The following is a 113,718-nucleotide window of genomic DNA, read 5'->3' as shown; positions in this document are numbered from 1 at the left end:
TAACCTTCCCCTTACGACAGCTTCTCGCAAGTTGACTCCGCGGTTCATTGGTCCGTTCCGTGTCTCTCAGGTCGTCAATCCTGTCGCTGTGCGACTGCTTCTTCCGCGACATCTTCGTCGCGTCCACCCTGTCTTCCATGTCTCTTGTGTCAAGCCTTTTCTTCGCGCTCCCGTTCGTCTTCCCTCCCCCCCTCCCGTCCTTGTCGAGGGCGCACCTATTTACAAGGAACGGAAGATCATGGACATGCGTTCTCGGGGACGTGGTCACCAGTACTTAGTGGATTGGGAGGGTTACGGTCCTGAGGAGAGGAGTTGGGTTCCATCTCGGGACGTGCTGGACCGTTCGTTGATTAATGATTTCCTCCGTTGCCGCCAGGGTTCCTCCTCGAGTGCGCCAGGAGGCGCTCGGTGAGTGGGGGGGTACTGTCATGTTTTGTCTTTTGATTATCATGTCTTGTCCCTGTGCTTCCCTTCCATTTGTCTCCCTCTGCTGGTCTTAGTAGGTTCTTTCCCTCTCTCTTCCCCTCCCTCTCTTCCTCTCTCGCTCTCTCTCTATCGTTCCGTTCCTGCTCCCAGCTGTTCCTCATTCTCCTAACTACCTCATTTAATCTTTCACACCTGTCCCCTATTTTGCCCTCTGATTAGAGTTCCTATTTCTCCCTCTGTTTTCCGCTTCTGTCCTTGTCGGATCTTTGTTTGATGTTTGCTGTTCCGTGTCCTGGTTCCGCCCTGTCGTGTTTTTGCCTTCATCAGATGCTGCGTGTGAGCAGGTGTCATCTAAGATATATCCAGGAGTACCGTTTTGTTTAAGTTTGGAATAAAGACTCTGTTTTTGTTAAGTCGCTTTTGGGTCCTCATTCATCTGCATAACACATGCACTCTCCCTGTGGTGCGTGTCTCCAGCCCGGTACCACCAGTTCCGGCACCACGCACCAAGCCTATTGTGCGTATCCAGAGCCCTGTACGCAATGTTGTTTCTCCCCACACTAGCCTTGAGGTGCGTGGCTACAACCCGGTACCACCAGTTCCGGCACCATGCACCAGGCCTATAGTGCGCTTTGAGAATCCAGTGTGCCCTGTTCCTGCTCCCCGCACTAGCCTAGTGGTGCGTGTCTCCAGTCCGGTACCACCAGTTCCGGCACCACGCACCAGGCCTACTGTGCACCTCAGCAGGTCAGAGTCGGCCATCTGCCCAGCGCCATCTGAGCTGCCTGCCTGCCCGCCCAGCGCCATCTGAGCTGCCTGTCTGCCCAGCGCCATCTGAGCTGCCCATCTGCCCAGCGCCATCTGAGCTGCCTGCCTGCCCAGCGCCATCTGAGCTGCCTGCCTGCCCAGCACCATCTGAGCCGTCCGTCTGCCCAGCGCCATCTGAGCCGCCCGTCTGTCCCGAGCCATCAGAGCCGTCCGTCAGTCAGGAGCCGCTAGAGCCGTCCGTCAGTCAGGAGCCGCCAGAGCCGCCCGCCAGTCAGGAGCTGCCAGAGCCGCCCGCCAGTCAGGAGCTGCCAGAGCCGCCCGCCAGTCAGGAGCTGCCAGAGCCGCCCGCCAGTCAGGAGCTGCTAGAGCCGCCCGCCAGTCAGGAGCTGATAGAGCCGCCCGCCAGTCAGGAGCTGCCGGAGCCGCCCGCCAGTCACGAGCGACCAGAGTCGCCCGCCAGTCATGAGCTGCCCGCCAGTCATGAGCTGCCCGCCAGTCATGAGCTGCCCTCCAGTCATGAGCTGCCCGCCAGTCATGAGCTGCCCTCCAGTCATGAGCTGCCCTCCAGTCATGAGCTGCCATTTAGTCATGAGCTGCCATTCAGTCCAGAGCTGCCCTTCAGTCCGGAGCTGCCCTTCAGTCCGGAGCTGCCCTTCAGTCCGGAGCTGCCCCTCTGTCCTGAGCTACCTCTCTGTCTTGAGCTGTCCCTCAGTCCGGAGGAGTTTCCTCAGTCTAGTGGGGACCTTTGTGAAGGTTCCTAGGCCAAGGTCGGCGGCGAGGGTCGCCACTCAAAGGACGCTAAGGAGGGGGACAAAGACAATGGTGGAGTGGGATCCTCGTCCAGCGCCGGAGCCGCCACCACGGACAGATGCCCACCCAGACTCTCCCCTAGAGTTTTAGGTGGTGCGTTCGGAGTCCGCACCTCAGGAGGGGGGTACTGTCACGTTCTGACCATAGTTCTTGTGTGTTTTACTTGTTTTAGTGTTGGTCAGGACGTGAGCTGGGTGGGCATTCTATGTTGTGTGTCTAGTTTGTCCATTTCTATGTATGCCTGATATGGTTCTCAATCAGAGGCAGGTGTTTGTCATTGTCTCTGATTGGGAACCATATTTAGGTGGCTTGTTTTGTGTTGGGGTTTGTGGGTGGTTGTCTTCTGTCTTTGTGTTCTGCACCAGATAGGACTGTCTCGGTTTTCACGTTTGTTATTTTGTATAGTGTTCACGTTATCGTCTCTTTGTTTATTAAACATGTTGAACACTAGCCGCGCTGCATTTTGGTCCTCTCCTTCATCCCAGGAAGAAAACCGTTACATGTCCTCTGGTCTGATGAAACAAAAATAGAACTGTTTGGCCATAATGACCATTGTTATGTTTGGAGGAAAAAGGGGGAGGCTTTCAAACTGAAGAGCACCATCCCAACCGTGAATCATGGGGGTGGCAGCATCATGTTGTGGGGGTACTTTGCTGCAGGAGGGACTGCTGCACTTCACACAATAGATGGCATCATGAGGTAGGAAAATTATGTGGGTATATTGAAGCAACATCTCAAGACATCAGTCAGGAAGTTAAAGCTTGGTCGCAAATGGGTTTTCCAAATGGACAATGACCCTAAGCATACTTCCAAAGTTGTGGCAAAATGGCTTAAGGACAACAAAGTCAAAGTATTGGAGTGGCCATCACAAAGCCCTGACCTCAATCCTATAGAACATTTGTGGGCAGAACTGAAAAAGCGTGTGCGAGCAAGGAGGACTACAAACCTGACTCAGTTACACCAGCTCTGTCGGGAGGAATGGGCCAACATTCACCCAACTTATTGTGGGAAGCTTTAGGAAGGCAACCTGAAACGTTTGACCCAAGTTAAACAATTTAAAGGCAATGCTACCAAATACTAATTGAGTGTACGTAAACTTCTGACCCACTGGGAATGTGACGAAAGAAATCAAATCTGAAAGAAATCATTCTCTCTACTATTATTCTGACATTTCACATTCTTAAAATAAAGTGGTGATCCTAACTGACCTAAAACAGGGAATTTTTACTAGGATTAAATGTCAGGAATTGTGAAAAACTGAGTTTAAATGTATTTGGCTAAGGTGTATGTATAACCACCTATTCAAAAAGCACTTTGATACTGATTTACTTTTGTACTAGGAATACACTTCTACCTGTTGCTCTGTGTTTATACTAAAAACATACGTTGTTTGTGCTTTTACTCTAGCAGTGAACAGGTTAGGTAGCAGTTTTGTACTCATATTCCATATAATATACTGTATATGTGTCACGACTTCCGCCGAAGTTGGTTCCTCTCCTTGTTCGGGCGGCGTTCGGCGGTCGGCGTCGCCGGTCTACTAGCCATCATCTATCCACTTTTCATTTTCCATTTGTTTTGTCTTGTCTTCCCACAGACCTGGTTTCAATTCCATCATTACATGTTGTGTTTTTAACCCTCTGTTCCCCCCATGTCCTTGTTCTGAATTGTGTATTGTAAGTGCATGTGCACGTTTATCTGGTGAGCGACGGGTTTTGTACCAGCAGCCTCCACCTCCTCAGCCACCACACCAGCAGCAGCAGCAGCTACTGATATATACAAATGTATGTATGTAATCTTGTCAGGTTGATCCATTTATATATCTCAGTACACCTTCAGGTACATTTTCCAGGTGTTGCAGAGGCTTGCGGAGGAACATTTTGTCTGTCATAGTTTAAGTGTACCTATGATGGAAATTACAGTCCTCTCTCATCTTTTTAAGTGGGAGAACTTGCACAATTGGTGGCTGACTAAATACTTTTTTGCCCCACTGTATATGTACTGTACATGTTTGTGTATGTGTATACATCTTGGTGTATATATTTTCTATTTTATTTTCTATTATTATTGTCATTATTGTGTTTTGTGGTTGAGGGGTTGGGGGAGGTGCCCTATTGAGGGTGAAGGGACCTATTGGAAAGGGGATTCTACATGGTGTCACGATCGTCTTCGTGAGAGAGAGTGGACCAAGGCGCAGCGTGTGCAAAATACATCTCTTTATTTAGAAGAGGGAAAAACACGCAACGAACACTATTACAAAAACTAAACAAACCAACAAACGATCGTGAAGCTAAAGACATAAGTGCAATCACAAGCTACAAACATACAACATAGACAACTACCCACAAAAGCCTACTGCCTATGGCTGCCTTAAATATGGCTCCCAATCAGAGACAATGAATGACAGCTGTCTCTGATTGAGAACCAATCTAGGCAGCCATAGACATAACTAGACAACTATACTCTACTCTGCCCCATACACATACAACACCCCATAGACACTACAAAACACATACATTCCCCATGTCACACCCTGACCTAACTAAAAAACATAAAGAAAACAAAGAATACTAAGGCCAGGGCGTGACAGTACCCCCCCCCCCAAAGGTGCGGACCTCGACCGCACAACCTGAAATAGAAAGGGGAGGGTCCGGGGTGGGCCCCATCATGGCGGCGGCTCGGGTGCGGGACGTGGCCCCCACTCCACCATTGTCAATACCCGCTTTGGTAGCTTCCTCCAAATGGCCACCCTCCAAATTAACCCCACCGGACTAAGGGGCAGCACCGGATTAAGGGGCAGCACCGGACTGAGGGGCAGCTCCGGACTGAGGGGCAGCTCCGGACTGGCTGGCGGATCCTGGCTGGCTGGCTCTGGCGGATCCTGGCTGGCTGGCTCTGGCGGATCCTGGCTGGCTGGCTCTGGCGGATCCTGGCTGGCTGGCTCTGGCGGATCCTGGCTGGCTGGCTCTGACGGATCCTGGCTGGCTGTCTCTGGCGGATCCCGGCTGGATGACGGCTCAATGCTGGATGACGGCTCTGGCTGGTCATGGCTGGATGACGGCTCTGGCTGGTCATGGCTGGATGACGGCTCTGGCTGGTCATGGCTGGATGACGGCTCTGGCTGGTCATGGCTGGATGACGGCTCTGGCTGGTCATGGCTCGCTGACGGCTCTGGCTGGTCATGGCTCGCTGACGGCTCTGGCTGGTCATGGCTGGCGGAAGGCTCTGGCTGATCCTGTCTGGCGGAAGGCTCTGGCTGATCCTGTCTGGCGGAAGGCTCTGGCTGATCCTGTCTGGCGGAAGGCTCTGGCTGATCCTGTCTGGCGGAAGGCTCTGGCTGATCCTGTCTGGCGGAAGGCTTTGGCTGCTCCTGTCTGGCGGAAGGCTCTAGCGGCTCCTGTCTGGCGGAAGGCTCTAGCGGCTCCTGTCTGGCGGAAGGCTCTGAAGGCTCATGGCAGACGGGCAGCTTTGCAGGCTCATGGCAGACGGGCGGCTTTGAAGGCTCAGTACAGACGGGCAGTTCATGCGGCGCTTGGCAGACGGACAGTTCAGACGGCGTTGGGCAGACGGGCAGTTCAGGCGCCGTTGGGCAGACGGGCAGTTCAGGCGCCGTTGGGCAGACGGGCAGTTCAGGCGCCGCTGGGCAGACGGCAGACTCTGGCTGGCTGAGACGCACTGTAGGCCTGGTGCGTGGTACCGGAACTGGAGGTACCGGGCTAAAGACACGCACCTTCAGGCTAGTGCGGGGAACAACAACAGGGCACACTGGACTCCCAAGGCGTACTATAGGCCTGGTGCGTGGTACCGGCACTGGTGGTACCGGGCTGAGGGCACACACATCAGGGCGAGTACGGGGAGAAGGAACAGTGCGTACAGGGCTCTGGAGACGCACAGGAGGCTTGATGCGTGGTGCCGGAACTGGAGGCACTGGGCTGGATACACGCACCACAGGGAGAGTGCGTGGAGGAGGAACAGGGCTCTGGAGACGCACTGGAAGCCTGGTGCGTGGTGTAGGCACTGGTGGTACTGGACTGGAGCGGGGAGGTGGCGCCGGAAATACCGGACCGTGCAGGCGTACTGGCTCCCTTGAGCACTGAGCCTGCCCAACCTTACCTGGTTGTATGCTCCCCGTCGCCCGACCAGTGCGGGGAGGTGGAATAACCCGCACCGGGCTATGTAGGCAAACCGGGGACACCATGCGTAAGGCTGGTGCCATGTAAGCCGGCCCGAGGAGACGCACTGGTGGCCAGATGCGTTGGGCCGGCTTCATGACATCCGGCTCAATGCTCAATCTAGCCCGGCCGATACGTGGAGCTGGAATGTACCGAACCGGGCTATGCACGCGTACAGGAGACACCATGCGCTCTACTGCGTAACACTGTGTCTGCCCGTACTCTCGCTCTCCACGGTAAGTACAGGGAGTAGGCGCAGGTCTCCTACCTGACTTCGCCACTCTCCCTTTAAGCCCCCCCCAAGAAATGTTTGGGGTTTACTCACAGGCTTCCTTGCTAGGCGTACCCTCATAACTCCGGTTCCTCTCTCCGGTTGCCTCTGCTCTCCTAATCGCCTCCAGCTGTTCCCATGGGAGGCGATCTCTTCCAGCTCGGATCTCCTCCCATGTGTAGCAACCCTTGCCATCCAAAACATCCTCCCATGTCCACGAGTCCTGGTTTCTTTGCCGCTGTTGTTGGTTCCTCTCACGCTGCTTGATCCATGGTTGGTGGGTAGTTCTGTCACGATCGTCTTCGTGAGAGAGAGTGGACCAAGGCGCAGCGTGTGCAAAATACATCTCTTTATTTAGAAGAGGGAAAAACACGCAACGAACACTATTACAAAAACGAAACAAACCAACAAACGATCGTGAAGCTAAAGACGTACAACATAGACAACTACCCACAAAAGCCTACTGCCTATGGCTGCCTTAAATATGGCTCCCAATCAGAGACAATGAATGACAGCTGTCTCTGATTGAGAACCAATCTAGGCAGCCATAGACATAACTAGACAACTATACTCTACTCTGCCCCATACACATACAACACCCCATAGACACTACAAAACACATACATTCCCCATGTCACACCCTGACCTAACTAAAAAACATAAAGAAAACAAAGAATACTAAGGCCAGGGCGTGACAGATGGAGACACATTCAGTCATAGTTTTGTTTATTATACTATTATACATGTATTTATTTTTTTCTTATTTATTTTCTATTATTATAACAGTTTACTGTAATTATGGATATGCACTCATGTTAACTTATATATTTGAACTTTCTCACCCAAAGTACACATTTTAGAAGTATTATTGTAGGAAAAGCCATAAGAGGGAAAAGCACAATGGGACGGGGGTTGAGGGATGGCTAGAGAGAACAGTAGAGAGCTCTGAAAACTATTGTTTCTGAAATTACAGAGGGTACAGAGGGTATGATAGGCCACCAAAAATGATTCTGAAATATGCCAGGCCTTGCAGTCCCAAAATAGAAGCGGGGGATTTCGGCAGGCAAGAAAATAGCCTTGCCGAACTCCCCCCCCCCCCCCCCCCCCCCCCCCCCCCCCCTTATAATTTCCTTAAAATTGTGGCTGGAGTCAAATACTTTCTATAGAACAAACTTCACATCAAGATAGGCAACCGAAATTAATAATGAATATACTAATACACTTGAAATAAATAGCCAAACCGAAAACTGCAGACATTACTAGCCTCACCGCGATCAAACCGTCTTAAAAAAAAAAATGAAACGCAGCCTAACGTGATCAGAAATCTCAACTAGCAACAAGTCGCAGCAATGAAGAATTGAGTGCGTCCGCGTGTACGCGAAGGGGGGGGGTGGGGGGGGGGGGATTCTGGCAGGGGTGAGCTTTTTGGCACAACACCGGCAACCTGATTGGTTAAAATGCCTCACGTGCCACGCAGCGCTTCCATGTTTGAAAATATCTCCCGCGAAGAATCAATGTAAAGAGAGACAAAATGAGAATCTCGAAGAATATACCCACAGTATGTGAATAACTATAGGCGATCTCAGTTAGCCAATGCGAGAAAAGCAGTGAATGAAAGAAAAAATGTGCCTGATCCGCCGATCGAGGCAGTGGCAGTACAGGTAGAGGAGGAAAAGGAGGTAGACCACAGCAAGGTGTTGAGACGCAAATTAGTTGAGATGAAGATGACAACTAGCAGTGATCAACCAGACAGCAGCCAGCCAACAGTGGCTTTTATTCCACATGTCTCAAATAAACCAACTTGTACATGATTTGATTTGTCCTACGTGTCTGAACACTAGACTGAAAATCACCATAGACTTCACCAACCAGTGATTCTATAATTCTGTCATGATAGAATGTGCAGACTGTGAAGGTGAGCGTGATGCATTTTTAGGAGGAGTGTTTACACTTTCTCCAGGCTGCAGGAGTGCTCCAGGGGAGATGTGGCATTTGATATGAATGTGAGGATGGTTCTTATAGCCCAAAAACTTCGACTTGGTTATGCAGCTCTAAAGAAAATAAGCCAAGTCCTAGGGATTCATTCCTTGCGTCTCAGCTCATATCAGAGACTTGACAGGAGAATGACAAGGTAAATAAAAAGGGAGAGTAGCCCATTGTTGTCAGGTGACTTGCTGTGTATAAATAATATTTATTTTGTTGCTCCAGCAAATGCATTCAAAGTTAACAAAACAGAGTGATAGGAAAACATATCTATACAATGAGACTGTCACACAGGCCTAAAGTGTCATAGGGCTGTAGCCTAATGTGATTAGTGAGAAATTAGCTTTACATAAAGTTAATACATGGCGATATGCTAATATCTACATAGGGTAACATGCTGATATGTACTCTTGCAGTTATGTCTGTGATGTCGACAGACATAATGAGTATTTCCCCCCCACTTTAGTTGCAGAGATTCAGAGAGTGCTACAGTCAATGGAGAGTGCTGCACAGATAATTAGAAGAGCAGATATAGACCCAGTGTCACGACTTCCGCCGAAGTTGGTACCTCTCCTTGTTTGGGTGGCGTTTGGCGGTCGAAGTCGCTGACCTTCTAGCCATCACTGATCTTATTTTCATTTTCCTTTGGTTTTGTCTTGTCTTGTATCACACTTGGTTCCAATCCCATTCATTACATGTTGTGTATTTAACCCTCTGTTCCCCCTCATTGTCCTTGTCGGTGATTGTTTGTTTGTAAGCATTGTGCAAGATATGTTCTGGTGTGCGACGGGTTTTGTACCCACTTATTTTATTTTGGTATATTTTGGTTTTCGGAGTTTTGAGCACTTATTACACTGCTCCGTTTTATACCAAGTTCATTCTCCTGCGCATGACTTCCCTGCCACCAGCACGCACCCTTACACCCAGACATAGCAGAGTTGCTGAAGGAGAATGAGGATACAGATATAGACCCAGACATAGCAGAGTTACTGAAGGAGGATGAGGATACAGATATAGACCCAGACATAGCAGAGTTACTGAAGGAGGATGAGGATACAGATATAGACCCAGACATAGCAGAGTTACTGAAGGAGGATGAGGATACAGATATAGACCCAGACATAGCAGAGTTGCTGAAGGAGAATGAGGATACAGATATAGACCCAGACATAGCAGAGTTGCTGAAGGAGGATGAGGATACAGATATAGACCCAGACATAGCAGAGTTGCTGAAGGAGAATGAGGATACAGATATAGACCCAGACATAGCAGAGTTGCTGAAGGAGGATGAGGATACAGATATAGACCCAGACATAGCAGAGTTACTGAAGGAGGATGAGGATACAGATATAGACCCAGACATAGCAGAGTTGCTGAAGGAGAATGAGGATAGATATAGACCCAGACATAGCAGAGTTGCTGAAGGAGAATGAGGATACAGATATAGACCCAGACATAGCAGAGTTGCTGAAGGAGGATGAGGATACAGATATAGACCCAGACATAGCAGAGTTGCTGAAGGAGGATGAGGATACAGATATAGACCCAGACATAGCAGAGTTGCTGAAGGAGAATGAGGATACAGATATAGACCCAGACATAGCAGAGTTGCTGAAGGAGAATGAGGATACAGATATAGACCCAGACATAGCAGAGTTGCTGAAGGAGGATGAGGATACAGATATAGACCCAGACATAGCAGAGTTACTGAAGGAGGATGAGGATACAGATATAGACCCAGACATAGCAGAGTTGCTGAAGGAGAATGAGGATACAGATATAGACCCAGACATAGCAGAGTTGCTGCAGGAGGATGAGGATACAGATATAGACCCAGACATAGCAGAGTTGCTGAAGGAGAATGAGGATACAGATATAGACCCAGACATAGCAGAGTTGCTGAAGGAGGATGAGGATACAGATATAGACCCAGACATAGCAGAGTTGCTGAAGGAGAATGAGGATACAGATATAGACCCAGACATAGCAGAGTTGCTGAAGGAGAATGAGGATACAGATATAGACCCAGACATAGCAGAGTTACTGAAGGAGGATGAGGATACAGATATAGACCCAGACATAGCAGAGTTACTGAAGGAGGATGAGGATACAGATATAGACCCAGACATAGCAGAGTTGCTGCAGGAGGATGAGGATACAGATATAGACCCAGACATAGCAGAGTTGCTGAAGGAGAATGAGGATACAGATATAGACCCAGACATAGCAGAGTTGCTGAAGGAGAATGAGGATACAGATATAGACCCAGACATAGCAGAGTTACTGAAGGAGGATGAGGATACAGATATAGACCCAGACATAGCAGAGTTACTGAAGGAGGATGAGGATACAGATATAGACCCAGACATAGCAGAGTTACTGAAGGAGGATGAGGATACAGATATAGACCCAGACATAGCAGAGTTGCTGCAGGAGGATGAGGATACAGATATAGACCCAGACATAGCAGAGTTGCTGAAGGAGGATGAGGATACAGATATAGACCCAGACATAGCAGAGTTGCTGAAGGAGGATGAGGATACCATCATAGACTAATGTATCCTTCGATGGCTTTTGGCACAAGAGACAATTCACTTCCAACTACGGGATTGGTGTGTTTTTTATTTATTTTTATTTCACCTTTATTTAACCAGGTAGGCTAGTTGAGAACAAGTTCTCATTTAAAACTGTGACCTGGCCAAGATAAAGCAAAGCAGTTCGACACATACAACAACAAAGTTACACATGAAATAAACAAACATACAGTCAATAATACAGTATTGTGCATTGGTGCTGGTACCAGGGAGCCATAGAAAATGGTAAAGATCCACCCTGTCACAAAAACCTTGTAGGCCATACATTTTTTAATAGAGAGGTTGCACAGAAAATGTTACCTGTATATCATAGGATGTTAAATGATAACGTCCTCAAAAGAATGTAGCACCCAGAATGAAAATGAATGTCTGAACTCTGTAGTATGGTTGCGATGTCCCAAAACTGTAGCCACGTTCAATGAGGGAGCCACTGCTATAACAATTGTGTTCATCACATTTGACAGCACTTTGGTGACACTGGTGCAATCAGAGAGGAGTTGTGAGAGCTGATGCTGCTTCAACAGAGTGTGCCAAGCGTAGGCGCAGGTCCCATTTTTTATTTATTTTTTATTTCACCTTTATTTAACCAGGTAGGCTAGTTGAGAACAAGTTCTCATTTGCAACTGCGATCTGGCCAAGATAAAGCATAGCAGTGTGAACAGACAACAACACAGAGTTACACATGGAGTAAACAATAAACAAGTCAATAACATGGTAGAAAAAAAGAGAATCTATATACAATGTGTGCAAAAGGCATGAGGAGGTAGGCTATAAATCGAATAATTACAATTTAGCAGATTAACACTGGAGTGATAAATCATCCGATGATCATGTGCAAGTAGAGATACTGGTGTGCAAAAGAGCAGAAAAGTAAATAAATAAAAACAGTATGGGGGTGAGGTAGGTAAATTGGGTGGGCTATATACCGATGGACTATGTACAGCTCCAGCGATCGGTTAGCTGCTCAGATAGCAGATGTTTAAAGTTGTTGAGGGAGATAAAAGTCTCCAACTTCAGAGATTTTTGCAATTCGTTCCAGTCGCAGGCAGCAGAGAACTGGAAGGAAAGGCGGCCAAATGAGGTTTTGGCTTTAGGGATGATCAGTGAGATACACCTGCTGGAGCGTGTGCTACGGGTGGGTGTAGCCATCGTGACCAGTGAACTGAGATAAGGCGGCACTTTACCTAGCATAGCCTTGTAGATGACCTGGAGCCAGTGGGTCTGACGACGAACATGTAGCGAGGGCCAGCCGACTAGGGCATACAGGTCGCAGTGGTGGGTCGTATAAGGTGCTTTAGTAACAAAACGGATGGCACTGTGATAAACTGCATCCAGTTTGCTGAGTAGAGTATTGGAAGCTATTTTGTAGATGACATCGCCGAAGTCGAGGATCGGTAGGATAGTCAGTTTTACTAGGGTAAGTTTGGCGGCGTGAGTGAAGGAGGCTTTGTTGCGAAATAGAAAGCCGACTCTAGATTTGATTTTGGATTGGAGATGTTTGATATGAGTCTGGAAGGAGAGTTTGCAGTCTAGCCAGACACCTAGGTACTTATAGATGTCCACATATCCTAGGTCGGAACCGTCCAGGGTGGTGATGCTAGTCGGGCGTGCGGGTGCAGGCAGCGAACGGTTGAAAAGCATGCATTTGGTTTTACTAGCGTTTAAGAGCAGTTGGAGGCCACGGAAGGAGTGTTGTATGGCATTGAAGCTCGTTTGGAGGTTAGATAGCACAGTGTCCAAGGAAGGGCCAGAAGTATACAGAATGGTGTCGTCTGCGTAGAGGTGGATCAGGGAATCGCCCGCAGCAAGAGCAACATCATTGATATATACAGAGTAAAGAGTCGGCCCGAGAATTGAACCCTGTGGTACCCCCATAGAGACTGCCAGAGGACCGGACAACATGCCCTCCGATATGACACACTGAACTCTGTCTGCAAAGTAGTTGGTGAACCAGGCAAGGCAGTCATTAGAAAAACCGAGGCTACTGAGTCTGCCGATAAGAATATGGTGATTGACAGAGTCGAAAGCCTTGGCCAGGTCGATGAAGACGGCTGCACAGTACTGTCTTTTATCGATGGCGGTTATGATATCGTTTAGTACCTTGAGCGTGGCTGAGGTGCACCCGTGACCGGCTCGGAAACCAGATTGCACAGCGGAGAAGGTACGGTGGGATTCGAGATGGTCAGTGATCTGTTTGTTGACTTGGCTTTCGAAGACCTTAGATAGGCAGGGCAGGATGGATATAGGTCTGTAACAGTTTGGGTCCAGGGTGTCTCCCCCTTTGAAGAGGGGGATGACCGCGGCAGCTTTCCAATCCTTGGGGATCTCAGATGATACGAAGGAGAGGTTGAACAGGCTGGTAATAGGGGGTGCGACAATGGCGGCGGACAGTTTCAGAAATAGGGGGTCCAGATTGTCAAGGCCAGCTGATTTGTATGGGTCCAGGTTTTGCAGCTCTTTCAGAACATCTGCTATCTGGATTTGGGTAAAGGAGAAGCTGGGGAGGCTTGGGCGAGTAGCAGCGGGGGGGGCGGAGCTGTTGGCCAAGGTTGGAGTCGCCAGGAGGACGGCATGGCCAGCCGTTGAGAAATGCTTGTTGAAGTTTTCGATTATCACGGATTTATCGGTGGTGACCGTGTTACCTAGCCTCAGTGCAGTGGGCAGCTGGGAGGAGGTGCTCTTGTTCTCCATGGACTTTACAGTATCCCAGAACTTTTTGGAGTTAGAGCTACAGGATGCAAATTTCTGCTTGAAAAAGCTGGCCTTTGCTTTCCTGACTGACTGCGTGTATTGGTTCCTGACTTCCCTGAACAGTTGCATATCGCGGGGACTCTTCGATGCTATTGCAGTTCGCCACAGGATGTTTTTGTGCTGGTTGAGGGCAGTCAGGTCTGGAGTGAACCAAGGGCTATATCTGTTCTTAGTTCTGCATTTTTTGAACGGAGCATGCTTGTCTAAGATGGTGAGGAAGTAACTTTTAAAGAATGACCAGGCGTTCCTCAACTGACGGGATGAGGTCAATATCCTTCAAGGGTACCCGGGCCAGGTCGATTAGAAAGGCCTGCTCGCAGAAGTGTTTTAGGGAGCGTTTGACAGTGATGAGGGGTGGTCGTTTGACCGCGGACCCGTAGCGGATACAGGCAATGAGGCAGTGATCGCTGAGATCTTGATTGAAGACAGCAGAGGTGTATTTGGAGGGCAAGTTGGTCAGGATAATGTCTATTAGGGTGCCCATGTTTACGGATTTAGGGTTGTACCTGGTGGGTTCCTTGATGATTTGTGTGAGATTGAGGGCATCTAGCTTAGATTGTAGGACTGCCGGGGTGTTAAGCATATCCCAGTTTAGGTCACCTAACAGAACAAACTCTGAAGCTAGATGGGGGGCGATCAATTCACAGATGGTGTCCAGGGCACAGCTGGGAGCTGAGGGGGGTCGGTAGCAGGCGGCTACAGTGAGAGACTTATTTCTGGAGAGATTCATTTTTAAAATTAGAAGTTCGAACTGTTTGGGCATAGACCTGGAAAGTATGACAGAACTTTGCAGGCTATCTCTGCAGTAGATTGCAACTCCTCCCCCTTTGGCAGTTCTATCTTGACGGAAAGAGTTATAGTTGGGTATGGAAATCTCAGAATTTTTGGTGGCCTTCCTAAGCCAGGATTCAGACACGGCAAGGACATCAGGGTTGGCAGAGTGTGCTAAAGTGGTGAGTAAGACAAACTTAGGGAGGAGGCTTCTGATGTTGACATGCATGAGACCAAGGCTTTTTCGATCACAGAAGTCAACAAATGAGGGTGCCTGGGGACATGCAGGGCCTGGGTTTACCTCCACATCACCCGAGGAACAGAGGAGTAGTAGGATGAGGGTGCGGCTAAAGGCTATCAAAACTGGTCGCCTAGAGCGTTGGGGACAAGGAATAAAAGGAGCAGATTTATGGGCGTGGTAGAATACACGCCCAATAGATTCTGGGCATAATGTGCAGACAGGGGTATGGTGGGGCACGGGTACAGCGGAGGCAAGCCCAGGCACTGGGTGATGATAAGAGAGATTGTATCTCTGGACATGCTGGTCACAATGGGTGAGGTCACCGCATGTGTGGGAGGTGGGACAAAGGAGGTATCAGAGGTACGGGGAGTGGAACTACGGGCTCCATTGCAAACCAAAACAATGATAACTAGCCTGAACAACAGTATACAAGGCATATTGATATTTGAGAGAGACATACAGTAAGGCATAAAGTAATTGCAGGTCTTGATTGGGAGAGCTAGCTAAAACAACAGGTGAGATAACAGCAGCTAGTCAGCTAACACAGCAACAGCAGGTAAAATGGCGATGACTAGGCAGAGAGGGTCGGATTAACTACACACAGAGCCTGAGTTAAAACACAGAGCCGACAGATAAAACACAAATAAACAGAATGGAGTACCGTGAATTAATGGACAGTCCAGCAGGCATCAGCTATGTAGCCAAGTGATCATAGTGTCCAGGGGGCAGCCGTAGATGGAGCAGGGAAGCCGCCACTACGCTAGCACGCGGCGTTTAAAGTTAGTAGCCCGGGGGTGGTCTGCTCAGACGGAGGAGGTCTGCTCAGACGGAGGCCGGTTGAGGGCACAGTGGATGGGGTATTCGTCGGCAGACCAGACGTGGTGGTGCGGCGGGGCGCCGCGTCGACAGAGAATCCAAGCCAGATGGCGAAAGAGGTATTGTAGAATTTGTTTGCTAACTGGTGCTAGCTTCGTGGCAGTGGCGCTAGCTGCAAGCTAGCTGTGAGGATCAGAAGTAGTGGCTCAGGGATTACGGCAGGAATCCTGCGTTGTTGTGGAAAGACAGTCCGATGCTGGTAAATTGGTGAGTAATATCCAGGCTAATAACAGGGCTGGTGTCTGTGCAGAAGGTAAACGCTGCTAGCAGTGGCTAAAAATGACTAAATAGCTTGTAGCTGATTAGCTGGTTAGCTACTGGAGGTTCTTGAATGTGTTCCAAAGTTAAAAAATAATAGCGATTCCGTATCACATTGGGTGAGGTAGGTTACCGGAAGGTATAATCGAATTAAAAATCGAAAAGAGAGAGATTTTTTTATATTTTTTATAAATATATACAAAAAATACGAAAAATACAAAAGTACATGAGAGGACGAAACAAAACACGCCTACACTGCTACGCCATCTTGGATTCATGTTGACACAGTCAACATGAATGTCAAGAAATGGCACAGTGACACAGTCAAGAAAATAAAGCGTCACCACCAACAACTCAGAGGGCCTTACATATGGGGCAGGCATAGCTGATGTAATGTTTTGCACATTTCAACAGCCATACAAAATCCTTGTATGTGACAAATTGAGCAAAGTCATATGAGAATTTGCCCAAAACTGCATATTTTCCCAACAGACCAGTATTCAAGCATATCCTCTATTGCTTGAAACAAATGTATTAAACATGCTAATGTATTTGTAAAAGGTATATTTGATGTTTATTTGTCAGTTTAGAAGTGATATATGAATAAGAAATTAATTACTGTGATATAAATGGTCATATTTATGAAAAGTACATTTTAATTGCATTAACCTATCTTTACTGGACATTTTCTGAAAATTACATTCCTGGTGCGCCAATTCATTTTTCTCAGTCATCAAAGGACGTACTTTCCCATTATTCCACACGCAGGTTCTTAGGTCTTATAGTCAGACTTATACTGAGGCTTTTTTTAAATATCTTCTGTCGTTTTGATTTTAAGTGTAATTTTATCTGTAAATATACGCAAAATATGCGTCCGTCACACATGTGAATAGTGTTTTTTTTTTTTTATAATTCCATGAAATGAAAATATTTTGATAAACAAATCTGTAAAGTCTGACCATTGAGTGTCTTATCACAACAAAACAAACATCATTCTGTCTTGAAGAAATGTTTTGGAAAAACAGATTCTTGTAATATGCAAATCAGCACATATTTAAGAACGGTTTGCTACATTTGGATATTCAATTTTTTTAATAAATTGAACTTGTAATACAATAATATCTTGTATTTATGCATACTTTCAACTGGTAAATTTTCAATCTAATGAGAGTAAAGAAAGAAAATCCCTGTTAGCCTGTGGTGCCTGTGTCAAGCTCTTGATTTTGTTGAGATTGACATATTGGTAGTCATGATTCATACAGTAGTTATAAGTCCTTCCAGATTACTAAAGTCTATAATCAACTTGACCATCAATTAATTTAAGTGAATTTTCATAACCAAAATGAGCTTAGGGTTTTTGGATCCCCTCCAGACCATGATGAATTATGAGAGTGGAGCTGTTGATGGTCAGTAACCTTGGCTGGTCTGGAAAGAGATGGCCTTCCTAAAGATTTCCTAGAACCTCTCCACAGCAGCCGCTGGCCTACCACGGTAGTCTTGTGTTCTTACACCAGCCATGCATGTTCTGTAGAAGCTGGCATTTCCTCAACAGGGCCAGATGCTTCCTTCAGGAATCCTCCATCATCTGTCTCCTGATTTGCTGTTGAAACATTTGGCAAAATATCAATTCTAGGAAAGAGCAATGAGTTTACCTTTGCATGCCATTAACTCAAAGTAAACTCTGTTGAAGTGCGCCATGTGATGACACTTCACGAACTTACATGTTTGTGCATTTGGTTCCTCAGGCCAACTGCAAGGAGAAATCACAAACACATAATCCATAATGTATCCATAAAGGACACTTCTCTATATAAGGAAATAGAACACTATCTCAGGGTTAACAGGTGGCCGGTCACAAGATTTTACTGTCTGGCACAGAGTGGTAGAAGCTGTAACTAACTATACATCGGCCAGGCCTATGTAGTGATGCTCTCCCACATACATACTGTATCTTAAACCATGGCATGATTCATTGTAGCTACCTCAGTTACTCCCTCTTTATCTAAAATATTGGCTAGATGGATGCAGAAAAAAAGTCCCCCAAAACATACAATAGCCTGTCAAAATGAGACAAATTGACAAGTGGTCTATGAGGTGTTTTAAATCTGGTTAGTTTGAACTTTTCTGTTATGTAGTGTGACAGGTTACTATACTCTAGGAAAGTCTGTTTGCTTGCCTACCCATTGTGAGAGCAAAATTGCAAGATTATATTATAATGCTGTAATTGCATCAAATGGTTGTTTTCTGCAACATAATAGAGGGTTCTTATAACTCTATTGTGTCTGTGTGAACTGAAAGCCTCTGGGGGATGTAACACTGACAGGAGATGTACCATGTCTTTGGGTGATACCGCATTCCAGAGCATGAGTTAATGTTTCTATACTGTGGTACCAGGGGGAGATGGCTCCAGTATGGAGTTGGGGGGCCAGACCCTGGTCTCTAAACAATGAGGACAGTTTTTACAGCAGATACTGTCTGCTGTGAATTATAAGTATCGTTCATACAACTCTTAACCTTGTGACCCATTCCATACATCTGTTTTTTGTCATGTAGACTGAAGGAGGATGGACTTTGCTATAAAATGCTGTGGCTCAAACCAGCTCGTTTAGTTCTCAGTGATCACCTCCAGGGGTGGTTACCGACCAGCTCCATTACTGCACTAATTAAATAATAAAGTTTGATTGTTTTGAAGAAATCTAAAAGTCTCTCATTTTGATTACAATAATTCCACCACACCATCCACATCGCTCTGGCCAAACTGACGTTTCTTCTCCACAATGAGTCTGGATTTGCCTCTCTCCCCTTTTTACTCACATTGGCCAGAAGATCATGGCAGAGGAGTTGCATTTGAGACTGACAAAGTTTGAAGACAGATAGTCTTGTGGCGTGCAGACTATGTTATCCCACTCCCACACTGAAGTAAAGCTTAAAGTTTCCAGGTCCAGACAAGGTGACCTATCACGTGTGGTAGTATTGAGTAGCTTGGATGAATAAGGTGCCCAGAGTAAACTGCCTGCTACTCAGGCCCAGAAGCTAAGATATGCATATTATTAGATTTGGATAGAAAACACTCTGAAGTTTCTAAAACTGTTTGAATGATGTCTGTGAGTATAACAGAACTCATATGGCAGGCAAAAACCTGAGAAAAAATCCAACCAGGAAGTGGGAAATCTGAGGTTTGTAGGTTTGCCTATCCAATATACAGTGTCTATGGGATTATATTGCACTTCCTAAGGCTTCCACTAGATGTCAACAGTCTTTAGAACCTTGTTTTAGGCTTCTACTGTGAAGGATGAGGGAATGAGAGCTGATTGAGTCAGGGGTCTGGCAGAGTGCCATGAGCTCACTCAGGCGCACCCCTGTGACAGGTAGCTGCGTTCCTTTTCGTTTCTAAAGACAAAGGAATTCTCCGGTTGAAACATTATTGAAGATTTATGTTAAAAACATCCTAAAGATTGATTCTATACATCGGTTGACATGTTTCTACGAACATTAATGGAATTTTTGGACTTTTCGTCTGGCCTGCGCGTCATGAATTTGGATTTTTGAACTAAACGCCCAAACAAAAAGGAGGTATTTGGACATAAATTGTGGACTTTATCGAACAAAACAAACATTTATTGTGGAACTGGGATTCCTGGGAGTGCATTCTGATGGTAAGTGAATATTTATAATGCTATTTCTGACTTCTGTTGACTCCACAACATGGCGGGTACCTGTATGGCTTGTTTGGTCTCTGAGCGCCGTACTCAGATTATTGCATGGTGTACTTTTTCCGTAAAGTTTTTTTGAAATCTGACACAGCGGTTGCATTAAGGAGAAGTTTATCTAAAGTTCCATGTATAACACTTGTATCTTTTATCAATGTTTATTATGAGTATTTCTGTAAATTGATGTGGCTCTCTGCAAAATCACCGGATGTTTTGGAGGCAAAAATGGCTGTGTTTTTCTGTGACTAGGGAACTGACCTAACATAATCAGATGGTGTGCTTTCGTCGTAAAGCCTTTTTGAAATCGGACACTATCGTGGGATTAACAACAAGTTTATCTTTAAAATGGTGTAAAATACTTGTATGTTTGAGGAATTTTAATTATGAGATTTCTGTTGTTTGAATTTGGCGCCCTGCACTTTCACTGGCTGTTGTCAAATCGATCCCGTTAACGGGATCTCAGCCGATCTCAGCCGTAAGAAGTTAATAAATGTCTAAAACCTCCACAGTTCTTATTGGTCCTTCATTATGCCATCTCTAGAGTCTAGGCAAATACTCAGTATTTGTACAGTACACCTGGATGAAGCTGTGTAAACACACAACAAACAAATACACTTTTGTTTAGCTGTTACCAAGGAGAGTAACCATGGTCAACATTTGTCTTCTGTGATATCAGGGATATGGATCTTCTTCTCTCAAGAACTGCTGCTCTCAATCCCCAAAATGTAATGTTCTTGTTTTCTTCACATTTGTCACACTGCTCCTATCTGCTGGCTTTTAAACATTCCTCCCCCTCTGTGACTCATAAGACTGGTTAACAGTTCAACATTGCTGTCTCACAGCTGTAGTAGTTTTAGTGCACCAAAGAAGACCCATCTTGACAACAAGCCTACATGGCCTCATGAAGGGAGAGGGAGCGAATTCAAACTACATCTCCATAACTCAGTACTCAGTTCTCTCTCTCTCTCGCCCCAATTATACCTGGTTCTAACATGCGTCCTTTGTCTTGATCTTGTCCACATTCAGATTTTTCATTAAATAGCTTGTTAAATATGCATATATTTGTGTATAGCACAACTACATTTTTCTGGACACTGGATGAAGTCAACAAAATATTTATGCTAAGACCCTCAAGGACTGGATTTGTCCAGATCAGACTGTGGATGAATACTTTTTTCATCTTTCTATCTGTAAAATACTAAAGAAGTAGGTAAAATGCAATTTTTGTGAATCTTTTTGACAACATTAACATTTCCCTCTGGGCAAGTCTAAAAATATATTTAAGGATAACCACACAAAAGTTGATGAATGCAGATGCTGTCACACCCTGATCTGTTTCACATGTCCTTGTGATTGTCTCCACCCACTCCAGGTGTCGCTTATTGTCCCTGGTATTTATCCCTGTGTTTCCTGTCTCTCTGTGCCAGTTCGTCTTGTAAGTTTTCAAGTCAACCAGCGTGTTTTCCTGTACTCCTTTTCTATTCTCTTTTTGCTAGTCCTCCCGGTTTTGACCCTTGCCTGTTTTCTGGATTCCATTCCCGCCTGCCTGACCATTCTGCCTGCCCTGACCTCGAGCCTGTCTACCCTTCGGTACCTCCTGGACTCTGAACTGGTACACATTTTAAGATACACAAGACTACAATGTGTGAATAATTTTTGAGTAACCTGTATTGGCTGGTTGACTTCCCCTGGGCCAGCTCTAGAGGGTGGCAAAGCCGGGAAAGGACCTCCCAGACAGAATTTGTGCCCCCCCAGTTTTGTTTCCCGATAACCATAACAAATGGTATATGAGTTACCCTGCCCTGTTTTGCCAATGTAACGCTGCCGGGCCTGCCAGTAACACAGACCAGGACAAAGGCTATTTGCCAGGTGTGCGTTCATGATCTGAGGAGGGGTGAGGGAGGGGGGATGTAATAATGTAATATTTAGTAGTTAAAATCCAAATATTTATTTTGATTGGGCACCTAGCCATGCAATGTCATAAGGTACCGCCTTCATTACCTTGTTTAGGAAGTTCATTGGATTCCTAACTACAGGGGGTTTTCCTCACAGAGAGTTTTTTTTTCTTCTTCCCTTTTGCAGACAGCTACAGCTAGCAATAGGCTAGCTAGTATCTACTTGCATCGTTAAGTTTTGGTAGCGACACGCTGAATAATTATAGTTAGTTGGCTAACTTTGATCAGCATGGATATCCGAAAATGGCTGGGCACTGTCAAGATAAAAAAAAACTGAGGACCACCATGTCAAGAGCTGCCTGCAGCAGAACTGACCACCGAGATTGAGGAGCCTAGCATCAAATGTAATACCTGCCTGCTGACCAACAAGATGGAAAAGAGCCAGAGCCTAGCGTCAGCAGCACGAGGGTAACATCACAACAAGCACCTGCACCTCCATTACCCCAGCAACTAGCAACTGATGAATCGAACCAGTGGAAGCAGAGTTTATTGTGGCTCGCACATTCTTGCGAAGTGAAGCCAGCAACAACCACGGCCAGCAACAACAAAATAACCCCACTCAGTGTTCTTCAAAGATACAACGGGCGTTTGTCAACAGTGCCAACTGCTCTATTGGCACTGAAACATGATGAACATTTTTGGGGCATCTACAGCAATGTGTGAAAATTCTTTCTCCACCATGCAGAATGTATTCAGTGAACACAGACTCTGAACACAGAGCATGTTACATCAACGAAAAGCAACGAAAAGCTTGTTCAGCTTGCATTTGAGAGGGACCTGACAAGTACATTTTGCCAGGAAGGAGAATGAAATCAGAAGCTTCTCATGAGGTTCAACACAGCATCGAGGAGGCTGCAACTCTTCTAAATAGTAAGCTACAACCTTTATGGCTGTGGCCGCCGTGACAGAATTATTTATTCATTGGTTTCCCCTCATGTAAGCCTACTGGTTGTTTGGCAAAAAAAAATGATGTATTGTATAGCCTTTGCTTTTTACTTAATAGATTTATCTGTGATTCTTAATGTCATTAGGCTTCTTGTTTTTGCGGGTCTAATTGCCATTGATAGATATACAGCTTTGCTTTATTTGAAGGGTTAAGGGACAATGACCAATGTAGCCTAATTAGTTGTGCTCTGAGGTGAGCCCTGGCGCAATGTGACGCGCACCAGTAACATAACGTACAAGCACTTACAAACAAACAATCCCACACAAGGACATGGGGGGAACAGAGGGTTAAATACACAACAATTAATGATGGAAATGGAAACCAGGTGTGTAAGAAAACAAGACAAAACAAATGGAAAATGAAAAGTGGATTGATGATGGCTAGAAGACCGGTGACACCGACCGCCGAACACCGCCCGAACAAGGAGAGGAAACGACTTCGGTGGAAGTCGTGACATATCCTTTGATCTGACTGCCGGTAGCCTTCTGTCCATGGTCCTGAATCGATGGTTACGGTGTGTGGTGTGTGCTGTTTTAATGAGCGTATCTTGTGCTACCAGTCTTCGTGGGGCTTCTCTTCAACATTGTGCTTTCTTGTGTGCAAAATGAAAAGTTGTTGTGTATATGGCTGAATTTCAGAAAGGTCTAAATTTGTATGCATTTTGTACGTCGCAGTTGTAGGACCAATGCCGCGTGGAGCCTACTAAAAGAAGTACGTAGGCAAACGTTCACTCTTTTATAATTAACCTGTTATGGCTGCAAGCCCGATATCGGTACACCTATGACAACATCCCCCCACCCCCCCCACACTGATTAGCATCGCTAGCATAGCGTCACAATTAAATAGTAGCATCTAAATATCATTAAATCACAAGTCCAAGACACCAGATGAAAGATACAGATCTTGTGAATAAACCCATCATTTCTGTTTTTTAAAATGTTTTACAGGGAAGACACAATATGTAAATCTATTAGCTAACCACGTTAGCAAAATACACCATTTTTCTTTGTCCACCATTTTTTCTCTCCACCACTAGCTATCACCAATTCGGCCAAATAAAGATATTGATAGCCACTAACCAAGAAAAAACCTCATCAGATGACAGTCTGATAACATATTTATTGTATAGGATAGGTTTTGTTAGAAAAATGTGCATATTTCAGGTAGAAATCATAGTTTACAATTGCACCCACCATCACAACTCGACTAGAATTACTACAGAGAGCAACGTGTTTTACCAATTTACTCATCATAAAACATTTCATAAAAATATACAGCTCACAGCAATGGAAAGACACAGATCTTGTGAATTCAGACAATATTTCAGATGTTCTAAGTGTTTTACAGCGAAAACACAATAAATCGTTATATTAGCATACCACATATGCAAACGTTACCCCAGCATGAATTCAAGCCAAAGAGAGCGATATCGTTATCATCGCCAAAATATATTAATTTTTTCACTAACCTTCTCAGAATTCTTCCGATGACACTCCTGTAACATCATATTACAACATACATATAGAGTTTGTTCGAAAATGTGCATATTTAGCCATAAAAAACCGTGGTTATACAATGAAAATAGTAGCAAAACAAGCCTGGAAATGTCGGTCGCCATCTTTCAGAGTGATCTAGTTTAATCAATAGCTAATCATATACTTGACTAAAAAATACAGGGTTGACAGGAATCGAAAGACAAATTAGTTCTTAATGCAATCGCTGAATTACATTTCTAAAATTATCCTTACTGTGCAATACAGGGTTCGCCAAGCGAAGCTATACCAAACAAAATGGCGGAATATGCGTTTAAATTTTTTCGACAGAACAACGATTTATCATATTAAATATTTCTTACTGTGAGGTGATCTTCCATCAGAATCTTGGGCAATGTATCCTTTCTTGGGTCTAATCTTCTTTTGGTCGAAAGATGTCCTCTGTCCGTCGAAATGCCCACTAACGTTCGACCGGGACCCCGAAACGTGCCCAAAGCTTCAAAGAGCATCACATAGAACTGCCTCAAAATCGCACTAAACGGATATAAATTGCTATAAAACGGTTTAAATTAACTACCTTATGATGTTTTTAACACCTCTAACGAGTAAAAACATGACCGGCGAAATATTACTGGCTAAACCCAAGCTTGGAAAGAGAGCAGGTCCAACGTACATCGTGCGTCAGGCGCAGCAGGAAAAGAACGGTACTTCCGGTATTTCTTGTTTTATACAGGCCATGATTGCGCAATCGACTCCATTCAAAGCGTCACCACGTACTGACATCCAGGGGAAGACGTAAGCAGTGTTTGTATCCTCATAGCATTTACAGGGACCTTAAAACCGACCCCAGATCAGGGGCCAAGATTTCTGAAATCTGACTCCCTGTCAGGAAAAGTGCTGTAGAAGGAGCTGTGTTTCACTCAGAGACAAAATTCCAACGGCTATAGAAACTAGAGAGTGTTTTCTATCCAATAATAACAATAATATGCATATTGTACGAGCAAGAATTGAGTACGAGGCCGTTTGAAATGGGCACCCTTAATCAGAGCTACTCAATACTGCCCCTGCAGCCATAAAAAGTTAATTTGCATTATTAGTTGTGTGATAGGCTACTGTAAAAGTGATGTCAATACTATGAAAACGCCCCCTCTCTGCTCTCTCGCTATAGCGTGCGTGTGTTTGTGTGTGTGATACTCTCTCACACAGAAAATATTGTGCACCTGGAGAAGTGGCGGCTTGGTTACGCTTATTGCGCAGTGTCACAAATTCAACAGCAATGTACAGCAATGCCTATAGTTCTAATTAAAGTTTAAGCTATGAAGCATGTACGAATCTTTGATAGCATGCAATAGAAAGTATGTGCATTGTTCAAAAGACCCTTGAGATGAACAAGAAAACATCCATCAACTCTTTTATACACATTATGAGAATGACTTGCCCTTTACTCACGTTTCAGTTGCTCTCTGACGATATTAAAGTGATATCCCCAATAAACACTAAACACCACACACACACACGCACACACACACACACACACACACACACACACACACACACACATACATACATACATACATACATACATACATACATACATACATACATACATACATACATACACACACACACACACACACACACACACACACATTCCCCTTTCCCAATATCCTGGTGCAAGTGACAGGGCAAGTGTCAGAGGGGCACGTCTCCAGCTGTTTCTACTCAGCTCAGCTTTCTACCACCCCGCCGTTTTCCATGTGGCTCGGTGCTACTCTGTGGTCCAGTTCCATCCACTGTTTTCTCTCTGGTTGGCTTGCTTAGAGACATTTCTGACTAGAAACAGCTGTTTAAGTCCAAAGAGAATGTCACACACTGTAGGATACGTTTGTGGTATTGTGCATGATGAGTTCGTCTCCATCACCATAAGGCCCTGTGGAAAATGTATTATTTGGAAAGACGATCCACCGCTGTGGCCTCTGGATCTATTAAAATCTCCCATTCACTCTTTCGGGGTTCACTCTTTTCAGGGTTACTGTAAATTCATTCATGTATAGTAAAATAGCTTGCCATGAGCTTGATGACATTACATTTAATGTGGTGATCTCTGAACTGTCCTTTTCTGCAATTGAATGATTATTTTACAAATACTATGTAATAACACTGTTGTTACTATAGTAATTACATGGTTACTACACAGGTATAAGAGCAACTTAATATTGAAAAATATAAAGTGTCAATCAAAGCCAAATTTGTATATGATCAGAGGAATAACAGTCAGAGGAAAACGTGTTCAAAGAGAATAATCAGTTCAGTTTGAAGTCGCGCATGACTGATCAGAACTCAATTCAAGTTACAATTAAAGAACTACCTGAATCAGCAGATGATAGTGTTGTGACTGAGTTTCGGGACTGGCTAAAGCTGGATGTAAGGTGGTGGGGAGGGTGATGAGGCGCATGATAGGATACAAGGGTCAACTTACAAACTGCTCCAATGGAGATCGTGTTGTATATGTTGAAGCAGCACCCATCATTCCTATAACACGGTCTGTAAAGATGGGTCCTCACTGGATCAAAGTATTTTATGTTGGACAAGGTCCTGCGTGTAGACAGGACTGGCTGACACAATCCCACGCTAGAGGGGGTCAGGAGATGGTAGAGTACAGTCCTACTACACTGGACAACATCAGGTGCATAGAGGAAACGTTTCACACTATGTACAGGACAACAATTCTGTCCCCATGAGTAGGGCAGACGTATCACATATCTCAGCTGAAATGACTGAACGTGAGACTGAGGTTGAAGAGGATAATTCCTCGGCTCCCAAGCACAAAGACGGAGAGAATGAAACATTGGAGTTGATACCTGGAGTCTGCAACAGTGACCTCTCATTCATACAAAAGAAGGCAGCCAAACATCAATGCTGGCCTTCATTCAAACAATCCGGAATCAACATACACCCAAGCGGCCCAGGGTACCAAGCTTCCCATCAGAGTCTGGAGTTAGGTCACCTGCAGAAAAAGGCTGATATGGAGGATGTACTGTAATTCTGGGAGAAGTGGAGAAAAGTCCCCCTAATTAGCCATCCAGACTGAAATCGTTGATGAAGGATTGAAATCATCTATATTTGAGTAACCTATATTATCTGGTTCAGAGAAGGACATTCTGTGTATGTGAGCATAACTTCTGCCGCTAACATAGCTTTTCAAGAGAATGAGCAATCAGCTGATAATTTGATTTTAATGCCACCTCTTGATACATGTCCCAAACAAACTCAGTTCCCTTAACCCAGATATTAGAAAACATTGTACCATGAAACTTTTTCAAACCATTAATCAGGCTAAAATGCTCTGGGACCCTCGTTCCAAGGCTAGAGCAATATTGGGAGGTCATCTGAATATTCGTAGCATTATTTCTAAGTGAACAGGTAGAACATTTATTGAACGACTCTAATCTGGATTTTTTCTGTTTCTCTAAGACATGGCTGAAGAAATCTTCTCCTATTTCTGCCCTTAATGTCTCTTGATATTCCATATTAAGGACGGACTGAAGAGGGCAGAGCGGTTGGATTGCTTATGTACATGAAAGATAACTTTAAATGCAATCGTATCATATGGAAACATTTCAATGACATTGAATGTATTGGGCTGAATGTCTTCCTCTCCCCTCATATGTCTCTCACTATTATCGGATTATATCAACCACCAACATCTGATATCTCGTTTTATGACCATCTAAATGCCATGCTTAAAGAATGTGATCATAAGGAGATCATCTTCATGGGCGATTTCAATTATAACTGGGAAAATAAAACTTGCAGGAAAAACTGAAAGAGATCACAGATTATTTAAACCTGACTCAAAAAAATACAAGGTTAAACCAGAGTAACACAGTCATCCCAGACTCAAATTGATCTGGTGTTTACTAACAGACCTGATCGAATAATTAAGCCCAGTAATTTACTAACTGGCATATCTGACCACAATGTTACATTGGTGGTTAGAAAGCTTACCAAAAAGAGATTTAAGAAGCATATTAATGTGCAACAGTACAACGAAAAAGAAATCCAGAAAAGTGAGCAGAGTAACTATGATGCAGCTATAAGTCAAATTGACTGGTTTGATCTGTTAAGCAATGAAGACCCAGAGTCTGGATACAGAACATTTCTGTCAGCTATTGACAAAGTGGATGCCTCTTTTACTAAGAAATTTCAACGTAAGCCAAGACGGAAAACCTCTCTACCATGGCTCAACGAGGACCTCTGGAGGCAGATGAGAGAATGGGATTTTTCCTTGAAAAAAAGCACAAGTCTGGTAAGAATGATGACAGACGTATATTTGCATCACTGAGAAATAAGGTGGTTAGGAATTTAAAAAAGAAAAAGCAGAGTTATTTCTTAGAGTGAGCAATGAAGCTAAAGGAAATGGCAAAGTGATTTGGGAAAATCTCAACAAACAGGGAGAGGAGCTGAAAAGTAAAAAAAAAATCCTGAATTAACAGTTAATGGGATTCTAATTCATATCCACCACCTTTAACATTTTTTTTGTTGACTCTGTCAGGGAACTGGCTCAAAGATTTTCAACCAACACCACAGTTCTCACTCCCATAGATAATAAACCAACACTCAAAATTCTTGAAATCTCAACGTCAGCAGTGGACAGTATTATTAGCTTCTTCAGGACCTCTAGAACAAAATATGTATTTGGTCTAGACACTGTATTCCCATGGTACATCTAGTTAATCTGTCCATCAAATATGAGTTCTTCCCCAATGTAACGGCAGCCTTCCTCCTCTTCGTCTGAAGAGGAGGTGCAGCAGGGATCGGACCAAGACGCAGCGTAGTTGGTGCTCAACATGATTTAATGACAGACGATAACGTGAACACATACAAAATACAAAAAAAACAAAACGTGGCAAACCGAAACAGTCCTCTCTGGTGAAATGAACACAAAGACAGGAAACAACCATCCACAAACCCCAACACAAAACAAGCCACCTAAATATGATTCCCAATCAGAGACAACACAAAACACCTGCCTCTGATTGAGAACCATATTAGGCCAAACATAGAAACAGACAAACTAGACACACAACATAGAATGCCCACCCAGCTCACGTCCTGACCAACACTAAAACAAGTAAAACACACAAGAACTATGGTCAGAACGTGACACCCAATGCTTGGAAGTCTGCTGCAGTGATACCTGTTTTAAAAGCTGGTGACTCAACACTGGTGGAAAATTACCAACCTGTAAGCATTCTTCCAGTGCTATCAAAAGTAGCTGAAAGATGGGTGGCTGATCATCTGACAAATCTATCCAAAACGGTACACATGATTTATGTGGTTCCTCATATGTTAGACGACAGTTGATGATAGTGTTGTTGTTGTTAGAATAATGTAATGATGTAATGTATTTTGTATTTTTTGTTGTTTTAGTGAGTATTTGTATTGTGGCTGTGTAATTGTCCTTAGCTGCCCTGGGACAACGGGTGCAAATGAGCTTTTAGCTAACCCCGACACATTTACATGGATGTTGAATTATTGTAATATTGATTCATGTGCATTGTCCCTATAAATAAAATGTCAAATGTTTGCTGATCCTTACAACTTTGATCAGTTTGGGTTTTTATTACAAGCAGTTTACAGTCATGCAAGTTTTAGACTATAGGTAATAACTAAGCAGAAAAAACAGCAATCCTTCAGATGCATTGTACACTAGTGTTTGCCAGTAATGTCCTTGGCTCTCCAAACAATCATTACATTACATTACAATAAAACCATAAATGTTAACCAGTAAATGTTGAACATTATTTTAGTTTGTAAATAACAGCTCAATAATATTTTCCAAATGCTGGCAGTGGCAAGTGTTTTGTGCTTAAATGTTTCCAATCACTGCCTCTAAATTATTTACTGAAATACAGTATACTGCATTGGGTGTAGTTATAAAAATGTGTGTGTAGCTTAGAGCGGCCTTGAGGTGAGAAAGCATAAGTACTACTAGTAGAGAGAAGATCATATATATATGAATATTGCTGATCTGTTTTACTTGTTTCAGTCCATGCATATCTGGAAACAAAAGAAAGACAGCAACATTTTGGGATAAAAGGCCTTCATTTGTTACCTTAAAATTGGGGTTTGGTTCAACTAAAAACTAAATGATCCAGAGAGCCTTTATACACAATAAAATTATTAATGGTCATTAAGTATGATCTGTTTCATCTCTTGTCCGCACAATAGCAGAATGTGGCATTAATATAGGCTTACAATTGTTAGGATGTGTTTGGTTTGGAAAGATTAGCATAAAGAATTCTGGTGCCTCTGAGGATATCATGACACAAGGCGAGACCCAGATGCAGACACGAGGCAGATGGTTGGAGTCTAAGATGTTTAATAATCCAAAAATGAGTAGGCAAGAGAATGGTCGTGGACAGGCAAAAGGTCAAAACCAGTTCAGAGTCCAGGAGGTACAAAGTGGCAGACAGGCTCGAAGTCAAGGCAGGCGGGTACAGAGTCCAGAAACAGGCAAGGGTCAAAACCGGGAGGACTAGAAAAAGGAGAATAGCAAAGGCAGGAGAATGGGAAAAAACGTTGCTTGACTTGGAACATACAAGACGAACTGGCACAGAGAGACAGAAAACACAGGGATAAATACACTGGCCCAGAGAGACAGGAAACACAGGGATAAATACACTGGGAAAACAAGCGACACCTGGAGGGGGTGGAGACAATAACAGGTGAAACAGATCAGGGTGTGACAGAGGAAAAAAATGCATTTGCGATTTGGCTCCAGAGTCAGTGAAACGATTGCTTCATACCCATGTAAATAGAGATACAGGATTACATAATTGGGAGAAAAAAATCCAACATAGATGTTTTCTCTTGATTAATGCTATGTTTATTTGCTTTGGGAGTTAGGTGAAATCACATTTTTTGACAGAAGGAAGTCGTGCATGATTGTGCCTTGTGGTGATTGTTCGATGTGTTTTCTCAAAAGGTCACGGGATGGAACTGCCTTATGAACAATGAAAATGGTTAAGCTGTTTCCAAAACAAAAACTCAGAGAGAGGTAGAGAGAGAGATGTAGAGAGAGAGAGGTGGAGAGGGAGAGGTAGAGAGAGAGACGTGGAGAGAGAGAGAGAGAGAGAGGTAGAGAGAGGTTGAGAGGGAGAGGTAGAGAGAGACTTGGAGAGAGAGAGAGAGAGAGAGAGAGAGAGAGAGAGAGAGAGAGAGAGAGAGAGAGAGAGAGAGAGAGAGAGCTGGTTCATATTTACAATGTGTAGCCTAACTGCAAGTCACTTATGTCTGAACCCCCTTACTACAAGTGCTTGCAGAATTTGGCTTGAAGGAAAGCTATAAACCATCCATCCTCATTTGTTTGAATATATTTTAAAGCAAGCACATGATTAACAGATTACACAAATTATTTTTACAGTAGCAGTAGAAACTAAACTAAAACATATAAAATGTTATAATATGTGTAGCCTATAACATGCCTTTGTAGAAATATATGAATGACCTTAACCTCCAATCTGCTTTAAAGCACAGCCATGTTCTTCATTGATTAGTTCCACCTTCCTCCTGTTAATAGTCAGGGGACATTGTGTACTCATACATTTAGATGTTTTTTAATGTAATTTCTTCCTGCTGTGAAGATATACAGATATCCCATCTGATGTGAGAGGTTATTGTCCTTGCACCCATTGTACCAAGAAAAACATGACATGTATCATGCTTGATTGGATATTTGTTGCTGTTCCTTGTTTCATAATCCACAGAAAAGATAACCCAATCGTTACACACAAAGCTTACTGTCTATGAGATATATTTGCTACCTTTTCACCACTCTCCAATAAAGACTATAAGTAGGTTCCTTGAAACATGATGCACATATTTGGTAAAACAAACATAAAACTACAACATTGTGAGATGTTGTGTCTGATCCCATGCTGTGTGTATGTCAAGCCCTGACTTTAGTTATATTTGTTTTCTTTATTTTTTGGTTAGGTCAGGGTGTGACAAGGGTGTGACAAGGGTTTGTTTAGTTTTTGTATTGTCTAGGGTTTTTTATCTTGTCTAGGGTTTTTGTTTATCTATGGGGATTTTGTATGGTCTAGGGCAGGGGTGTCAAACTCATTCCACGGAGGGCCTAGTGTCTGCAGGTTTTTGGTTTTTCCTTTCAATAAAGCCCTAGACAACCAGGTGTGGGGAGTTCCTAACTAATTAGTGATGTTAATTCATCAATCAAGTACAAGGGAGGAGCGAAAACCCGCAGACACTCGGCCCCCCGTGGAATGAGTTTGACACCTGTGGTCTAGGGGTATGTAGGTTTATGGTGGCCTGAATTGGTTCCCAATCAGAGACAGCTGTTTCTCGTTGTCTCTGATTGGGGAGCCTATTTAGGTTGCCATTTAACATGTTGGTTTTGTGGGTAGTTGTTTTCTGTTTTTGTGTCTGCACCAGACAGAACTGTTTTGCTTTCGGTTTGTTGTTTTTGTTCGATTTGGTTTTTTGGATTAAATCATGAACACTTTAAACGCTGCACCTTGGTCCACTATTCCTTCAGCCCACGAGAAGCGTTACAGTGTAGCTCAGAGAATGTATGTGATCATCCAACTTTTCAGTGACTGAGACCACAATCAGCCTGAAACACTGGTCCAACCTTTAGATTAAAAACACCAGCATCATGTCTCGTGTGGTTAAAGTTACAGGCACAGAGGGATTGTGAGCTTGTTTCATGTGAAGTAGCCTGTGATGCTTGACCTTCATGGTACCCAAAGCTGCAATTACAGTGCATTCAGAAAAAATTCAGACCCCTTGACTTTTCCCCATTTTGTTACGTTACAGCCTTATTCTAAAATGGATTAAATTGTTTTTCCCCCTCATCAATCTACACACAATACCCCCCAATGACAAAGCAAAAACAGGTTTTTAGAAATGTTTGCAAACCCCCCCTGGAAATATAACATTTACATAAGTATTCAGACAAAGGGTACTTTGTAGAAGAACCTTTGGCAGCGATTACAGCTTTAAGTCTTCTTGGGTATGATGCTACAAGCTTGGCACACCTGTATTTGATCAGTTTCTCCCATTCTTCTCTGCAGATCCCCTCAAGCTCTGTCAGGTTGGAGGGGGAGCGTTGCTGCATAGCTATTTTCAGGTCTCTCCAGAGATGTTTGATCGGGTTCAGGTCTGGGCTCTGGCAGGGCCACTCAAGGACATTCAGAGACTTTTCCCGAAGCCATTCCTGCGTTATCTTGGCTGTGTGCTTTGGCTGTGTGCGTCGTTGTCATGTTGGAAGATAAACTTTAACCCCGTCTGAGGTCCTGAGAGCTCTGGAGCAGGTCTTCATCAAGATTCTCTCTGTACTTTGCTCCGTTCATCTTTCCCTCGATCCTGACTAGTCTCACAGTCCCTGCCGTTGAAAAACATCCCTACAGCATGATGCTTCACCGTAGGGAGGGTGCCAGGTTTCCCCCAGATGTGACGCTTGGCATTCATGCTAAAGAGTTCAATCTTGATTTCATCAGACAAGAGAATCTTGTTTTTAATGGTCTGATTCCTTTAGGTAACTTTTGGCAAACTCCAAGCGGGCTGTCATGTGCCTTTTACTGAGGAGTGGCTTCCGTCTGGTCACTCTACTATAAAGGCCTGATTGGCAGAGATGGTTGTCCTTTTGGAAGGTTCTCCCATCGCCACAGAGGAACTCTGGAGCTCTTTCAGAGTGACCATCGGGTTCTTGGTCACCTCCCTGACCAAGGCCCTTCTCCCCCGATTTCTCAGTTTGTCCGTGCGGCCAGCTCTAGGAAGAGTCTTGGTGGTTTCAAACTTCTTCCATTTAAGAATGATGAAGGCCACTGTTTTCTTGTCGACCTTCAATGCTGCAGACATTTGTTGGTACCCTTCCCCAGGTCTGTGCTTCGACACAATCCTGTCTCGGAGCTCTACGGACAATTCCTTCGACCTCATTGTTTTTTTTTTTCTCTGACATGCACTGTCAACTGTGGGACCTTATATAGACAGGTGTGTGCCTTTCCAAATCATGTCCAATCAATTGAATTTACCACAGCTGGACTCCAATCATCTCAAGGATGATCAATGGAAACAGGATGCACCTGAGCTCAATTTTGAGTTTCATAGCAAAGGGTCTGAATACTTATGTAAGTAAGGTATTTCTGTTTTTTATTTTGAATACATTTTCAAAAATGTCTAAAAACCTGTCTTCGCTTTGTCATTATAGGGTATTGCGTATAGATTAAGGCTGTAACGTAACAAAAGTCAAGGGGTCTGAAAACTTTTTGAATGCCTTGTATATCATTACAAATCCTTACATTTTTATTGCAGAATCGATTCCTTACTGCTGTTAAACCAGCTAGGTTATAATTGTTTTTCTTCTGTTGGTTATGATAACCAATGCAGTTGATTCATGCACGTGAATGAATGCTTATAATGAGAACAATAAGTCATAGTACAGAACACAAGGAGCTGGATCCCTGGTTAGAAACAAATAGTAGAGTAATGGGGGAAGTGGACAACAAAATGTGATACAGCAATGCATAATGGGTCTAGGTACTGTATTTGCTGTCTACTCTTGCCATCTACAGGTGAAAGTTATGAACAAGTTTACTTAGCAACTTATGGTTCATGTAAATGTTTTAGGCTTGAGTCTGACCTGGAAAGTAGGCTATATGGGCGAGGGCTGGTACCTCTGGTGTGTGACCATGCTGATTTGGTCTGGGTGGGGGAAAGAGACACATGACAGCGGTGCCAGGTGTGGTTAGGCATTAACAGATCCACCCCAGATCCCCTTTCTGTTATGGGATCCAAAACAAAACTCCATGTAAATGTTTGTGTGGTTATTATCAGATGGATATGGATGTTTCTCTGCCCTCTGGAATGTCATCAAACTGTGGAGAGAATTTCACAGCCGCCTGGTGGAATCAATACCCTATGTAATAGACTAGTGTGGAAGGCTACAAGTGCACAATAGCATACATATACCATGACATAGTTGAATGTTGGATTGAATAGTTAAAGGCGCTTCTAGTTTGACGAGAGAAGCGTTTGTCTTTGGAACATTTTGTGACAGCTTAAACAGTTGTGTTTTCATTTTGTAACTCTAACAAGTATGTTTAGGCACCTAACTACTGTAATCAACAACCCCTAACACATACATTCCATGTGGGTGTGGCACATGTCTCATTCATACCAGCCAGGCAGCTTTAACCAGTCCAACCTGACTGAAGAGATCCTTGCACAAGCCATAGCCTGGACCAGTGGCAACCTGTCATTTAGAGCATCACATATAAAAAGAGGCGGGGAAGAGCCTGTTTTGAGCCCCACTGTCACGTTCTGACCTTAGTTCCTTTTTTATGTCTTTATTTTAGCTTGGTCAGGGCGTGAGTTGGGGTGGGCATTCTATGTTGTTTTTCTATGTTTTGTTCTGTATGTTATATTTCTATGTGTTTGGCCTAGTATGATTCTCAATCAGAGGCAGGTGTCGATCGTTGTCTTTGATTGAGAATCATACTTAGGTAGCCTGTTTTCCCACTATGGGTTGTGGGTAGTTGTTTTTCGTTTCAGTGTTTGCACCATTCGGGACTGTGTCGGTTTTCATTTGATTCTCTTGTTCTTTTTGTATTTTGTATTCATTCTCATTAAACGTTATTATGGATACGTACCACGCTGCACATTGGTCCGATATTTCCTACTCCTCCTCAGACGAAGAGGACGAAAGCCGTTACACCCACCTGTTTGGTTTGTTGTTGCCTATTTTACATATTGTTTTGGCAATAATACGTGTCACATATCAGTTTGCAAACAATGTAAAAAAAATAAAATATCATTGAGTTAATGAAGCTGCATACAAACATGGTCTCTTTTTTGTTTTCTTGAGTAAGTCAGCTCCAAAATGCAGGTGTTTCAGCCTTGTTCAGTGCTTTCTTTGGTGGTGGGGCAAGCCAGGGGAAAATACGGAGCGTTGCGTTGTGATTGTCTCAGTGTTCTGTCACTCATGTGGACACTATGTCACCGCCTAAGGGTAGACCTTGAAAAGACTCTAGCCATTTGGGGGCTGCCATAGAGTTACAGTAGAAGTGTAGGCTCAAGGTCATTGGCCACAGATAAAACAACGTCTAATCATGTTATATCTACAGTAGCTTTGATTGGACTGATCATGTCAAAATCTTAGCTATCAGTTATCATCATGAATCAAGTCAAAAATCTACTGGCAAATCCTTTTTAATCCTTGTCATATGAAGATAAATAATCAAGAGAAAATATAGATAAACCGTATCGGTGCTCATCGGCCATTCGACGTAAACATTACACAACAAGTTAGAAATCGCAAATTCAACAATGAGTGGTTTGGAAGGAATCAGTGGCTAACTGCAAGCATTGCAAAGCAATCATTAGCCTGCTATTCAGTGGAGTGGCTGTGTGGTCCCAAATCTAAGATTAAGGGTTTCTTTTCCTAGTTTAAAATGATAAACATTCAACATTGGCCATGCTGTCAATAAAGCATGATATGTGCCGCGCTCAAAACTCGCGCTCAAAACTCAAAACGACAACTGAGAACTTGGGAAAAATTAGCTATGACTGGGGAAATACGTTTTGAACTTTCATCCAACTCGGAATTGTAAATTGGGAACTCGGGCCTCTTTCTAAAGCTATGACCTGAAGATCACTGACGTCATCATGATTCAACCTTTTGTTTTTCGAGTTCCCAATTGTCTTGAAAGCACCATAAATCCAGAGAATGCCAGACTTCGATGACAAAGTATGATGACAAAATATACCCACGAATGACCGCCGCACCACCTTCCTGTTCAAGTGGCCACAGCACAACAAGGTCTTGTATGCTGCTGCATAAATTATGTAATATGCCATAGATATGTATATGGTAGCTTAGAAGGTAATACTAAGTGTATATTGTGTAGTAAGCTGTTAGTAGCCCATGTGCCTCACCCTAACAATTTGGTCTATTTTCTCCTCTTAATTTCCCCTCCTGTTCTGACTTGGTGATGCACATGTAGCCTATAACCTTTTTTTTTGAGAAATGTAATCATCGAATATTGTAAGAGCTTTCATTGTCTGCTTATATGCCCCTTTTATTTATCCAACGGTTCTGACTTGGTGTACAGAGAGAACACTGTAGGAACAGCCCGTGTTCTGAATTCTGTCGCTGTACATTTCAAAAGTGCTGAACAAATAGTTATATTGACTACGTCCGTTCTAGCTCGCTCTTGAATGTCTTAATCGAAATTACGGATTGCCTCTTATCCGCTTGTCGTCCCCTTATGCCAAAGTTTGTACATCTCAATTGTCAGTAGAAACCACATTTGTTTAAGCAAGTCAGCCATATCAGCTTTGTTTTTTTAAAAGGCAGTAAATGAGGCTGAATGAACTGTTCTGCTGCCAGACAAGTCTCCGCTGATAGCCAGGTGTAGCAGTGGTATAGTGCAATTCATGTATTGTTTAGTGTTGTGTTGTGGCTTTGCTGGCATGGATCCCACATATTTTTTGGGGGGCCCCACCAAGATTTACATGCTAAAATCGCCACTGGCCTGGACATAAGAAAGAACATGCCCCAATTATAAAAAATGTAATATTCTGATTAATGGAAACTCATTCTTAATTGAATTAATATAACACTGAATAGCATAAACTATACCATTACTCTCAACAGATCTTCTCCAACGTCATGGATGAAGCCTATAGTGTAGGTCCCGTAATACATAAGCATAGATAGGCCACTGATTCGTTCAGAATTCTGCCTGTTCCTGTTGGCTGAATAGGACACGTCAGCACTCAATTTTGTTACGTGTTCACTACATGGCATTCCAAAGTCCTAAAACGCTCTTCCGGATAGCATTGTAGTGATACATGACACCTCGCTCTTGGTAAGTCAACTCAACCACTGTAAATTAACTTCATGAATGGAAACAAATCTAATATGTCTGACATAGAGAATAATACATTATTTCATCATCTTGTTACTTTTCACAGGCGATACAGCCGATCGCTAAACTTCTAAACAGCAATAGCAACAGATGATATCGACCAACCGAACTGACAGATCCGTGTCAAAAGGAGTCATCATCAACGAACGATTTCTTCGCGTGCCAGTTTGTAACGTTCTGCGGAAACTGCTGCATTTGGGTTTCCATCGAAAATGGCAAATGCAAACAAGATGAGAACGCTTTCAATAGTCAGGTGATTCAAGCCATCATTATTGTATCCAAAGGTTGCCTTTAACGTTACGAAAATGAGGTTACGATTTCTCAAAAAGAACCTTCTCATTATCCTTGGTGTTTCATTTATTATTGCCACTGTCATGATCACAACACGTGTCTTCATTTCTGATGAAGTCACGGGTGTTGTCGCTCAGGAAAACATATTGTCTGATGACATGGCAAAGTTTCAGTACAGTTCTGTTCCAGAATTGATAAAGTCCATTTACAATGCTAATTACAAGCAATACGTTCAGAATGCGGACAAGTATCCTGGGGAGCCTAAATTGGTCCTGGTTATTCAGGTTCACAACAGACCAGACTACCTCAAAATACTCATCAAGTCATTGGAAAATGCCGCTGAGGTCCACAGCTTACTGTTGATTTTCAGCCACGACTATTTTTCAGAGGAAATCAATTACATAGTGCAAGGGATAACTTTCTGCAAGGTCTTGCAAATATACTTCCCCTACAGCACACAGCTCTATCCCAGTGAGTTTCCTGGGCAGGATTCACGGGACTGTCCACGAGACATATCCAAGGACGATGCTTTAAAAACAGGATGCCTCAACGCTGAGCATCCAGATTCGTATGGCCACTATAGGGAAGCCTCAATCACACAGACCAAACACCACTGGTGGTGGAAACTTCACTTTGTGTGGGAGCGAGTGCAAGCTCTGCAAGGTTACAGTGGCTTTGTTGTCTTCCTCGAGGAGGATAACTTCATCTTGCCCGACCTCTACCACCTCTTCAAGGAGATGGTTGGATACAGGAAGAGCAGCTGCCCTGACTGTGACATGTTGGCACTAGGCAACCACAACGGCCTGGCAGAATTTGATAAGCTCAGCAACAAGGTGCAGACTGCCGGGTGGATGTCTACCAAGCACAACATTGGCATGGGCATCTCCAGAGAGGTGTACTACAAGCTAATGGGGTGCAACAATGACTTCTGCTCCTACGATGACTACAACTGGGACTGGACCCTCCAGCACCTGTCAGGGACTTGCATCTCCAAGCCACTCAAAGTGCTGGTGGCACAGGGGTCCAGGGTTCTCCATACTGGTAACTGTGGGCTGCACCAGAACAAGGAGGCCTGTCGCCCTGAGCTGGCCCTAAAGAAAGCACAGGAGTCCCTTAAGCTTGCCAAAGCCTCCCTCTTCCCTCAGTCCCTGGCCCTAACAAACGCAGATTCAGTGGAGCACAAGGCTCATCTGAAAAACGGAGGGTGGGGTGATATCCGTGACCATGTCCTTTGTAATAACTATGCCAAACGTCTATGAACTATGGACTTCTCATTCTCTTTTTGATGTACTGAGAGGATTGAGGAAATAAGTGCCATTAAAATGTTCAGGGTTCCAAAGGCTGCAGTGTGTTATATATTTTTGTGTTTTTAATGAGGTCTTCCAAGGGGTTAGCAAAACATTTTGGGGGGTATGTTATGGTGTGTATGCAGCAGTGTGATTTATAGCTTGGTTGTTATTACTGTTATTACTAAAAGTAACATGATTGCCAAATATATTTCTTTCTTTTTCAAAACAGATTATACAAGCTGATTCTTTTTGCTTTCTCTTTTTATGTAACCGGGTTTGCTTTTTATTTCTTAAAAATTAAGACACATTTTAGTTGAAGTTAAGTAAAGCATTACAATGTTATAATTTATAAAAAAATAACATACAATGTTTCAGCGCCAGCAGTTAATTATTATGGTACACATAAATTACTTTACATAGAAAACAAAACTGAATCAGCGTTATACATCCTTGACTTCTATTACATGTCAGATCATTGCCATTTGTATACATTCTTCAGAACAAATAAGAGAGTTGAGCCTTTTGCCCAAATGGGGTGACGCTTGTCCAGCTACAGAATCCCTTACCCATCCACAATTATAATAGTTGTGCTTTAAATGATATGTGGTGCATGCAGTACAAATAGAAAAACAACAGCAAAGTCATTGTTTGATATGTAATGCACACAGCTATAGGTTATATTGTATATAGAAAGTGACAATCATGAAATGTCTTGTTATATATACATGCCACTAAACCAATGATCACTTTGTATCTGACAATTGGTTTTACTGGGGAATTACTTACTGTACATAACCTACAGTATGACATTTGTTTGACTGAAATGTGTGGTTAAAAAACCCCCAAATGTTTTACATTGGAACAACAGGAATTGACTGATATTGGTGGGTGTTTGATTTGTCATCATTATGACCTTACAAAGATTACCTATTTTTGCTTTAGCAAATATTTTCATAGCCTTGAACGATATTCCTCTTCCCTCCCCCACACCCAATTTGCCTAAAAGGGAAATTTGTTTATTTCCATCTTCTATGCCTTTGCATTTGACAATGCACCTGTTTTTTTTAAAACCAGCTGACATCCTTGGATCTTTCTTAAAATACAGGTATAGATGTAACCTAAGGTGCATTGATGAGTTTCCCTTCAGTAGTGGAAATGTGTAGGATGCAGTTGCTTCTTTTATTCTTATTTTTTATTAATCAGTGCCTTGTAGACATTCCCCTTTCTGCTGGTTATACCATGTGTAGTTTAAGATCTCATATGCAATATACACTGAGTATACCAAAAATTAGGAACACCTTCTTAATATTGAGTTGCCCCCCCCCACATCCCCCTTTTGGCCTCAGAACACTCTCAATTTGTTGGTGCATGGACTCTACAAGGTGTCGAAAGCGTTCCACAGGGAGGCTGGCCCATGTTGACTCCAATGCTTCCCACAGATGTGTCAAGTTGGCTGAATGTCCTTTGGGTGGTGGGCCATTCTTGATACACCCGGGAAACTGTTGTGTGAAACCCAGCAGCGTTGCAGTTCTTGACAACTGGTGCAGCTGGCACCTACTACCATACCCCTTTCAAAGGCACTTAAATATTTTGTCTTGCCCATTCTCCCCCTGAATGGCACATACACAATCCATGTCTCAATTGTCTAAGGCTTAAAAATACTTCTTTAACCTGTCTCCTCTCCTTCATCTACAGTGATTGACTTGGATTTAACAAGTGACATCAATAAGTGATCATAGCTTTCTCCTGGATTCACCTGGTCAGTCCATGTAAAGAGCATGTGTTGTTGATGTTTTGTATAATCATTGTATATTTATATGACAAATGAATGCTGAATGCCATTGAATGGTTACTCCAATGGTTATTCCAATCTGGCTTTAAATTGCCATGTTCTCTTATAATCCACCTGGCACAGCCAGAAGAGGACTGGCCACCCCTCAGAGCCTGGTTCCTATCTAGGTTTCATACATGGTTCCTGCCTTTCTAGGGAGTTTTTCCTAACTACCGTGCTTCTACATCTGCATTGTTTGCTGTTTGGGGTTTTAGGCTGGGGTTCTGTATGGCAGTGTGTGACATCTGCTGATGTAAAAAGAGCTTCATAAATACATTTGATTGATACTCCCCCACCTTTTATTCTAAAGCACAATCTTTTCTAGATTTTTTTGTTTAAACTGTTTCTTGTTGGTTAACTGATCCAAATTCCGCATTCACATGCTAGTCGGAACTAGGAAACTCTGACATGTCGACTTGCTAACTGGTTGAACGCGGCACCTGTATAACTACAACCAGGTAGCAAGTTGGCCATTTCTGAGTTTCCTAGTTCCGATTTGCACGTGAACGTGGCAATATTCCCATTGGGAAATGTTAATTTGATTTGTGAAATTATGTTCAGACAAAAGCTTGAAATAGTTTTTCTGCCCATGTTTTACTTTAAATTACAATAGCCATACATAAGCATTTGGATAGCATATCTGTCTATTTGCTCTAGTGTTGGTTTTTATTCTCCAAAGAAATTTAACTACAGTATGAGATGGTAAGACAAAACGTAGGCTGTGATGCCAATCTTCAGAAGTCATGGTTTGTAAATGAGTTGGTTATGAATGTCATATGTCCATGTAAGCAAATGAAATGCCCAAAGCTCACCCATCAGTGGGTGTATTTAATATAGTCAATCGTTTTTACTGGTCTGTGATCAGTTATACAATTTTAATTCAAATTAATTAACATTACAATTAAAGCAGAAAAGCGGATACTAGACCTGTCCCAAGAAGCAGCAAGGGGTCACATGACTCTACGCTTTTTCCACTGGTCAAGATCCATTCTGTGCCTTTATTTCCGGAAGTGCATCTTCAGATTGTCAGATATCCCAGATCCAAGGTTCGTAAATATCACTTCCATAATATTGTACAAATTAGACTTGTGGTTTTAGATTTTCGTTCTTCGTATTTGTCCATTAGGAAATTAGAAAGCTAGTTCGCTAGGTAGCTAACGTTAGCTACAGTACATTAGCTAGCTAGTTGGGAGTTGCTGCTGTCACATTTGGGTGGGTAACGTTATTCATTAGTCGTATTCCGTTGCAAAACGTTTACTCCAAACATGAATTGTTTGCAATGAAAACGAGAGTTTCTATTGGACATATTCAGTAAAGGCCTCGTCTCGTTCTGTTTGATTCCTAGAGTAAACGGTTTTGCAACGGGAACCGACTAATTTACCCCCCCATCATTTAGTCTACGTTACAGACTAGCTCCTTAGTAATATTCACGTCTATTTTGTTGTTGGTAGCTATCTAGTAACATTATACGAACAATGTAGTATGAAATAGGTTTTACAACCCGTCTAGCCTACATAGTGAGAAGCTAGCTAAGCTTAGCCAAGCAGTTGTGCTAGCTGCTAGGCCATCAGTGTACACGTCAAAGCAAGACCGTCATTGATTGTTGTCATCAAGCCACAGCCAACAAGTAAGATACGTTTACTGTCATATCACCAGTCTTTTATTTGTAGATAATCAGGCCAATTTATATACAATTATATATGTTTGAGTATTGTTAATTGATGTCCCTGTCCCTATGCTTCATCTATCAGACATCCAGCTTTTACCATCCAAGCCACAGAATGACTCATTGGTTCCACCGAAACCCATTGAAAGCAACTGCACCTGTTTCCTTCAACTTCTATGGAGTTGCTGGTAGCCCATCAGCAAATAAGATATGCAAGTATGTACATGTGTACACTGTAATTGATATCCATTCTATGACAATTGACCCTTCGCTAAGCCCCTCCCCTTCCCTTGGTTACTCTTACAACCTCTGACAACATTTTTCCCTGGAAGCCCAATAGAGCTAGCAGGAAATTAGTTGCCTCAGGTTCGTTCAGCCTATCCTAAGGTGGACTCGGGTTTTGGGATAAATGCAGAAAATAAGTGAGATTAACACAGGTTTAGGAGATCTTATATGTTTTGTCCTATGAGATAATATCAGTCAGTTAACATGGCCTTTATGAATTATGAAGCCTTTATGTGCTTTTTTTTTATTACTTCAATTCTTAGCTGATTTAGATTTTCTCATAGAACATCACGTATAAGATCTCCTAAGCCTGTGTTTAGCACAGGCCTTATTTTCTGTGTTTATCCAAAAACCCTACAAAAATGGCATTCAATTCCAAATAAGCTTTGTCCAACGAGCCATGGCGGAGTTGGAAAAAGACGCCATTACTATTTCTCTCTTCCTGAGTCAACCGCTGGCGAAATCCCCTGACAATGATCTTAAACTGTGTTTCTCAATGAAATTGAACTCAGACTATCCCTTGCTAATCAGGAAACATTTGGGTATGTTGTGGTGGACTGGTATTACAATTGGTTCACAGGAACCTGGTAAAATTATGTTTGTAATATACAACGGGTGGGTCTAATCCTGAATGCTGATTTGGTTAAAAACTAATTCCAGCAGGTGTCTATTCCACAAGTTACCACTGGATAAATCTATGACTTTAAATTGCCTATTTACTCTGTTCCATCTGAGTCCGCAATCCGCCCAGCCAGGCAATTTATAAACTTGATCTCCACTATAAAGAGCCTCTAGACATTATCTTACATTTATTTTAGGCTAACATTTCGTTTTCAACAGCGGAGATTTGTACAAACCTTGCTGTCTGTCTCTCCGACATTTACATGTTTCAATATTCAAATTCGATCTCCAGCTGTCCCGTAGTAATGAACGTGTCGGGAGGAGACAGACAGACAGACAGGTAGGCAGCTTTAGTCAGCCAGTCAACCATGAATCATCAAAATTTCACGGGTATATACAAAGAACTATCAATAGAAAACAGGTCAAACGAAACGAAGTGCAGGTAGTTTGAAGTCTTTCCAGCTTTAGTTTGAAGTGATTGTGTTAGCTGTGTTGTAGGCTAGCTCTCGGTAAATACCCATTAAATTGCTGGGAGATTACACATGGAGTGTGCGACTTTCTTTATTTTGATAGTTTGTAGTTTATTTGCCGTTAGTCAGCACCTCCACACAAACTATTTTCTGAGTGTGTGCCAGCTCATGTTTTTTTTTGTAGGCTAGCTCTCGAACATAAGTGTACTGACGAGAGTGCACATTTTATATGCCAGGTAAAGTCGTGCATCATTAGCTTATTGTTATGGATGTATCCAAATAAATGTCACTTGAAAACTGCTTATGCAAATACAGCTACTTTGTTGTTGTTCTGGCTGCACTGTTTGATGTGACTGTAAGTTAGTCATAGTTGGCGAGCTAGCAAGCAAGGGATAAGAACGCTGGCAGTCAGTATGGCAATGGATCATTTAGAACGAACAACTGGGTCACGTCCATAGATACAGAACAAAAAGACTTAACGACTGGGTCACGTCTCTGGCAATGGAATCGATAGAACGAACTACTAGCCAGCTTGGGTAGCAACCCTAGATTTGTGTCGGGAATACAGTTACCAGTCAAAAGTTTGGACACACCTATTCATTCAGGGGTATTTCTTTATTTTTACTATTTTCTGTATTGTAGAACAATAGTGAAGACATCAAAACTATGAAATAGCACATGGAATCATGTAGTAACCAAAAAAGTGTTAAACAAATCAAAATATATTTTAAATTTGAGATTCTTCAATGTACCCACACTTTGCCTTGATGACATCTTTGCACACTCTTGGCATTCTCTCAACCAGCTTCATGAGGTAATGACCTGGAATGCATGTCAATTAACATGTGTGCCTTGTTAAAAGTTAATTTGTGGAATGTCTGTCCTTAATGCGTTTGAGCCAATCAGTTGTGTTGTGATAAGGTAGGGGTGGTATACAGTAGATAGCCCTATTCTACAATGTAGAAAATAGTAAAAATAAACAAAAACTCTTGACTGAGTAGATGTCCAAACTTTTGACTGGTACTGTATATCTTGTGGAAGGATGAAATAGTATGAATACATTCATAAAAATAAAGTTTTTAATAGAAAATATATCAATCATTATTATTTTGAATAAAAGTGATAATGCCCTCGAAGCCGGTGTTTGTAGGATATATTGGCATGGTTTGTCGGCTCTCAACTTCGTCTCGTGCCTAACAACACCAGTGCCAATATATCCTCCAAGAAACGGCTTCTCTGGCATTATCACTTAAGTGTAGCTAGTAGAGGTCGACCAATTATGATTTTTCAACACCGATTTATTGGAGGACCAAAAAAAGCCGATGCCGATTTTGTATTTATTTAAAAAAAAATGTATTTATTTTTTCTTTATTAATATATATATATATATATATATATATATATATATATATATATATATATCCGGAAACTATAATTTCGAAAACAAAATGTTTATTCTTTCAGTAAAATACGGAGCCGTTCCATATTTTATCTAATGGGTGGCATCCATAAGTCTAAATATTGCTGTTACATTGCTCAACCTTCAATGTAATGTCATAATTATGTACAAATCTGGCAAATTAATTACTGTCTTTGTTGTGAAGATCATTTCTTCCTACAGTTCGCAACGAGCCAGGCGGCCTAAACTGCTGCATATACCCTGACTCTGCTTGCACAGAACGCAAGAGAAGTGACACAATTTCCCTAGTTAAAAGAAATTCATGCTAGCAGGCAATATTAACTAAATATGCAGGTTTTAAAAAATATACTTGTGTATTGATTTTAAGAAAGGCATTGATGTTCATGGTTAGGTACACATTGGTGCAACTTGCACTTGTTAAATCATCACCTGTTTGGCGAAGTAGGCTGTGATTCGATGATAAATTAACAGGCACCGCATTGATTATATGCAACCCAGGACAAGCTAGATAAACTAGTAATATCATAAACCATGTGTAGTTAACTAGTGATTATGTTAAGATTGATTGTTTTTTCTTAGATAGGTTTAATGCTAGCTAGCAACTTACCTTGGCTCCTCGTGGAATGCAATGTAATCAGCCATAATCGGCATCCAAAAATGCCGATTACCGATTGTTATGAAAACTTGAAATCGTCCCTAATTAATCGGCCATGCCGATTATGTCACCCTCTAGTATTATGTCACCCTCTAGTATTATGTCACCCTCTAGTATTATGTCACCCTCTAGTAGCTAGCCATTGCTCTGAATTCACTGTCAGTGTAACGGATGTGAAACGGCTAGCTAGTTAGCGGGTACGCACTAATAGCGTTTCAATCAGTTACGTCACTTGCTCTGAAACCTAGAAGTAGTGGTTCCCCTTGCTCTGCAAGGGCCGCGGCCTTTGTGGAGCGATGGGTAACGATGCTTCGTGGGTGACCGTTGTTGATGTGTGCAGAAGGTCCCTGGTTCGCGCCCGTGTCGGGGCGAGGGGACGGTCTAAAGTTATACTGTTACATTGATGCTGTTGACCCGGACCACTGGTTGCTGCGGAAAAGGAGGATGTTGAAAGGGGGGTGAGTGTAACTGCAGACTAGTAATTAGTATCGAAGATTTGCTCTTATTCTGTCGGTATCAATAGTCTCAGAGTTTAACCATTTCCACCAGTGTAGCCAATGTTCCACGTGGTTTGGTTAGGTATTCAACAACTGAGGAATGCATGGTCTCTACTCAAACCTTAGCTCTCTCGGTAATCGAGGTACGCTTGGTCTGAAGTGGGCTTCTCCAGGTGGGGTTTATATTCGGAACAGCAGAAAAGGGCTGTCCCATGACGGCAGATCAATGTCTGTGCGCATGGGGCGGGCCAATGACTTAATCCAATTCCCTTTTAAAATGTAACTATCTTTCATTATCATTCATTGTATAAACAGAGTTATGGTAATGTGGCTGTATTGTCTCTAGTGAGGTCACAAACATTAGACAGAATGGACCGGTCGTAGCTGGATTCTCCACTGACCGTTTACACATTCTCCACAACATGGATATTGTTCAGTTCTCAAGTTCTGTGAGGTAGAAGAAGTTCCTTTGTTCTACTGTGAACCCTGTCTCTATACTGCATGGCCGGGGGGGAAGAGAGTCTCCTCTAGGAATTTACGACCTGAGATAACAGAGCCTGGGTGTAGGGGAAAAAAGAGATGGTGAAAGAGAGGGGGATGGTACTCGCTATACCCAAAGAGGGCCACGTCTTGACACCACTTTTGGAGCTAACTAGTGCTCTCAAATTGTATTATGATGTCGACAACATGGGAGTTGCATTCATAACATTGTTAACTTAGCTAGCTAACATACATTTTGAGAAAACAACTTTTATTAAGTGGCTAGCTAGCTAGTGTAACAGGGTTATATTGGTGATTCCCCTTGCCACTTTATTGTTAAGCCAATGGGTTTTTGGTTTTAGTTTTGTCTTGCCGTCACCTACTCAACATGGCATCTTATTGGCTGGTTTGCGTAGCTTGCTTACGAGGGAGGATGTTTCAGTTAGAATCGTCCCAGTGAACAAGCACCAAACCAGCGGTAAGTTGTTGGTTGCAAAGCACTGTACATCAAAAGTGATTTTTATACTCCCAAGTGATGATTTAAGTGTACAATTTATATAAATTTGTTTGTAAATGTTATTCGAACATCACACATAAGATGCAGTGTTTTTTGGAGAATATTGGTTGTGCATTTTGGTTGTAAAGAATTCCCGCCAGTACTAGCTAGCAACTTACTGTGTCTGGTGGGGGGGTTCATATATTTTGTACAGTGCGTGAGTGCAGAGTTGGATGGTGAGCCGTGCATTGCATGACGTGCAATTTTGTGCTGTTCCTATCAGAATAAATCTCCATGACTGGTGCTACACTTTGGAGTTCGTGTCGAGGATTGATTGTACACAACGCAAGAAGAGTACTGTTACAGTGGTGCCGTGACCGTTGTTCTGGATCGGATCATCCTTCGCTGGATTTCCATCTCAGAACTTCGCCGTGGTTGCCGTTGAAGAACCAGATAAGACGTTGCTGGTGCAGTATAGTGCGATATCGCATTTCGCCACAAGAGGGCGCCACCAACGTTTTATTATCGAAATTGATGATTTCTCTGGCTGAGACTTCACAGATAAACTATATAACTTTTGTGTTACTTGTTTATTTGCAATTCTAATGTATATCTGATATAAGTAGGGTGAGTTTTACCTGTGTACTAGATATAGGTTAGATTTTGACGTGAGGTTAAAGAAAGAAATATATATATATGCATTTTTTTTGCTAGTTACATTTTTATTAGTGTGTTGATTTCCCATTGTTAAAATGGAAGGTGTTGGGAGAGGTAGGGGTTTCCTGTCATTTAATCTGTCACCATCTATTGGTAGGGGTTCAGGCAAAATTCCAGTTGCTTCTACACCTATGCCTAAACTGGAGGGTTTTGGGAGTTTTGATGATAGTGTACCCATGGAAACGCCCAAGGATGTGTATGACAGAGTTTTGCCAAATACAGGGAGTGGGGAGGTCTCCATGGATTTCATAGCAGACATAGTACAGCAGATTGGTCATTCCATTGGGGAGAACATTGCCTCCTGTTTGGAGTCAAAGGCAATTGTTGGACATGTTGGGGACAATGTTATGGGGAATGCATGCAGCTCTAGGGGTTTGGATGTGTCGGGCCTGAACCTGGTATTGAAGTCTGATATCAGGGAACCGGTGTACTTTCGGGGGGATGGCTCTGAAAAGTGCACAGTGCATGAGTGGGAGGATATGGTCATGGTTTACATGCGTAAGAGGAATGTATCTGTGATGGACCAAGCTGTTGAGGTTATGGGTAGGCTTATGGGAAGGGCCCGCGATGTTGTTAAAGTGGGCATACGCAGCAATCCCTCCGTTGATTTATCTAAAGGCCCGAGTCCCATCTTTGACATACTGAAACAACATTTTAGTGACACTGCTTTTTCAAGCATGCCCCTCGCTGACTTTTATGCCACATTACCTCTGACTGATGAACAACCATTTGAATATTGGCTCAGACTGAACAGGGCTATGGAGGTTGCTGAAGATTGTCTAAAGAGACAGAAAAAAAGTGTTGAAGACCCATCTCGTGAGCTCACAGTCATGTTCATCAGACACTGCCCTAACGCTGAACTGTCCCTTATCTTTAAGTGCAAGCCATTACAGCAGTGGACTGCTGCAGATGTTCATGAGAGGCTGGATGAATACAGGAGGGAGCAGAGGTACTCTCACTTATCTAAGGTGACCCCAGCCATCACAACAATGAAGCAGGAAGTTGGTGCTGTCATGCCGATCACCATGCCTGCTGTGAGGCCCAACATGGAAGTACCCAATACGTTGCCTTACCCAGCCCAGACTATTCAGGGCTCAGCTGAGCCGATGGAACGTATCCTTGCAATGCTGGAGCGTGTGCTGGAGCAGAGACCACAACAGTCTGACCATAGGTTCCAAAAAGGGAATAGGAGCAAAGTGAAGTCTAATGGGCCATGTAACGTGTGCGGGGATGCTGGACATGATACTTACTTTCACTGCAGGGCCAATCACCTCTGCTTTCTTTGTCATGTAGCTGGCCACGCACGCTCTCAGTGCCCCAAGGCCGCAGCTCTGAGCACAGCTGGTGGAGTCCCTACAGTAACCACTGCTCAGCTCCCGGAAAACTAGTAGGCCTGAATGTAGAAGGGGAGAGTGTTGGGCCTTTTGTAGAGTCCCCATCGGTGAGAGCTGTTGATTTGGAGTCTGTATATAAAAGTGTTTGTGACGAAATGGAGACTGAGAAGAGTATCATAATGCAGAACACACAGAGGCTTTCTGCACATGATGATTTATTTTATGCCAAGGTGTTAATAGGAGGAGAAGTGGAAGTGAGAGCTATGCTTGACAGTGGATCCATGGCTTGTACCTTGAGCTCTAGGGTCTTACCTGAACTGTTGCGTGCAGGAGTGTTGAAAAGTCCATCATTGAGTCCTACAGAGGTAGTCTTGGTTGGTTGTGGTGGGTTGAAGACGAGGCCTTTGGGAGTATGTGAGCTGGAGATGGAGGTGTACGGATGTAGAGTTGCCGTGCCTACACTGGTGGTTGAAGGCCAGAGTGATGACCTCATCTTGGGCAGCAATCTCCTAAAGCACTTGATTCGCCACCTGAAGACGGATGGAGATCTCTGGAAGAGGGTTTATACTCCTGTGTGTGACGGGGGTGAGGAGAGCAAGCTAATCAATATGATGGCTAATGTGGAGAGATGGAGAGACGGTGAAGTACCTGACAAAGTTGGAACTGTGAGACTAAAAGGGGCTGTGACTCTAGAGCCTATGCAGGAGCACTTAGTCTGGGGCAGACTACGAAACACTCAGAATCTATCAGCGGGCAGTGCTGTTCTCATTGAGCCCAGCAGTTCAAGGTCAACACCAAGGTCAATACTGGTAGGGAGGACAGTAGCTCTATTGCGGGGGGATGGGTGGCTCCCTGTTAGAGTGATAAACCCTTCTCAGAAGACAGTGACTTTGAGACGAAACGCCACTCTAGCCGATGTCTTTCCTTGCATGGCTCTAGAGGACTTTGACTGTTCGTGTGTGAATGATGATTCATCAGCAGCTTTGCAGCAGCAAGTGCAGAGAACGGCTGATATACTCACTGACTGCCAAGATGACTTGACACTGACTGATGACGGTTCCAGCCAACTTCACGATACTGACGGACCTGACAGTTCAAGCGATCCTGAGGTCTTACGTGACTTAGGTTTGACTGATATTGATGTCAACTCCTGTCAAGCGTCTCCTGCTGGTAAGAAGAAACTCATCCAGCTCATAGCTGAGTACCAGTCTATTTTTTCCAGGCACAAGTTGGATTGTGGAAAAGCTTCCGGATGTCTTCACCGCATTCAACTGAGTGATGAGAAACCCTTTCGGATGCCCTACCGACGCCTTTCACCAAATCATTATGAGAAGCTCAAACAAGCATTGAATGAGATGGAAGAACGTGAAATCATAAGGAAGTCTAGTAGTGAGTTCGCCTCTCCCCTTGTCCTTGTATGGAAGAAGTCTGGAGACCTGAGACTCTGTACTGATTTTCGTTTGTTCAATGCTCGCACCATCAAAGACGCCCACCCACTCCCTCACCAGGCTGACGCACTGGCTGCTTTAGGTGGAAATGCCTTTTTCTCGACAATGGACCTTACCTCTGGCTACTACAATGTGGAAGTGCATGAGGATGACCGGAGATTCACAGCTTTTACGTCGCCATTTGGATTGTACGAATACAATCGTATGCCACAGGGGTTATGTAATAGTCCTGCAACCTTTATGAGGATGATGCTAAACATCTTTGGGGATCAGAACTTTCTTAGCCTGCTGTGTTACCTTGACGATGTCTTGGTCTATGCGCCCACTGAAGATCTGGCTATACAGCGCCTGGAAATGGTTTTTGAGCGTCTCAAGGCTCACAACCTGAAGTTGTCGCCAAAAAAGTGTAACTTTCTGCAGAGGTCTGTGAAGTTTCTGGGGCATATCATTAGCGCGGATGGTGTAGCTACAGACCCTGAGAAGGTGAAGGCCATTACAGGAGTAACAGAAGCTGATCTGATGGAAGATGGCACTGACATTCCATCTCAGAAGAAGTTGAGGTCATTCCTTGGGATGGTGGTGTATTATCAACAGTTCATTGAAGGTTGCTCGACCATTGCAAAGCCTCTCTTTGGATTGACTACTGGACACAAGGCTCCACGCTGGAAAAAGAAGCAACGCTCACCTGTCAGGAAGTTGACGGCTGCCGACTGGACAACAGAATGCAGACAGGCCTTATTCCAGCTAAAGCAAGCCTTACTGGACCAGGTTTTGTTGGCCCACCCCAACTTCGAAAAACCCTTTCTACTCTCGGTGGATGCGTCCAGCAATGGCTTAGGTGCTGTGCTGTCCCAGGTGCAGGAACAGGGAGCTACAGCGAGACCTATAGCCTTCGCGAGCAAGTCCCTCAGTTATGCGCAGTCGAGGTATCCTGCGCACAGGCTCGAGTTCTTTGCCATGAAATGGGCTATCTGTGACAAGTTCCACCACTGGCTACGGGGGCAGCACTTCACGGTATGGACGGATAATAATCCCTTGACATACATTCTGACCAAAGCAAAGCTTGATGCTTGTGAACAGAGATGGGTCGCCAAGCTGGCACCGTACGAGTTTGACATCAAGTACATCCCTGGAAAAATAAATGTTGTTGCAGATGCTTTGAGCAGAGAGCCCTTCGTACGACCCAGTGCACTCCATCGCCTGACAAGGGTCCCGTACGAGACCTTACTAGCTGAAGCCGACGCTGTGCGCACAGACAGAGTGCAAGATGTGTTTCGCTGGTCCAGCCACCCCTTTGACAAAGCCTCTGACTCCAACGAAGTGGTCATTAGCTGTCAGGCTACTGTTGACCCATCTGGTGCTTTATCAAGACATGAAGTTGCAGCTGTTCTTCATTCACACAGGTGCTGGGGTGATGAAGTGGGCTCACATGCACTGCTGTTGCCACAGCTTCCACAGGCTGTTATGCCATCAGAGCAGACCGATGTCGATGTTCTGCCACACGACCGACTGATGAGTAAGCAGCGTGATGACAACGTGATCAGCAGAGTGATCTTCTTTGTGGAGAGGGGGAGAAGGCCATCCCGGAGAGAGCGTTCCCATGAGACTGTTGAGGTTTTGTGTCTTCTCAGAAGTTGGGACAAGTTGACCATGAAGATGGGTGTACTGTATCGTGTTTCAAGGAATGTGGTTACAAAGAGGAAAACGTATTTGTATGTGGTTCCAGCCTCCATGAAAGCAATGGTGTTGAAGGGTGTCCATGATGAAGCTGGTCACCAGGGCCAACAGAGAACAGTCTACCTGACAAGACAGAGGTTCTTCTGGCATGGCCTGGAGAGGGAGGTAAAGGCATATGTGAAGTGCTGCAGGAGATGCGTCGTGAGCAAGACTCCTGATCCGGAAGCAAGAGCTCCTCTTGAGAGCATAATATTGAGAGCATAATAACAACTGAGCCTCTTGAACTAGTGTGCATAGACTTCTGGTCTGCAGAAGATTCTTCAAACAAGTCCTTGGATGTGCTCGTTGTTACTGACCACTTTACCAAATTGGCTCATGCCTTCTTGTGTCCGAACCAGTCTGCTAAGTCAGTAGCTCATCAGTTGTGGAACAACTATTTCTGTGTCTACGGGATGCCTCGCCGTATACACTCAGACCAGGGAGCCAACTTCGAGAGCGCTTTAATAGCCGAACTGTTGAGTGTTGCAGGGGTTCAGAAGTCTCACACCACGCCGTACCATCCGATGGGGAACGGGTCCTGCGAAAGGATGAATAGGACGTTGGGAAACATGATCCGGGCCCTGCCAACGAGAGCAAAGCACAGATGGCCTCAGGCGCTGAAGTCCCTCACATTTGCGTACAATTGTACAATCCACGAGACCACAGGCTTTGCCCCTTTCCTGCTAATGTTTGGGAGGACGCCAAGACTGCCTGTTGACATAGTCTTTGGCTCTGTCATAGAGAACCCAGAAGTTGTCGACTATGACCAGTTTGTTCAGTCTTTGAGGAGAGATCTGAAAGAAGCCATGAATACAGCACAGGCATCTGCAGCGAAGCAGTTGAAGAGGCATGCTGACCTTTATGACAGAAGAGTCAGAGGAGCACCAGTGGAGGTTGGGGATCGAGTGTTGCTGGCTAACAAGGGGGAGCGGGGAAAGCGGAAGCTCGCTGACCGTTGGGAGGATACTGTCTACCTTGTCACTGGGTTGAATGCTGACAGCCACACTTTTAAGATTCAGAACAGCTCCACTGGACGGGAGAAGACGGTACATCGCAACCTGATAATGCCAGTCAACTTCCTTCCTCTTCCCCATGCTGCCGTTGATGAGGGAACAGACATGTCTGGATTAACAGAGTCTGAGGGCATGAATGACAGCCTTATGGTCTCAGCTGCCATGGACACTGCAGTGGATGATGATGCTGAGTACAGAACAAGAGTGTGGGTGTCAGAATTGCCTTCTGAAGGAACAGGTGACACAAGCCTGGAGGGTGATGTGCGATCCTTGGATGCTCAGGATGTTCCACCTTTGGATTCGGTGGGAGATATACTGCAGCTGGAAGGTCTGCCTCGATCAGAGAGTCTTCAAGAATCTGACCGAGACCGTAACAGTGTAGTGAGTGAGCTAATTGACCAGTCTACTTACGATATCCGTACTGACCTACCAAACTCGGACCATTCCTTACCTGATCAGTTACAGACGGACTGTGTTGACAGACCCACTATTGCAACAGTACAAAACACTGTTACCCCTTATGCAGTTGAAGGTAGTCGGGGTCGTATTAGGTCAAGGGCAGGAAGACTATTTAAACCAGTGTCAAGACTGATTGAGATTATGAATCAGCAGACAGTTAGCTCTTGAAGGTTCAATATGTGAATAGAGGGTCAATGGTATTGACATCTTTTATTTGTTTTGCTTTTACATCATTGTGACCATGATTAGAGGTTGCAGGATGGTAATGTGACGGATATGATCAACTCTCTTATGGTAGTTTATTTTATTACTTGGATGTTTTAAAGTCACTGAGTGTACTTAACATGTAACAGGCATGTTTACCTATGAGGGCTAAGGGGATTGATCAACCGCTTTTCACTCTAATTCTCAAGGAGAATAGTCTAATGACTGGAATATTTAGTGACTGATTTAAAGCAGGGTCTGCATCCTTGATATACACAGCTTTACCTTTTAGTTTCTCTATTAGGTAGTCTAAAAATATATCTAATTTTTTTCTCTACATTATTCTGTACATATGTTGAGTGTCTCTGTATCTGGTATGTTTGCACAGTGCCGTTTTGTATTTTTATTATTTTTCTTTGCAAGTGGAATTCAGTAGGGGGGAGTGTAACAGGGTTATATTGGTGATTCCCCTTGCCACTTTATTGTTAAGCCAATGGGTTTTTGGTTTTAGTTTTGTCTTGCCTTCACCTACTCAACATGGCATCTTATTGGCTGGTTTGCGTAGCTTGCTTACGAGGGAGGATGTTTCAGTTAGAATCGTCCCAGTGAACAAGCACCAAACCAGCGGTAAGTTGTTGGTTGCAAAGCACTGTACATCAAAAGTGATTTTTATACTCCCAAGTGATGATTTAAGTGTACAATTTATATAAATTTGTTTGTAAATGTTATTCGAACATCACACATAAGATGCAGTGTTTTTTGGAGAATATTGGTTGTGCATTTTGGTTGTAAAGAATTCCCGCCAGTACTAGCTAGCAACTTACTGTGTCTGGTGGGGGGGGTTCATATATTTTGTACAGTGCGTGAGTGCAGAGTTGGATGGTGAGCCGTGCATTGCATGACGTGCAATTTTGTGCTGTTCCTATCAGGTACATTGTTAAAGATATTATATTGTATATTGTAATTGTATTATTTTGGTAACTACATGGCCCAGTGAACAAGCACCAAACCAGCGTGCGTGAGTGCAGAGTTGGATGGTGAGCCGTGCATTGCATGACGTGCAATTTTGTGCTGTTCCTATCAGAATAAATCTCCATGACTGGTGCTACACTTTGGAGTTCGTGTCGAGGATTGATTGTACACAACGCAAGAAGAGTACTGTTACACTAGCTAGCATTAGCAACGTTTGGCAGTCAATGAGACAGAGCTAGCTAACCAGCTGAGGTGGCAAACAATGTAACAAGTATAATTTCAGATTCAAAAAATACTCCAACCACAGGCTCTGCATTTCAGGAATCAGAGAATCAAGTACTCCTGGTGCACTGTTCAACTATTTAGCCATTTAAACATTTATTTTTAAAGAAAACTCTCCGGGTTTGCCATACCCCTCACTGGCTTTCATGCGATTTAAATGTCAGCTTATCCAAGGTGTCTGACTCGACAACAGTTGCTATCCATTGGAGCACTGTGATTGGTTGCCCAAAATTCTGCTGCGGGGCTTAGCGAAGGGTCAATTGAGAACACATGATTGCTTGACTGTTTACATTTCTCTCCTCAATAGTGACTTGAGGACATCGAGGGCCAGACTCTTGGAGATGTTCACAGATACCACCTGCGATCCTGAGATCATGAAAAATGCCACAGATACTTATTTCTCACTCTTACAAGGTGAACTTGTGCTGTTTGTTTATGCCTTTTCTCCTCTGTCTTTAGCAGTGCTTACTGTTTTGTAGTGTTTTTGTGTGGTCTTTCTACACGCTGCTCATCATGCATCACTATTCCTTTTTTTTCTATTAATAATCAGTTTCTGGTCTTTTGATTGCTTGACATGACATAGGATTCATTGCATCTCTGGATGGCACCAAACAAGAGAACAAGCTTCGGTTCATGCAGAACTTCAAGTGGACTGACACTTTGCAAGGAAACACCCCAAGGTAAAGCCTTCTAGCCCATAGGTGGTTAGTTACCTCCATCAGCCCCACAGTCAGAGCTCTACACATACAACATACAGTAAATGTCAGTCAAGGTGTTAGTTACAATAGGTCGTTATCAATAAAACGCCACAATACGGTGTTCAATTTACCTGCTGCGGGGAAAGGAGACTCCCAGCCCTGCTAAAAACATTGATAACTGCGTGTCATTTCAGGGATTGTTAAATAAATGTTCACTATTTTGTTGTAATATCACCTCTTGAAGAGCATAGTCAGAACTACACATTTCCGATTATTCCATGCAAAACAATTGTGCAAATTTTGCTCTGTCATCAGAGTTATACAGCAAATAACTGCATGCTTTTCATGGTCAGTAAACATCAAATTATCAAGTAATTTCAGATACATCAGTGTAGCCTCACGATATACAGTACCAGTCAAAAGTTTGTACACACCTACTCATTCAAGGGTTTTTATTTATTTTTTACTATTTTCTACATTGTAGAATAATAGTGAAGACATCAGAACTATGAAATGACACATGGAATTTCTGTAAATCTTAATGCATTTGAGCCAATCAGTTGTGTTGTGACAAGGTAGGAGGTGGTATACAGAAGATAGCCCTATTTGGTAAAAGACCAAGTCCATATTATGGCAAGAACAGCTCAAATACGGGAAATGACAGTCCATCATCACTTTAAGACATGAAGGTCAGTCAATCCGGATAATGTCAAGAACTTTTAAAGTTTCTTCAAGTGGAGTCGCAAAAACCATCAAGCCCTGGAATGAGTAGGTGCGTCCAAACATTTGACTGGTACCGTAGGAGGGCAACAACCCAGCAGCAGGACCGCTACCTCCGCCTTTGTGCAAGGAGGAGCACTGCCAGAGCCCTGCAAAATGACCTCCAGCAGGCCACAAATGTGCATAAGTGGACAGTTTGATTTCACAGAAGTGTGATTGACTTGGAGTTACATTGTGTTGTTTAAGTGTTCCCTTTATTTTTTTGAGCAGTGTATATATATATATATATATATATATATATATATATATATATATATATATATATAGTATACAGACCCATTGCTATGTAAATTAGCTATGAGACTTGAAATTGAGCTCTGGTGCATTCTGTTTCCATTGGTCATCCTTGAGATGTTTCTACAACTTGATTGGAATCCACCTGTGATAAATTCAATTGATTGGACATGATTTGGAAAGGCACACACCAGTCTATATAAGGTTCCGCAGTTGACGGTGCATGTCGGAGCAAAAACCAAGCGATGAGGTTGAAGAATTGTCTGTAGAGCTCCGAGACAGGATTGTGTCGAGACACAGATCTGGGGAAGAGTACCAAAAAATGCAGCATGGTGGTGGCATCATGCTGTGTGCATGTTTTTCAGCGGCAGGAACTGGGAGACTAGTTAGGATCGAGGGAAAGATGAACAGAGCAAAGTACAGAGAGATCCTTGATGAAAACCTGCTCCAGAGCGCTCAGGACCTCAGACTGGGGCATAGGTTCACTTTCCAACTGGACAACGACCCTAAGCACACAGCAAAGACAACGCAGGGTTTCTGATTGTCCTTGAGTGGCCCAGCCAGAGCCTGGATTTGAACCTGATCTAACATATCTGGAGAGACCTGAAAATGGCTGTGCAGCGACCCTCCCCATCCAACCTGACAGAGCTTGAGAGGATCTGCAGAGGAAAGTGGGAGAAACTCCCCAAATACTGGTGTGTCAAGCTTGTAGCGTCATACCCTAGAATACTCAGCTTTAATTGCTGCCGAAGGTTCTTCAACAAAGTACTGAGTAAAGGGTCTGAATACTTATGTACATGTGATATTTAACTTTTTTATTTTTAATACATTAGCAAAAATGTCTAAACCTGTTTTTGCTTTTTCATTATGAGGTATTGTGTGTAGATTGAGGGGAAAAAATAATTTAGCATTTTTTAGAATAAGACTAACGTAACAAAATGTGGAAAAAGTCAACGGGTCTGAATACTTTCCGAATGCAATGGATAGGCTATCCTCGCAAATCAAAGTTTACAAGATCAATTTATGTTTACTGAACATGAAAAGCATGCAGTTACATGCTCTGATGATAGAGCTAAATGTGGAATAATTGGAAATGTGTAGTTCTGACTATGCTGGGGTCTCCTTGCCACCCAGCAACTAAATAAAATGCTCTGCACTGTATTGTGACGTTTAATTGAGAACTACCTATAGCTTTGTCTTGGTTCTTTTGTATTTCCAGCTGACATTTTATAAATGTGTTATTACATCATTACTCAGGCTCAACATTTTATTTAGTTCTCTCACCTCAAACAGATGTTTCCGTCCATTATTGAAATACACGGTCTCTCTCCAATACTATTATTGTTATTAACATCCTGTCTCATTGTCCCTTTAGTGCCCAACAAGATGCTATTTTTGAGCTGGTCTCCATGGCCTTCAATGTTGCAATTTGGCACACCAAGTTTGCCTCAAGACTTGCAGGAAAGGAAAAGTATGTGTTTATTTTCTGCCTTACTAATTTATTCTCATACAATATATCTGATTATGCAAGAAAGGTCATTTATGACCTTGATGTAATTTCACACTTGTTCCATTGACATATCAATATTGTAAAGGGAACATATTAGCATTCTAATTTTCACCCCTTTTCAGTGTAACTGAGGTAGAAGCAAAAGATGTCCACAGGAGCCTGAAATTTGCTGCTGGGATTTTCAAGCACCTCAAGGTGAATAGCTTATATTGTCTCTGTATAATGACAATTATATTAATGTTTTATTTGAAATGCTTTTCAAGACACCTAAAGTCACTTTGCATAGTGAGATAATCAGCAAGTTAAAAAAGCACACTGATAAACCCATCAACTCTGGTTCCCATATTGCTCACTTTACATTAACCTCAACACATGGTGAACAATGTGAATACATTACAGTATCATCAACCTGAACACAAGTTGCTGGTTGTTGGTGCATGGTTGTCTCTGGCAGCGCACCTGTCCTCCTCTCTGGTCTCTCCCCTGTAGGAGGTCCACATCCCCCGCCTCATCACCCCAGCGGAGAAGGGCCGGGACCTAGAATCCAGAGTCATGGACACCTACATGGTCCAGTGCAAAGCAGAGGCACAGGAAGGTAGCTACACTGGACTCAATCAACTTCTCTGCATAATTATTAGGGTCAGGAGCTGACAACGTGTCTTGGCTGGGAAAAACTCTGGAGTCTTATGGCAATCTCATGGCAGTGTGTATGTGGGATTACACTGAGTGAGAACAGGACTTACGATATCATAATGCTGTAAAATTATATCAGCATTTAACTTAATTTTTGATGTTTGCAGTGACGATTGCCAGAGCGATTGAACTCAAGCATAACGCCACTCTCATTGCAGCCTTGGCCTTCGAGACCGCAAACTTTTACCAGAAAGCTGGTAAGTATTTAGGGGTTTCCTGTCACATCCTGACTTTGTTGCATTTTTGTAATGATCTTATATAGGAATGTCTCGATCTAACCACTGTTGGTCCTCCCGATCACTCAAAATAATGTTATCCTCTCGGTCTTCACAGACCACACACTGAACACCCTGGAACCAGAGTGCAGCAGTAAGTGGAGGAAGTACCTCCAGCTGAAACAGCACTTCTACATGGCCTATGTATGTTCTTGAGCAGTCTAGACAGTTGAGAGAGTTTGTTTGTTTTGATTGTTCTGTAAATGCTAAGATACTAATTCTAATGATGCTATTATTTGTCACTTCCAGGCATATTGCTACCATGGACAAACTCTCCTCGTGAGCGACAAGTGTGGCGAGTCAATAAGATCTCTCCAAGAAGCAGAAAAGTGTTGGTATTTCTGTGCTAGATTGTGTTTTGCATTTTTTAAGCACTACACAGATGTTTCTTCATCTTAACAATTGTAAACACTTATAGCGCTTGCTTGCTGTGTTTAGGCTACTCCAAAGCCGAGGCTCTGTGCAAAGAGTACCGTCAGACCAAAGGGCCGGGTAGCACAGCCAAGCCTTCTGAGCAGCTCTTCTTCACCACGCTGAGTGGCCTGATCAAAAATACATTGCAGAAGTGCGAGAGAGAAAATGGATTCATGTGAGTAACACACACATCCAGTATAACATGTATTTGTGTATAGTAAATAACAGTAAGTAGTTGTAGCATTTATACACAAATGTCATTTCTCCAGATACTTTCACAAGGTCCCGGCCGAGGTGCCCCAGCTAGAGCTGAAGGCTAGCTATGGCCTGGCCGAACCAATATCCTTTGAGTTCCCAGCCCTCAGCGAGCAGTGCACCCCTGAAGTCTACACCACTTTTGACCTCACCAAGGGGGCCAAAGCTGAGAATGTAATGCTGCTCAGACATTTGGCACTGCAACAGATAATTTGGTTACTATAGCTTTGTCTTCACATATTTTGTCTTGTTACTGATAATAATCACGTAAAGACACAAAGGATTTTGTTAATTTGCTTGTCTGGTTCTCGAACAAATGGTTTCACATTTTTCCCTCTCACCATTTTGATTGCAGGCCAAACCCAAGCAGGAAGAAGAGGTTAAGCCAATGAAGGAACCAGATTTGAAGCCTCAGAAAGATACAGGCTGCGTCATATCATAAACAGAGATGACCGGGGGGGGTGACAAGGACAAGAAAAACATGACTGTATGGATTTATTAATGCATTGGTTTGTTTTATCTGTAGTGTTTTTATGATCAGTGATTTACAGTAGCATGACCATCTGTTGTAGTTCATTTTATACATAGTTGTTTTCTATTTTTTTATGTTCATGATCAAATATTATTGGGTCAGACTTTATATTTGAAATGCTCTCTCACTAGTCCTGTTGGGGATTTTGGATCTTTATTTATTGCTGTCATTTAAGAAACGGACAATTAATATAGTAAGAACTTATAACACTCCACGATGAATATCCAATAATTTGTAGAAAAAATCGTATGTTTTCAATTTTATTTTTCAATCGCTGAGATTCTCTAATTGAATCACAGTTTTCTTGCAACTGAAAGGACACTGTATATACAGGATCACATTATTCATACACAAGGCTAGTCATTGCTGGGTATGACCTGTATTTATGATAATAACCATTGTTTAATATTCCCCTCTTTATTGGAGACTTGAGGACTAGGCGGTGCTTGTATTGGGTCAGAATAACCTGAACAATGCCGGCTGTTCAGTAGGAACATGGAATAACATCTGGGAAGTTCTCCGGAAAGCTCGATGTTCTGAACGTTCTAAGTAGAAATGTCACGCATGACTACTCTGCACGAGAGAGGAGCAGGCCTGTTTTACATGAAACCTTTGAACGTTCCATAACATTGTGCCCTATGGAAGGTGATGTAGGTCTTCCTGACGCTAAGAAAACTGTTGTTAAAAAAAATAAAGAAAACTCAGACTAGTGGCCATGGTTGCTGTTCTGAAGGATCGGTGTCCCGCTAGCGGGACAACTTCCAGTGAAACTGGAGGGCGCGCAATTCAAAATATTTTTCCACCAGCACAGGTTTCATACGTTCACATATAACGATTAAATATTCACTTACTTTTTAAAATCTTCCTCGGATTTGTCATCCAAAGGGTCTCAGCTATAACATGTAGTGTCGTTTTGTTAGATACATTCCTTCTTTATATCCCAAAAAGTCAGTTTAGTTGGCGCCATCGATTTGAGTAATCCACTCGTTCAACTTGCAGAGTAAGGAATCTGAAAATCTACCCCTAAACTTTGTTTCAACAAGTCAGAATACGTTTCTATTTACTCCTCAGATACCGTAAAATGTAATCAAACTATAATATTTTTTTCCGGAAAGAAGTATGTTCAATAGGAAACCGGTTTTAGCAGGTGCGTAATGTCTTCATGGCGCGCGCAAACATCAATTTCCAAGACGTGTGCTTCTAAAACTGATATTTCTCATTTGTTTTTGAAATTACAAACCTGAAACCTTGAACATAGACTGCTGACAGCCTGTGGAAGCCATAGGAATTGCATCCAGGGAGCTAATTTTCAATATGACCTTTTCTCTTGCAGTTCTAGGATGGTCTTTAAAAAAATTAAAAAATCTGGTTGGTTTTTCTTTGGATTTTCTCCGACCATATCTTTTGTTATATTCTCCTACATTATTTTAATATTTCTGCAGACTTCAAATGTTTTCTTTCCAATGGTACCAATTATATGCATATCCTGGCTTCAGGGCCTGAGCTACAGGCAGTTTACTTTGGGCATGTCATTCAGTCAGGAAGTGGAAAAAAAGGGCCTATCCTTAATTAAGACTGGATTTATCAGTGATTGACAAGTGCAGGAACACTAGAGTAATGGTTAATGAAGAAAGAAATGGACTTGACAATCTGATGTCATTCAAATATGATGTCAATCATAACCTACTTAAACCATTTCAGTGAAGGGAGTAATGTTGTACTATGGCACATTATTTTACACATGGAAAATTGTTGGATGAAGTGGCCTACTATGTATGTAAATGAATCAAATGAATTACAAATGTTTGTTTTATCTGTAAATGACAACGATATACTGTAGTTTTTAGAGTACTGATTTGCTGTAATTGCCTAAGAGTTGTTTTTGAAAATATGTTAATGACAGCTAGCGTCTACTGAGGAGGTACAATAGGGGGAAAAGTAACCCCCAGTATGGTATACTAACTTGCCAATATATTAAGAAAATTGTGCATTCTTTCTGTTCAACCTCAAAGCACTTATAATGCACTTATAATGCATTATAATGCCTTTGCACTTTAAATCTTATTAGTCACACAGAAATTAAGAACATATACAACATATATGTTATCTCTACAATACCTTTTTATTCTTGGAACAATTAATTTTCACATTTAAGGAACAATTAGATTTATTTTTAATTAACGCATTTATGAAAACAGTTTGCTGTAGCATAACAATGTTTACACAAGTCAACCTGAAGGTCATTACTCTTCATCTAATGGTGCCCTTCATGGAAAATGTTTCAAATAAAAATGTCAAGAAACCTTGGGTTACTATTTTATGTTGCAATCAAACACTTATTTTCCTGATGTAAGAACAGGGTGTCTGTGCTGCACTCAAGTATCATTAGCCAGAGGAACCAACATCACTCCATATAGCAGTTAACAATAAACCTTGAAATTCTACACAGTGGAACAAGCCCAACCCTCAGCCTTACAAGAAAACTGAAATTAGTAGCCTGTCATCCAATGACCGCAGTCTCTGACTGGTGTACATAGTAAGCATGACTAAAACGTGTTTCTGGTGTGTTGAGTATCAGGTTTCAAACTAATGTAGGACCCAGTATCTTGCTTTTTTTTCTGTTGCCTTGATTGACCATTCCAGTGCCATCAGAGTGGAGGAAATGTATGTACTCTGAGCTGAGAAAACATTTTTGCTCTACAGGCAGCAGAACAAGGAAAGGAAAACCATTTATTCAGTGTGAAGAATGAGCGACAGTTTCAAGGAAGTAAGTGCTGTTCATATGTAGGCTAAAGGGTTTACCTGTCATAAGGTTAGACATTTCTTTATAAATACGTCTTCAGTATCTCTCAATTCAGAGCTACTTTTATGATTGTTTCCTGTATGGAGCATACTAATAGCCCTTTAAGACTATCCCTTGGCAAATAGATGGCGTCAGTAGAAATTGCTTATCATAAGCTAATGTAGTACGCACACACACCATTATCAAGCACAACCACAGACCTTATGTTTTATGAATTGATTATGCAGGACGGGTATGAGAGGATAAGGGGTCATTAACAGTGTGTGTCTCTCGGGGTCCTGACATTTAGGAGAGACAGTTCAGAGGTCCTTCACTGTCCCTGCAGAGGAGGGTCATCCATTTCGCCAGCGGTGAGACTCTGGAGGAAGATGACAGTGAGGAGGAGGATACATTACAAGAGGAGGTGTTTAGGGAGCCTGAAGACATGGTAGGGAAGTGTTCAAACAGTTAAGATTTTGATTCTTAGTATAAATAATGTTTAGTCCATGAGCACAGTTGGAATGCAGCACTAATCTGTGTGTGTGTTTTAGCCCAAACTCCCATGGAGAGCTTTTACTTGGTCTCTGGGCAGGAAGTCATTGCGCAGTAAGTTGCATTCCATTCATGTGTGCTCTTGAAACAATTTTTAAAAAGCATTGTCTTACATAACATGTTATTGCCTTCAGCTTGTGATTTTCTTGGGGAAAAACTGTCTGGTCTACTTGGCCTCAACACTGCCAAATACCAGTATGCTGTAGATGAACATCAGCGTGACAACAAGGTAAGGTACATACAACATTACACACACATATGGCCAGGAGTCTTTCTTGACCACATAAGAGTCATGGGTTTTTCCTGACCATGTGAGCTGACTAGGTACAACCTGGTGATAGGCACTAAGCCCCAGAGTTGTTCTCTGGTCAGGTAAAGTGGTCAGGAAAAGTTTCTGGACCTACACATAAAGCCTGCACAACATAGTCAGAAATGTAGACCACATATGCACTTGTTTCCAATCTTCAGTCAAATTCTAAGCTCTTGATTAAACATACACCAACTTAAAAAATTTAGCAGTCACACTCAAACAGAAGTCTTTTTCTAAACCGAATTGAAAAATGTTTAAGCTAGCGGTTTTGTTCCCTTCTAGAACACAGGGAGTAAAGACACCGAATGCTCCTATGAGAAAAGAAGGGAGAGAATCCACCTTTCTTCGAGGATGAGCAGTGAATATGGTGCCACAAGCTCCCACGGAGTCCCTGCTGGTTCTCAAGCCACTGAGCACAGAACTACAGGATCCCACAACATGGGTTATCGAGATGATAATGAGCACTGAATAAGAACTAGGCTAATAAACAAAACAAATGTTATTTGTCATATGCGCTGAATACAACAGGTGTGAAATGCTTACTTACATTTTTTTTCCCATTGTTTGTTAAGTTGTAAGTTAAAAAAAAGAAGCTAAATAAACTAAAGGAAAAATAGTAACACAATAGTATGCATTGAAAGCATTAAACTTGTTGTGCTAACAAACTAAGAGAGCAAATATTTATATTGCTGTGTGTATTTGTTGGTGTTCCTCTGTGATTTCTACTGTATTGCACTTTATCTGACTATATTAATACAATTCTGAAATGTTCATAAAAAACATGCAGAATACATTTTCATTGCATGCCTTCAGTTTAATTGAATTTCTGACTAAATGTGTTTTGTACATTATGCGTGAAAATATCGAATAAATATTCTGGATAGCACAGAACATAGATAATTGCTGTGTATAACTGATGACTGTACACTTTGGCTAGCGATAAAAATTATCGACGAGGATGGGATTCGAACCCACGCGTGCAGAGCACAATGGATTAGCAGTCCATCGCCTTAACCACTCGGCCACCTCGTCGTAATGCTTCCTGATGTAAAAGAGTTAGCTTTATCAAATCTCATGAACTTCATCATTTACCGGGCTGCAAATGCTACTGCATGTTTGTTTGTTTTGTATTTTTCGCAACATTTAACGTTGCATTTTAGAATTGTTCTGTTTTGATTTTCATAAATAAAATGTATTTGTTTTAGCTAGCTAGTTACATATGTCTCAAGCATTGTGGAAGCTAATTTAAAGCCAATTTATGCTTGATCTGGATGTGTTGGAGGCACCGTATGGATGGTGTGACGCATTTATAGTGCCTCTGGAGGCATGCAGAGGCCATATTGAGCTCTGTACCGCATCGCTGTGCGCCTCTGAAATGTTGTAACAATGTAGATGGCTTCGTATAGCTCCGCATTGACATGATTGGTTAACGGTAGGTGAGTGCGGAAGGTCCTGTATAAACACAAACTCACTTCCTTGTCAACTTCCTTCACGACAGCTCTGCGCTGCCCGTGGAACGCAAGAAGTGTGAATGCCCTGACTTCAGCAGAGGCCATATCTTCGTAAATGCTGCACAGCCAATGCAGAGTTCGGACTGACCATGTAAAGCCTTTTAGCCAGCAAGTAAGCGTTTCAAGTTTGACCTATCAGCGTTTGGAAAAGATTTGATACGCATGCGCACTGTCTTTGAATTCAAAACTAATAGTAGCAGCAGCGAGTGCTTTGAAAGCTAACGTTAGCTAACATGCAAATGGCTGACAGAATCATTTCGGCTGTTTCGGATTACCCTGAGTTGTATAACATAACTTTAAACTCATACAGGGATTCACAGAGAAAGGCAAGGGCATGGAGGGCTGTAAGTCTGCAAGTGGAAATGCCTGGTAAGGTCAGCTTGCTGCTAGCAATAGCTTGCTAACTACCCAGTTAACGTTAGCTAGTAAGCTAGCCAACTAGCTAGCTATAGCTACCTAGCTACTTGAACTGTTGTTGACCAAACTTTCTCTCACCTAGGTAGCTACGTACCTAGCTACATCCTTAGCTAGCTAGCTACCTGCCAATTGTTATCCCCCCAAATAAAACAACAATGTGATCCCTGCAATAAGGTAAATTAGGTATAAATACATGTTTACATAACATTTAAGAAATGTCATGTGTGTATTTTAATCATGATCAGACTATCCGTAGGTCAGATTGAGATTGCTCTATTTGTGTTAGATGCAGATATCCTTACCCCACTCCCCTCTTCTTTTTGTGTTACGTGTAATTTGGGGTGTTTAGTGGATGACTGTCGGAATAAATGGAAGAACCTGAGGGACACTTTTGTCAAATTCAAGCGGGCTGAGCAGCAGAGGAGAGCATCTGGGGAGCTGGACATTCACAAGAAGACCTGGATGCACAGCAGGAGCATGTCCTTCCTTACCCCCTTCATCCAGGCCAAGGGCTTGCAAGGAGACACCACAGATGACTTGGAAGAGGAGGAAAGGGAGAGGAACAGGGAAAGTGCCACAGAAGGTGTGGACGATAAATCAGCCTACATTATCCATGAGATCGAGGGGGACCAGGCAGATGATGAGGATGCTCCCTCTCCTGACACTGTGTCGGAATCCAATGGGCCCAGCCGGAAGAGGAGGTGGCAGATGGATGGGATGGACGGACTGGAGGACATAGAAGATGAGATGTTCTTCTTTAGTTTGCTCCCGTATCTTAGGAAGCTCCCCCATAGAAAGAAGAGTGCTGTAAAATTGAAAATACACCAACTTCTACATGAAGCAGCATTCCAATAACCCACTGCCCAGCCCCTGCCCTCAATTCTGTTTCCATGGTTTTGTAAACACAAGCCTTCATTTTGTCCTGTTATCAACTATTGTTCTATATTCAGTTTGATACTATGCCTGTTTATGGTTATTGCAAAGTCAAGTGTTAACAAATAAACACTTTCAACATTTGAGGGCCTGAATTGCTTACTTTGTCTGCGAGCAATTCTCCCACATTTTCAAAATAATAAAACATTACACTCTTCACCTTGGGCTGATGCGATTGGAAACCATTAGCAAATGTGATGCTACCAGTTGAGCAAGGTTAAACATTATGCGAATCATTGAAAAATCCAGGAGGCGAGGGAAGAAGTGCCAACACAAGTAGTGTTTGTTTTGAATGCAGAAGCAGAGAGGTACTTTCAATACTTACCAGGTGGGGGCAGTCACAGTCACTGTCAAAGAAAAAAAGTTATTTCTCCAGCCAAGGAGTGTTGTCCACCATCAGTTTCCTTTATGGACTGAGCTGAACCTGTTATTATTAACTAACACTGATTTGCATGGGAAGGCACTCTGAACTGGTTATGTAACATCCCAAATGTCAGCAGCACTGTAGAGTCTACCATAGCAGAAAAACTTTATCAAGTGCTAAAGGGCCTCTCTGGTTCACTTGGACACTTAAACCAATCTACGGCACTGCTTCGGTATGTACCAGCTCAATCCCAATGCCTCTCTATAGCCCCGTTTATACCTGGTGCTAACATGGGTTCTCTATCTCGATATTGTCTACATTCTGATTATCCATTCTGTTATCCATCCACTGTGTCTGCATTGTGACCAGATTTCCTGGTCCCTTCTTTATGCAAATTATTTCACAGCTATTCTTTCAAAATATTATTTATTTAATGTAAGACACATTTAGTTAATGTAAGACACACGAATTTTGATTTAAATGGTTTCTCTGTCCAGATCGGTCTACACTTGTAAGATATGCAGACACAACGTGTGTCTGACTACCTCTGGAGATGGGCTGGATGATCTGATCACAATCAGATTGCACTGTGTCTTTTGATTGAGCCCACATTTTTAGACAGTTGTAGACAATCAGAATGTGGACTTTTCAGACAGACCATTTCACTCTCCAAAATTCTAGCAACCAGGGCCGGCTCTACGGGTTGGCTAAGCTGGGCATGGACCCGCCCAGATAGAATTTGTACCCCCCCAGTTTTAGTTTTGTTTCCCCATAAACATAACAAATGTTATATGAATTACCCTGTTCGGGTTTGCCAGTGTAGTGCTGCCAGTAGCACAGACTGGGACAGTGTGTGATGTGAGGGGGGGGGATGGAATAATTTCATTGTAGTTAAAATCCAAAAATGCATTCTGATTGGGCACTTAACCATGCAATGCCATAAGGTACCGCCTTCATAAACTTGTTTAGGAATCTCATTGGATCCCAGGGCGAGCGGGTTTTTACTCACAGAAGGGGGGAAATGGTTCACTTTTGCAGATAGCTACAGCTAATAATGAGCTAGAGATGGAGTGCGGAAGCCCACTCAATCCATTCTTTTGTTTTTTAATGAAGAGTCTCCCTTCTCACATGTATAGTCGTGGCCAAAAGTTTTGAGAATGACACAAATATTAATTTCCACAAAGTTTGCTGCTTCAGTGTCTTCAGATATTTTTGTCAGATGTTACTATGGAATACTGAAGTATAATTACAAGCATTCCATAAGTGTCAAAGGCTTTTATTGACAATTACATGAAGTTGATGCAAAGAGTCAATATTTGCAGTGTTGACCCTTCTTTTTCAAGACCTCTGCAATCCACCCTGGCATGCTGTCAAATAACGTCTGGGCCACATCCTGACTGATGGTAGCCCATTCTTGCATAATCAATGCTTGGAGTTTGTCAAAATGTGTGTTTTTTTTGTTTGTCTACCCGCCTCTTGAGGATTGACCACAAGTTCTCAATGGAATTAAGGTCAGGGAGTTTCCTGGCCATGGACCCAAAATGTTGATGTTTTGGTACTATTCTTTATTCATGGCTGTGTTCTTAGGCAAAGTTGTGAGTGAGTCCACTCCCTTGGCTGAGAAGCAACCCCACACATGAATGGTCTCAGGATGCTTTACTGTTGGCATGACACAGGACTGATGGTAGCGCTCACCTTGTCTTCTCCGGACAAGCTTTTTTTACAGTTACCCCAAACAATCGGAAAGGGGATTCATCGAAGAAAATGACTTTACCCCAGTCCTCAGCAGTCCAATCCCTGTACCTTTTGCAGAATATCAGTCTGTCCCTGATGTTTTTCCTAGAGAGAAGTGGCTTCTTTGCTTCCCTGCTTGACACCAGGCGATCCTCCAAAAGTCTTCGCCTCACTGTGCATGCAGATGCACTCACATCTGCCTGCTGCCATTCCTGAAACATAACAAAATGTGAAAAATTGCAAGTGGTCTGAATACTTTCCGAATGCACTGTATAGTGTAGGTTAACAGCAAAGATAAACTGAAATCACAATACGCCTTGCTCTTACCGATAAAAAGATATCAACATTATATTGAAATAGCCATACTGGTGCACACACCTAAAATGTGCACATTGAGAAGTAATTGTATTTATCATCACATGCTTGTATGTTTAGCTTTGTGTTTAGCTTGAGTGCTTGTTTTTCAAACAACAGTATTGAATGGGGAATTGTAGCAGATAAATATCCTTCTATGTTTAAATTACCAATGCCGTATAGAGATCAGAGAATTTCCAGATCACGATATGCCTTGTTCATATTGATATCAACATTTTGAAATAGCATTATTGGGTCCCACCACTAATATCTAGGTTGTAAAATGTAATCCTTAATTTTAGAAAACTGATGTCTGCAGCATAAGTGAATATAATTTTGTGTGTGTGTGTGTAAGAGAGAGATATCCTTATTGATCTTAAAAATCAAATCAAATCAAATTTTATTTGTCACATACACATGGTTAGCAGATGTTAATGCGAGTGTAGCGAAATGCTTGTAATTACATCTGATGTGTTCATAGTAATCAAAACCAGGCTACAGCTACAAGTCCAGACACACCACCTCCCAATTACAAAGGGTATAGAGAGGGGCCGTCTTGCTTTAGGGTGAAAGAGAATCACTAATGTTTATGCAGGTTTAACACTTTCAAAGGCTTCTGGGGGTGATGTACGGTACCCCGTGAGTCCAAATGTGCACTTCACATTTCCATATCATAAAACTCATGTCATGTACAGTGTAAAGTTTTAATCACTAGGTTTGATGTACTCAGTCAATTGAAAATGTGCTTACAGTTTAGAAGCATGAGACATTTCAATGATCTGATTTGATTTATGTGCTTTGAGTTGTGAAAATGTTCCACATAATTAAAAAATTGCACCAAATTGATACAAAAAAATTATAATTCCAAGCCTCTGAAGTCCAGACAACTGCTTGTTGATTCCCAATTGGGCCAGGAGTGAATGCTCTGAGAGGCCTAATCCTACTCCCAACCAGTTTGATTACATTGTTGGATTTCTACCCAGACCTCCAAAACACACCCCATTCAAAACACTTTCAACAGGCCCCCCAACCAAACCCTACTCTCAACACCAAAATGTTTCAACATGCCCAACCAAACCGCCCTCTTCTCCACCCACAAACTTGATCAAAAGCAACAATAGACCTTTGGCTCCCCAAATAGCCTCATACACTACCACTGATCAAGGGCATAAAAGTATCCTTGTCCCACAATTGACCAAGGACTTTACTTGATGAAAATCACCAAGTCTTCTGTCTTACATATAGTCCAATACACTACCGCCGGGATCACAACAAGTCCCTCACACATGTCTTCATGGAAGAAAAACCCCCACAGACACTGACATTTTCTACTCGTGCCCCAACATATCTGGATGTATTTGAAGAACTTGTGCCAAATTTGGAACTGGTTTCTTGGGCGCTGACACATTCATTGTGTCTTCATCATTCGGTCATATGCCCTTGATGGTACTGGGTAGACCAGACCTGTTGATAGATTTCTCAGGTGTTTCAACCTCAATAGCAAATGATTGGCTGACCTCCATGGCTGCTGTTTGACTGGGTACAAATAGTTTCAGTCAGAATTGTCTAAACTACAGTGCATTCGGAAAGTATTCAGACCCCTTGACTTTTTACACATTTTGTTATGTTACAAGCCTTATTCTAAAATCCGTTAAATATGTTTTCCCCCTCATCTGTCACGCCCTGACCTTAGAGAGCCTTTTTATTCTCTATTTGGTTAGGTCAGGGTGTGACTAGGGTGGGCAATCTATGTTGTATTTCTATGTTGGCCTGGTATGGTTCCCTATCAGAGGCAGCTGTCTATCCTTGTCTCTGATTGGGGATCATACTTAGGCAGTCTTTTTTCCACCTTAGTTTGTGGGATCTTGATTTTGTATAGTTGCTGTGTAGCCTGCAGAACTTTACGTTCGTTTTGTATTTTGTTGTTTTTCGGTGTTCATTTTAAATAAAAGTAAGATGTTCGCCTACCACGCTGCACCTTGGTCTCCTCCTTCCACCAACGAACGTAACATCATCAATCTACACACAATACCCTATAATAAAAAAGCAAAAACAGTTTTTTAGAGTTTTTTGCAAATGCATTCCCAACCCAAAAACAGAAATATCACATTTAAATAGGTATTGAGACCCTTTACTCAGTACTTTGTTGAAGCACCGTTGGCAGCGATTACAGCCTCAAGTCTTCTTGGGTGTGACGCTACAAGCTTGGCACACCTGTATTTGGGGAGTTTTTCCCATTCTTCTCTGCAGATCCTCTCAAGCTCTGTCAGGTTAGATGGGGAGTGTCGCTGCACGGCTATTTTCAGGTCTCTCCATGGATGTTCGATCTGGTTCAAGTCCAGGCTCTGGCTGGGCCACTCATGGACATTCAGAGACTTGTCCCAAATCCACTCCTGCTTTGTCTTGGCTGTGTGCTTAGGGTCATTGTTCTGTTAGAAGGTAAACCTTCACCCCAGTCTGAGGTCCTGAGCACTCTGGAGCAGGTTTTCATCAAGGATCTCTCTATACTTTGCTCTGTTCAGCTTTCCTTCGGTCCTGACTAGTGTTCCAGTCCCTGCTGCTGAAAAACATCCCCACATCATGATGCTGCCACCACCATTCTTCACTGTAGGGATGGTGCCAGGTTTCCTCCAAAACTTGACACTTGGCATTCAGGCTAAAGAGTTCAATCTTGGTTTCATCAGACCAGAGAATCATGTTTCTCATGCTCTGAGTCCTTTACGTGCCTTTTGGCAAACTCCAAGTAGGCTGTCATGTGCCGTTTACTGAGCAGTGGCTTCCGTCTGGCTACTCGACCATGAAGGTCTGATTGGTGGAATGCTGCCGAGATGGTTGTCCTTCTGGAAGGTTCACCTCCCCGACAAAGGCCCTACTCCTCCGATTGCTCAGTTTGGCCAGGCAGCCAAATCTAGGAAGTGTCTTGCTGGCTCCAAATGTATTCCATTTAAGAATGATGGAGGCCACTGTGTTCTTGGGGACCTTCAATAGTGTAGAAATGTTTTGGTACCCTTCCTCAGATCTGTGCCTCGACACAATCCTGTTTCAGAGCTGTAAGGACAATTCCTTTAATACCCTCATGGCTTGGTTTTGGATTTGACATGCACTGTCAACTGTGGGACATTATATAGACATCTATGTGCCTTTCCAAATCATGTCCAATCATTGGAATTTACCACAGGTGGATACCAATCAAGTTTTAGAAACATCTCACGGATGATCAATGGAAACAGGATGCACCTGAGCTCAATTTTGAGTGTCATAGCAAAGGGTGTGAATACTTATGTAAATATAATATTTCAGTTTTTTATTTTTAATACATTTGCACAAATTGCTAAAAAACGGTTTTCGCTTTGTCATTATGGGATATTGTATGTAGAGTGATGAGGAAAAAATTATTTAATAAATTTTAGAATAAGGCTGTAACGTAACAAAATGTGGAAAAATTCAAGGGGTCTGATTACATTCCGAATGCAGTGTATAGTGTAGGTTAACAGCAAGGATAAACTGATATCACAATACGCCTTGCTCTTATCGATAAAAAGATATCAACATTATATTGAAATGGCTATATTGGTGCCCACACCTAAAATGTACACGTTGAGAAGTAATTGTATTTATCATCACATTCTTGTATGTTTAGCTTTGTGTTTTGCTTGAGTGCTTGTTTTTCAAACAACAGTATTGAATGGGGAACTGTAGAAGATCAATATCATTCTATGTTTAAATTACCAATGTCATATAGAGCCCAGAGAATTTCCATATCACAATATGCCTTGCTCATATTGATATCAAAAGATTGAAATAGCAATATTGGTGACCACCACTAATTTCTAGGATGTAAAATGTAATCCTTAATTCTGGAATACTGATTTCTGTAGCATCAGTGAAAATAAATATGTGTGTGTGTGTTTGTGTCTTTGTGTTTGTGTGTGTGTGTGTGTGAGAAAGGTCCTTCTTGATCTTAAAAATCTAATTTAATAATTACATCTGATGTGTTCATAGTAACCAGGCTACAGCTACAAGTAAAGACACACCACCCCCCAATTACAAAGGGTATAGAGAGGGGCCGTCTTGCTTTAGGGTGAAAGAGAATCACTAATGTTTATGCAGGTTTAACACTTTCAAAGGCTTCTGGGAGTGATGTGTACCCCGTGATTCCAAATGTGCACTTCACATTTCCATATCATAAAACTCATGTCTTATACAGTGTAAACATTTTTGATCACTAGGTTTGATGTACTCAGTCAATTGAAAATGTGCTTACAAATTTTAAGCATGATCCATTTCGATGACCTGATTTGATTTATGTGCTTTGAGTTGTGAAAATGTTCCACATACTTTTAAAGATTACACCAGAGGGATACAAAAACAACTGCAACTTCCAAGCCTCTGTGAAGTCCAGACAACTGCTTGTTGATTCCCAATTGGGCCAGGAGTGAATGCTCTGAGAGGCCTAATCCTACTCCCAACCAGTTTAATTACATTGTTGGATTTCTACCCAGACCCCCAAAACACACCCCATTCAAAACACTTCAACAGCCCCCCCAACCAAACCCTACTCTCAACACCAAAGGGTTTCAACATGCCCAACCAAACCCCCCTCTTCCCCACCCACAAACTTGTTCAAAAGCAACAATAGACCTTTGGCTCCCCAAATAGCCTCATACACTACCACTGATCAAGGGCATAAAAGTATCCTTGTCCCACAATTGACCAAGGACTTTACTTGATGAAAATCACCAAGTCTTCTGTCTTACATATAGTCCTATACACTACCCCCAGGATCACAACATGTCCCTCACACACGTCTTCATGAAAAAAAAAAAAACCACAGATACTCGCCCATCTGAATTTTTCCCGTCGTGCCCCAACATATCTGGATGTATCTGAGGAACTCGTGCCAAATTTGGAACTGGTTTCTTGGGCGCTGACACATTCATTGTGTCTTCATCATTCGGTCATATGCCCTTGATGGTACTGGGTAGACCAGACCTGTTGATAGATTTCTCAGGTGTTTCAACCTCAATAGCAAATGATTGGCTGACCTCCATGGCTGCTGTTTGACTGGGTACAAATAGTTTCAGTCAGAATTGTCTAAACTACAGTGCATTCGGAAAGTATTCATATTTTACAATAGTTATCTTTTATTTGTTTGTAGTCCCATCGTTCAACTACCCTCAACCCCTCCCATCTATCTCATAAACCATCCAGTTCTTTTTGCAATATATTTTTTAACTACGCTGTGATGTTTCACACAAGTTCTGACCCTTTCTATTCTCATAGTTTCTACAGAATGTAAACTAAAGATAAACATTTTTGCTAAGTATTATTATATTTTTGATCGATTGACTATGACTTTTAGATCACCTAGCAGTGCCATTTGCAGAGTTAACTCCAGGTAAATGTTTTGTGTTATTCTATAAAGCCTTGGTTGTTGATGTGTACGGCTACATTTCAGATACATTTTGTACATTTGAACAGTAGTAGGACCAATCTACTTTGTTTTATTGGAGCTCTAAAGCAATACTAGTTTTGTCCTGTTATCAACTATTGTTCTATATTCAGTTTGATACTATGCCTGTTTATGGTTATTGCAAAGTCAAGTGTTAACAAATAAACACTTTCAACATTTGAGGGCCTGAATTGCTTACTTTGTCTGCGAGCAATTCTCCCACATTTTCAAAATAATAAAACATTACACTCTTCACCTTGGGCTGATGCGATTGGAAACCATTAGCAAATGTGATGCTACCAGTTGAGCAAGGTTAAACATTATGCGAATCATTGAAAAATCCAGGAGGCGAGGGAAGAAGTGCCAACACAAGTAGTGTTTGTTTTGAATGCAGAAGCAGAGAGGTACTTTCAATACTTACCAGGTGGGGGCAGTCACAGTCACTGTCAAAGAAAAAAAGTTATTTCTCCAGCCAAGGAGTGTTGTCCACCATCAGTTTCCTTTATGGACTGAGCTGAACCTGTTATTATTAACTAACACTGATTTGCATGGGAAGGCACTCTGAACTGGTTATGTAACATCCCAAATGTCAGCAGCACTGTAGAGTCTACCATAGCAGAAAAACTTTATCAAGTGCTAAAGGGCCTCTCTGGTTCACTTGGACACTTAAACCAATCTACGGCACTGCTTCGGTATGTACCAGCTCAATCCCAATGCCTCTCTATAGCCCCGTTTATACCTGGTGCTAACATGGGTTCTCTATCTCGATATTGTCTACATTCTGATTATCCATTCTGTTATCCATCCACTGTGTCTGCATTGTGACCAGATTTCCTGGTCCCTTCTTTATGCAAATTATTTCACAGCTATTCTTTCAAAATATTATTTATTTAATGTAAGACACATTTAGTTAATGTAAGACACACGAATTTTGATTTAAATGGTTTCTCTGTCCAGATCGGTCTACACTTGTAAGATATGCAGACACAACGTGTGTCTGACTACCTCTGGAGATGGGCTGGATGATCTGATCACAATCAGATTGCACTGTGTCTTTTGATTGAGCCCACATTTTTAGACAGTTGTAGACAATCAGAATGTGGACTTTTCAGACAGACCATTTCACTCTCCAAAATTCTAGCAACCAGGGCCGGCTCTACGGGTTGGCTAAGCTGGGCATGGACCCGCCCAGATAGAATTTGTACCCCCCCAGTTTTAGTTTTGTTTCCCCATAAACATAACAAATGTTATATGAATTACCCTGTTCGGGTTTGCCAGTGTAGTGCTGCCAGTAGCACAGACTGGGACAGTGTGTGATGTGAGGGGGGGGATGGAATAATTTCATTGTAGTTAAAATCCAAAAATGCATTCTGATTGGGCACTTAACCATGCAATGCCATAAGGTACCGCCTTCATAAACTTGTTTAGGAATCTCATTGGATCCCAGGGCGAGCGGGTTTTTACTCACAGAAGGGGGGAAATGGTTCACTTTTGCAGATAGCTACAGCTAATAATGAGCTAGAGATGGAGTGCGGAAGCCCACTCAATCCATTCTTTTGTTTTTTAATGAAGAGTCTCCCTTCTCACATGTACAGTCGTGGCCAAAAGTTTTGAGAATGACACAAATATTAATTTCCACAAAGTTTGCTGCTTCAGTGTCTTCAGATATTTTTGTCAGATGTTACTATGGAATACTGACAGTGGCGTGCCGTGGGCCTGGGGCCTGGGCCTTCAGTGAGGTACTACACAGTCCCACCCGAATTAATCCACCTCATTATGATGCCATGGCTCTAGACACTATACATTTAGACAGAAACGCAGTATAACCAGGCGTTGCGTCACCTTGAAATTGACAAATTGACATTTTTGGGTAAACAGTGTTTACCCAAAAACATGACACAATCAATGAGTCTTTTCAATATTTCCCTTCACCTTTTCATTGTGCAGCTCCGTTGCCCTGCGCGCTTGTTTTTTGAGTTGTAGATCCACTCCGGTGTCCCCAAAAGTTTTCAAAAGCACCATTGCTTGTTAATGCCCAGCCGTACTTTGGTGTCTCGTTGCTGCCTTGGTTAGACAACTCAAGTTTGCAAAGCCAGTGTGGCTCCAAACACCAAATCGATCACTTGCAAATAATAGGCATTTCCAGCAGTACAGTTTGCAGTGCTTCTCGGAGCCAAGGAGCCTGTGAGCCATTGACAGCGCTCGTAGTTGAAACTTTGAAAGTGGCGAGCGAACGAAGCCCTTTCCCGCCTGTGACAGGCTTTGTGGCGTCGGGCGACCTCTCCTTACAATGTCTAACTTTTCTTGAAAAGTTCGTCTTGAGAATGGCGTTATAATTATATCCTCGACCAAATCGATATCTTCTCCTCCTTCCGCCATTGTGGGTTGAAAAAACAGCTTAGTAGTATGCGAATTAATTTGTTTATCAAATTCAGTTTCCTAGATCTCCATAGGACCTGCCTCTCAATATTGGTAATCCAATCAAAAGACGTGCACGCACTACGCCTGCTAGCTGGCTCCTGTGTAACACTGGAGCCAGCCAGCAGGCGTACAATAGCCAACTCTAAAGCTGATTGGTTGACACTAAATTTTCATTTCCATTCACTATAAGCTACAAGCCCCCGCACTGTTGATTCTGAAGGCCTGAGGGCAGATTTTAGACCCCTGGCAACACACGATGGCTGAATATGATTGGATAAAAGATCTAACATAAAGACCAGCCCTCCAAATCTCAACCTGGGGCTGGTGCAGTACAACCAAGAGGAAAGCTATGAAATGAAGAGTATAACTCTTTCTCTGGGGAATAATTTAATACATATTTGTGGGAAAATATATTTAAAAAATATATATATTCTGATGATGTTTAGGCCAGCAGAGAAGGCCTTGCAGGCCCTGACGGCCCACCACTGAATACTGAAGTATAATTACAAGCATTCCATAAGTGTCAAAGGCTTTTATTGACAATTACATGAAGTTGATGCAAAGAGGCAATATTTGCAGTGTTGACCCTTCTTTTTCAAGACCTCTGCAATCCACCCTGGCATGCTGTCAAATAACGTCTGGGCCACATCCTGACTGATGGCAGCCCATTCTTGCATAATCAATGCTTGGAGTTTGTCAAAATGTGTGTTTTTTTTGTTTGTCTACCCGCCTCTTGAGGATTGACCACAAGTTCTCAATGGAATTAAGGTCGGGGAGTTTCCTGGCCATGGACCCAAAATATTGATGTTTTGGTACTATTCTTTATTCATGGCTGTGTTCTTAGGCAAAGTTGTGAGTGAGTCCACTCTCTTGGCTGAGAAGCAACCCCACACATGAATGGTCTCAGGATGCTTTACTGTTGGCATGACACAGGACTGATGGTAGCGCTCACCTTGTCTTCTCCGGACAAGCTTTTTTTACAGTTACCCCAAACAATCGGAAAGGGGATTCATCGAAGAAAATGACTTTACCCCAGTCCTCAGCAGTCCAATCCCTGTACCTTTTGCAGAATATCAGTCTGTCCCTGATGTTTTTCCTGGAGAGAAGTGGCTTCTTTGCTTCCCTGCTTGACACCAGGCGATCCTCCAAAAGTCTTCGCCTCACTGTGCATGCAGATGCACTCACATCTGCCTGCTGCCATTCCTGAGCAAGCTCTGTACTGGTGGTGCCCCGATCCCGCAGCTGAATCAACTTTAGGAGATGGTCCTGGCGCTTGCTGAACTTTCTTGGGCTCCCCCTGAAGCCTTCTTCACAACAATTCAACCGCTCTCCTTGAAGTTCTTGATGATCCGATAAATTGTTGATTTAGGTGGAATCTTACTGGCAGCAATATCCTTGCCTGTGAAGCCCTTTTTGTGCAAAGCAATGATGACGGCAAGTGTTTCCTTGCAGGTAACCATGCTTGACAGAGGAAGAACAATGATTGTCTGTTATTCGAACTCAATCAGCATGACACAGTGATCTCCAGCCTTGTCCTCATCAGCACTCACACCTGTGTTAACAAGATAATCACTGACATGATGTCAGCTGGTCCTTTTGTGGCAGGGCTGAAATGCAGCGGAATTTTTTTGGGGGGGATTCAGCTCATTTGCATGGCAAAGAGGGACTTTGCAATTAATTGCAATTCATCTGATCACTCTTCATAACATTCTGGAGTATATGCATATTGCCATCATACAAACTGAGGCAGCAGACTTTGTGAAAATTAATATTTGTGTCATTCTCAAAACTTTTGGCCACGACTGTATTTTGGTTGTATGAGATTCCCTATGAGAGCCTTCGTGCCCAAACCCATGCAGTGTGATAAATGTTAATTATTTGGTCAGGTGTATGTAGACGGGAGGAGTATTATATGCCAGCTGAGCCTAAAGGATGCAATTGTTGTGGTGAACATGCACCCGAATTACTGAAGTGTCCTGTTAGGGTGAAGGAGACGGAGGTGGCAAGAATAAGGGCTGTCCAGAATGTCTCCTATCCTGCGGCGCTCAGAACAGTGGAAGAAAGGAGTGATGCTGAATAAGTAATGGTAGTAGGAGTAGAGACACAAAATTATATTCCTTGTCAATAGAGGGATCCTGACATGTTGCATGTTACGAAGGTGGACTTTGTAGAGTTTATCACTTTGGTTTTCAACTGGACAGCGCAAACAGAGAGGAAATCTGAGAAAATAGGCATTGTGAGTGCGGCTGAGCGTTTTTTGTGACTCAGGAATTTTTCTACAGAGGCATTTCAAGGAATCCTGTCTATAAATGCTCTGTCCTCACAGGCACCTGAGACTGTGTAAGGATTTGATTTCAATGTGACTGAAGGAGTGAGATGGTTATTTGATTCATTTTTGTATTATGTCGCCCCCCCTTCCCACAATGGAATATTTTTGTTTCAATACCCTGTAGAGTAGGTAGCGGCAATACACCAATAGGTGTAGTCTGCCATAAAACTTTAAAGAAGAAAAATAGGCTATCTACTAGCTACGTTGAGTTTTGGTAGTGGCACCCTGAATAATTATAGTTAGTTGGCTAAGCTTTGATCAGCATGGGATATCATATGATATGATAATGGCGCAAGAGGAAATGGCTTCCGTTTTACGGGCTCTTAAACAATTGTGCTATTGTGTGTGTTTTTTTGCGTCATTTGTAACTTATTTTGTACATAATGTTTCTGCCACCGTCTCTTATGACTGAAAAGAGCTTCTCGATATCAGGACAGCAATTACTCACCTCGTACTGGATGAAGATTTTTTCTTTAACGAGTTGGACTCAAAGGATTTACTTCGGACACCCAACAAGGCCCAAATCACCATAATTCGTATGAAGAAGAGACAAAGATATCGGGGATGTAGGTTGGGGTGCCTTGTAAGGAACCAGTGGCGAGTGGTTAATCTGCCTCTACCATTAGTCCTATGAGCCAATGTAAAATTATTGGATGACAAAATGGATGAGCTACGGTCATGAATATCCTACTAACGGGACATTAAAAACTGTAATATCTTATGTTTCAGCCAGTCGTGGATAACATACAGCTGGTGGGGTTTTCACTGCATCAGCAAGATAGAACAGCTGCCTCCGGTAAGACAAGGGGTGGCGGTCTGTGTATATTTGTAAACAACAGCTGGTGCACGAAATCTAGTCTCGAGGTTTTGCTCACCTGAGGTAGAGTATCTCATGATAAACTGTAGACTACACTATTTACCAAGATTATTCATCTATATTTTTCGTAGCTGTCTATTTACCACCACAAACCGATGCTGACAGTAAGACCTCAATCAATGAGCTGTATAAGGCCATAAACAAACAGGAAAATGCTCATCCAGAGGCAGCGCTCCTGGTGGCCAGGGACTTTAATGCAGGGAACAAATCCGTTTAACCTAATTTCTACCAGCATGTTACATGTGCAACCAGAGGGAAAAAAAACTCTATACCGGCTTTACTCCACACACAGAGACATGTACAAAGCTCTCCCTCGCCCTCCATTTGGCAAATCTGACTATAATTATATCCTCCTGATTCCTGCTTACAAGCAGGAAGCACCAGTGACTCGCTCAATACAGAAGTGGTCAGATGATGCAGATGCTAAGCTACAGGACTGTTGTGCTTGCACAGACTGGAATATGTTCCGGGATTCTTCCGATGGAATTGAGGAGTACACCACATCAGTCACTGGCTTCATCAATAAGTGCATCGATGACATCATCCCCACAGTGACCGTATGTACATACCCCAACCAGAAGCAATGGATTACAGGCAACATCTGCACTGAGCTAAAGAGTAGAGCTGCAGCTTTCAAGGAGTGGGACTCTAACCCGGACCCTTATAAGAAATCCCGCTATGCCCTCCGACGAACAATCAAACAGGCAAAGCGTCAATGCAGGACAAAGATTGAATCGTACTACACCGGCTCCGACGCTCGTCGGATGTAGCAGGGCTTGCAAACTATTACAGATTACAAAGGGAAGCACAGATGCAAGCTTCCCAATGACACGAGCCTGCCGGACAAGCTAAATTACTTCTATTTTCGCTTCGAGGCAAGCAACACTGTGTGATCACGCTCTCCGTAGCCGATGTGAGTAAGACTTTAAACAGGTCAAAATTCACAAGGCCGCAAGGCCAGATGGATTACCAGGATGTGTACTCCGAGCATGCGCTGACCAACTGGCAAATGTCTTCACTGACATTTTCAACCTGTCTCTAACCAAGTCTGTAATACCAACATGTTTCAAGCAAAACACCATAGTCCCTGTTCCCAAGAACACCAAGGAAACCTGCCTAAATGACTACCGACCCGTAGCACTCACGTTTGTAGTCATGAAGTGGTTTGAAAGGCTGACTCACATCAACACCATTATCCCAGAAACCATAGACCCACTCCAATTTGAATACCGCCCCAACAGATCCACAGACTTCGCAATCTCAATTGCACTCAACACTGCCCTTTCCCACCTGGACTAAAGGAACACCTGCGTGAGAATGTTGTTCATTGACTAGAGCTCAGCGTTCAACAGCATAGTGCTCTCAAAGCTCATCACTAAGCTAAAGACCCTGGGACTAAACACCTCCCTCTGCAACTGGATCCTGGACTTCCTGACGGGCCGCCCCCAGGTGGTAAGGGTAGGCAACAACACATCTGCCACTCTGATTCTCAACACGGGGGCCCCTCAGGGTTGTGTGCTTAGTCCCCTCCTGTACTCCCTGTTCACACATGACTGCTTGGCCAAGCATGACTACAACACCATCATAAAGTGTGCCAACGACAGGCTTGATCACCGACAATGAAGAGACAGCCTATATCGAGGAGGTCGACAACAACCTCTCCCTCAACGTGATCAAGACAAAGGAGATGACTGTGGACTACAGGAAAAGGAGGACCGAGCACACAAGCATTCTCATCGACGGGGCTGTAGTGGAACAGGTTGAGAGCTTCAAGTTTCTTGGTGTCCACATCACCAACAAACTATCATGGTCCAAACACACCAAGACAGTCGTGAAGAGGGCACGACAATGCCTATTCCCGCTCAAGATTTGCCATTGGTCCTCAGATCCTCAAAAAGTTATACAGCTGCACCATCGAGACCATCCCGACTAGTTGCATCACCACCTGGTATGGCAACTGCTCGGCCTCCAACAGCAAAACGCTACAGAGGGTAGTGCGTAATGTGAGAGCAAATTTGCAAGATTATGTTATAAATACTGTTATTGCATCAAATGGTTGTTTTATGTATATGATAGGGGGTTCTTAGAACACTCTCATATGTGTGTGTTCTACAGAGACTGGGCCTCTGGGGGCTTAATGTTGACGGAATATTTTTGATGCCATGGGTTATAAACCTAACAGGACCGCAGTTCGTAGCATGAGTTAGTGTTTCTGTTCTATGAGGTACCAGGGTGGAGATGGCTCCAGTATGGATAAACTGGAAAGGAACTTTGTTTTGGGCACCAGAACCTGGTTTCTACACAATGAGAAGTCTTTACAGCAGATACGGTTTGAAGTGAATTATTAGTATCTTTTGGACGAATCCTAACCTTGTGACCCATTCCATACATCTATTGTTTGTCATGAACATTCAGGAAGATGTACTTTGCTATAAAATTCTGTGGCTCAAATCCACTCTTTGGGCTCTCAACAAATCACCTATTGGTGGGTCGTTGACAAGCTTCATTATTGCAATAATTAATCAATGTTACTAATACGTTTTGAATAAAGTAATATCCTGATTGGTGATTGACCTTGTCTCTCATTATTGATTAGAATTTCCACAACAGTGTGGCCCAGTACATCGCTGGGGCCAAGCTTCCTGCCATCCAGGGCCTCTATTCCAGGCGGTGTCAGAGGAAGGCCCTAAAAATTGACAAAGACTCCAGCCACCCTAGTCATAGACTGTTCTCTCTGCTACCGCATGCAAAGTGGCACCGGAGCGCCAAGTCTTGGTCCAATTGGCTTCTAAACAGCTTCTACCCACAAGCCATAAGACTCCTGAACATCTAATCAAATGGCTACCCGGACTAATTGCTTTGACCCCCCCTTTCTTTACGCATGTGCTACTCGCTGTTTATTATCTACGTATAGTCACTTTACCCCTACTTACATGTACTGTACATATTCCCTCAATTACCTCGACTAACCTGTAACCCTGCAAATTGACTCGGTACCGGTACCCCCTGTATATAGCCTTGTTATTGTTGCGCTTTTATTTTTCACTTTAGTTTATTAAGTAAATCTTTTTCTGAACTCTTATTTTTCTTAAAACTGCATTGTTGGTTAAGGGCTTGTAAGTAAGCATTTCACGGTAAGCTCTACAATTCTGCGCATGTGACAAATACATTTTCATTTGATTTGATTTCGGCTCCTTGCAACATTGTACACAATCACCTTTTTTTGTGACTTGTCATCTTAAACAGGGGTGCCTGTCACTCTGCTTACAGTGTATCAATGAAATTCACATAATGGGTGGAATATATTGTCATATATACAGTAACCCAGGTATTTCAGCAGTGCTTTGTACGCTACATTATAATTCCAAATGGTAGCACTTAGTGACTCTTTCCACTTTGTCTTATGATGTAGTATTTACAGCCACATCCATATATGATTTAGTTTGACCTTTTCAACATAAGTTGATGCCAAATCGATACATTTATGAAGTAAAAATATAAAAATGTGCAGTGTTCAGCAGTTATCAAACTATATAATGTATGTTAGCTAGGCACTATATCATTTTGGTTCAGAAGTTATTAGTTTTGAGCAGTTTGATTAAGTGATAGTTAATTGTATTGTTAACAAATGAGAATCATATGTGTATCAATGAAATTAAGATAATGAGTGGAATATATTGTTATACAATGAACAAAAATATAAGCGCAACATGTAATGAACTGTAACTCAGTAAAATCATTGAAATTGTTGCATGTTGAGTTGTAACGGTTTTCTTCGTCTGAAGAAGAGTAGTCGGACCAAAGCGCAGCGTGGTAAGTGTTCATGCTTTTTTATTAGAACAGAACACTATAACAAAATAACAAGAGAATAAATGAAACCGAAACAGTCCTGTAAGGTGCAAAACACTAAACAGAAAATAACTACCCACAAAAACCATGTGGGAAAAAGCTACCTAAATATGGTTCTCAATCAGAGACAATGATAGACAGCTGCCTCTGATTGAGAACCACACCCGGCCAAACACAAAGAAATACAAAACATAGAAAATTAACATAGAATGCCCAGCCAAATCACACCCTGACCAAACCAAAATAGAGACATAAACAGCTCTCTACGGTCAGGGCGTGACATGCGTTTAATATTTTTGTTCAGTATAGTTTGATAATTCCTGATGTCAAATGACGTTGGAGGCAGCTTATGGTAGAAAAATGAACATTCAATTCTCTGGCAACAGCTCTGGTAGACATTCCTGCAGTCTGCATGCCAATTGCACGCTCCATCAAAACTTTAAACATCTATGGCATTGTGTTGTGACAAAACTGCCCATTCTGCCCAAGTGGCCTTTTATTGTCCTCAGCACAAGGAGCACCTGTGTAATGATCATGCTGTTTAATCAGCTTCTTCATATGCCACACCAGTTAGATGGATGGATTATCTTGGCAAAGGAGAAACGCTAACTAACAGGTATATAAAACAATTTGTGCACCAAATTTGAGAGAAATAAGCTTTTTGTGCGTAAGGAAAATGTTTGGAATCTTTTATTTCAGCTCATGACGCATGGGACCAACACTTTACATGTTGCGTTTATATTTGTTTTCAGTTTATTTACGTTAACTAGGCACTACAACATTTTGATTCAGTAGGTCACCAGTTTTGAGCAGTTTGACTAACCCTAACCCTAACCTGTTTGAATACACTGAGGATCCCATCAAACATCACCAGCCAATTAAGTATGCTAAGTTGAGAGCCTTTGTGAAGGTCTGTGACATTTCTGCCAACAGGAACAGTCATGTAATATACAGTGCATTTGGAAAGTATTCAGACACATTGACTTTTTCCACGTTACAGCCTCTAAAATAGATTCAATTGTTTTTCCACTCATCAATCTACACACAATACCCTATGATGAAAAGGAAAAAACGGTTTTCAGACGTTTAAAAAAAATCATTTGAAATATTACATTTACATAAGTATTCAGATGATTTCCTCAGTACTTTGTTGAAGCACCTTTGTCAGCGATTACAGCCTAAAGTCTTCTTGGGTATGACGCTACAAGTTAAGCATACCTGTATTTGGGGAGTTTCTCCCATTCTTTTCTGCAGATCCTCTCAAGCTCTGTCAGGTTGGATGGGGAGCGTCGCTGCACAATTATTGTCAGGTCTCTCTAGAGATGTTAGATCGGGTTCAGGTCTGGGCTCTGGCTGGGCCACTCAAGGACATTCAGTGACTTGTCCTGAAGCTCCGCCTGTGTTGTCTTGGCTGTGTGCTTAGCACTCTGGAGCAGGTTTTCATGAAGGATTTCTCTGTACTTTGTTCCGTTCATCTTTCCCTCAATCCTGACCAGTCTCCCAGTCCCTGCCACTGAAAAACATGCCCACAGCATGATGCTGATACCACCATGCTTCACCGTAGGGATGGTGCCAGGTTTCCTCCAGACGTGGCGCTTGGCATTCAGGCCAAAGAGTTCAATCTTGGTTTCATCAGACCAGAGAATCATGTTTCTCATGGTCTGAGTCCTTTAGGTGCCTTTTGACAAACTCCAAGTGGGCTGCCATGTGCCTTTTACTGAGAAGTGGCATCTGTCTGGCTACTCGACCATAAAGGTCTGATTGGGGGAGTGCTGCAGAGATGGTTGTCCTTCTGGAAGGTTCTCCTATCTCCACAGAGGATCTCTGGAGCTCTGTCAGAGTGACAATCGGATTCTTGGTCACTTCGCTGACCAAGGCCCTTCTCCCCCGATTGCTCAGTTTGGCTGGGCAACCAGCTCTAGGAAGAGTCTTGGGGATTCCAAACTTTTTTCATTTTAGAATGATGGAGGCCACAGTGTTCATGGGAGCCTTCAATGCTGTAGAAATGTTTTTGTCCCCTTCTCCAGATCTGTGCTTCGACACAATCCTGTCTCTGAGCTCTAAGGGCAATTCCTTCGACCTCATGGCTTGGTTTTTGCTCTGACATGCATTGTCAACTGTGGGACCTTATATAGACAGGTGTGTGCCTTTCCAAATCATGTCCAATGAATAGAATGTATACCAGGTGGGCTCCAATCAAGTTGTAGAAACATCTCAAGGATGATCAATGGAAACAGGATGCACCTGAGCTCAATTTCGAGAATCAAGGTTAGGTATTTCTGTTTTTAATTTTTAATACATTTGCAAATATTGCTAAAATCCTGTTTTCGCTTTGTCATTATGGAATATTGTGTGTAGAGTGATTAGGGGAAAAAGCAATTTAATACATTTTAGAATAAGGCTGTAACATAACAAAATGTGAAAAAATGCAAGTGGTCTGAATACTTTCCGAATGCACTGTATACTGTAGGTTAACAGCAAAGATAAACTGAAATCACAATACGCCTTGCTCTTACCGATAAAAAGATATCAACATTATATTGAAATAGCCATACTGGTGCACACACCTAAAATGTGCACATTGAGAAGTAATTGTATTTATCATCACATGCTTGTATGTTTAGCTTTGTGTTTAGCTTGAGTGCTTGTTTTTCAAACAACAGTATTGAATGGGGAATTGTAGCAGATAAATATCCTTCTATGTTTAAATTACCAATGCCGTATAGAGATCAGAGAATTTCCAGATCACGATATGCCTTGTTCATATTGATATCAACATTTTGAAATAGCATTATTGGGTCCCACCACTAATATCTAGGATGTAAAATATAATCCTTAATTTTAGAAAACTGATGTCTGCAGCATAAGTGAATATAATTTTGTGTGTGTGTGTGTAAGAGAGAGATATCCTTATTGATCTTAAAAATCTAATCAAATCAAATTTTATTTGTCACATACACATGGTTAGCAGATGCTAATGCGAGTGTAGCGAAATGCTTGTAATTACATCTGATGTGTTCATAGTAATCAAAACCAGGCTACAGCTACAAGTCCAGACACACCACCCCCCAATTACAAAGGGTATAGAGAGGGGCCGTCTTGCTTTAGGGTGAAAGAGATTCACTAATGTTTATGCAGGTTTAACACTTGCAAAGGCTTCTGGGGGTGATGTACGGTACCCCGTGAGTCCAAATGTGCACTTCACATTTCCATATCATAAAACTCATGTCATGTACAGTGTAAAGTTTTAATCACTAGGTTTGATGTACTCAGTCAATTGAAAATGTGCTTACAGTTTTGAAGCATGAGACATTTCAATGATCTGATTTGATTTATGTGCTTTGAGTTGTGAAAATGTTCCACATAATTAAAAAATTGCACCAAATTGATACAAAAAAATTATAATTCCAAGCCTCTGAAGTCCAGACAACTGCTTGTTGATTCCCAATTGGGCCAGGAGTGAATGCTCTGAGAGGCCTAATCCTACTCCCAACCAGTTTGATTACATTGTTGGATTTCTACCCAGACCTCCAAAACACACCCCATTCAAAACACTTTCAACAGGCCCCCCAACCAAACCCTACTCTCAACACCAAAATGTTTCAACATGCCCAACCAAACCGCCCTCTTCTCCACCCACAAACTTGATCAAAAGCAACAATAGACCTCTGGCTCCCCAAATAGCCTCATACACTACCACTGATCAAGGGCATAAAAGTATCCTTGTCCCACAATTGACCAAGGACTTTACTTGATGAAAATCACCAAGTCTTCTGTCTTACATATAGTCCAATACACTACCGCCGGGATCACAACAAGTCCCTCACACACGTCTTCATGGAAGAAAAAACTCCACAGACACTGACATTTTCTACTCGTGCCCCAACATATCTGGATGTATCTGAAGAACTTGTGCCAAATTTGGAACTGGTTTCTTGGGCGCTGACACATTCATTGTGTCTTCATCATTCGGTCAAATGCCCTTGATGGTACTGGGTAGACCAGACCTGTTGATAGATTTCTCAGGTGTTTCAACCGCAATAGCAAATGATTGGCTGACCTCCATGGCTGCTGTTTGACTGGGTACAAATAGTTTCAGTCAGAATTGTTTAAACTACAGTGCATTCGGAAAGTATTCAGACCCCTTGACTTTTTACACATTTTGTTATGTTACAGCCTTATTCTAAAATGCATTAAATAGTTTTTTCCCATCATCAATATACACACAATACCCTTTAATGAAAAAGCAAAAACTGTTTTTTAGAGTTTTTTGCAAATTTAGTAAAAGAAAAAACAGAAATACTTTCTTTACATAAGTATTCAGACCCTTTGCTATAGGCTCGAAATTGAGCTCAGGTACATCCTGTTTCCACTGATCATCCTTGAGATGTTTCTACAACTTTATTGGTGTCCACCTGTTGTAAATTCTGTTGATTGGACATGATCTAGAAAGGCACACACCTGTCAATATAAGTTCCCACAGTTGACAGTGCATGTCACAGCAAAAATCAAGCCATGATGTCAAAATTAATTGTCTGTTGAGCTCCGAGACAGGATTGTGTCGAGGCACAGATCTGGGGAAAGGGCCAAAAATATTTCTGCAGCATCCCCCTAAACACAGTGGCCTCCATCATTCTTAAATGGAAGACGTTTGGAACCACCTATACTCTTCCTAGGGCTGGCCGCCCATCCAAACTGAGCAAACGGGGGAGAAGGGCCTTGGTCAGGGAGGTGAGCAAGACCCCGATGGTCACTCTGACAGAGCTCCAGAGATCCTCTGTGGAGATGGGAGAACCTTCCAGAAGTACAACCATCTCTGTAGCACTCCACCAAACAGACCTTTATGGTAGAGCGGCCAGACGGAAGCCTGGCACCATCCCTACGTTGAAGCTTGGTGGTGGCAGCATCATGCTTTGGGCATGTTTTTCAGCAGCAGGAACAGGGAGACTAGCAAGGAAAAGATGAATGGAGCAAAGTATAGAGGTATTCTTGATGAAAACCTTCTCCAGAGCACTCATGACCTCAGACTGGGGCGAAGGTTCACCTTCCAACATGACAATGACCCCAAGCACACAACCAAGACAACGCAGGAGTGGCTTCGGGAAAAGTCTCTGAATGTCCTTAGGTGGCCCAGCCAGTGCCCAGACTTGAACCCGATCTAACATCTCTGGAGAGACCTGAAAATATCTGTGGAACGACACTCCCCATCTAACCTGACAGAGGTTGAGAGGATCTGCAGAGAAGAATGGGAGAAACTCATCAAATACAGGTGTGTCAAGCTTGTAGTGTCACACCCAAGAAGACTTGAGGCTGTAATCGCTGCCAACGATTCTTCAACAAAGTACTGAGTGAAGGGTCTGAATGCTTATGTCAATGTCATGTTAAATTTTTTCATTTTTATACATTTGCGCTATGATGAAACTGGCTCTCATGAGGACCGCTACAGGAAACGAAGACCCAGAGTTACCTCTGCTGCAGAGGATAAGTTCATTAGAGTTAACTGCAGCCCCAAAAAATGCTTCACAGAGTTCAAGTAACAGACACATCTCAACATCAACTGTTCAGAGGAGACCGCGTGAATCAGGCCTTCATGGTCGAATTGCTGCAAAGAAACCACTACTGAAGGACACCAATAATAATAAGAGACTTGCTTGGGCCAAGAAACATGCGCAATGGACATTAGACCGGTGGAAATCTGTCCTTTGGTCTGATGAGTCCAAATTGAGATTTTTGGTTCCAACAGCGGTGTCTTTGTGAGCGGTGTCTTTGTGAGTCTTTGTGAGACTCAGAGTAGGTGAATGGATGATCTCCGCATGTGTGGTTCCCACCATGAAGCATGGAGGACGAGGTGTGATGGTGTGGGGGTGCTTTGCTGGTGACACTGTCTGTGATTTATTTAGAACTCAAGGCACACTTAACCAGCAAGGCTACCACGGCATTCTGCAGTGATACGCCTTTCCATCTGGTTTGCGCTAAGTGGAACTATAATTTCTTTTTCAACAGGACAGTGACCCAAAACACACCTCCAGGCTGTGTAAGGGTTATTTGACCAAGGAGAGTGATGGGGTGCTGCATCAGATGACCTGGGATCCACAATCACCTGACCTCAACCCAATAGAGATGATTTGGGATGTGTTGGACCGCAGAGTGAAGGAAAAGCATCCAACAAGTGCTCAGCATATGTGGGAACTCTTTCAAGACTGTTGGAAAAGCATTCCAGGTGAAGCTGGTTGAGAGAATGCCAAGAGTGTGCAAAGCTGTCATCAAGTAAAAAGGTGGCTGCTTTGAGGAATCTCAAACATAAAATATATTTTGATTTGTTTAACACTTTTTTGGTCACTTCATGATTCCATATGTGCTATTTCATAGTTTTGATGTCTTCACTATTATTCTATTTTTTTTTTAAATAAAGAAAAACCCTGGAATGAGTAGGTGTGTCCAAACTTTTGACTTGTACTGTATATATATATATTTTTTAATATATTTTACTTTATTATTTTCCCCTAACCCTTCCACCCTTCCCATAATTGGAGTAAACTAATGGACCACAACACTTAGACTTCTACTTCAATTTTTTCTGTACATACTATCTACATTTTCAGGACACAGTATATTTTACAATAGTTATCTTTTATTTGTTTGTAGTCCCATCGTTCAACTACCCTCAACCCCTCCCATCTATCTCATAAACCATCCAGTTCTTTTTGCAATATATTTTTTAACTACGCTGTGATGTTTCACACAAGTTCTGACCCTTTCTATTCTCATAGTTTCTACAGAATGTAAACTAAAGATAAACATTTTTGCTAAGTATTATTATATTTTTGATCGATTGACTATGACTTTTAGATCACCTAGCAGTGCCATTTGCAGAGTTAACTCCAGGTAAATGTTTTGTGTTATTCTATAAAGCCTTGGTTGTTGATGTGTACGGCTACATTTCAGATACATTTTGTACATTTGAACAGTAGTAGGACCAATCTACTTTGTTTTATTGGAGCTCTAAAGCAATACTAGTTGTGCCCCCCCCCAATGGATTTAAAATGCCCCCTCGGGGATGTCATCCTGGAGCCAGCCCTGGTATCAACTGTATGTAAAAAATAATATGTTTATGTTTGGTTTGGACACTTGTAATTGTACATACATGCACTAAAACAACATTGTTGCAAGTTGCTCAAGAATAAAATAATTGTTTGTGAGATTTCTGTCGCTTTATTTAATTGATTATGAGATGATTGAAAGAGGACACGCATACAGATAACAATGTAATAAATGATTATTAACATAGGGCTAGATTCAATCCAGACCGCAGAAGATCTGTGTTACAGCGCGATTGACATTTAAAGGTAACTTCTGATTGAGCCGCTAGAGTCGTCCGTCAGTCAGGAGCCGCTAGAGCCGTCCGTCAGTCAGGAGCCGCCAGAGCCGTCCGTCAGTCAGGAACCGCCAGAGCCGCCCGCCAGTCAGGAGCTGCCAGAGCCGCCGCCAGTCAGGAGCTGCCAGAGCCGCCCGCCAGTCAGGAGCTGCCAGAGCCGCCCGCCAGTCAGGAGCTGCTAGAGCCGCCCGCCAGTCAGGAGCTGCCAGAGCCGCCCTTCAGTCATGAGCTGCCCTTCAGTCATGAGCTGCCCTTCAGTCCGGAGCTGCCCTTCAGTCAGGAGCTGGCCTTCAGTCATGAGCTGCCCTTCAGTCATGAGCTGTCCTCAGACCTGAGCTACCTCTCAGTCCTGAGCTACCTCTCAGTCATGAGCTACCTCTCAGTCATGAGCTACCCCTCAGTCCTGAGCTACCTCTCAGTCATGAGCTACCCCTCAGTCCTGAGCTACCCCTCAGTCCTGAGCTACCCCTCAGTCCTGAGCTGCCCCTCAGTCCGGAGCTGCCCCTCAGTCCGGAGCTGCCCCTCAGTCCAGAGGAGTTTCTTCAGTCCAGAGGCGTCCTTCAGTCCAGAAGCGTCTTTCAGTCCAGAAGTGTCCCTCAGTCCTGTGGGCCCATTTATTAGGGTTCCCAGGCCAGGGTCGGCAGCGAGGGTCGCCGCTCAAAGGACGTCACTGAAGCGGACAAAGACTATGGTGGAGTGGGGTCCACGCCAGCGCCAGAGCCGCCACCGCGGACAGATGCCCACCCAGACCCTCCCCTATAGGTTCAGGTTTTGCGGCCGGGACCCCACTCCACCTTGGGGGGGGGGGGGGGGGGGGTACTGTCACATTCTGACCATAGTTCTTTTGTGTTTTCTTTGTTTTAGTGCTGGTCAGGACGTGAGCTGAGTGGGTAGTCTATGTTGTGTGTCTAGTTTTCCCGTTTCTGTGTTTGGCCTGATATGGTTCTCAATCAGAGGCAGGTGTTAGTCATTGTCTCTGATTGGGAACCATATTTAGGTAGCCTGTTTTCTGTTGGGGTTTGTGGGTGGTTATTTTTCAGTCTTTGTGTGTCTGCACCAGAAAGAACTGTTTCGTTTCGTGTTATTCTCGTTTATCGTTATTTTGTTTGTTTGTTTAACGTATTCTATTAAAATGGATACTTTTCACGCTGCGCCTTGGTCCTCCTCTCTTCCTCCATACGACGAACGTTACAATTACTGAAGCGTTACAGATTGCGCAATATAAATGTAAAGGTAATTTCCAATTTGAGCCGACATATGCAGCATTTTCTGTAACGATGCGCGCTGAGAGTCGGGAAGCAAGTACAGGGAAGGAATATTTAATAAATAGATGGAACATAATACAAATCAGGATCAGGAGCGGACCGGTAGCGGAAACCTGGCGAACCGGATGAGGCGTGAGAGCCTGACAACCGGCCGAGGCGTAGGAGCCCGACGAGCTGGCTGAGGCGTGAGAGTTCGACGAACCGGCTGAGGCGTGAGAGTCCGACGAGCGAGCCGGCTGAGGCGTGAGAGCCTGACGATCCCCGGTAACTCCGGTACTGATACCCGGACCTGACATACCTTCTAATGATGTGCGCTGAGAGTCGGGAAGCAAGTACAGGGAGTGAATATTTAATAAATATACGGAACATAATACAAAACAAGAAACACTAGAAGCACACAGACATGAAACTCATTGAGATTAAAAATGTACTTTGCAAGAGAGACCTGGTTAAAAAAGCATAACGCAAACATTTAAAAGATAAAACACAAAGCACAAACAACTTCAGGTTAGACATTGAACAGGCACATTGGTTTTGGGAGGAGGGGTTCAACTATGGCTTAAAATATTGACAGCCCCTAAATAATTTTTCACCATAGATTTTACTATAACGTTAAAATAAATAACAATTAGGCCAGGATTCAATCAAAGGTGCGTTGTCTACAAGTGCACAGCAATTGAAGTGCATTTTAAGCTAATTTCCCGCTTGAGACGATATCTGCAGTGTTTACAATGAATGCAATCTCCGCAAATGTTGGAGAAATAGCCTTTATAAGACACCTTGTCGCTAGGCATGTGCTTTTCTACAACAGTGTTTCCCAAACTCGGTCCAGTGGTTTCAAGTTTCAAGTTTCAAGTTTGTAAAAATAATTTTTGACGAGCAAAAGAAACATACTTCTGCATTTCCCGCTGTATAAACTCATTGATTCTCATTGCAAATAGGCTCAGGATAACTCCTGATGAAGTTGGTTAGCTGATATTCAGAGCTTAAATAGCCAAATTGATTAGTCATAGGAATCAGAACTAATAAAGGCAATGCAGCTGCCTGTTTTTTCAAACGGTAGGCCTACCACATGGATGGGCATTCATAAGATTCCATTGTGTGCTGACATGGTAGGCTTCACCCCAGTAAGCACGGACCGACGCCAACATCTTTTGGCTGTCTTTTTTGTCTGTTTTACAAACGGTAAGCCTACCACATAGATGGACCAAATCTGAACCAAACCCTTTTTTCTATTCTGGAACAGACTTGATTTGGCCCAAAAATAGTCGTCTATATTTGGTTCAGATTTGGTCCGGTCTGGACCGGCCTTGATTTGGTCCAAACATAGACATCTATAAATTACTTATTTTCAACTTTCATTCAGAACCGAAAATGTACCTGATTTCAACTTCTGGAAAATACGTATTGTATAAGTGTTTTGAACGTCATTTTTCTTCCTGGGACTTTTCTAGTTTTGCAGGGGCAACAATTTTTTTGTCTCGCCTAGGGCGGCAGAACAGCCAGGACCGGGCCTGGTCTACAGCACCCATCTGATTGAATCCCGGCCTTACTGTTTATTACAATAACTTTGATTTACACATTTCATCTACAGTCATAATGCAAGTACAGGACAACTCAATTAATAAATCATATTAACGAAATGTCATTGACCAAATTAGCAGTAATATTATGACATCTATTCTGACGTAAAAGTATGCTACAGTCAGTACTGTTTGTAGAAAATAGGAATACAAATGTTTCCAGGAAATCACAAAGATGTGTTTAGCAATTGATTAATGTGTATGAGTTTAGTAATTAATATGAAACTTATAATGTTATTGACATAATATAATTAAATCATGATAAGACCTGTCTAAACCCCAGCCATCCCTGTCTTTGAGGAACCAACCAGGTTGATGTTTCCCTCTGGGTGAGAGTAGTGGCAGATGGGTGGGTTGGTCCTGATCCAGTATATAGCTTGATCCAGTATATAGCTTGTTCTCTGAGGTAGAAAACATATGATGAGTACAGTGTTCTTCAATCCCCAATCCTGCAGACCCTTAAGGTGTGCAGGCTTTTATTACAGCCCAGTACTAACATGTCTGATTTAACTTATACGGGCTTGAAGAGTAAAACATTGTGTAATAGTTAAGTGTTAATTGCATTTATTAAATGACATGTGTTTGTCAGCTGCAGACGTGTTTGTCCTTTATCAAGACTGTACAAACCTTGATGTTCATCACTTATTTGAAGGGGACTTTCATATTCTCACTTTTTTCTTTGGTAGTAGGTGCCTGGTAAGAGAGGTGATCTGAGCTTTCAGTAACACTTGCATTAAGTTGCTTTTCTGTGTAGTAACACTGTTCGTTCTATAATAACGCCATTGTATTACAATGTTGGTATATTCTACTTTAATTGGCTTTGCGTTCTAATTACAAAGGAATGAAGCCGAGAGTTTTTTGTTATTACACACTCCATATTCCATTTGTGTATAACAAAAGACAATCAGTTCCATTACTATTACAGAACAATTGCCATAGTACTATGTAATTACAATGTCGTAACTAGCATAATTATAGCATTACTACACAGGAATAAGAGCAACTTAAAGAAAATGTAAACACATGTTCCTGCTCTATAAATGAATGAGAAGACAACAAAAGCAACTATAAGAGCAGAACTCACCCCAGCCAAGATTACTTTCAACACTTCATCTCGCACCTGGTATTATCATGACAAAAAGCAGTAGTGGTAGTACATAGTATACATAGTTCACTATTCTAACACACTATTAGACAATATTAAATCACATAAGATCCCTAATGATTGACAAATACCTTTTTCTCTGCAAAACATCCAGTCAGTAAAATGAAGAAGCCCTGAAAAAATTTGACACAATAAATAAATACAATGGTTAAAATTGATTTCAGCTCCTTTCACTCAATAGTTTGAGACAAGAATATTTGTCATGGAAAATGGATGAAAAAGTACCTGTAAGGAGTTTATGATGGTGAAAGCATAATGCATCACAACACCCATTATTTGGTTGATCTCAATGAGCACAAAGAATCCGAAAACCCATGTTATCCCAAAGATTGGTGTTAAAAAGAGCACCACTTTCAGGATGCTTTTGGCTGTTTCTTTTTCGTCGGCTTTACTCCCATCAGGGACATTGGACTTTAGGAGCGTCATGATGACAACACACATGGAGAACAGATTCATCAAAACAATCGTCCCGATGGGCAGAAGAAATGCGTGAATGGACCCTTTCAGAAGTCCATCGTAAATGAGCCAGCAGGTTGTTGTGTTGTGGTAGGGGTTTCCTGTGTATTTGTAGTACACATAGGTAGCTGCCACGATCACTGTGGGACAGATGTAGCCGAGGACGGTGGACAAGAGCAGATACACCCTCTTCCTCAGCGGGTGGAAGACAAAGATGAGCTGGTGTAGTAGCATGACGCTGAGGCATAGCATCCAGCAGAACATAGCCAGAAAGAAGAAATGCTTGGTCACGGTCAGTACGAGGCACCAGGTCGCAGAGATGCTGGGGAAGGAGGAGGCCAGGAAACTGCAGTCGGCCAATAAAAGGCATAGAGAGATGTTGACCAGGGCTGTGTGGCGGAAGTGTGAGAGGTTGGACTTCACAACGGCCGACCACACCAGCGCCTCGATGAAGAGGAAGACAATAAGGGAGCAGATGGACATGCCCAGGCCTACGTAGGTAATCTCATCCAGAAAGGGCAGGTTCACCGGGGTCTTGGACATGAGCACTGAGAAGGAGGTCAGGTGGGTGCACTCGCAGTAGCTTCTGTTGTTGACCATTTCCTTCCACTTGCAGCCTTCTTCAGACCATTCCTTCAACGTGGTGTTCCAGAACACACAGAGGATTTTAGAGTCTCGAGACATTGACTGGTTGATGGGAAAGTCCAATTTGATGTCTATTTTGGAGTCGTTACTGTTTTGCAGTGTGGCTGACACCACAATGCTAGGGAACTCACTGTCCGGGAATTTTGAATTGTTTAATTTGTCAGCCAGGTTTTTTACTCCCACAGTTTTTACTATTCCTGAGGACTGGGCCAATTTGACCTCCACGCCAAACACAGTTCGATTGCAAGATGAGTTGTTTTGAGCTCGGCAGAGTTTGAATTGTAGATTTGGGGTGTCATTTCCGTTACTGGTATTAATTTTGATGTTCTTCACTAGACCCTCGACAGACTTGAGGTATTTTGAAGACATTCCATATTCAATGGTTTTGTTGACTGCCTTCCAAGGGTTATTCAACATGTTGCTTGCTGCATCAAGAAAAACCTGTGAATTGTATTTTACAAATGAATGTTTCTGTTTGAGATATATTGTACACAGCAGTATAACTGTATAACCTATAACAATAAGTCAAGGACTGGGGTATGTGCAAGTCACCCAATATTTGGCAACAGTTTAAAGGTGCAATCTGCAGTTCAAACAATAACAAACCGCAACTGTTTTGGTCAATATCTCAGGGATGGAGTTGGAGGAATGTAACCACTTTCAAATTCAAAGAGGGAGCTATGGATGCAAAGACTGAAATTATAGTTTTAACCATTCTCCAGATGTACAGTGTTTGTTTACAATTACATTGTTTACAAACATTGGAGTAAACGAGCTTATATTTTGGGTTATGATGGGGTAAGACAGTTGAAGTTACATAAGCATTTATAAATTATATTTTTCTAGAATCAATGGCTATATATCATTACTTTAGCATATCATGACTTTATCATGACTTTAGTCAAATGGACGTATCAACTGCAGATTGCTCCTATAAAGAGTAATCTATCTAAAATAGAAAACAGAATGGCTCACATCTAAAACGGACTCATCCAGGGTGATAGTTTCTGATGCTTCAGACATGACATCCAGAACACTGATGGATGCATTCAAATCAGCAACTGAGCTGTTCGTGTCAGCAACTGTGCTGTTCTTCAACCCAGAAAATATTTCACGAGCAACGTCCTGTGTGGCCCCAAGTCCCTCTCTAAAGTTCTGGAATGGTACAACACACATGGAATAGTAACTTTCTTTGCAATACCAACACATTCTACAGGCCTAAAACATTTTAATGATAGTCACATTATTCCAGTGGCTGGATATGTAGTTGAAGAATATGATTCATCACCAACCCGTGAGTAATGTTGTCATATTACTGTAATGCAGGAATGCAAGCGCTTTCACTCAAAACATAGACATTCACCAAAACACTACCAATGTTCCATATCGACTTTAAAGTGTGAGAGTTATATGCGTGCAGGAGGTGTAAGGCCATACTCACTGCTGCTGAAATGAGAATTTGATTAAGTTCCTCATTGACACAGTTTTCCAGCACATCCATCCATGCAGGCCCCTTGCATGTCCTCTCGTTATACCCCACTCTCCTCGGCTCACATTGTCGGATGACAATAGTGTCACCTTTTGGGGTTTTTGGCCAAAGATAGTCTACTAAACAAGCCATCTCCTTTTCCTTAGCTGATAAAAACAAGCGTTGGTCAGTGAGGAATATTAATAAGAACTAAACATCCACTTCATTTTTGTACATTTTGTATAAATGAACCATACAAGTTTATTACTGTCACTCAAATGTGTTTTTTAAGTGAATTGTTGAAGTGGCGTTATGTCCAAGAAGGATGAAGAGGATTAAGCAAATTCATTCAAAGGACTCATACAACCTAAACATACCATAAATCACTGGTATAGTTATGCTTGCACTTTCAGTCTCGTTCTCCTGGTTTCTAAATTTGACTGTGAAAACATGCGGTAATTCTGATTGCGAGCAATCTATCTTTGGAGTTATGCTGTAGCTGGTCCCCGCTGGCGAGACTAGAAAAGAATGTTGACATTTTTCGCAAGTTACTGCAACTTTATACATTTTGAGCACAAAGAGAAATAAGGTGATACATATTTCAAGACACAGTTCATAAAGAGTACCTGAGAATGGATTTGGGGGTTCCATTTGAGCTTGGTATGACCAAGTAACATTGTAAATCTCTGTGCTGTTCTCGATGGTTGCGTTGACCGTCACACTTTGAGTGCTTGTACCTTGACATTCTACAGTCAGTGGGGTACTCGTCATGGTGATCTGATCTGGTAGCAGGGCTACCTTCAACTCTGCAGAGGCTGCGTGCACAATGGATCCTTTGGAAAATCCACACTTATAAATTCCTTTAGAAGCAATAAAAAAGCAATAAACAGGATCATATCAGTAGGTCTATTTCTGCATCGAACAAATCAGATGCACTGTTTACAATAACCACATAAACAGGAAATCTAATCCTACTCGCTCAATTTATATTGGCAAGCATCATAGGTCTCTCAGACACACCTGCCCAGTTCCCTGACAACTTTTTAATTTGGACTGTGGTACAGTTAGGTGATGCCTCTGGGAATGTGACGGTTATGCTGGTTCCAGTGTTCAGGCCAAATGTCTCACTTCCCTTTATCAAGTTCCAGTTCCAAGAGCCACCTGCTTCATCAACTGTTGTTTCTTTAAATGTGCAACTCAGCGTCGGTGTTGAGCGGTATGGCACTTTGTTCATTGGATACTTAATGCTTACAAATCCTGTGGAAAAGTAGAGACATACGATATCAATACAATAAATAATACAATAGATCTTTACACGTTTCACATAATCATTACCAACATAACATAATCAATTTCATACTATAATTCTTGCTACATTTCTTAATATCATACTGTCTTTGTACTTGGTTGTATGGTCCATAGGTTATCATATCATAACCAAAAGCTTTGCAACTCTGAAACTGCATCTGATTGGAGTGTGCAGAGACTCCATTTTCACTATAGTATTTTCTCCTGTGCCTTATCTGAGCCTAATGTGGCATATCTCCTCATGGTCTTAATATCACTATGTGAAAAGACTGTACTGTAATGGAAGAGGCAGGACATTTACCTGATGTTTCAACAGATATTTTGGCAGAGGAGCCTACAGTAGTTTCCAGGTCAGCTGTTATTTTTGTAAGTTTTGTAGTCAGAAATATGACACTGACATCCACTTCGAAATCAACAATGTGGCCATCACCCCTTATGTGTCAATATTGAGTTGCCAATGGGTGAAAGGGAGACAAAAACAAAAATTGATGTTGCATCTTTATGGAGAAAAACAAGCACTCTGCCAAATATTAAGGAATGAATATATCCCATAATAAATATTGAATGTATTACCTAGGTCCAGATACATTAAGGCCCTCAAACCCATTTAATTTTTGAAAACCCTCTGTGAGCTGAGAGAAAAAGGAATTGTGTTAATCAATATTAAATATAATGTATCACTTGTTCAGGTTATAAGAAATGTATATACATTTCTTTAAGTCATTATACATTTTATTAATTTAATCTAAACCAAATTATACTATTTCATCAGATTTTAATTCCCTAAATATAAAAATGAAAATGTACCTGTTGTTTGATAGTATTAGTTTCACTAAATACTTTTCCCACTGTGACTGTTCCATTAAAGCAAACTAGGTAAACAAAACAAAACATTAGAATTGTGACAATATAACACCGCAACAATATCAACAACAACATTAATAATAGCAGTGGATGACAATTATTAGTAGAAATAACAGCAACAATTATACAATGAATAATTAATAATGATCAATATGTGTTAATAGTATTATCTATCCTATTGATCATATCAAATAGTGATAGTAAAAATAACAGTATCAACAATAATACCTTTCACTTTGGGAATACAGAAGGCTGGCAAGTAAGAAATATTTGCATTACAATATGAGTCATTGCAACACTGGAACTCGTCACACACTGCGTTGCTCCAGATGTACTTTGTCGAACAGTTACATGTAGAATTGTCCCCGACAATTTCACATTCTACACAGAAACACACATTATCAATCAACAACAATCAGACTACGGATGAAAAAACACTGATAGAGGAACATTTCTCTATGAAACCATATTTGGTAGAAATAGTGATACTGTACCCGCTGTTAGTTCAAGCAGTTCAATAGTCATACTTCCATTATCTGTAGTTATTTCCTTGATCGATGATAGAGTACCAGAGATGTCAAATGTAACATTGCTCTCTACCATGAACTCAGCCATGTAGGTATCTAAAACAATCAGTGACATAAAGGACATTTTTTTATTTTAGGCAAATGTGCAAGAGACCCTTTTCGGCAGCTAATTCTAATGATGAGGGAAGGTCTTCAAAAGTGCATCTGCTTGTGTGAGAGAGATAGTAAATTCACTTGTCCTCATGTGGCCCTTTTCTAGTTCTCGTCATAGATGGTAACCTGCTTGGTTTGTTATGTATTCAGACATAAATCTACAGATCATATAACTCACCCACTGCTAAGGCCTGTGTAAATGAAGAGAGAGAGACATGTTAGATTTCATCATCAAAGGGTCAATAACTACATATGTCCACTAGAATTAATATGTGAGATAAGATACTTTCATTAGGTTACCTCCACATCTGTTGTTTTTATCGGTGCTTACCTTTACTTAGTTTACTTGACTAACATCCATGGCTACTGTGTAAATTGTCCAACTGGCTCATTTCAAGTACTAAGGCAATGTACAGTTGAAGTCGGAAGTTTACATACACTTAGGTTGGAGTCATTAAAACTCGTTTTTCAACCACTCCACAAATTTCTTGTTAACAAACTATAGTTTTGGCAAGTCGGTTAGAACATCTACTTTGTGCATGACACAAGTAATTTTTCCAACAATTGTTTACAGACAGATTATTTCACTTATAATTCACTGTACCACAATTCCAGTGGGTCAGAAGTTTACATACGCTAAGTTGACTGTGCCTTTTAAACAGCTTGGAAAATTCCAGAAAATTATGTCATGGCTTTAGAAGCTTCTGACAGGCGAAATGACATAATTTGAGTCAATTGGATGTGTACCTGAGGATGTATTTCAAGGCCTACTTTCAAACTCAGTGCCTCTTTGCTTGACATCATGGGAAAATCAAAAGAAATCTGCCTAGACCCCAGAAAAAAATGGTAGACCTCCACAAGTCTGGTTCATCCTTGGGAGCAATTTCCAAACGCCTGAAGGTACCATGTTCATCTGTACAAACAATAGTACGCAAGTATAAACACCATGGGACCACGCAGCCGTCATAACGCTCAGTACTTTGGTTTGAAAGTGCAAATCAATCCCAGAACAACAGCAAAGGACCTTGTAAAGATGCAAGTTAAACAATTTAAAGGCAATGCTACCAAATACTAATTGAGTGTATGTAAACTTCTGATCCACTGTGAATGTGATGAAATAAATAAAAGCTGAAATAAATCATTCTCTCTACTATTATTCTGACATTTCACATTCTTAACATCAAGTGATGATCCTAACTGACCTAAGACAGGGAATTTTTACTAGAAATAAATGTCAGGAATTGTGAAAAACTGAGTTTAAATAAATTTTGCTAAAGTGTATGTAAACTTCCGACTTCAACTGTACTGCTTACCTGGTGGTAGAGGAATACCACGCCACAGTAAAGTATTACCGCTCTGGCCCACATCGTTTGTCTGATGGAAGCAAAGAAGATTTACACTGCTTCAACAATTTGGACACATTAATGAATTAAAACATCAATTTCATGACAGACAATAGTGATACTGTAGTGATACCCCATTGGTTTTCTTATTATCGACCTTACTGTTGTATTTTTGTCTCATTTGAGTCCGTGCTACTTGTTGCTTTTATTATTCTATTCAGATTTTATTGTTCGTCTCTGGGTGGTTTATTTTCTTTTCTGTTTCACTCTGAGGTAGATACTACTGTAAAGAATATAGGTCATGATCATTATTAATTAGCCTTTTATCTCCTGAGCTCCTTTTCCTGAAGTATACAAAGTCCAAAATTAGCTAGTCAAACTTTATTTTGCATCACTTTGCATTCCCCCATAATACAGACACAGCAGGTGGTGAGCTTGTCCTGTTGACCTGCTTATGACGCAATGAATAACCCTTTTCAATCAATCTCTGCTCATTAAATAAAACATAGAACAATCCACTCACTATGTACACTGTATGTCCTCTCAATTATTCACATGGCCATATCAACAAAAAGCCATTATTTCATTAAACTACACTGCTACAGCACATGTATTTGCTCATGTTTATTAATTAAAGAAGACCATCAACATTTTACTTGAGGTTATTTTTCATTTTTTAAACAACTCTTCCTCCAGAAGAGGCCTGGCCACCCCTCATAGCCTGGTTCCTCTCTAGGTTTCTTCCTAGGTTCTGGCCTTTCTAGGGAGTTTTTCCTAGCCACCGTGCTTCTACACCTGCATTGCTTGCTGTTTGGGGTTTTAGGCTGGGTTTCTGTACAGCACTTTGATATATCAGCCGATCTATGAAGGGCTATATAAATAAATGTGATTTGATTTGATTAAATGACTGACATCAGTTCACTTACTTGAATTCCATTTTGTTCTTGTTTTCTGTGAGCTCCATGTGCAGTTTCTGTAGAGATTAATCAGATGATTCCTGAACTGTGAGATGTAGTAGGGAGTTGTACATAGTTTAACGCAGAAAACCTGGTAATTAACTACAAAGACCATAAATCATTGCACGCCTGCTTAAACTTGTTTATCAGTTGATTGGCGAGCCTGAAAATACATGATCTAAGTGATTCATTGCTGGTATTCAGAGTCATAAAAGAGATGATATAGAGATGAGATAATGACTTGGAATGAAATAATAAGGTCATCAAATAAAACAAATATTTTATTAAAGTAAAGTAATGTGATTAAAAAATGGTTAATTAGTGATAACCAGTAATGGGCAGTCACTACCATCATGGGACTTGTATTAATTGTTTTATTCAGTGTTACAGCATTTAACCCACATAATGCATAGTGCATTTAATGTCTAATCAAAACTGAAATCGAAAACCGTGTTTTTTTGGTAATAATCGAACTGAAACCGAACAGACCCCAAAAAGCAGTAATAGCTCAGCACACCTACACAGTCAGCTGGGTCACCATGTTGATACTAAATCCAGTAATTACAAAACATCATGGTCCGTTAAGAGGTTGTTTTTGTATCACAACACATAAAAACAAAATATGCCTAGTTACTCATTCATTTATGGACTCTCAATATGACATTAATTTGAGCATTAATGAGATGGTACACCAGGTTAGTGTGAATGGAACAGAAGACTACACAGAAGCAGCCTATATACACTTGACGGTTGAAGTCACCTGGACTCTCAATATGACATTCATTTGAGCATTAATGAGATGGTACACCAGGTCTGGGGTTACATTGCCCCAGACCTTTATATTTTCTGTCTATTGCAGTTCACTTTATTTGAAAAGACTGTGAGCAAAAATGAACTGGAGAGTCTCAATTGAAAGTACTTTTTAATCCAGAAGTAGGGTAATCTGGGCCTGGGAAATCTAGCCTAACTAATTATTAGACTACTTAAAATGTTACCAAATAAAAATGTGTCACAATATTCATGTATTAAGATGTTTCATTGACACAATAATTTTTTCATATTCTTTCAAAATGTATTTTCAAACCACAACTTGGCATATATTTGAATAAGAATATACAGGGCAACCCCCAAGTATTAAGCAGAATGAACCATTTGTAAATGCAGGGCATAGAAATTATGAAAGATAATAGCTTTTCAGTAAGAGGAGATACTGACCTTGCCTCAAGAAATCTGCTCTTAAACCTGGGTTTGACCTGTGAAACTAGTGATCAAAAGGTGGGCAGCAGTTCGTAATCCATGTCTACCAGGAGACCATCGGGTTAGGCTGAATGCTCACAGTGAACAGGCTGCATCTGGCTAAAGAAAGTGGGAAAATGCTTGAAAGCAGCACGGCGGAGGCGGCATATGACAATGAGTAGCTACTTTGAAAAAGTGATCTTTGCTATTTGCATGGCTGGTATCTCCCTATGCCATCTGGACTGGTCAACATGGGCCTATAGCTTTCCATCCGCATTTGCCTACCAAATACAGCCTGAGGAGGTTACAGCCTGTCAAGAGGAAATGTTGTCTGGACATGTCATTCCTATACATGTAATTCCTATACATTTAATTCTTATATATTCAATTGAGGAAAGACAGATGGAGCCGTTAGTGCCCCAATGTGTTTGGTTATTTTGTTGCAAGTATATACCTTCTATATACAGAACACAGTGCTTGATAAGGCATAACTGTAAGCCACACACATTGAGAAACGGTGACCTCGTAACTACTTCAATACTGGTTAAAATGGACAAAACAACATCATGTTCTTAAAATTAAACTTCTTAGGGCTAGGCCCCTTTTTTTCTCACTTTCTCACTGAATGACTCACTGAATGACGTGCCCAAAGTAAACTGCCTGTTGCTCAGGCCCTGAAGCCAAGATATGCATATAATTGGTATCATTGGAAAGAAAACACTTTTACGTTTGTAGAAATGTTAAAATAATGTAGGAGAATAAAACACAATAGATATGGTAGGAGAAAATCCCCCAAAAAACAAATAGATTTTTTTTGTTGTTGAGAGAACATCCTCTTAGAATGGCAAGTATAAGGTCATACTGAGAATTAGCTCCCTGGATGCAATTCCTATGGCTTCCACAGCGTGTCAGCAGTCTGTGTTCAAGGTTTCAGGCATGTATCTTCAAAAAACGAATAAGAAATATCAGTTTTAGTACAGGGACACAGTCTTGGAAATTCGTGTTTGCGCGCGCCATGTAGACAGTTTGCACCTGCTAAAATCGGGTTCCTATTGAACATACTTCTTTCCGTAAGAAATATTATAGTTTGATTTTATTTTAGGGTATCTGAGGAGTAAATAGCAATGTATTTTCACTTGTTTAAACAAAGTTTAGGGGTAGATTTTTGGATTCCTTTCTCTGCAAGTTGAACAAGTGGATTACTCATATCGATGGCGCCAACTAAACTGACTTTTTGGGGTATAAAGAAGGATTTTATCTAACAAAACGGATAGTGCAGTTAGGTTAACAAGAATTTAAGCTTTCAACCGATATAAGACCCTTATATGTACCTAAATGTTTAAAATCAATAATTTTTGTGATTATTTATTCGAACCGCTAGAGGGACACCTAGGCTTAACTGACTTGCCTAGCTAAATAAAGGTTAAATAAAAATAAAATAAATAAATGTTGTATCGTATGACAACTTACAATTCTGAGTTGAATAAGTATTTCCTTGAAGGCCAGATTGTTCTCCTGTAACAATGGAATGAATGTTTTACAGCAGGGATTGCCAACAGGCGGCTCGCAGGCAAAAACTGGCCCACAAGTGTTTTTCATATACACTACCGTTCAAAAGTTTGGGGTCACATAAAAATGTTTTTGAAAGAAAATCACATTTTTAGTCCATTAAAATAACACCAACTTGATCAGAAATACAGTGTAGACATTGTTAATTTTGTAAATTACTATTGTAGCTGGAAACGGCAGATTTTTTAAAATGGTATATCTACATAGGCTTACAGAGGCCCATTGTCAGCAACCAAACAGTAAATAGTACCCGCAAAACACCAGTCTCAACGCCAACAGTGAAGAGACGACTCCGGGATGCTGGCCTTCTAGGCAGAGTTGCAAAGAAAAAGCCATATCTCAGACTGGCCAATAGAAAGAAAAGATTAAGATGGGCAAAAGAACACAGACACTGGACAGAGGAACTCTGCCTTGAAGGCCAGCATTCCGGAGTCGCCTCTTCACTGTTGACATTGAGACTGATGTTTTGCGGGTACTATCTAATGAAGCTGGTGGTTGAGGACTTGTGAGGCATCTGTTTCTCAAACTAGGCACTCTAATGTACTTGTCCTCTTGCTCAGTTCCCACTCCTCTTTCTATTCTGGTTAGGGCCAGTTTGCGCTGTTCTGTGAAGGGAGTAGTACTCAACGTTGTACAAGATCTTCAGTTTCTTGGCAATTTCTCACATGGAATAGCCTTAATTTCTCAGAACAAGAATAGACTTACGAGTTTCAGAAGAAAGGCCTTTGTTTCTGGCCATTTTGAGCCTGTAATCGCACCCACAAATATTGATTCCCCAGATACTCAACTAGTCTAAAGAAGGCCAGTTTTATTGCTTCTTTAATCAAAACAACAGTTTTCAGCTGTGCTAACATAATTTCAAAAGAGTTTTCTAATGATCAATTAGTCTTTTAAAATTATAAACTTGGATTAGCTAACACAACGTGCCATTGGAACACAGGAGTGATGGTTGTTGATAATGGGCCTCTGTATGCCTATGGATATATTCCATAAAAAATCTGCCGTTTCCAGCTACAATAGTTATTTACAACATTAACAATGTCTCCACTGTATTTCTGATCAATTTTATGTTATTTTAATGGACAGAACATGTGCTTTTATTTCAACAACAAGGCATTTCTAAGTGACCCCAAACTTTTGAAAGGTAGTGCATATATGGTTTATATTGTTTTTAGTTTTTGGTTAAAAAAAAACAACACATTTTGGAAATTTTGGAATTTTGAAGATCTGTTTCCAAGTAGTCCCACAAATAAAAAACTATAAATAAATTATGTCTCCTTGTAATGAAGGTGTGAAATTATTGTTATTTTCAAATATAATCTATTCATGCGATTTGCAGTGTACAAATAATTATTATTAGGTTCCATCTCCCCACCGTCCGCTCTGACAAAAATCTAGTTTATTACCCCTGGTTTATAGTGTCATGACGTTGCCCTCTTTGGGTACAGCAAGCCCCATCTCCCTCTCTCTGTCTCCCACACTCAGGCTGCTGCAACCTCAGGTCGTAAATTCCTGGAGGAGATTATCTCCTCATGGCCACAGTATAGAGACAGAGTGAGTTTTCATAGAGAGAACAAAGGAATTTCTTCCACCTCACAGAACTTGAGGTCCGAACAACATTTATGTTCTGGAGAAGGTATAAAAGATCGGTGAAGAATCCAGCCACGAACTGGTCCGTTTGGTACAATTTTGTGAAACACTGTATATACAATAGCCTCAGTAATGAGGCTTACATCTAATTGTTGGATAAAATGAATGAGTGAGGATGGAACTGTCTGTGAAATTGTGTAATGTGATTTTGGACTGTTTAATGAAGGAAACTCCAATTCCCTAAAAAGTTTCACTAAGTTCTTGGCACGCCCCCAGGGGCACAGACAGGACCGGGCGTCATGAGATAGCCCTTTTCGATGTTCCGAATAAAACCCCCACCTGGGTTTTCTATCACCAGACCATGTTTCTCTCAATTACGAGAGGACAAAGGTTGCAGACCAGCTTACCTCGATAATGAGAGGGCCAAGGTTTGAGGCGATTGCTGAATCTTTTAACCATCCCACGTGGTTAAACTCTTAGACTATCGATACCGACAGAATAAGAACAAGTCTTTGATATTAATTACTAGTCTGCAGCTAGGAATTCGGTATCATTGAACGCAAAGGCAGACAACCGCCGAAACATCTATTCTATAAAGACATGAATGAATGGCACCCTGAACTATCCATTCTAACCACGACAGAGAGAGAGAGGGCGGACAGACTCTCCAACAGAAACAAACTTTTCAACAGAGATCCCGACGACACACTGAGTGTAAATATATATATTGATTGCAATTGTTCCTGAATGAGTGAGCGTTCATGTGCAAAGGATTAGCATTTCAATTGTTATAATTATCAACTGTGTGTTGTCTTATCTCAGTCGACCCCCACTTCCCTTTTGTACACCAAGCCGCGATGCCGGTTTATCCCACTAGGGAAACTCTGTTATCATTTCCTTGTAACTATCTACTGTTTGTTTATGCATTTCTGTGAATTACTTAGTTAGTAAATAAATGATTTAAGACAATTGATGTATGGATGACTCATAGTGAAGACTGGGTTTGTGCAGATAACCAAGAATTTACAACTTTCAGATGAAACTGAAATAAGGTGACGATTAATATTGACTGCTATTGATGTCAAATATTACTAGGTCTTTAAGAGTTTATTCGGAAGATAACAGCTCTATAGATATTATTTTGTGGTGCCCCGACTTTCTAGTTAATTACATTTACATGATTAGCTCGATCAGGTAATATTAATTACAGAGAAAGGATTTTATCGAATAGCATGTCATATCACTTAATCCGGCATAGCCAAAGACACGGCAACAGTCTCTTTGTGGCTAGAGCTGCATTGTGCAAACACATCATCACCATGGAGAATATGCAAATTGTTACTGGCATCAACAAAGTATCAGAAAAGAGGAAGAGCCACATTGTACAATTAAGCAATAAGGCACAAGAGGCAGTGTTGTATCATGAATACAGTCACTAGTAAATTGTGTTTTTCGGCGCGACGCGATAGTGATACAGTGCTCAGTGGCTACTGAATATGCAAACTCAGTTGAGTTGACATCATAATGTCATCATCTGGTAGTAATGACATCATTTTGATGAGTTTTGCCCACTGGGTAGGAACTCAATTCGGTGCAAAAATAATAATACGCCTACAGGAAAAAGAAACCCAGGGAAATATAAGACGATACACACACAACACAACAGTACCAATTGACTGTCATACCTCTACAAGCTTCAACTGATGCAAAGGCAGGTTGGACATGAAAATCAATTGTGTTCAACTAATTAACTGATCTCACTCATGACATGACTTTTAGTCTTATTTTAGCATTAACTTTTGTTTGCGTCTCAGTTATTACTTTACTGTAATGCCAATCCATCAATGTGGTTATACTGTCTATGGGTAGACCTATGCTTTGTCCTGACCTCACAGATTTGCTTAACTAAACTGGTGGTTATCATAAAGTTATGCTTACAGTAGACTTTAAAGAAACACCACCTAATATGTTGTTCCACTCCCACTTCTAGAGACCAGAACAAAGGCTGAGTCAAAGCCACAATCATGCAGGAGTATCGCAAATCAACAGACATTATTTCTGCCATTTTGATTGTTTGTAGGAAATGGAGACCTGCCTCTTTCTAAGAACTACCTGTACTAGGAAGTTAACGCACCATGCAAAGAGCAACTACAGTATTTTGTAACAAGTCCTATTTTTTTAGATAAAAATTTATATAATCCCAAACTCCAGTGGATTACACGCTATCCACGCATTTTACAATTGTAAAATTACATTATATATTTACATGGCAATTACTTGTCCACTAGGGGCAAGGCAAGTGCCTGTTATAGTAGCCTAGGGCTCAGGTGTGGTGGATGGGGTTGAGGCAGGGCCTGTGTTATGGGCAAGCCTTAGGAGGCCTGGCTCGCTCTACCGTGCCACCTTGCCCGAACAAATAAAATATTTAAATGTTGATAATTTATTTGACGAGACATGCGCCGACAGAAAGACTCATCAATCTCAGATAAAGCAACCGAGCGAGTGAAACAGCACCTCTCTGTCTCAGTATGTGTAGACAATGTATCTGATGCTGTCTGGTCAAAAAGAGTGTGGCATGCAATACTCTTTTTGGCCAAACAGCATCAGATACATGGGCTACATAGGGTAAGAAAGAGGGGCGCTGTTTCGCTTGTTGAGATGCTTTCTCTGGTTGGATAATTTCAGCCACTTCCGAATTTAAGGAAAGTTGGCGGGTGCACAGTGCTGGAATTATTTTGGACAAACGTGCAAATGTAACTTACTTTTTGAAGTGATTTGTTTAACAATCATGATTGGTTGTGTTCATGCCACATTTAGCCCATGCTCAACATTTGGTTGAGGAAAGGCTAAATGGTGGGCTACGGCTTCAAACGACGCAGGTTCAATCTCAGCGCAAGACACGTTGTTGTTGTTTTTTTCATTAAAATGTTTCTGTTTAACCCTAACTCAAACCTTAACCACTCGGAATTGATGCCTAAACTTAGCCATTGAAAACTAAACTTAGCCGTTAGTTTTAGTTTCACGAATGAACGACAGCACTGTCGTGCAGTTTGACTGCTGGCTGACAGGACGCGTTGATATGTCGTGTGAATTGACATGGGAATTCGTATTTGGCTGTTTAAAAGTTTGAAATGAGGTGTCGTATTTCTATAGAAATTCTGAAGGTCATTTAAAAAAACATATATATTTTTACACATGCATACAAAACATGTAAGTAAGTCAGCCTGGGAAAAGTAAGCCTTGTCCAAACCAGAATGGCCCATAGTGCAGAAGCCAATCTCCTGTTTCTGTAGCATGAGGCAGCTTGATGTCCTGTATGTATGTCCTCTGGACACTCCCTAGACTAAACATGCTGCTGTATCAATGGTTGCCAGAACAACACAACAAAATTATCTAATTAACTAATTAATTCAATATTTTAATAATTTTCTTTTAACTAATAATTAAACTGACAGAAATATGTGCCATTTCTTGAATGTAAACAAAGTAGCCGAAGTGCTCTGTGTGAAACGAAACCAAGAAAGACCCATTACTTTGCATGCTCTTTTGTTAACATTGTGCAGTCCTTCAAACGATGATTATATCATCATTGTGTCAACTACCTTTCCCTACAGGCACGTGTACAGTTGGGATGTCAAGATATAATGGTCTATGATTAAGATAATGCAAGATCCTGCGGAAACATATTAGATAATGTGCTGAACGACTGCTGTTTGGCCCATTATTATATCATTATATTTAAATAAAAAAGCAAAGCATGCATGCAACATGTACATTGATAATAGCCAACATGAAGAGACAAACCAAGATACATCATGGATTAAGTGAGGTCATACAACTGATCTACAATGGATTTGACACAGTAATTGTGATACAACATATATTTTAGTGATACAATGGAGTTTGTCTGCACAAATGTTTTTACTGTGCCGTGTCTTCTCGACACGTGTTATTATTTTGGTATAGAAAAACTCTATTGTAGCACAATGGTTGTGACAAATGCATTGCACATCAGTGTGTGCGGGGCCTATCTTACATTCCTCTCAATGTAAAGCCGGTATCTTTTGGATGTTTTGCCCTCTTTTTAGTCTCCCTCAGAATTTGCATACACACATAATGACTTAAACCATGATATCAACAACTATTCTTTAGCATCCAAAGTGCAATCTCTTAGACAACAGAACATATTACCTTTTACATGTAAATTAAACTTAAAATAAATTGTGACAAAATGAACAGTGATTTATTCAAAGACGGAATGTAATGTGTTATTTCAGAAACAATCTCCATTCTTCATGTTAGCTGATTAATCCATTTACACAGTAATAATCTTATTTAAACACCCCCACACCCCAAAAAAACAATAATCATGTTATTCAATATAATACTAAACAATCCCGATAAAAAGTTCAAATACCATATAGTTCAGAATGAATCGTTTTGTGTTAGACATAACCCCTAATGACGTCACTGTGAGCTGGGGTCAGATCTTAGTGGCAGTCACTTCAAGGTCACACTCAAGGTGTTAGCTACTGTAACCTAGTGCGTCAACTGATGATGTGCGACAACGCCTTTTGATTGTTTCATTATAATCACATTTGTTGCATTGAGTTAAGTGTTGATGAAAGTCTCTGATGCACCAGTAGTGCTGGATGTTGGAGCTGCTGAAACGTTGAAAACATCTGGAACAGTAGGAACAATAGGTCAAACAATGGCACTACATGCTGTAGTATAAGGGCAACTTAATGTGAAGTTGTGCCCAATTGCCTTATACTATTGCTTATACTATTTCCGTATCCGGAAAAATCCCAAACCA

The 113,718-nt window shown here is 42.0% G+C and overlaps 5 protein-coding genes and 1 non-coding gene across 8 annotated transcripts; 4 read left to right on the top strand and 2 right to left on the bottom strand.

The window, feature by feature from the left end:
* Positions 1-37,833: 37,833 nt before the first annotated feature.
* LOC120019015 (alpha-1,6-mannosyl-glycoprotein 2-beta-N-acetylglucosaminyltransferase-like) lies at positions 37,834-40,308 on the top strand. The gene is made up of 2 exons (XM_038962203.1): positions 37,834-37,917; positions 38,024-40,308. Exon 2 carries the CDS (start codon positions 38,283-38,285, stop codon positions 39,525-39,527), a length of 1,245 nt encoding a protein of 414 aa, XP_038818131.1. The 5' UTR covers positions 37,834-37,917; positions 38,024-38,282; the 3' UTR covers positions 39,528-40,308.
* Positions 40,309-42,357: 2,049 nt separating this feature from the next.
* Positions 42,358-62,348, top strand: LOC120019013 (BRO1 domain-containing protein BROX-like). Of its 3 annotated transcripts, none has more exons than XM_038962198.1 (13): positions 42,358-42,434; positions 43,140-43,270; positions 56,431-56,537; positions 56,707-56,803; positions 59,211-59,306; positions 59,468-59,540; positions 59,835-59,940; positions 60,146-60,235; positions 60,372-60,457; positions 60,563-60,644; positions 60,752-60,902; positions 60,997-61,156; positions 61,338-62,348. In XM_038962198.1, the coding sequence occupies exons 2-13, from the start codon at positions 43,170-43,172 to the stop codon at positions 61,422-61,424; spliced, it is 1,236 nt and encodes a 411-aa protein (XP_038818126.1). In that variant the 5' UTR covers positions 42,358-42,434; positions 43,140-43,169; the 3' UTR covers positions 61,425-62,348. The 3 variants fall into 3 exon arrangements, with proteins under 3 accessions (XP_038818126.1, XP_038818128.1, XP_038818127.1); XM_038962199.1 differs by lacking the exon at positions 42,358-42,434 and adding an exon at positions 42,441-43,015; XM_038962200.1 differs by lacking the exon at positions 60,997-61,156.
* Positions 62,349-62,573: 225 nt separating this feature from the next.
* Positions 62,574-66,365, top strand: LOC120019443 (protein FAM177A1-like). Its single transcript, XM_038962734.1, has 5 exons — positions 62,574-64,281; positions 64,607-64,744; positions 64,848-64,902; positions 64,983-65,077; positions 65,441-66,365. The coding sequence occupies exons 1-5, from the start codon at positions 64,261-64,263 to the stop codon at positions 65,624-65,626; spliced, it is 495 nt and encodes a 164-aa protein (XP_038818662.1). The 5' UTR covers positions 62,574-64,260; the 3' UTR covers positions 65,627-66,365.
* Positions 66,109-66,190, bottom strand: trnas-gcu. The gene has a single exon. It is a non-coding gene; the product is annotated as a tRNA-Ser (tRNA).
* Positions 66,366-66,830: 465 nt separating the features above from the next.
* LOC120019442 lies at positions 66,831-68,103 on the top strand. The gene is made up of 2 exons (XM_038962733.1): positions 66,831-67,038; positions 67,436-68,103. Exons 1-2 carry the CDS (start codon positions 66,903-66,905, stop codon positions 67,939-67,941), a joined length of 642 nt encoding a protein of 213 aa, XP_038818661.1. The 5' UTR covers positions 66,831-66,902; the 3' UTR covers positions 67,942-68,103.
* Positions 68,104-94,366: 26,263 nt separating this feature from the next.
* Positions 94,367-105,910, bottom strand: adgrf3b (adhesion G protein-coupled receptor F3b). The gene is made up of 19 exons (XM_038962197.1): positions 105,723-105,910; positions 104,478-104,524; positions 103,522-103,582; positions 102,387-102,399; positions 102,023-102,151; positions 101,757-101,909; positions 101,472-101,536; positions 101,238-101,296; positions 100,966-101,096; positions 100,377-100,613; positions 99,983-100,216; positions 99,734-99,874; positions 99,330-99,523; positions 98,864-99,043; positions 97,013-98,329; positions 96,859-96,900; positions 96,707-96,742; positions 96,250-96,315; positions 94,367-96,023 (listed from the first exon to the last, which is right to left on the bottom strand). Exons 2-18 carry the CDS (start codon positions 104,513-104,515, stop codon positions 96,265-96,267), a joined length of 3,081 nt encoding a protein of 1,026 aa, XP_038818125.1. The 5' UTR covers positions 104,516-104,524; positions 105,723-105,910; the 3' UTR covers positions 94,367-96,023; positions 96,250-96,264.
* Positions 105,911-113,718: the final 7,808 nt, after the last annotated feature.

Source organism: Salvelinus namaycush, chromosome 24 (genome assembly GCF_016432855.1).
Source record: "Salvelinus namaycush isolate Seneca chromosome 24, SaNama_1.0, whole genome shotgun sequence".
Classification (NCBI taxonomy): domain Eukaryota; kingdom Metazoa; phylum Chordata; class Actinopteri; order Salmoniformes; family Salmonidae; genus Salvelinus; species Salvelinus namaycush.
The sequence above is the reverse complement of the archived record's forward strand: the minus strand, read 5'-3'. Positions and strand labels throughout refer to the sequence as shown.

What these genes read in the sequence shown, in the direction of transcription:
- LOC120019015 (XM_038962203.1), top strand. Translation starts at nt 38,283, where the DNA reads ATGAGGTTACGATTTCTCAAAAAGAACCTTCTCATTATCCTTGGTGTT.
- LOC120019013 (XM_038962198.1), top strand. Translation starts at nt 43,170, where the DNA reads ATGACTCATTGGTTCCACCGAAACCCATTGAAAGCAACTGCACCTGTT. An exon ending in AGACTTGCAGGAAAGGAAAA is followed by an intron (nt 59,307 to 59,467) that starts GTATGTGTTTAT and finishes ACCCCTTTTCAG; the next exon opens with TGTAACTGAGGTAGAAGCAA. An exon ending in GAGAGAGAAAATGGATTCAT is followed by an intron (nt 60,903 to 60,996) that starts GTGAGTAACACA and finishes TCATTTCTCCAG; the next exon opens with ATACTTTCACAAGGTCCCGG.
- LOC120019443 (XM_038962734.1), top strand. Translation starts at nt 64,261, where the DNA reads ATGAGCGACAGTTTCAAGGAA. An exon ending in TGAGCGACAGTTTCAAGGAA is followed by an intron (nt 64,282 to 64,606) that starts GTAAGTGCTGTT and finishes CCTGACATTTAG; the next exon opens with GAGAGACAGTTCAGAGGTCC. An exon ending in TTAGGGAGCCTGAAGACATG is followed by an intron (nt 64,745 to 64,847) that starts GTAGGGAAGTGT and finishes TGTGTGTTTTAG; the next exon opens with CCCAAACTCCCATGGAGAGC.
- LOC120019442 (XM_038962733.1), top strand. Translation starts at nt 66,903, where the DNA reads ATGCAAATGGCTGACAGAATCATTTCGGCTGTTTCGGATTACCCTGAG. An exon ending in TCTGCAAGTGGAAATGCCTG is followed by an intron (nt 67,039 to 67,435) that starts GTAAGGTCAGCT and finishes TGGGGTGTTTAG; the next exon opens with TGGATGACTGTCGGAATAAA.
- adgrf3b (XM_038962197.1), bottom strand. Translation starts at nt 104,515, where the DNA reads ATGGAGCTCACAGAAAACAAGAACAAAATGGAATTCAA. An exon ending in CTAATACTATCAAACAACAG is followed by an intron (nt 101,297 to 101,471) that starts GTACATTTTCAT and finishes TTTTTCTCTCAG; the next exon opens with CTCACAGAGGGTTTTCAAAA. An exon ending in CCATCATAAACTCCTTACAG is followed by an intron (nt 96,901 to 97,012) that starts GTACTTTTTCAT and finishes AAATTTTTTCAG; the next exon opens with GGCTTCTTCATTTTACTGAC.